Source organism: Schistocerca cancellata, chromosome 11 (genome assembly GCF_023864275.1).
Source record: "Schistocerca cancellata isolate TAMUIC-IGC-003103 chromosome 11, iqSchCanc2.1, whole genome shotgun sequence".
Classification (NCBI taxonomy): domain Eukaryota; kingdom Metazoa; phylum Arthropoda; class Insecta; order Orthoptera; family Acrididae; genus Schistocerca; species Schistocerca cancellata.
This window is the reverse complement of record NC_064636.1, coordinates 57,863,251-58,007,429: the sequence shown is the minus strand read 5'-3', so window position 1 is coordinate 58,007,429 and position 144,179 is coordinate 57,863,251. Positions and strand designations below refer to the sequence as shown.

General features: G+C 41.0%; 1 protein-coding gene across 1 annotated transcript; it reads right to left on the bottom strand.

Moving 5' to 3' along the window:
* Positions 1-28,191: 28,191 nt before the first annotated feature.
* Positions 28,192-103,869, bottom strand: LOC126108608 (zinc finger protein 534-like). Its single transcript, XM_049913911.1, has 6 exons — positions 103,640-103,869; positions 85,788-85,862; positions 75,462-75,533; positions 70,060-70,206; positions 63,192-63,229; positions 28,192-29,068 (listed from the first exon to the last, which is right to left on the bottom strand). The coding sequence occupies exons 2-6, from the start codon at positions 85,815-85,817 to the stop codon at positions 28,195-28,197; spliced, it is 1,161 nt and encodes a 386-aa protein (XP_049769868.1). The 5' UTR covers positions 85,818-85,862; positions 103,640-103,869; the 3' UTR covers positions 28,192-28,194.
* Positions 103,870-144,179: the final 40,310 nt, after the last annotated feature.

The window sequence follows — 144,179 nt, the reverse complement described above, 5'->3', positions numbered from 1 at the left end:
TTCGTCTGTAAAGAATTCGTGTTAGTATTTTGCTGCTGTGACTTATTAAACTGATAGTTCGGTAATTTTCACATCTGCCGACACTTGCTTTCTTTGGGATTGGAATTATTATATTCTTCTGAAGTCTGAGCGTATTTCGCCTGTCTCATACATCTTGTTCACCAGATGGTAGAGTTTTGTCAGGACTGGCTCTGCCAAGGCTGTCAGTAGTCCTAATGGAATGTTGTCTACTCCCAGGGCTTTGTTTCGAGTCAGGCCTTTCAGTGCTCTGTCAAACTCTTCACGCAGTATCATATCTACCACTTCATCTTCATCTACATCCTCTTCCATTTCCATAATATTCTCCTCAAATACATCGCTCTTGTATAGACCCTCTATATACTCCTTCCACCTTTCTGCTTTCCCTTCTTTGCTTAGAACTGGGTTTCCATCTGAGCTCTTGATATTCATTCAAGTGATTCTCTTTTCTCCAAAGGTCTCTTTAATTTTCTGTAGGCAGTATCTATCTTACCCCTAGTGATATGCGCCTCTACATCCTTACATTTGTCCTCTAGCCATCCCTGCTTAGCCATTTTTCAATTCCAGTCGATCTCGGTTTTTAGACATTTGTATTCCTTTTTGCCTGCTTCATTTACTGCATTTTTATATATACGATGTATCACAGGCGAATGAACCTGGTCAACACAGTTCGGCAACGCGGAACCCACTGTCAATAATGTCTTGTGCGGTCCACACTGTGGATCGAGTAAGCACCTGGTATGGAGTATACACCCTAGCAACATCACCATGTGCCGCTGACTTAGTAACCTTGCCGCTGGCGGCCGCAAAGCTACTTCATTCGAGCTGTTGTGCAATTTGCGAGCAAGGAATACCAATTTCATTACAATATTAATTGTGCAAACATGGAAATTAAAGTTTAATTAATGTGTCAACAAGAACAGCTGATATATCTTTCGCTGTTGGGCTATAACAGTACCAGGACCTATAATTAGTATCGTATAGAGTAAATATACACTACTGGCCACCAAAATTGCTACACCGAGAAGAAATGCAGATGATAAACGGGTATTCACTGGACAAATATATTATACTAGAACTGACATGTGATTACATTTTCACACAATTTCGGTGCATAGATCCTGAGAAATCAGTACCCAGAACGATCACCTGTGGCCGTAATAACGGCCTTGATACGCCTGGGAATTGAGTCAAACAGAGCTCGGATGGCATGTACTGGTACAGCTGCCCATGCAGCTTCAACACGATACTACAGTTCATCGAGAGTAGTGACCGGCGTATTGTGACGAGCCAGTTGCTCGGCCATTGACCAGACGTTTTCAGTTCGTGAGAGATCTGGAGAATGTGTCGGCCAGGACAGCAGTCGAACATTTTCTGTATCCAGAAAGGCCCGTTCAGGTGCATTATCCTGCTGAAATGTAGGGTTTCGCAGGGATCGAATGGAGGGTAGAGCCACGGGTCGTAACACATCTGAAATGTAACGTCCACTGTTCAAAGTGCCGTCAATGCGAACAAGAGGTGACCGAGACGTGTAGCCGATGGCACCCCATACTGTCACACCGGGTGATACGCCAGTATGACGAATAGACACTCTGAAAGGGTCCTGTAGCCACCTTTCATTAGTCCGGTAGCCCATTTTCACTACCGGGTGTACGCCAGTATGACGAATAGACACTCTGAAAGGGTCCTGTAGCCACCTTTCATTAGTCCGGTAGCCCATTTTCACTAGTATTTCTCTTTCCTTCCTTGTTTCTCTTTTCTCATAATTATCATAGTGGTGTGTTGAATGAATGTAGTTGTGTGTCACGTTGCAAGACGGTGGCGTAGTCTGCTGCAGAAAGTCTGCGATAGTCGTACAGATTCAGCAGCAGTTGTACAGAATAGCCAACTCTCGTAGTGGTCAAGTAGGCAAAGAGGTTTGCGCTACTGGTGAGAAATCCACCTGCGTTAAGCTGGGTTTACACTAGCAAGTGGCTATTGCCGCAAGTTATTGCTAGCAGCTTGCAGCTATGTTTACACAGCAGCGCAAGAATTAAGCAAGATTCTTCTGCAAGTTTCTTTGGCAAGAAACTTGCGTCAACGTCTTGCTGATACTGTTTACATATGCTTTCAGTACCAGTACGAGTGTCAGCCGAAGTGTAAAATGACAAGTAGGCGGGTGAGGTATGCTGCAGCTCTTGTAATTGTAATGCAAAACACGAAAAAGAAAAAGAGAAGTATTTGGGTTAGAGAGTAGATAATGAGAAGATCGCAAAATGGTGCCTGTGATAACCTTTTGCAAGAACTTAGTATCGAGAGCATGGATACTTTTGAAAACTTTTGCAGCATGTCCTCAAATGATCCTGGGTATTTGTTGATGTTAATAGCGTCCGTCATATCAAAACGAGACACAAACTTCGGTACTGCTATTTTAGCAAAGGAACGTTTGCTAGTCACTCTATGATTTATAGCTACCATTGAGCTACGAATAAAATAGGAATTTCATTTATTTATGAGAAACATACAACCAAAAAAAAGTTTGAATTTTGAAATCTTTTCTTTGTAGGAGAGTCCCTAATGTACTTGTTTCATATTCCCGTCAGCACGATTTCTCTGATCGTACCCGATGTATGTAGAGCCTTTTTCAACGTCTTGAACAGGGAAAGTTATTTGAAGGTATGTGAAAACACAACAATGAAATTAAACTTTTATTGAAAAAAACTGCATTTTACAGAATGATATGCTTATAAAAATGTTTTTTTTTTTCTAATGCTCATAAAATGGAAAGTGACAAGCTAAGTAAATAGAACATGTAATAATTAAACATCGTCTTTTTCTAGACTCCTAAAACAACAAGCGAATGGATGCAGATGGCAAAGGGGTTGTGTCTTCAAGTTATGCTACTTTCTATGTACTTCTTTTATAGATGTGTCGAATATGTATCATTTAATGCGTTCATCTTCTTCACTCTATCCTTAAAGTCTCGGTTATGCACGTTCCGTGTTTCGGGGTAGCTCTCTATGGCTTCAATAAAATGTTCTATATCCTGCTACATCCATTCCCGTTTCTCCTCCATTTCTGAAATTTGTTTGCATATAATACGTAAGATCATTGCATAAAATTAAGTCACCACATTAAGTAAAATGTTAAATATGAATGTTATGCAGACGACATACTTAGTATAACTTGCGCTTCCCACTTGCAGGAAATAGAAATAAATCCTAAAAGCTGCAAGTTACTTGCAGATACTTCTTGCGTGGTGTTCACACTGGAAGCGGATAACGTGCAGCAAGTCACTTCCGCAATAAATTGCGCCGTCCACAAGTCGGCTTGGCGATATATTTACACTCGTAAATCGCGCGGGAAGTTCCTCCGCGCAAGTAAATTGCTGCAATAACTTGCTAGTGTAAACCGAGCATTAGGTTGGTGGCGGAAATGGCACCTTTGGGTTTTACGGGCCACGCGGAGCGTGGAAGAGGCTGGAGAAGAAGCGGGAGGCAGTCTGCCGCCGGTACGGGAAGCGTCCACAGCTGTGCTCCAGTCGGAGAAGGGCGAGTTAGACCGACCGCGTGGCGCGCTGTTACTTGGCGAGGGGAGAGCTGTTAGCTTTTGGTCTCGCTTTTCAGCTCAGAAAGATTGCTTTGCCTTGTCGCAGCAAGGAATGCAAAACTTTGGCAGGTTTTTCCTTTTACTAAATTTCTGTAGCAGACTTGGATCCACCGGAAGAGCGCCACACAAAGGTGTCGATAAGAAGTGAGCACTCGCTTCTGTATGAATGTCTGTTTGCCTTCTGGTGTGCCTGTATAAGCTTTCACCTTTCTAAATATTTATAGCTTTGCCTTCTCGTAAATTTTCCTTGCTTTGTGTGTCTTTCGTCCGTGGGGAGCCAACCACGTGGTAGAACATTATAGTTGTTGGGCTACCGGCATCACTAACTGTCCGATCTCATGTTTTTCTTAAGTCATCTTAACTGTTCATGACTGTGTGATGTATTAGTTGCAATTTGGGCACTATACCTAGAAACTGTGACTCCACAAACCACGTGGGCACGCGGGTGTACTGCGAAACGTGTACCGTGTCACGAGTTATTGCGATCAGTTATCAGGCAACAGCAGTTGTATGAATGATTCACACCAATGACTTTAGGTGTAGATTATAGCGGTGAACGTATCGACGCTTTTCTTCAATGTTATCAGGAATTGTGTACATGCCTCGCATCCATGTCTTACAAATAAATGATGTTATCCACAATTTTCTCTTGTTTTCCGAGGTTACGTTTTTGCACTTAAGTCACTCACCTCGTACCTTTCCCGTTAGCACATCCAACGCGTTTCCTTACGCACAGGTCCAGTGATTAGTTTCCCTTTATTTTAAAACAAATGCCTTAGATTAAGTCTTATTTTCAGGTGTGTTGCTGGGAGCTGATCTTCTGCACAGTGTTCTTGCATGTGCTATTTTATTTTAAATGATTGATTCTCGTGAACAGTGCACGGGAAATACTATTAATTACGTCGCATCCTCTGTGAACGATATCACGACGTGCATATTTTTATGAGTTTTTGGTCTGTGATCAAATTAATTTATTTTCCGACTAGGCCAAACCTTTGATTACTTGTATGGTTAGAGTCGGTGGCGACCCTAATCTTCACACGTTAATTTCACAAGCAATAAGTATTTCCATTCCCAATAATAACGTAATAAGCCGTAGAAACAGGTTAGTTACAACTTCCAATGTGCGTTCACCGCGATGTCGCCAAACACGGACGCGACCATCGTGATGCTGTAAACAGAACCTGGATTCATCCGAAAAACTGACGTTTTGCCAGTCGTCGTCGAGTACACCATCGCAGGCGCTCCTGTCTGTGATGCAGCGTCTAGGGTAACCGCAGCCACGGTCTCCGAGCTGATAGTCAGTGCTGCTGCAAAAGTCGTCGAACTGTTCGTGCAGATGGTTGTTGTCTTCCAAACGTCCCCATCTGACTTAGGGATCAAGACGTGGCTGCACGATCCGCTACAGCCGTGTGGATAAGATGCCTGTCATCTCGACTGCTAGTGATACGAGGCAGTTGGGACCCAGCACGGCGTTCCGTATTACCCTCCTGAACCCGCCGATTCCATATTCTGCTAACAGTCATTGGATCTCGACCGACGCGAGCAGCAATGTCGCGATACGATAAACCGCAATCGCGATAGGCTACAATCAGACCTCTATCAAAGTCGGAAACGTGATGGTACGCATTCCTCCTCCTTACACGAGGCATCACGACAACGTTTGACCAGGCAACGCCGGTCAATTTCTGTTTGTGTATGAGAAATCGGTTGGAAATTTTCCTCATGTCAGCACGTTGTAGGTGTCGCCACCGGCGCCAACTTTGTGTGAATGCTCCGAAAAGCTAATCATTTGTATATCACAGCATCTTCGTCCTGTCGGTGAAATTTCGCGTCTGTACCACGTCATCTTCGTGGTGTAGCAATTTTAATGGCCAGTAGTGTATTTGAGTCCATCATCTCTAGAATTCAATATGGAGAGTGATATTCTGGTGCGAAAGTATTTTAACAGGTTTGGTGCGTAAGTATTTTAATAGCGTCCCCGCAAAAATCAGGTAGGAAACTGGAAATCTCCAGATATCCAAAAGTGAATTATTACCTTGTTACTCACTCCTATCATTAATCAGGACTTGGTTAACACTCATGTTGACAGTAAAAACACCTTTATTTTTTCCAGTCTACACTGAGGTGACAAAAATCATGGGATACCTCAAAATATCGTGTCGAACCTCCTTTGGCGCAGTGCAGAAACTCGATGTGGCACGGACTCAAGAAGTCATTCGAAGCCCGTGCAGAAATATTCAGCCTCCAAAACTGCGAGTGTTGGCAGCGCACGAACTGACCTCTCGACTATGTCTACATCTACATCTACATCTACATCCATACTCCGCAAGCCACCTGACGGTGTGTGGCGGAGGGTACCTTCAGTACCTCTATCGGTTCTCCGTTCTATTCCAGTCTCGTATTGTTCGTGGAAAGAAGGATTGTCGGTATGCCTCTGTGTGGGCTCTAATCTCTCTGATTTTATCCTCATGGTCTCTTCGCGAGATATACGTAGGAGGGAGCAATATACTGCTTGACTCTTTGGTGAAGGTATGTTCTCGAAACTTCAATAAAAGCCCGTACCGAGCTACTGAGCGTCTCTCCTGCAGAGTCTTCCACTGGAGTTTATCTATCATCTCCGTAACGCTTTCGCGATTACTAAATGATCCTGTAACGAAGCGCGCTGCTCTCCGTTGGATCTTCTCTATCTCTTCTATCAACCCTATCTGGTACGGATCCCACACTGCTGAGCAGTATTCAAGCAGTGGGCGAACAAGCGTACTGTAACCTACTTCCTTTGTTTTCGGATTGCATTTCCTCAGGATTCTTCCAATGAATCTCAGTCTGGCATCTGCTTTACCGACGATCAACATTATATGATCATTCCATTTTAAATCACTCCTAATGCGTACTCCCAGATAATTTATGGTATTAACTGTTTCCAGTTTCTGACCTGCTATTTTGTAGCTAAATGATAAAGGATCTATCTTTCTGTATATTCGCAGCACATTACACTTGTCTACATTGAGATTCAATTGCCATTCCCTGCACCATGCGTCAATTCGCTGCAGATCCTCCTGCATTTCAGTACAATTTTCCATTGTTACAACCTCTCGGTACACCACAGCATCATCTGCAAAAAGCCTCAGTGAACTTCCGATGTCATCCACCAGGTCATTTCCTGGAAATGCTGGATGGGATTTACGACAAGCGAACTGAGTGGCATAATAATTCACTTGAACTGTCCAGAATGTTTGTCAACTTAATCGTGAACAATTCTGACCTGTTGCATGGTGCACTGCCATCCATAAAATTCTTGCGTTGTTTGGGAACATTAAGCTGATGGATGGCTGTAAATGTTCTCCAAGTATAACTTTGAACATACAGGGTGTTTCAAAAATGACCGGTATATTTGAAACGGCAATAAAAACTAAACGAGCAGCGATAGAAATACACCGTTTGTTGCAATATGCTTGGGACAACAGTACATTTTCAGGCAGACAAACTTTCGAAATTACAGTAGTTACAATTTTCAACAACAGATGGCGCTGCGGTCTGGGAAACTCTATAGTACGATATTTTCCACATATCCACCATGCGTAGCAATAATATGGCGTAGTCTCTGAATGAAATTACCCGAAACCTTTGATAACGTGTCTGGCGGAATGGCTTCACATGCAGATGAGATGTACTGCTTCAGCTGTTCAATTGTTTCTGGATTCTGGCGGTACACCTGGTCTTTCAAGTGTCCCCACAGAAAGAAGTCACAGGGGTTCATGTCTGGCGAATAGGGAGGCCAATCCACGCCGCCTCCTGTATGTTTCGGATAGCCCAAAGCAATCACACGATCATCGAAATATTCATTCAGGAAATTAAAGACGTCGGCCGTGCGATGTGGCCGGGCACCATCTTGCATAAACCACGAGGTGTTCGCAGTGTCGTCTAAGGCAGTTTGTACCACCACAAATTCGCGAAGAATGTCCAGATAGCGTGATGCAGTAATCGTTTCGGATCTGAAAAATGGGCCAATGATTCCTTTGGAAAAAATGGCGGCCCAGACCAGTACTTTTTGAGGATGCAGGGACGATGGGACTGCAACATGGGGCTTTTCGGTTCCCCATATGCGCCAGTTCTGTTTATTGACGAAGCCGTCCAGGTAAAAATAAGCTTCGTCAGTAAACCAAATGCTGCCCACATGCATATCGCCGTCATCAATCCTGTGCACTATATCGTTAGCGAATGTCTCTTGTGCAGCAATGGTAGCGGCGCTGAGGAGTTGCCGTGTTTGAATTTTGTATGGCTAGAGGTGTAAACTCTGGCGCACGAGACGATACGTGGACGTTGGCGTCATTTGGACCGCAGCTGCAACACGGCGAACGGAAACCCGAGGCCGCTGTCGGATCACCTGCTGCACTAGCTGCGTGTTGCCCTCTGTGGTTGCCGTACGCGGTCGCCCTACCTTTCCAGCACGTTCGTCCGTCACGTTCCCAGTCCGTTGAAATTTTTCAAACAGATCCTTTATTGTATCGCTTTTTGGTCCTTTGGTTACATTAAACCTCTGTTGAAAACTTCGCCTTGTTGCAACAACAGTGTGTTCTAGGAGGTGGAATTTCAACACCATAAAAATCCTCTGTTCTAAGGAATAAACCATGTTGTCCACAGGACACTTGCACGTTGTGAACAGCACGCGCTTACAGCAGAAAGACGACGTACAGAATGGCGCACCCACAGACTGCGTTGTCTTCTATATCTTTCACATCACTTGCAGCGCCATCTGTTGTTGAAAATTGTAACTACTGTAATTTCGAAAGTTTGTCCGCCTGAAAATGTACTGTTGTCCCAAGCATATTGCAACAAACGGTGTATTTCTATCGCTGCTCGTTTAGTTTTTATTGCCGTTTCAAATATACCGGTCATTTTTGAAACACCCTCTAGCTGCTAAGGTTCATTGACTGTGTCAGAATTATATCAGGACAAATAAACCCTCAGTCACAAATATTAAGTAAAAAATTGACCAGGTTTCGACGCTACTATGAGCGTCGTAATCAGAATTAAACTAACTGTTCTAAAACATAATAGGTATATAAGACATTTATATCATAAATTACGGGACACGTGCCTAAAGCCATTGGTGATAGCAATATTCTGCATACCGAAAAGAAGGGGCGTAGGTTAGATGTTTTAGAGGAATTGGAGATTTTCAAACATCTATCTCGTCATGACGGCCTGATTCTCAATGAACAGCTGCAGCTGCGAAATAAAAACTTTTTCGACTGTATAAAGCCGTTGCTTGATCTTTGATTCAGATTTCCTGATGCAGTTTGCCGAAATGCTATTTTCCTGCTACGTCTTTGCTGTTTTCTTGTATGTCATAACTGACGTTTTTTTACGTTACAAAATATATCTCTGTTTAAAGCAGATAAATATGTAACTTCACCTCATTATTATTAGTGCTTACGTTATGCCTGAATCAGCTACATCACAATTTCATGTGTCTAACTTTGAATGTGCCGGCACGGTAGCTCAGCGTGTTCGGTCAGAGGGTTAGCTGCCCTCTGTAATGAAAAAAACTGAGTGAATGGATCAATAACGAACTTCAAAGGGCGTCTGGGGACGTCCGCCACGAACAATTGCAACGAACTATAACGAACAAAATGAGGTTACAAAAAAAAATAAAAAAATAAAAAAAAAGTACAGTAGCCTAGTTGTTTCTGCGGCTACTAGATGGCGCTCGTAGCAACACCATGTTTACTTGCCCACACTTTCTAATGTGGGCACCTCAGTCTTGTTGCAACCCTTGTTCACTAAAGTACGAGCAGCCCTTAGCGGCTCGTCCTCTCATCTTATTTACAACTTTTCATGACGTCGCCTTTCCGGCTTAGATTTTTTTTTTTTGTAATGTGATTTGTAAATACTGCATCTGTTTCCAGTCAGTACACACTTTAATTTATTAATGTCTTATATACGTATTATGTTTTAGAACAGTTAGTTTAATTCTGAAGACGACGCTCATAGTAGCGTCGAAACCTGGCCAATTTTTGACTTAATACAGTATTTGTGACCGAGGGCTTATTTTTTCTAATATAGATCTCCAAGTAGACGAACATAGCCACTTCCAGTAAGTGATCTGTTCAGTTGCACCAGCCCATTCCATGACAACACAGTTCACACCGTATCTGCACAGAGCCTTATTGACAACTTGGGACCACGGCTTTGTGGGTTTGCGCTTACACTCTAACCTCATCATCAGCTTTTACCAGCTCAAAGCAGAACTCATCTCAGTAGGCAATTGTTTTTCAGTCGTCCAGGATCCATCCGATACGGTCACGAGTCCAGGAGAGGCGCCGCAGGCAATTTCGTGCTGTTACTAAAGGCACTCGCATCGATTGTCTGCTGCCATAGCCCGTTAACACCAAATTTTGCCACAGTGTGTGTGATGCAACAAAATAAAAGTGATGTTGTTATTCAATGGAAACGTTGGAATTTTACATTTCGCTTGCTGTTTTATCAATCACAATTGGCGTAAGAATCATGGATTGGCCATTGTCATAAAATATTGCATTGTTGTTGTTGTTGTATAGGTCTTCAGTCCTCAGACTGGATTGATGCAGCTCTCCGTGCTACTCTATCCTCTGCAAACATCTTCATCTTCCAGTACTTACTGCAACTTACATCCTTCTGAATCTGCTTAGTGTATTCATCTCTTGGTCTCTCTCTATGATTTTTGCCCTCCATGCTGCCCTCCAATGCTAAATTTGTGATCTCTTGTTGCCTCAGAACATGTCCTACCAACCGGTCCCTTCTTCTAGTCAAGTTGTGCCACAAACTTCTCTTCTCCCCAATCCTATTCAATACTTCCTCATTAGTTATATGATCTACCCATCTAATCTTCAGCATTCTTCTGTAGCACCACATTTCGAAAGCTTCTATTCTCTTCTTGTCCAAACTAGTTATCATCCATGTTTCACTTCCATTCATGGCTACACTCCATACAAATACTTTCAGAAACGACTTCCTGACACTTAAATCTATACTCGATTTTAATAAACTTCTTCAGAAATGCTTTCCTCTTTACTTCGACCATCACCAGTTATTTTGCTCCCCAAATAACAAAACTCCTTTACTACTTCAGGTGTCTCATTTCCTAATCTAATTCCTTCAGCATCACCCGACTTAATTCGACTACATTCCATTATCCTCGTTTCACTTTTGTTGATGTTCATTTTATATCCTCCTTTCAAGACACTGTTCATTTCGTTCAACTGCTCTTCCAAGTCCTTTGCTGTCTCTGACAGAATTAAAATGTCATCGGCGAACCTCAAAGTTTTTATTTCTTCTCCATGGATTTTAATACCTACTCCGAATTTTTCTTTTGTTTCCTTCACTGCTTGCTCAATATACAGATTGAATAACATCGGGGAGAGGCTACAACCCTGTCTCACTCCCTTCCCAACCACTGCTTCCCTTCCATGTCCCTCGACTCTTATAACTGCCATCTGCTTTCTATACAAATTGTAAATAGCCTTTCGCTCTCTGTATTTTACCCCTGCCACCTTTAGAATTTGCAAGAGATCATTCCAGTCAACATTGTCAAAAGCTTTCTCTAAGTCTACAAATGCTAGAAACGTAGGTTTGCCTTTCCTTAATCTTTCATCTACGATAAGTCGTAAGGTCATGAAATGTGAATCGTCTTTACTTGCAGTTTCGCGTGACTTGAAGCAGTCACAGCTAGTGTGCTATTGATTAAGAAATTGCATTATCGTGTTTCTAATTACTTCCTGATCGTAGATATGACCATACCCGGTTGTGAAGATATTGTTATGACAATACAATTTCCTAAGGAACCAGAAAGTTCTTAAGGGCGCATCAACAACTGTAACGTCACACAAAAGGGGAATTCAAAATTAAAGCTGATGCAAGAAGACGATAAAACAGTTTTCTTGTTGTCAATGTAACACGCACATTGGACTGGTGATCTTGGTGTCTGTGATATTAGCATAATGCATAATTAAAATGAAAATAATACTGAGGAGATGATAGGAATGAGCACTGCTAAATGATTCAATATTTCCAGAAGAAATATTCATTATAACTAAAACATATATCGTACCTTATGTTTAGTACTACAAAGACTGTAGATTTTTATGTCCGTTTCATGTCCATTTAGCGCTCTATATATATATAGTCATTGTCCTCTTGAGTCGCCCGTGCGTCGTCACGGTAAGTTATAAAAGTTCTTCTTTTTACACTTGACTTAAACTTAGGCGCAACACGTTTTTATACATTAGTTCAGACCACCACAATCAGCGTCCATCTTACTTGAGAAAAACAGAATAAGTGTTTAGCGCTCAGGGCTTCGTTTGTTCTCCAGCGAACAAAATAGTGAAGGATCGCATATCGATCCATATTCTTCTGTTTATATTGCCGCCCAAAGACAACGAATCACATTATTCAGGATATTCCACCGTCGCTATGTGACATCTTATTATACATTAATCATTCTTTATAAACAAGTATTTGCCTTCTGGCTGAAAGTGTTAACTATTTGCTGTTTTAATGAAGCCAATGGCTCTGAGCACTATGGGACTCAACATCTTAGGTCATAAGTCCCCTAGAACTTAGAACTACTTAAACCTAACTAACCTAAGGACATCACACACACCCATGCCCGAGGCAGGATTCGAACCTGCGACCGTAGCAGTCCCGCGGTTCCGGACTGCAGCGCCAGAACCGCTAGACCACCGCGGCCGGCTAATGAAGCCAAAAATAGTGAATATCACATGTGATAACAGATACGTTCGTTGTACGCCCCTTATTAATTTCTGTGGTTATTTCATGCACTGTTGCAGTGACAACTCTACAAAAATGTTGCTGCTCTCGGTTGTGAAGTGAAGGCAGACGATCACTGCGTTGCCCTTGGTGGGAGGTAATACCTTAGATTTGGTATTCTCAGCACTGACACTGTGGATCTCAGAATACTGAATTTCCTAAATATTTTCGAAATGGAATGTCCCATGCACCTAGTTCCAACTATCATTCGACGTTCAAAGTCTGTCAATTCCTGCCATGTATCCATAATCACGATGGAAACCTTTTAATATGAATCACTTGAGTACAAATGAGAAGGAAGAGCATAGGCTGTAGCGACTGGTTCTGTGCTTATAAAGTAATCCAGAAGTAATTTCTATCAATATGAATAGACCAGCTCTAGTCATAATTTGTTCTTGGTGTATCTTCAGCAGTAGCTACTTCTGCCTTTTGTACGTTAACGTCACTTATTCCACACTCCCCTTCATGATTTTACTTACAGAACACAATGGGCGACTAAAAAAATGAAGGGAAGCTCACTTTGGTTGTAAGGGAAGAGGGAAGACAAAATGTGTGAAGGATGTATTTCACAACACAAAACAGGGAGCAGCTAGTTTGCCAAAATGAAGGTGATATGATCCAGGTAAATTGATATCTCTCGCCTCAGCTATCCCAAATGCTGAGGAACATCCAATTTCTACTCATACAGGCGGTTATATAAGTATTTTGTCAAAACTTACAGACATGAATTAAAATATGTACAATGGTACCCAGTATATCAAGAAAAGGAGCTACTTCCAATCAAAACAATGTTCTGGTAGTATAGGTTGAGAGGGAATTGCAAGGATGGGCGTGTCGGCAGGCGGTGGACATTATGGAATGAATATGATAATTAAAGGTCATTTATTGGCGAATGCACGTTAAAAAGGGGTCACATAGGCCTAGGGAGGTGAGGGTGAGCCAGAGCGTAGAGTTCTACATCTACATTTATACTCCGCAAGCCACCCAACGGTGTGTGGCGGAGGGCACTTTACGTGCCACTGTCATTACCTCCCTTTCCTGTTCCACTCGCGTATGGTTCGAGGGAAGAACGACTGCCGGAAAGCCTCCGAGCGCGCTCGAATCTCTCTGATTTTATATTCGTGATCTCCTCGGGAGGTATAAGTAGGGGGAAACAATATATTCGATAACATCCAGAAACGCAGCCTCTCGAAAACTGGCGAGCAAGCTACACCCCGATGCAGAGCGCCTCTCTTGCAAAGTCTGCCAAATGAGTTTGCTAAACATCTCCGTAACGCTGTCACGCTTACCAAATAACCCTGTGACGAAACGCGCCGCTCTTCTTTGGGTCTCCTCTATCTCCTCTGTCAACCCGACCTGGTACGGATCCCACACTGATGAGCAATACTCGAGTATAGGTCGAACGAGTGTTTTGTAAGCCACCTCATTTGTTGATGGACTGCATTTTCCAAGGACTCTCCCAATGAATCTCAACCTTGCACCCGCCTTACCAACAATTAATTTTATATGATCATTCCACTTCAAATCGTTCCGTACGCATACTCCCAGATATTTTACAGAAGTAACTGCTACCAGTGTTTGTTCCGCTATCATATAATCATACAATAAGGGATCCTTCTTTCTATGTATTCGCAATACATTGCGATGACCATATTATTCGTTTCGGACCTCTTGATAAGTATGGAGGTGTGATTACACATGTCAATCACATCGCGATTACGGGTAGCATGGGGTTCACGCCTGAGCCTCAGGACGTGCGCTAGCAGTGCATGTCGGGTGTTTCAAGCGTCAACTTCACGTCTCAATATCTCGGGATGTAATGGGAATATTGCGATGCAATCAACGCCATTGTGTATGTGCTTTGTCATGCTATGAATTGCTGAAGAAAAAATATAGGAGGTCCATTTAAAAAAACATAAGTTTGTGTTAAAAAACACATATGCTTTCGTTTTAGAATGTTTCCAAATATGTACAGTCATGGGCCCGAGCCCTACATTGATACCGTTGAAAGTCGTTTTCCCATAGCTGTTATTGTTCCAGAGATATTTTGGGTGGACAAGATAGCTGGGACACCCTGTATATTGTGAAAAGCAATGGTCCCATAACACTCCCCTGTGGTACGCCAGAGGTTACTTTAACGTCTGCAGACGCCTCTCCATTGAGAACAACATGCTGTGTTCTGTTTGCTAAAAACTCTTCAATCCAGCCACACAGCTAGTATGATAGTCCGTAGGTTCTTACTTTGTTTATCAGGCGACAGTGCGGAACTGTATCGAACGCCTTCCGGAAGTCAAGGTAAATGGTATCTGCCTGGGAGCCTGTATCTAGTATTTTCTGGGTCTCATGAACAAATAAAGCGAGTTGGGTCTCACACGATCGCTGTTTCCGGAATCCATGTTGATTCCTACAGAGTACATTCTGAGTTTCCAGAAATGATATGATACGCGAGCAAAAAACATGTTCTAAAATTCTACAACAGATCGATGTCAGAGATATAGGCCTATAGTTTTGCGCATCTGCTCGGCGACCCTTCTTGAAAACTGGGACTACCTGTGCCCCTTTCCAATCATTTGGAACCTTCTGTTCCTCTAGAGACTTGCGGTACACGGCTGTTAGAAGGGGGACAAGTTTGGCGAAACATAGTTCGCGAAGCTAACGAAAGTGGTTGTCTGCCAAAACTAACAAGGGGAAGGAGTCAGACACGGCCAACCGATTCGGCTCAAATTTGGCAGGTCGCTTGTGTACAACCCAAAGCGAAGGAATCTAAGATATATTGGCTCAACATCCCCGCAATTTTGAGAAAATCACCCCTAAAGGTTGTGACGAGCAGTCGACTCAAAATTGGAGGGACCGATAGATAATTGTAAATAGCGCATTTTTCATCATCAGTTGTGGGGCCTGAAAACACATAATTTTCCAGAAATCGAGGAAACAAACTTTGACAACTGGCCCTTCTGTATCCACATGGTAAACGCTTTTTGCCGACAGCGCCGATAGCGCAACGGCCAAAGTAACTGGCTGTGAACCGGAGAACCAGAGTTCGAATCTCGAAGAAACCTAACGGATGTTCTTCTTTTAGTTTGTATTTTTCCATATCTCAATTGGCAGGGATACAAGGATTAATAAGGTAAGTAAATCAATAAGGAATGATAATAATAAGGTAGGCAAATAAATTTCTCAAACCTCTTGGGGTAGTAAACAACTATAATGCTACTCCAGATCACTTTACAATGGCTCTTCCAGTCACTGTTATGTGTCCTCACTTTTCTTCGAACAACTAGATGGATGGTACTTTTCATATAAACATTCGAGCCCTCCAATTTTGAGTCGATTGCTCGTCATAACCTGTAGGGGTGATTTTCTCAAAAACGCGGCGGTGTTGGCCCAAAATATCTTCGATTCATTCGCTTTGGGTTGTACACAAGCGACCTGCCAAATTTGAGCCGAATTGGTTGGCCGTGTCTGAGGCCTTCCCCTTGTAAGTCCGCAGTGCTGCAGCACCGGGAGATGTTCAATGCTACAGGGATTCATGGTGAACGGATTATAGCATTACGTCAGGCGGACTGAAGCTGTTCAGCAGTAGACGTAACGACAAGGCGTGAAGTCAAAGACTTCTTTCATATACACATCGATCGAAATGGGTTTTAAAATGTATTATTCCCGTCATAGATTTGAACGTATAATACGATGTTGTTGTTGTTGTGGTCTTCAGTCCTGAGACTGGTTTCATGCAGCTCTACATGCAACTCTATCCTGTGCAAGCTTCTTTATCTCCCAGTACCTACTGCAACTTACATCCTCCTGAATCTGCTTAGTGTATTCATCTCTTGGTCTCCCTCTACGATTTTTACACTCTACGCTGCCCTCCAGTACTAAATTGGTGATCCCTTGATGCCTCAGAACATGTCCTACCAACCGATCCCTTCTTCTAGTCAAGTTGTGCCTCAAGCCTCTCTTCTCCCCAATTCTGTTCAATACCTCCTCATTAGTTATGTGATCACATCTATAGCATTCTTCTGTTGCACCACATTTCGAAAGCTTCTATTCTCTTCTTGTCCAAACTATTTATCGTCCATGTTTCACTTCCGTACATGGCTACACTCCATACAAATGCTTTCAAAAACGACATCTATACTCGATGTTAACAAATTTCTCTTCTTCAGAAATGCTTTCCTTGCCATTGCCAGTATACATTTTATATCCTCTTTCCTTCGACTATCATCAGTTATTTTGCTCCCCAAATAACAAAACTCCTTTACTATTTCAAGTGTCTCATTTCCTAATCTAATTCCCTCAGCATCCGACTCGTGGGTGAGCAAGAATACAAGAGAGAGGGTCGGGCGACGGGCGGCCTGGTACATTCGACGCACCACACGGCTTCCTGCGCCCTGATTGGTCAGGACCGAGCAAACCGTGCGGGCGGCCTGCTAAGCGACGCCTAGGGCTGTGTTACCTCGTAAGCACGTGAGAGAAGCACGTGGCCAAGGTGCTCTTCCTCGGTGCTGACTTCCTGTTACTAGAAAGTGGGAGGAAAGAATTTACAGGCAGCTAACACTGCCGGCCGTAGCATGGCCGTAACAAGAAAAATGAAGTTAACTTTGAAAGCTCATATAATAAAGTCAAATCCTCTACTGTCCGACTCATCCTTTACAATATGTAAATCCTCTCCCATTTGTAAGATGAAAAGACCTCTCCACAGCTGCATCAACCAACTGTTCAATCACTCCGAAGAAGAGAGGTTTCATTTGCTGATGTTGATTTTGAATGTTGTTCGTATAGAAAACAAATAAGTCAGTGACTGGGATTGATCCAAGAAGGAGTACAATGGTGAAATTAGCTTTGGACTTTGTAAAGCATTTAAGAAGTGATGTTGCTGACAATGAAGAGGTTACGCATCAGGGTAAACAATTTCAAATCAAGGACACACCTGGGAATATCGGGTGTGGATTATCCGTGAATAGTATGCCAACCGTAATAAGAATTGACTGAGGTATCCTGTTGTAATTAGAAGGAATATTTTTGTTTAGCATACAATTTTTTGGTTGGGAAGGCACAAATGACAAAATATTTGTGAGCAGTTAAATAGCGATAAGTGTGAACTGAGATTTGTGCAGCAAAGTATGAAGTAGTGTGCATGTTCAAACAGCAAGGGCTGTTACCCGAAACTGCAGTCTCTTGAAATACTCTTCCAACTTTACAGTTATTTAATCTTGATATGGACTTCTTCACCATTGCAATTGTTCTCTAACTGGAATCTGGAAACTGTTATCACAGCCTGACTTTCTACCATGTAACAGAAAGCTCTCCTTTTCAGTACAATTATATTGTGTTTTCAGTTACAGTATCGTATGTAAGGCATCGGTTCATATACAGTTTGTGATATAGGCTGATCTGACATCAATTCTGTACAATGTTCACGAATGACAGTTCTGTACCACAAGACAGAATGGAACTTCTTTATTGGCTGTGGCACAATCACCATTTTTTGTGGCAGGCCGAGAGATTGTGGCAAGGAATATTTACCAAATCATCAGATATAGCAACTCGTAGCAAAACATACCTGGTGTACATCACAAAAAATAATAAACTTCCAGTTTATGAATCTGAACTAATTCAGGGTGCACACACGGACAAGGAAAAAAAATTCCCGCATTTCCTAATTAAAAATACACTTTCTCCCGGGTCGAAGCATACTTTTTCCCTGTGAACTGTAGAACCTACCAGTCCTTCGAATGGTTATGGTTTTATACACGGACGTAGAATTTCCCGGCGCTGTAGAAAACGAAACACAGTGAAAAAAACACGTTTTGAAAAGATCTTTGACATGCACTAACATGTACGCTACATATTTTCATATTACGAAAGTATAAATTCGAATTGCACCAAACACCGCATGTTACTTTCCGAAGCATTGAAATCGAGATTGCGATGCGCTTTTGTAAGGCAGTCATGGCTCATGTCACGTGATATCGCCAGCCGATGACAGAGGATATTCAGAGCATAGGACATGTCATGTAGTCAGCCAATAGCAACATCACTGTTAAGTAGTGCGAAAACAAACAGGAAAAGTTAATGCTTTAAATTAAGATACACGAAAAGCAAAGCTTTCATATATAATGTTGGTCTATAAGGTTAATACGCTGCAAGAGAAGCTAAGCTTTCACATATAATGTTGGTCTTTTGTGCGCATATTACAATTTAAGATATATCACACAAATGTGCCAGCAAAATTTTTAATAACGACATAAATGTCTGATCTTCTGGACTCGAAATTAATCTAAATAGCTCGTCATCAAAGAGCTGGTTTTTAAATGAGAGTCAAATACTCTGTGATTTAATAAATTCATCGTACATTCTTGCACATAGTTCAACTTGTGTAAAAGGATATTTACTTTGAAAATAACTCTTTTTCAAACCACCATTCAGAATATTTTCCTGCTACCTGATAGAACCAGGTTCGTTTCAGCAGTTGCCAGAGAGCGCCAGGTAACAGGCGTCACCGCACTTGAGCAGCTACTATGACGTAGGAAGCCTGTATGTTCGTATGTGTGAAACATTAAAAGATCTTACATTATGTCACAAAAGAAACAAGACCTCAGAGGATACGCCAAGAGCATCGGAATTTCGTGACCCACACCAAAATGTGCACATTTAAAGCGCACATTCGTATGTCCAGATTCCCAATGAAGTAGGCCACGGCCTGATATTAGGCTTTTCAGTGTGGTTTTTGGGATGTAAGTTTTCATGGAGCACCAGTACTGTGTTCTATCATGTTTGGTTCTTTATTATGGCATAATGCCATACGTGCTATAAGTTGAAAACGTGCATTTGAAATATTGCGACTGTATAGAGTTAAACATTTCGTTTCAAATATATTCTCTGCCTCAGCAGAAAAGATTGATAAAATTTCTTTAGCAAACCGACAAAAATAACTTCATTGCTCTGCAAGGCAATTAATGCTTGACTGTCAGGAAGGTGGAAATAAAATCAAATCTGAAACTAATAAACATTTTAGTCTTCCGTAATTATGTGAATCCATTGTAATTAACTTGATAGCTCCCAGCCACAAAAATTGGTTTTGTTTTTATTTGACGTGAGAGCAGTAAACGAAGAGGAAACAGCAAATTCACTAAATGTAAACACGGGTCACGTGGAACTTCACCCCATCCATTATAACTCAGAATTCTCTGCGCATCAGCCCCGGATGTACGATATTTCCGAAACGGGGCGCCCCCCATCCCCCTCCAAACACTCCTCACTCGACCGTTTGAGATAGGACGTCAAAAGTTTAAAAGGGAACGACTTTATAAAAATGTTCATTTTGTAGCGCACATCTTTCTGAAGAGTCTGATACATAAAACACACATCTTCGAGGATATGTAAGACATGTTACTTGGTCCTAAGTGTGCCAAAGTACAGTGCCACGCTCTTCACAGAGCATTCTTCTACCGCACACCTCTGTATTTCGCTCTGTGGAACTCAAACGTGTATATTTTGTAATGGATGTCATCAAACTATATTCAAGTCAGTGGAAATTAAAATGTCCTGTGGTGCCTCTCCTGCTCCCAATCTGCCAGTTTGACATCCCCCCCCCCCCCCCAAACAGTTTCAATCTGCCAGGAAGTTTCACATCAGCGCACACTCCGCTGCAGAGTGAAAATCTCATTTTGCATGGTTCGCAGGAGAGCTTCTGTAAAGTTTGGAAGGTAGGAGGCGATGTACTGGCAGAAGTAAAGCTGTGAGGACGGGGCGTCAGTCGTGCTTGGGTAGCTCAGTTGGTAGAACACTTGCCTGCGAAAGGCAAAGGTCCCGAGTTCGAGTCTCGGTCCGGCACACAGTTTTAATCTGCCAGGAAGTTTCATATCAGCGCACACTCCGCTGCAGAGTGAAAATCTCATTTTGCATGGTTCGCAGGAGAGCTTCTGTAAAGTTTGGAAGGTAGGAGGCGAAGTACTGGCAGAAGTAAAGCTGTGAGGACGGGGCGTGAGTCGTGCTTGGGTGGCTCAGTTGGTTGAGCACTTGCCTGCGAAAGGCAAAGGTCCCGAGTTCGAGTCTCGGTCCGGCACACAGTTTTAATCTGCCAGGAAGTTTCATATCAGCGCACACTCCGCTGCAGAGTGAAAATCTCATTCTGGAAACATCCCCCCAGGCTGTGGCTAAGCCATGTCTCCACAATATCCTTTCTTTCAGCAGTGCTGGTTCTGCAAGGTTCGCAGGAGAGCTTCTGTAAAGTCTGGAAGGTAGGAGGCGAGGTACTGGCAGAAGTAAAGCTATGAGGACGGGGCGTGAGTCGTGCTTTGGTAGTTCAGTTGGTAGAGCACTTGCCCGCAAAAGGCAAAGGTCCCGAGTTCGAGTCTCGGTCCGGCACACAATTTTAATCTGTCAGGAAGTTTCATATCAGCGCACACTCCGCTGCAGAGTGAAAATCTCATCCTGGAAGTCACCTTATGGTGTGCAGTGGCGGATCCAGTCATGAATGGTCACAAAAAGAGCAATTGGTAGGGCAACATATGGACTCGATTCCCTCTCATTTTATATGTATGGTTTTTTCATTATACATGAGGAAGGGGCAATATATTGGTCTACTCTTCTAGGAACGCTCACTCTCAGAATTTCACCGTAAATCACACAGCAGTACACAAAGCCTCTCTTGCGGTGTCTGCCACTGGATTTGTCTGAGCAACTCCGGGATGCTTTCACGCTTACTACATGAACATGTAAGAAAATGCACTGTCTTCTTTGGATCTTCCCTATTTCCTGTACGTCTTGTCTGTTACGGATTACAGACTGACGAGCAACATTTGTCTATTGGTGGAACAATGGTATTGTAGGCTATGGCCTTTGTGGGTGGACTACACTTCCCAAAGATTCTTCCAATTAGTCTCTGTCTGATATCTGCCTTACCTGAGATTAGTTTCATGTTGTTTTGCTTCAAATTACTCCATACATACCTGTATATTCCCGGATATTTAATGGATATGAATACTTCTAGAAATTCTTCTGCGATCATGTAATCCTACAATAACGGTTCTTCCCATGTTATGTGCAATGTGTTACATTTGTTTATGTTGAGGGTCCACTGTCAATCCTTGGACCGAGTGTCAATCCTTTGCACGTCTTCCGATATTTTGCTACACTTTTCTAGCCTTGTGACTTCTCTATACACAACAGTATCATCTGTGAAAAGCCCCTTGGAATCTCTGAAGTTATCCTTAAGGCCATTTATCTACACCGTAAAAAGTAATGATCCTGTAACAATCCTTTGCGTACACCCAGAGCTACTTTTACATCTGAAGACTTCTCTTTGTTAACAAAGACCTGCTGTGTTCTGTCTCTTAGAAACCAATCACAAAGCTGTTTTGATATTCCATACATTATATTTTGTTCATTGGGTGACAAGGAGGAAAAGTATCAAACACACTATGAAAGTCAAGGAACACAGCGTCAACCCGAGCACTGGAATAAACCTGTGTTGTACATGATCATCATAAGCAGAACCCACAATGATCATAACTGTAATGAAGAAACTAGCAGCGTTAATCTCTTTTGATAGGAACTGTATTACATTGATGCATAAGTTTGTAGTGTTTTTCCGTAACTTTAATAAACACGGCAGGGACTTTTAGTCATCAATAATACAGGGTGATTCAAAAAGAATACAACTTTAAAAATGTGTATTTAATGAAAGAAACATAATATAACCTTCTGTTATACATCATTACAAAGAGTATTTAAAAAGGTTTTTTTTCACTCAAAAACAAGTTCAGAGATGTTCAATATGGCCCCTCCAGACACTCCAACTCGTTCCACACTCTCTGTAGCATATCAGGCGTAACAGTTTGGATAGCTGCTGTTATTTCTCGTTTCAAATCATCAATGGTGGCTGGGAGAGGTGGCCGAAACACCATATCCTTAACATACCCCCATAAGAAAAAATCGCAGGGGGTGAGATCAGGGCTTCTTGGAGGCCAGTGATGAAGTGCTCTGTCACGGGCTGCCTGGCGGCCGATCCATCGCCTCGGGTAGTTGACATTCAGGTACAAGCGAACAAATGTACAACTAAATGAAACTTTATAGCTCCCTCAATTCGCCGACAGATAGTACTTGGCTCTGCCTTTTGTCATTGCAGAGTTTTAAACTCCTAAAGTTGTGGTATTCTTTTTGAATCACCTTGTATAATCTTTCTCCAATCCCGCAACTGTAGAAATTACGTGGTTTTGAGGTGATGAACTCATCGAGCCATGTTTGGAAGGCATTTTCATCCAGAAAGGAAGGTTATTTGATAGAGAGAAAGTCAAGGAACACAGCGTCAACCCGAGCACTGGAATAAACCTGTGTTGTACATGATCATCATAAGCAGAACCCACAATGATCATAACTGTAATGAAGAAACTAGCAGCGTTAATCTCTTTTGATAGGAACTGTATTACATTGATGCATAAGTTTGTAGTGTTTTTCCGTAACTTTAATAAACACGGCAGGGACTTTAGTCATCAATAATACAGGGTGATTCAAAAAGAATACAACTTTAAAAATGTGTATTTAATGAAAGAAACATAATATAACCTTCTGTTATACATCATTACAAAGAGTATTTAAAAAGGTTTTTTTTCACTCAAAAACAAGTTCAGAGATGTTCAATATGGCCCCTCCAGACACTCCAACTCGTTCCACACTCTCTGTAGCATATCAGGCGTAACAGTTTGGATAGCTGCTGTTATTTCTCGTTTCAAATCATCAATGGTGGCTGGGAGAGGTGGCCGAAACACCATATCCTTAACATACCCCCATAAGAAAAAATCGCAGGGGGTGAGATCAGGGCTTCTTGGAGGCCAGTGATGAAGTGCTCTGTCACGGGCTGCCTGGCGGCCGATCCATCGCCTCGGGTAGTTGACATTCAGGTACAAGCGAACAAATGTACAACTAAATGAAACTTTATAGCTCCCTCAATTCGCCGACAGATAGTACTTGGCTCTGCCTTTTGTCATTGCAGAGTTTTAAATTCCTAAAGTTGTGGTATTCTTTTTGAATCACCTTGTATAATCTTTCTCCAATCCCGCAACTGTAGAAATTACGTGGTTTTGAGGTGATGAACTCATCGAGCCATGTTTGGAAGGCATTTTCATCCAGAAAGGAAGGTTATTTGATAGAGAGCGGAAAATCTGAGGATACATAATCAGGTGAATAAAGTGGCTGCAGAATGACTTCCCAACCCACCTCCTGTACACTGTTTTTTATCAGTCTAGCAGAATGCAGGTGAGCGTTATTGTGGAGTAGCATCGCTTCATGCTGTCTTCCTGATTGTTGTTGTCGGACTGCATCTGCAAGACATCACAGGTGTTGCCAATAAATTTCAGCAGTAATGGTTTCACCTCAGGGAAGCAATTCATAGTTCACCACACAGTCCATGTTCCACTAGATTCATAACATTATCTTTGGTGGATGTTCATAGGTCTTTGTACAAGTAGTTGCTGCTTTGTTTGGGCTCAACTATTCCTTTCTTTTTTTTACGTTGGCATACAGACACCATTTCTCATCACCAGTAATAAAAAAAGGACAGGAATGGTGGTGGTGTTCACATGCAGACTGATGATGAGCAACCAGAGATGCACATATGGCCACCCACTGATTTTTGTGATTGGGCTTAGAGCATGCAGATTTTTGAACCTTCCACATTGCATGCAAATGTCACGCAATGGTGAAATAATCACAGTTCATCACTTCTGGCAGTTCTCAAGTAAACTGATGTGGACCAACGTGTATTAATGCATTTAAATGATCTTCTTCAAACCCCGAAGGTCTTCCTGAATGTGGAGAGTCCCTAAAGTCAAAATGATCCTTTTTGAAACTAGAAAAACATTTTCTTGCCGTGGTATGTCCACACCCCACTGGCATCTTTACCATATTCGGCAAAAATAGTTCTGGCTGCCTCCATTGCTATCACTCCTCTGTTAAACTCAAACAGAAGAATATGTCAGAAATATTACAATTTCTCCATTTGGCACTCCATTTTCTAGTGTCCACAGCACTATTCGCTATCTCCAAACGATAATATGTAAACTCACAATAGCAACAGTGAACTACAAATAAAAGATGACTCTCGATAAATTAACTCGTAGGAACAGAAATACCAACATGCAAAACAAAAATGCCAGAAACATATGCACCACCTTAATAATTTAAAATAACATATATCTACTGCACATTAAAACAAGATGCATTTATTTGAGGAGTGACGAGGCACGTACATAAATCATTTAAAAATATACAATGCATAAATAATTTAAAAATATATTTTTCTATAGGAAAAATAACCATAGCTACAGATTTGACAGTAGAATAACTTAAACAATTATGCAACTGAAAGTATACCAGTAAACAGTTCGGTGCTAATGCCTCACAGGTCAATTTTCCTCATGTATCACTTTCTTCCAAATAACCCTCCACTGTCATTAATGATTATTGTAACTGTTATGAAGAGAAATATTACTGGAAGAAATGGTGAAGCGTGGTATGAACAGCAACATCAAGCAAGTGGAATCTTAAGATTTCCTCATCCCATAAAATCATACGCTACCACAATTTCTTTTGTGATAATACTGAAAGAGAAGAAGAGGTAGAGGAAGAAGCCATGTGGCATCCATGTAAAGTCTGCAGGTGGAAGATTTTGCACCCTATAAAGTAATGTAGTTTTAGAGACAATGGATAATGAAAACCTGCTCTGCTCATACAAAGCCACGTTTCACACAGACGGGTTAGTATACTATCACAACAACAATGCTCATAATGAACGGGAGCCATACTGAACTTTTGAGCAATCCTTTCTTAAAACTGCAGTATCCTAAACTACAAACTTTATGTTTACATATTTGTGAGATCATTAAACATCTACCACATGACCAGGTGCTATATTTACGAAATGACCAGCATCAATGTTCATTTCAACAGCTTACTTTTACTTAGTTTCTTGTTAAGAAGGAAATAATTGCTGCTAAATTCTTCTCTCAGAGTTCAGCACGCATGTGGACATATATGCACGGGCACCAGTGGAGTTAGGCAAACATTAAAAAGTGGGAGCACGAACATCCCAGATCGGCCCACAGCACGTGCCCTCCATAGTACCCGATAACAAAAAGGAGTTACAGAATGACAGCCTTAAAGATCTCTCAGTCAAACTGGTAGATTAACTACAGTTAGCAGAGAAAAACAAAAAGGTGTTGCGCTAGGGACTATTTGGCAGGAGAGATACATCAAAAGGACGCATCAAGATTACTAGTATGGCAGTCCGGGTAGAAGGGGTGACGTATGAGTCCGGATTAGATGTTATCACCACCTCTTCTTTGAAACAGCTTCTTCCATCAGCTGTTCCACCTGGAAGAGGGGCAGGTCAGATTGATATTACACCAGTTCATAGGAAGCAGGTTATTGTCTATCTGCTTTCTGATGACTTGGTGGGCCTTAACCACCGGGCCACGCACTTGATGATTGCTTATGGAATCTTCTATGCAGAAGATAAGGAAAAGATAGAGGGAATCTCATTGGTGGCGGCCCTCCTCACAGCATTGGCCAATGTTCTGCCTCCAGATACCTTCACAGGGAATCATGGGTTTGATACAGGATTTCTCAATGCAGGTTATCAGCTTAAGTATCATATGATAGACTCAGCTCAAAGATTAGCTGAAATTTATAGACGCTCTTCCCATGCTAAAAAGTTCAGAGCAATGTTGCCTAATTGGGAGACGTTCTGTGACCAGAGACACTGCCAAATCCTTTTACTGTATCCCATACTGCTAGCACTAACCAAGAACATAAATCCAGAGGGTTATCAAAACTGGTTTAAGAACAGAATCCATGCCTTTGCTAATATCCTAGACACTCAAGGGGATGAGTACTGGACTACAGCAACCTACCCTAAATTTGCCCGGATGAATGAGCTGTCCAGATGTTTTTCTGCTAACTTTGATTTAAGAAAGCAAACATTCTTGGTGGTGTTGGCGGCATCTAGAGCATCCACTCTCGAGGCCAATGCTTTCAGAACTGCAGTACACATGATGAGAGGTGCTGAGATGGGTCACATCATACTGATTGTGACCTACATCTTTAACAAGTACAGAGAATTCCTTAGGCTGAGATCTTTGCAGGACAACTTGCATAGCATCAGAGCTGCGTGGGACTTTTTAAAAGACAAGCCAGCAGAGGATGTCTTGTATTGTAGGATTTTGTTTACAAAGCAAGAAGCTGCAGCATTAAATCGAAACAATTTTGCCATGCTGGCAAATGTAGCTACTGCCATAGCACAATTTGAGATTCCCTCCTTTAAGAATTTCAAAGGTGGGCAACGAGATCGAGTTGCTGGTGCTCTAACCAATGTTGTTGAAAAGGTATTAGACTACCATCTGAACCAATCTGGTAGATATATATCCAGGAGTCTGGCAATGTTCCCTACTCGAGAGGACAGGAAACACTTTATGGAGTATATGGCACCTCAAGATGGTGAGGGCAGCAATGCCATTGTACCTGCAACCTATGAGGTTGACAAGAGGGAAAATTCATCAAGGTTGCCAAGCCCTGATGCATAAATACAAGCACAGGGATGCTTACAACTGCACATCGGGTGAAAGTTCCTATACCACAGTAGATCTCATAGGATAAGATAAAACTAAGGCAAATTTGATCCGTTAGGGCTAATAAGTACGAGTTCTCCATAAGTGTGTATAAAGCAATCTGTGATTTGATAATGCTGGCTGTGATTAAAGCTACTATCATAAATCAAATGTGAATGAGATCGCAACAATTCTTGCAATAGGACAAAGTGCAGTGCAGGATACGATTCAGAGCTCAAATTACTGAGAAATTTATACCCTCCAAGTCCTGTGTTTGATCAAAGATTGTAGTTTAGAAAACAACTGCCACCCAAAACCTCAAACAATTCCAAAATGAAAGGCAGTTTTTGAGGAGTATTACGACAGGAAATGAAAGCTAGTTTTGTCATTACATGCCTGAACCAAATGCCAGAGTATGGAAGGGCTCCACTGTGATTTGCTGTCAGAAAAGAAAGCCCGCACAGTAAAATTTGCTAAAAAAGTTGTGGGTAGCATTTTCTATGACACAGAGGGTTGCATTCCGGTTCATGTTCTCAAACATAGACAGACCACAAATGCTGTGCAGTACTTTCCGACACTTCTGAAGCTGTGCGAAGCACTGTACAATTCATGTCCCAGTAACAGCAAAATAACACAACTTCTGACACTGTCCTGTGACTACTCTCTTTTTAGGTCCAGAGTAAAAGATGCGAAGTCAGAAAGCGACAGAACACATTCATCGGGCAGCCAGAACAGACTTCCGCCACAAGAAGATACAGACATTGGGGAAAACTTGCACAAACAATGGAGACTGTACTCAAAAATGACAAAATGTCTGTAGATAACCAGGATGTGCATTATTTGCTTTTAAATAAAAGCTCAATCCTAACATACGGATAGAAGTTCAGTGTCGGTGGGCTTCAAAGATCACCTGACCAAGTGCAAACCGCTTTGTGTACTACAGGAATGACAGCCACTGCACACTGAAATGCACAGAAAACACAATAAACTTTGCCAATATCAAGTGTCCAGTGTGAGCCCTTGTGCTTAGACAGTTCATATATTCGACATATTTTGTGGAAATGAATCACTATTTTGGGCTACACATACGCCTCAGTAAACTCGTAAGAGAAGAGCAACAAACACCACAAGCGATCTAGAGCACAGCGTACACTTACACAGACATAAATCGATACTATCTGATGTGCAAGTATTTGTGTATCTCCAGGCCGCTGGCTCGATGGAACGATTCGCCACATATGTCGCACACGTAAGGCTGTACGTGCTGGGACCTGTGCTTCCTCAGTGAATTATTACTATTTACACATTTACCACATACGTTACACTTGTACATCTTAGACCGGCTCTTTCTGCCGTGCTGTTCTTTGTGCCTCCAGAGAGAACACCGGTCGGGAAAAAATTGGCCGCAGACGTCGCACGTGAGGAAAATCCCACTGCCGTGTACCAGAGCGTGTCTCTTTAGGTTAGAGTTGTTATTGAAAATTTTTCCACAGATTCCACACACGCCCACAGCAGATTTCCACAAGTACGCGTGACTGCCGACAGCGGCCTCTGAGAGAATCGATGCCACAGTTTCGGAAGGTGCCGGGATGCGGCCGCTACGAGAATCTCCGTGTGCCGAGCCGACTTCACTCCCACCTGTAGCGAGAGTGACTGCAGAGTCCTCCGGACACGGCACCCCGTCACACTCGCCGGAGAGAATTTCACCCTCCGGAGACTCGGCGCGCTTCTCCTTCGCGACTTTAGGTATCTGCCGGATGTCAGAGTTGACCGTGGACGTAGAGCCGGAAAATCCTCTCCGGAGCGATCTCCGCATTTCGCTTGTGACCACACAGACGTGATTCGTGCGGTCCGCCTCCGACGAGAAATGGCGCGTGCACGAACTGCAGGTGGAAGGAGGAGAAGCGGTCGGCAGCAAACTTCTGTCGCACTCGGCCGCTCCCTCCGACCGTACGGGACTGTAGAGCTCCTTTGTCTCTTCGGGCTCTGTCACACCTCGAGCTCCGGCCAGTGTGATGTCGCGGTCTGCACTGCCGACACCTCGAGATCTAAAAAAATTAACACTCTTACTTTTAAAAGAATATATGATAAAAACATATTTAGGTAATGTACAAATAAATACATAAGGGACAGTCAAATAAAAATGAGACAGCTGGAAAGAAAGGTAAGTAAACTGTTTAAACTGGAAAGTCCCGGTTGGAATATCAACAATATTACAGAAAGCCTAGACCGCTACTTCCTGTAAAGATGATACATCGAGTTGCACAGATGCACAACAAAAAGACTTTTTACCCACTCAGCTTTCGGCCCAAACCTTCTTCAGAAAAGGAAAAAAAAAACACACACATTCATACAAGCAAGAAGACCTCGAGCACACGCGACCACTAGCTGTGCCCAAAGTGACTGAAGATAGTAGTCGTCTGTGTGAGGTGTGGTTGCTTGTGTGTGTGTGTGTGTGTGTGTGTGTGTGTTTTCCTTTTTTGGAGGAGGTGTTTGGCCAAGAGTTAAGTGTCTAACAGTCTCTTCATTGTGCCTGCCTGCGACTCAACATGTAATCTTTAGGGTAAGTAGCAATCTATCCTTTTCATAATATTGTTAAGTAAAATGCTTATTATTTCAAAAGTAATCCCCACAACTGTTAATTCATTTACCCACTGAAACACAAGGCAGTCAATGCCTTCACGGAAAAATGTTTGCAGTTGCCTACGGAACCACAATTATAACCAGGTGAAGAAAATTGACAGCCACGAATGTCTTTCTTCAGGGCCCCAAAAATATGGAAATCAGGTGGGCAGGGTGGGGGGCGGTGGGGGGGGAGTTTGGAGCTATATGGAAGATGCACTTCTCAATGAAACTTCTGCTTCATAGTCAAAACAATCTTGGCAACATGTTGATGGATTGGAGGTGGGGGGGTTATATTAAAGGCAGGGAAGACTGTTGGTAATGGATGCAATGGGTTAACAGAGATTGAGGCCAGGAGGATTATGCCAGCAAAGAATGTGTTGTGAGGATAACCTGTGTCTGCACGATTCAGAAAAAGCTGGTGCTGGAGGGAAGGATCCTGATGACACAGCTTATGTAGCAGCCACTGAACTCATACATGTTTTGCAGTAGAACCAGTGCTGACACGGCTACTTTCACAGGTGGCTGTGCATCTGACTGGACAGGATGAGCCTGTGACAGGAATAGAGTAGGATATGCTGGATGGCTGAATCGGGCCAGTCTCGCATTCGAGTCTCTGACAGATATATGACCGCTGTGCAAGGGGCTAGGTATGTGTGGCATTCCGTGGCCCGCCCAACCTACATAACATCCTGATCTATTCCTACTTCTCTCCCACTACCGACCCCTTGCCACAGGGTTCGACATCTTGTGGAAGACCGGCCCGATTCACATACCCAGCACATCCTACTCCAGTCCTGTCAGAGGACTTTCTTATCCCATCGGAGGCAGAGTCACCTGCGAAAGCTGCCACATTATATACCAGCTCTGCTGTAGCACTGCACAGCATTTTATCTCAGCACGACCACTGAGTTCGACACCTAATCGTGACGGAGCACAGGGTCGACCACCTAGTGGAGGTACGTGCCAAAGTTCGACGGTTGCTTCATAACCTGTGCCATACAGATATTTCTCCCCGAGCACCAGATGGGAGGGCATCCTTGCATCACTTCCTTTGTTCCTTTCATCCTCCTGAATTCACTCTCAGCAGACCCCCTGCACAACAGTCACGATTGCTTTGCCGTCTGTCTGTCCGACTGTTAGGATACCTTTCTATCAGGAATAGACAGACTTATCAAGTTTAAATTTATGTCACATATTAAGGTCTATAAAACATACAGCCATTTATGTCATTCTTTCACACTTGAAAACTTACTCAGAAAAAAAAAGAAAGAAAGAAACTATAGTGTTGAACTAGAATCTGAAATTTGGCAAGAAGCAAGGTTTCATTGTTCAAATAAAGGGAAAAATCCAAAAATTGTTAATCTGTAATTACATAAAAAATATTTTTTTTTGTAATTTTTTTTATCTATCTGTCTGTCCATTCGTATTTTAAGACCAGTTTTTCTCTGGAACAGTTTGGCGTATCGAGCTCAAATTAATATCACGTACTAAGGTCTATGGTCCCTTGGCTGTGTGAAAATTGTAAGCTTCTAAATCACTGCAATAAAAGATACGGCCGTTACATCATCACATATTTTGACACTTGAAAACTCACTTGTGAAACCCTAAAGGGTACTTCCACCTGACCTAGAATCATGAAATTCAGTAAGACGCAAGGTTTCACGGTACAAACAATGTAAAAATCTGAAACTTCTTAAATTGTAATTTATATCAGAAAAAATCTTTTTCCATTTTAACATACAATGCATTCCTCATCTGTCAAAAGCACACTAGAGGAACGTTACTGCATGTAGACATAAAACGTAAGTTGTAGTCATGTTTTAGTAAGTAAATACAAACATATTTTATTTAATCTTCTTTCTCTACATATAAAAACTGAAGTCCCCTGCTTGCTTATTTCTGTATGTCCGGGGTAGTTCGAGGAACTACTGCAGAGATTTTGATACAGTCACGCAATTCCTGCGACCTTTATCTTGCCAGTATCAAAATTGATAACAGGCAAAAATTGGTGAGATTCTTGATTAGTAAGATGGATGAAATATATATACACATAATTAAGTTTGTACAGAACCTTAAATGCACAAGTGCAATTCACACTTGGCCATTTCCTTGTGTTCCTTTCGACAACTCAATGCTTCTGCTACTCGGTGAGTGGTCTCATTTACTCCCAAATTACTTATATTCTGCCAGAACTTTCCTTGCCTCTTTTATTGTGTGTTGTTTGCATCTATTTCTACAAGGTTACTCTGCAATTAACAATTAAGTGCCTGGCAGAGTGTTCATCAAACCACCTTCAAGTTATTTCTCTATTATTCCACTCTTGAACAGTACATGGGAAAAACCTACACTTAAATTTTTCTGTGCGAGCTCTGATCTTTTTTTATCATCACGATCATTCCTCCCTATGTAGGTCAGAGCCAACAAAATATTTTCACACTCTGGGGACAATGTTGGTGATTGAATGCCACCCTAACTCGCGTATCATACCTGTGGCATTATCTCCCCTATTTCGAGATAATACTCAATGAACTGCCATTCTTTCAACTTTTTCAATGTCCTCCGACAATTCTATATGATGCGGGTCTTACGCTACACAGCAGTATTCCAGAAGAGGATTGCAAGCGATCTCTTTTGTAGACCCGTTACGTCTTCTTAGTGTCCTGCCAATAAATCGTAGTCTTTGGTTCGCTTTACCCACAAAATTATCAATGTGATCGTTCCAACTTGAGCTATTTGTACCTGTAATCCCTAAATATTTGGTTGAATTTACAGCATTTAGATTTGTGTGACTTATTGTGTAACAGAAATTTAATGGATTCCTTTTGGTACTCCTATTGATGACTTTACGATTTTCATTATTTAAAGCTGTCTACAAACTTTTGCACCATACTTGTCTAAATCATTTTACAATTTGTTTAAATCATCTGATGACTTTATAAGATGGTAAATGACAGCATCATCTGCAAACAATCTAGGATTGTTTATGTAGATCAGGAACAGCAGAGGGCACGTAACACTTCCTTGGGGAAGGCCAGATAGTACTACTGTTTTACTCAATGACTTTCTATCGATTACTATGAACTGCCAACTTTCTGACAGGAAATTGTGAATTCAGTAGCACAACTGAGAATATGCTCCAAAGGCATGATATTTTTAAGTAGAAGTTGCTTGTGAGGTAGGGTGTTAAAAGCCTTCTGGAAATCTAGAAATATGGAATCAATCCGACACCCCTGTTGATAGCACTCATTGCTTTGTGAGAACAGAGAGCTAGTTGAATTTCGCAAGAATGATATTTTCTGAATCTGTTAGCTGTTTGTCAATAAATCGTTCTCTTTGAGATAACTCATAATGTTCAAACACAGGCATATGTTAAAAAATCCCACCACAAATCAACATTAGTGATATGGATCTGTAATTCAGAGTGGATTATTCCTATTTTCTTTCTTCGTTATAGGTGTGACTTCCACAACTTTCCAGTCTTTTAAGTACGGATCTTTCAATGAGTGAGCAGTTGTATATGATTGCTAAGTATGAGCGTATGAGCTATTGTATCAGCATACTCTGAAAGGAACTGACCGGCATACAATCTGGACCAGAGGCCTTGCAGACTTTGACTCAAATTTTAATATTTGTGGAACTGAAGTATTTACTTATTGATATCCCAAATTCACAAAACTTATGCGACTGGATGGTCAGTAAAAGAAATAAGTCAATGAGTGAAAATGGTCTTGAGTACTTTTGGCAAATTAAACAGAGTTTTTCAAAATGAAGCAATCGATGCGTATGAAAGTGAATGCTTACAATCGGCACACATTACCAGTTTTACTATACAGCAGAGTGTCACAGATTTGAAATGCATAAATCATTCCATAACTGAGGGTTGTCTTCTGCGAGCAATCAGGAGATGTGTGCTGGGCATTATTGGGAGGGACGGAAAGAAATGAATCAGGGAACAGACTGCATTGGAAGGTACCATTACGACTGTAACGGAAACAAAATTGGTGCAGGCAAAATGGGTAATCATTTTATGTTTCCTGGTACAAACTTAAAATCCTGAATATACTCTGATAAATTAAGAACAAAACTTTGAAAAGCAAACAACTTATATCCATTTCTGCACTGATAGTTAACTGTTCGGTGTTTGGAGGGCATCCAGTCTTGCATTTGTAGTCTGTCTGTAATGTTTTGACTTAGGAGATTGCTACTAGATATCACCTTTACTGTGCACAGCTTTAGATACTCAACAACAAAACACATTGCCTCTGCCTCTATTCTGTATTCTTGTTATGCAGTGCTTCTGAAAGTGCTTAGTTTGAAATTGGATTTAGCAGCTCAGAAAGTGAAGAAGAATGTTGGGTTACTTCACTGGTGTTAAGAGATAAATCACACAGTTACCAACATTTAAAGCCATTTTGAAATTCATAATTCGAATTCATATCTACACAGAAAGTAAGAAATGACTAAGTTACAGATACTTCAATCAAAGTCCAGTGCACAAGTTTACTCAGAATGCTATTTATGGTGATCTTCAAAATTTGTAACTCATTATTTTGAGCTTTAAGAGCTATATTTATGTATACATATGTAACATCATTTCATTAAAGGATGTTTTTCATTAATAAAATCAATACTACTTTTTGGAACTTAATTTGTATAAAGTCAGTATGTTAAGGGCTTAATGGAAAGCTAATGAATGGTTATATGGGAAGATATGCAGACGTGTTATAGATAGATGCAAATGATTGGCTGGAAAATGACAGGATGCCAGCTAAAATATGATTTTCCCCTCAAAAGATCTCATTTTATCCCATCATGATTAATTATGCACAGTACAGAAGCTTAACATTTTTGTCTTATTCTAGTATCACTTCTTTCATGCAATATGCACTGACATATCAGTGAACATACTACAACACTTTTAAGCAATTGTACTAAAGGAAGTTTTTGTATCCATAAACTGGGAAAATAGATGGATGAATGAATGAATGAATGAATGTTAAAGGAAGGAGTCTGAATTGCCTTTGTTTTTCTCATGAAATCATTTTGGTTGTCTCTAATGCAGGTAAATTCTTACACCTAGTGGACAAACATGATACAAATAGTTTGAAAGCGGGCCTGAAAATAGATTATAAGACTGAGTCACTGTCAGCTTAGACAATGTAGCCATGTATGTGTTTTGTTTCAGTTAGCTCCAAGGGAAGAAACATAAAATGTGAGTTATTAATCTCATTACATATAATGCACAAATCATTACATCTGCTGTTTAGGAAACATGTCAAGTTTTAAAAATAACATGATTTCCCAAAGATCTTTCAACACTATTTTACAAAGTTATACGTTATAGGTTTTAAGTAGTTTGTTATTCGCATGCATTTAATTAAAATGCCAGTATATACAACACTTCAATATTTATTATACATTAACAATTTAAAATTCCTTTTGTTCAGTACATACAACATTTCAATACTAGGCTAATAGTTTACAGATTTCTTTTGTTCAAAGTGTCAGACTGTCTTCCGAGAATTCTTCAATGGTGTAGTAACATTTCTCTACTAAAATATAATGCAATAATTTTTTTCAGATTGCCAAAGTCCATATTAATATGTTTCTAACTTTTAGTTTGTTATAATTGGAGACTGGAAAATTTCACTTTAAAGATAAAGTGAAAAATAATGTGAATTCTGCAATTTTTTGCAACACAATACGAGATCACTAGTTTTCATGACACGTCACAAAATGAGAATTGTGTATGGTCTTGAAGTAACAGCTGATTTCCTATGTAAAGAACTATATTTGTAGATGTAATGTCAAATGAACTACAGTCTTGTAATAGTTTTAATCACCAAAGTGACGTTTCGCGACACTTTTGCACAACCTATCCCATAAAATAGGCAAGATATAAGAGGTCTTTAATGTGATACATCAATTAAACTAGATATTTTCATAGCATGCAAGCATAAAGATGAAAAACACTAAATACAGCACTTTAGTTTTGAAAACATGTAAATCATGACATCTGATACCTTTCAACAACCAAGGCTGCAGCCTTCACAACAGATCATGCTGTCACCACAAACTTCATTCACAGAATAGTAGAAATGTTGTTGTTGTTGTTGTGGTCTTCAGTCCCGAGACTGGTTTGATGCAGCTCTCCATGCTACTCTATCCTGTGCAAGCTTCTTCATCTCCCAGTATCTACTGCAACCTACATCCTTCTGAATCTGCTTAGTGTATTCATCTCTTGGTCTCCCTCTACGATTTTTACCCTCCACACTGCCCTCCAATGCTAAATTTGTGATCCCTTGATGCCTCAAAACATGTCCTACCAACCGATCCCTTCTTCTAGTCAAGTTGTGCCACAAACTTCTCTTCTCCCCAATCCTATTCAATACCTCCTCATTAGTTACGTGATCTACCCACCTTATCTTCAGCATTCTTCTGTAGCACCACATTTCGAAAGCTTCTATTCTCTTCTTGTCCAAACTAGTTATCGTCCATGTTTCACTTCCATACATGGCTACACTCCATACAAATACTTTCAGAAACGACTTCCTGACACTTAAATCTATACTCGATGTTAACAAATTCCTCTTCTTGAGAAACGCTTTCCTTGCCATTGCCAGTCTACATTTTATATCCTCTCTACTTCGACCATCATCGGTTATTTTACTCCCTAAATAGCAAAACTCCTTTACTACTTTAAGTGTCTCATTTCCTAATCTAATTCCCTCAGCATTACCCGACTTAATTCGACTACATTCCATTATCCTCGTTTTGCGTTTGTTGATGTTCATCTTATATCCTCCTTTCAAGACACTGTCCATTCCGTTCAACTGCTCTTCCACGTCCTTTGCTGTCTCTGACAGAATTACAATGTCATCAGCGAACCTCAAAGTTTTTACTTCTTCTCCATGAATTTTAATACCTACTCCGAATTTTTCTTTTGTTTCCTTTACTGCTTGCTCAATATACAGATTGAATAACATCGGGGAGAGGCTACAACCCTGTCTTACTCCTTTCCCAACCACTGCTTCCCTTTCATGCCCCTCGACTCTTATAACTGCCATCTGGTTTCTGTACAAACTGTAAATAGCCTTTCGCTCCCTGTATTTTACCCCTGCCACATTCAGAATTTGAAAGAGAGTATTCCAGTTAACATTGTCAAAAGCTTTCTCTAAGTCTACAAATGCTAGAAATGTAGGTTTGCCTTTTCTTAATCTTTCGTCTAAGATAAGTCGTGAGGTTAGTATTGCCTCTCGTGTTCCAACATTTCTACGGAATCCAAACTGATCTTCACCGAGGTCAGCTTCTACTAGTTTTTCCATACGTCTGCAAAGAATTCGTGTTAGTATTTTGCAGCTGTGACTTATTAAACTGATAGTTCGGTAATTTTCACATCTGTCAACACCTGCTTTCTTTGGGATTGGAATTATTATATTCTTCTTGAAGTCTGAGGGTATTTCGCCTGTCTCATACATCGTGCTCACCAGATGGTAGAGTTTTGTCATGACTGGCTCTCCCGAGGCCATCAGTAGTTCAAATGGAATGTTGTCTACTCCCGGGGCCTTGTTTCGACTCAGGTCTTTCAGTGCTCTGTCAAACTCTTCACGCAGTATCTTATCTCCCATTTCGTCTTCATCTACATCCTCTTCCATTTCCATAATACTGTCCTCAAGTACATCGCCCTTGTATAAACCCTCTATATACTCCTTCCACCTTTCTGCCTTCCCTTCTTTGCTTAGAACTGGTTTGCCATCTGAGCTCTTGTATGAACAAGTGGTAGTAGAAATGTTATGGAATAAATATTTTCAGTTTTCTACTTATCACCTAAAACATAATAGCATCGTGTCATGTGCACTGTGCTGTGAGTGGCTGAAAATATCGAACAGAACACGCACAATATTGATTTATGTGTTTATGGAGCTAAAGTACCATATTTTGTGATTTTCATATTTGTAATTGGGTTCTACATAAATATGCAGTTAACTGATGCAACACATTAAAAATTTCTCCAAACAAAATCATTATAAGTACGATTTGTTGTGGAAAAAGGTCAGGAAATTTGATGTCACCAGATAAAATATTACTTGTATTTCACGTTAAAATTGGAGAATGCCTCACTATTGTGGGAAAACGGCAATTAAGCCAGTAAGTTTTTGAGACATATTAAGGGACAAATACTTCAGGTGGAGTTGAAGAAAACACTGAAATGCACTGGGCTGCACTTTCAAATTAGCAAACAACTCCCATGACCGCAGATCCATGTATTTTGTTTAGGTTATTGTTTCAGTGACAGAATGGAACTGAACTCTACTCATGTTGGAATGCCAGTGAGTCTATTTTGTGTACATAGAATGGCAGGTCTTAGCAATGTAAGATATTCTGAAGGTATATGTATACCTTCATAATTTGTTGGAAAAACAGCTTTTCATGCTAGCAGAGAATGTGGACATTGCAAAGTATCTGGTGCTGTGAAGGCAGTCGGTTGTCCGTGCTCAATTTTAGACTGGGAAACTGTTTTCACATTATAGGCAAAAGGTAGAGGGATCAATGGCATTCAGTCTCAGAAGAGAACTTTGAAGCTTTAACGACGCTTTCTTTTGAGAAACTTTTTCAATGGTGTGTGGTTGCAAAGCTATTTTTTCTTTAACTGCTTAGACTTAATGGATTTAATATAAATTATTTCTGTTTTATTAATGTGAATTAATGTGATCTGTGATGTAAATTAATATGAGAGGCATTATAAGTAAAGCAACATTTTTTTTTCCTCACTCAATTTCAGATGAAAAAAATGTTGAAATTTGTTGTGGGACATTGTGGAATATTCCCACTTCAGCCCTGACAGGTTGTGGCAATATGCGTAGCCTTCAAAATAGCTTCTGTAATAGAGGTGGGTTCCAAGAAAATAGATGTAATCAAGTTTCTTTCGGCGGAAAAACCAGAGAATCACAGATATTCTTAGGCACCTGTAACACGTCTACAGAGACCTGGCAGTAAGCAAAAGCACAATCAGTCATTGGGCGAGGTGTCCGTCTTCATCACAACAACACTGCACTATCCCGTCCAATCTCCCACATGCTGGCCAGCTGTAAACAGCTGTGACTCCTCCATGTGCGGACACTTTCATTCAAAGTGACTGACGGATTACAATCACACGCCTCGCTACACAACTGGACATCTCAACAACACAAGGCCTGACATAAGCTTCCGCATCCCAGAGGAGCTCTCAAAACTTCACTGGACTGTTCTTTCTCATCATCCTCCAGCCAGGATCTCACACCTTCCAACTTCCATCTGTTTCGTCCAATGTGGGAAGCTCACTGTGGGCAACAGTACGTGGAAGGTGGGCAGGTTACTGATGCAGCAAGCTGTTGACTGCAACGCCATGCAGGCTCTCCCAGTAAGGTGGCATAATACTGTCACATTGAACAGATATTATGTTGAAAAATAGGGTTTTGTACCCAAAACAATTGGGTACAAAACATGGAATACCGGAATCCTTAATAAAACCAACTGACTTCACGAAAAAAATTGTTGCATTACTTATTGAACTCCTCTTGTATAATGTAATTGATAGGAATATTTTTGTTTTCAACATAACACTGTAAAACAATGAAGTAAGGTCAACAACAATATATAGCACTTGAAAAATAAGCTGTTTGAAATTAATATCAAAACTGGCAAAAAAGCCGACAGAATAGACAGAAAATAGCATGAAAATAGGTAAAAAATAAAATCGAACTTGACAAAAAAGTAACACTAAAAATGAAAACAAAATAAAATGTTTTTTCCTGCCCCCAGTTACAATTTTTAGCCCATTTACAGTGGTGTCTGAGCACAATGCTTTCAGTGTTGTGAGGGAAGTCTGAAGTTCTCCATGGCATAGCTATACTTAACGCTGCAACTTTCAAGTTTATATAGGTTATTGTTAAAAAAAATCAAAATTGCAAACATATACAATGCTGAAATGCTTGCCATTTTTAATTTCTTAAATAATGGACAACACGGCTAATTGTTATGGGAAGCACATGTTTCTAATGATTATCTCCTGAAGAATTAATATCCTTGTGTTGTTTGTAGAATTTCCACAGAAATACCAAACATCCAATTCAAAATACCTATGATATATAGTTTTTCTTGTATCCATGAAATATGCATTGAAAAAGCTAAGGTATTCAATTTATCTGTCAAAAAGTCCATATGTGTCTTCCAGTTCAAACTTTTATCAAGGTTTAGGCAAAAGAATTTCGCATGACTTGCTTCTGATGACAGTTGATTATTACTGTCTGAAAACTTGGCAACATTTACGTACGATCTTGTTGAAGTGCCTGTTAACTGCTCGAGGCCTCAGTGCTATGCTGAATGGTATCCACTAACCCCTCCATTATTTGTATTCCACCCAGGGCATTCCATTATCACAGTTGTTATCACAAAATGGCTAAAACCACACATGGTCCCACTTGCTGGTTGACTATCTAACAGCTTCCAATGGCCAAAAAAAAATTTGACCTTCAGTGTTTCATACAATTACTGAAAAAATTTACAAAATTAAATTGTTAAGAACTAGTCATTACTTGGTATAACCTTGTGTTAAAGGTTTACCACAATAAGTTTGAAGTTAGGCAATGTCTGTATTTGGATGCAGTGTAACTCACAGCATGCATATTACCCACACTATTTCATCCAGTATACGAGAATGAGAGCACCTGACAACCTCTGACAAATATTTCATATAATTTCAAATTGTTTCCTCACTGACACCCCATACAAAATAATGAAAGGAAAAACAATTTTTGTTGTTCATGCAGTACAATTTCAGCATCAGGTATAATAATTTAACTAGTTACTTCTTTACTATTAATTGAATTTGAACAAACTTTGCTGACAGTATCCACATATACCAATGAAAGTGTCTGCAAAATTGTAACATTGTACAAGGTCGGTTCAAAAAATTTCTACACTTACCTTTCACTTATTACGCTTAATCTCATTCGAAATACTCTTCTCCACAATTGATACACTGCTCCCAATGCCATTTGCACTTCCAGAAGTAGTTTCGTTACGCCTCACGATGGATCGTGCGAGGCATTGGCTTTGAATTTTCTTTTATTTCATCTATCACTGCAAACCTTTGTCCTTCCAATGAGGTTTCCAACTTTGGAAACAAAAAAAGTTCACAGCGGTCATTCTGGAGAGCACAGAGGATGAGACAGCACAGCAATTTTGTTTTTTGTGCAACAGATATGCATCAACAGGGATGAATGTGCAGGTGCGTTACCGTGATGCAAGAGCCACGAATTCACGAATTGTCTCGTGACATTTCAGGCTATTTCCTCCTCACGTTTTCATGCAAGTGTCACAACACGTCCCAATAGTATCATCAATTACCAGTTTGTCCGTGTGGCACGAATTTGTGATGAACTGATCCTTCAACGTCGAGGAAAACTATCAGTACGGCTTTGATATTTGACCTGACTTGATGAGTTTTTTACGATCTTGGAGAACCTTTCCTGACCCATGGTGACAATTGAACCTTGGTCCCAACATCACCCAAGTGTCATCACCAGTTATGATTTCTTAAGGCACATCTTGTCCTCATTTGTGCAATCCAAAAGTTCTTCACAGATTGCAAGCCGAAGATCTTTTTGGTCTCGACTCACGACTCGTGGGACAGACTTGGCGACAACACGATGCATTCCGAGATGTTGTGCTAGGATTTCATTGCATGATCCACCTGGAATGTTACATTCTTCTGCAGTCTTTCAGACAGTCAGTCTTTGATTGGAACGCACAATTTTGTTGACGTTTCTGACACGAGTGTCATCAGTAGATGTCGAAGGGTGTCCTGAACGAGTGTCAACTTTAACTTCTGTCAAATTATTTTTAAACCGAGTGAACCATTTGTAACACAGAGCATGGCTTAAGCGCTCATCACCACAGGTCTCCTGCATCTTTGGTGTGTCTCTGTAAAGGTTTTCTCGAGTTTCACGCAAAATTTAATGCAGACGCATCGCTCCTCTAGTTCTACTATCTCGAAATTCACAAACTGTGCGACACAATGTTCTACTCGACACAGCACTGAACAATTACTAAAGGACATACAACAATGAAACTTCTGGCAGGCACACACTAAACCCAGGCGAGTACAGGGATGCCAACCACATTTCACTCCAACACACCATTGGCCCGAAATTATGTACGTTCCAGAAGTTTTTGAACAGACATCGTATGACAAATACTTCTCAACACATGACATCATAAAAACTGAGATGTGTGAAAAGTTAGATTTTCTTAAAAAGGAGTCTTGATATTTTAAAGAATTAGGAGGTGGTTAAGACTAAAATAATGTTTCACAAACAAGGCAGCTGAAGACACTTGAGGCAACAGCAAAAAGAAATAAATAGAGGAATAAAAACAGCCCGGAGTTCTCTTGGCAAATGAAACAGGATTTTCAAAACAATGATTCTGATGCACTGTATTTGGTCAGAGTATAGGATGACCTTGATTACAAGACTCCCCCGCCCCCTTTTTTTTCTAGAGGTCTTTTTTCAATCTATTTTTAAAATATTCTGACTAATCAAAATTAGAAAAATCAAGTAATGATTTTTGGAGGGTAACATTTCCACTCTTGAATGTTACCTTTAGTTAAAGAAGCAGCATTAATGTTTGTACACAGTAACAGTATCCACACGTATATGATAACTTTCATTGGAAACTTGTTCTTGTACAGTTTGTAAGATGACACAATTTAGCACAAGTCCCTCCTGTGTTTCACTAAACTGCCAAATTTTAAGCAGAGTAATAGACTGTTGTAGTCGCTAGTTCATAGATTCTCGCCTATCCCTCGCACTAGCACTGTACGAGTCAAATGTCACGTTATTGTTCAAGCAATGTTGATACTGTATTGAGCGCTACAGTGTATTGGGAAATTTCGAACCTGTTCGAAAATGTAAGACGACCCCTATACACTCTATTACAGAATGTAAAAATGTTAACCTCGGCAGCAACAGCTAATCTGTGAATATACGATGACCCTGTATTTTTCGGATGACGAATTTGGGAAAAAGCCTCGTCGCGTAAGTACAGTATGTGAAAAGGAAAATAAGTATATTCCCTTTGTTACTCAAGTGGTCTCCTTGGCTATATATACACAGTTGCCAACGTTTCTGGAGGACTTGGAAACGAGCAGGGAAATTGTCAACAGTGATGCTCATAAGGCTGCAGTCACTGTGACACCGATATCGGTGGATTCCGCCAACAACGGACATTGGCCAAAACAGCTGATCTTTCCTCACCAACATGCCGAATGTGTGTGGTTGCACTATAGCCAATCTTATCTCCCTACTGCACAGACTTCAGACAACAACTGGTGAAATTCAAATCAGTCTGTTTTCTTTGGTCAAATCGACCAACATTCTCATACCTGAAATATGGAGTGTGAAAAACTGACAAGTTTAGTCCAAGAAAGAGTGAGTTTGTGGCATCCTGAGGATGAAAATATCATAATTGGAACATATTTCAGAATCTATGGACTGAAATCGCAGGTTTGTTGGAAACCTCAAATGGGTAAAAATCTTTATTGGAAATATTAGGCACAGATTGCAACTTCAAAAAATAATTAGTTCAAGTGAGAATGGTGGTATATCTTATATGCTTATAGCTACTGTAGAGGATCTTTTTTGTTATGGGTTGTCTACAAATTATTATTACCACTTACTTGGCATTTTATGCCAGTAGGGTAATGATTCTGTTAATGTGAAGTGGTTTGCAAATGTAGCGTACGGTGTGTATTACCACTTTTAAGTGCTTTACATTTTCAGAGTATCTTATGCTACAATTTATGCTCGTCTTTCACTCGTGACAGTCTGAAGCTTAACTGACATACGTCTGTACAACTTTAAATAAATACAGAGAAATAGAGTGATTATAACTTGCTTTTCAAGGTCATCATGAATTATCTTGAGTATGTAACAGAATGTTTCTTCCATCATCTCATACATTCATAAAACTTGTCTGGTTATTCCAGTAACTGAGTAGAGGGCGTATGGTACTCACCACATAGTTTACGAGACAGGAAAGCTTATTCACATGCACCTGGCATCTTTTTAACAGCAGAAGCTGCTATGAACCACTCATATCCAAGCACAGGGGCTCGCGCTACAAACCCACCCTAAGAGGTTAAAATCTAAGTTACTTCATAAATGGGTTAGGGTCTGTTCTAACCTAACCTAACCTAACCTCCTCAACCCTGCCAAAAACTGACATAGGAGACTGAACACACTAAACCATGCTGTTGGCCGATGTTATCGGACGACCTCTCTGGCAACATTGACTACCGTTGTTACTGCCACTGTGAACGCAGCCTATGCTCATCTGTCATAGTCCGCTGGTTGTCTGTGATATCTTGATGAAGCTCTTCTTTCAGTCACCTTTTCACTCACAGAAACAAGAAAAAAACCGCAAGATGAGAGGTCGGGGGAATATGGTAGACATGGGATGGCAATAAGAGAATGTCTGGGGTCTTGTACCATCACGCAGTAAGAACCAGTCCCGAGAATGCCACAAATCACAGTGGCGACATTGAATTGCTCGTCACAAAAGTTTCAAGACTTCAATGTAAAGAGCCTGGTTCACTGTCAGGGTGTATACGTGGACAAGGAAAAAAAGTCCCGGATTTCTCCTGGAATTCCTGGTTAAAAATACACTTTCTCCCGGGTGACAGTATATTTTCCCTTATCAATCCTTTGAATGGTTACGGTTTTATACACGGGCGTACAATTTCCCAGCACAGAAAATGAAACTCAGGGAAAAAGACACGTTTTGGAAATATTTTTTATGTGCAGCAACATGTACGCTGCGTATTTTCATATTACGAAAGTATACACCGGAATTCCATCAGACTGCGCGGGTTACTTTCCGAATCATTGAAATCGAGATTTCGATGCGCTTTTGTAAGCCGTTCATAGCTCGTGTCACGTGATCTCACTAGCCGATGACAGCGGATATTCAGAGCATAGGACACGTGATGTAGTCAGCCAACAGCAACATCACTATTAAGTAGCAGGAACACACAAACAGGGAAAGTTAATAGTTTAAATTAATATACATAGTGTTGCTACAATAAAAGAAAAGCTTTAACATATCATATTGGTCGCTAAGGTCAATAAGCTGCAAGAGAAGCTAAGTTTTTGCATATACTGTTGATCTTTTTTGAGCGTGTTACACTTTAAGATACATCACACAAATGTGCCAGTAAAATTTTTAATAATGACATAAATGAGAATGAGATTTTCACTGTGCAGCGGAGTGTGCGCTGATATGAAACTTCCTGGCAGTTAAAACTGTGTGCCGAACCGAGACTCAAACTCGGGACCTTTGCCTTTTGCAGGCAAGTGCTCTACCGACTGAGCTACCCGAGCACGACTCACGCCCCGTCCTCACAGCTTTACTTCTGCCAGTACTTCGTCTCCTACCTTCCAAACTTTACAGAAGCTTTCCTGCAAACCTTGCAGAACTAGCACTCCAGTCTGCAGTGGAGGGCCGAGTCAAACGCCTTCCGGAAGTCGAGGAATATGGCATCCGTCTGATACCCTTCATCCATGGTTCCCAAGAATGTAACGCCGAGTGAGTTTTTTGCTCACAGCCACAGACAAAAGCCTTTTCATGTCTTTTAAGAATAGCCTAGAACTCCAAAAACTGGGAATCCTGTACCAGTGTAGAAAAATGTGTGCACAGGTCAGACTAGCCATATAATATGGGATAGGTGTGTGGAGCACAAGTGTCACACAGATAAGTAACAGTTGTCTACTTCACTAAGGTGGAGCACTATCGCTCCAGCAGACATACCACAAATTATTATAGCACCGACTTGTTGAAACTGGAAGTCTAGAATCATATAAAAGTATCTGTAGAGGCCGAGCTACACGATGAGATGATAAATAAAGACAGCAGAAACTAAGGCTAAGTAAGGCTCGGGACAAGCCTCGGTGTGCTCAAAGCACAGTGACAGCCTGTGGGAAGATCCGTTCGTGCTATGCCAGCTGGACACCTTAGTTCACACCACAGTGACGTGTCTCCCCTTCGGCAGTGTCCTGACCTCCGTGGTGGTGGCAAAGAAACTGAGGACCACAACTCGTGCCCCAACAGTGCACTTCCCCTCTGCTTCACCAGTGGAACCGACCACAGGTACAGCAGGCAAAAACTCTACAGTGCGAAGGAAGCAGCAAACAGGTCGGCATCCGGCAGAAGACAGATCACTCATTGCGACCGACTGAATATAGTAACTCAGCTCGTTGAAATATCGTACCATTTACAGACGGCACCAGTCTGATTACCTGAGAACATTTCATGATCATCTTCAGCTGGAAAAGCCTAAAATCACAGGCAACATTGTTATTAGTGCATAGCCTGCTTTTTAAGTCAAAAACAGACACGACGCAGTCACGTGCTGCTTGTGGGAACGTACGGGGACGAGGTGGGGAGAGGGTAACACGGCTAGGTGCAGTCAGGAGGTTAGACGGAGGGCGGGAAAGGGAGAGGTTGCCACTGTGGGAGGGGCAGGAAGGATAGTGGGTACGATATTCCTCATTTCAGGGCACAACAAGTAGTAGTCCAAACCCTGGCGGAGAATGTGATTCCTGGCTGGTATTTAGCCACAAGTGGGATGCTCCTCTGTGGCCAGACAGTGGACTTGGGGAGGTGGTGGGTGACTGGAGAGATAAGGCACGGGAGATCTGTTTTCGTACAAGGTCGGGAGGGTAATTTGAGTCTGTGAAGGCCCCGGCCCCGGTGAGACCCTCAGTGTATCTCGAGAGGGACCGCTTGTCACAAAGGATGCAATGGCCTGCGAGTGGCTAGACTGCACGGAAGGGACTCCTCGGTACAGAATTGTGGAGATGTCGAAATGGAGGTATTGCCGGTGGTCGGTAGGTTCGATACGGACAGAGGTACCGATGTAGCCGTCTTTGAGATGGAGGTCAACATCGAAAAGGTGGCTTGTCAGGTTGAGTAGGACCAGGTGAAGCGAATGAGGTGTTGAGTTTCTGGAGAGCAAAAGCCTTCAAAGTAAAAGCAATTGTGGGTGAGAATATAGTTGATCGTGACGATTAAGAAGGAGGTTGTCGGTTTGGAATTTGTCAGGCATCGGGAAAGGTAATGTTCGACAGCGGTAAGGCCACGGGTGTTATGGATGTTAGTGTAAAGGGAGGTGGCATAGTAGTGATGAGCAGGGCACCATTTGGTAAAGGGACAGAAACTGTCATCATTCGTGACATCTTCACGATCTGAATCGAGGGTGAGGACACCCTATCCATATTCCTCTAGAAACTCAACACCTTCTTCCCCATTTGCTTCACTTGGTCCTACTCAATCCAACGAGCCACCTTCCTCTATGTTGACCTCCGCTTCACAGATGGCCAGATCAGTACCTCCATCCACGTAAAACCTACCAACCACCAGCAATACATCCACTTTGACATCTGCCACCCGTTCCATACCGGGAAGTCCCTTCCGTACAGTCTAGCCACTCGTGGCTGTCGCACCCGTTGTGACAAGCAGTTCCTCTCGAAATGCACCGAGGGTTTCACCGAGGCCTAGACTGTAATTACCCTCCCGACCACGTACGTAAATGGATCTCCCACGCCTTATCCCTCCGGTCACCCACCACCTCCCAAAGTCCCACCGTCCGGTCACAGACGAGTGTTCCCCCCGTGACTCAGTACTAGACGGGATCGGAGCAACCGAATCACATTCTCCGCCAGGGTTTCGACTACCTCTCGTTGTGACCCGATACAAGGAATGTCCTACCCACTATCCTTCCCATCCTCCGACAGTGGGATTCCGCCACTCACCGAACCTACACAATATCCTCACCCATCTCGACACAACTCCTGCTGCCAGCCCCACGCCTCGTGGCTCACATCCCAGTAATAGACCTAGATGCAAAACCTGTCCCATCCCGTACATCCTCCCACCACCACCTACTTCAGTCCAGTTCGGTCACAAGCATCACCTATCCCATCAAAAGCAGGGCTACCTGTGAAACCAGTCACGTGATCTACAAGCTAAACTGCGACTACTGTGCTACACTTCACGTGGTCGTGACAACTAATGAGCTCTCTGTTCACACGAATGGCCACTGAAAACCTGTGGCCGAGAAGCTGCCGGACACAGCAGTCTCCATTTCAATGACTGCTTCACAAGCTGTGCCGTCTGGATCCTTCCCACCGACACCAGCTTTTCTGAATAGCGCAGGTGGGAACTCGCCCTGCAAGATACTCTACATTGTGGTAACTCTCCTGGCCTCAACCTTTATTCTTCTTTGTTCTTGCCCTCTAGCCCCTTCCCTGTTCCCATTCCAACACTACACATTCCTGTAGTACACCAATCCACCCACAGTCTTTTTACCTCTCTCATTTTCCACTAACACCCCCCACCCCTGGTCCCTGCCTGCCTCCTGACTGCACCAAGCTGCCCTACCCTCTGTCCACCTCATCCCTGTATGTTCCCACAAGCAACACTTTACTATCTCCCACCCCTACACTCTCATACCTCCCCCTCCCCACACCAGCCTCTTCCTCACCCTCACCACCCGATTGCGTCTCTCATCATGTGCAGCTGCCCAAAGTGTGGCCTCAGCAGCCAGAGACTGTGGTCATGTGTGAGAGAGCTGTGTGTGTGTATCCTAGTATCTCCGACAAAGGCCTTTTTGGCCAAAAGCTCATTTACTGACAGTCTTTTTGTTGTGCCTTCTGTGACTCAGCATCTCCGCTATATGGCGAATAGCTACTATCCTTTTCATAATATTGTTAAATTCCATCCTAGATTTTGTTTCGTTGAATTCTGCATGACAGATAAATAAAAAGGAATTACCTTCACAAGCACAAAAAATCAAAGTGGAAAAAGAATGACTGGAAGATAAAATGAGAGCAATTGAAAAACCAAACACGGTGATTAAAATGATGCGAGAAAGGAATATATATTTTTAAAAAAACTGCATTTAATCCAGTTACAAGGTGTATACGTGGACAAGGAAAAAAAATTCCTGGATTTTTCCCGGATTTCCCGGTTGAAAATACACTTTCTCCCGGATGAAAATACACTTTTTCCGTGTTAAATGACAGTATACTTTTCCTCGGCACTGTAAAACTTATCAATCCTTTGAATGTTTATGGTTTTCTAAACAGACGTAGAATTTACCGGCACTTTAGAAAACAAAACCCAGGGGAAAAAAACACGTTTTGGAAAGATCTTTGATGTGCAGCAATCCTGCACTCCTTCGTTTTACGGAGGTATAAATTCGAATTCCACCAAACACTGCATGTTACTTTCCGAAGCAATGAAATCGAGATTGCGACGCGCTTTTGTAAGCCAGTCATAGCTCATGTCACGTGATGTCGACAGCTGATGACAGTACAAGACACGTAGTGTAGTCAACCAATAGCAAGATCACTCTTAAGTAGCGCGAACACACAAAAACAAAAGTTAATGGTTTAAATTAGTACACATAGTTTTGATAAAAGAAAAAAGATGCTTTCACAAATAATATTGGTCTCTAAGACTAATAAGCTGCAAGAGAGGCTAAGCTTCCACATATAATGCTGCTCATTTTGCGCGTGTTACACTTTAAGATACATGACACAAATGTGCCAGTAAAATTTTTAATAACAACGTAAATGTCTGATCTTCTGGGCTCTAAATTATTCTAGATGGTCGTCCTCAAGGAGTTGATTTTTACATGAGAGTCAAACGCTCTGTGGTTCAAGAAATTCATCGTACATTCTCGCACATAGTTCATCTTGCGTAAAAGGAAATTTACTTTGAAAGTAACACTTTTCAAACCATCATTCGCAATATTTTCCCGTGACCTGTTAGAAACTGGTTCGTTTCAGCAGTTGCCAGAGAGCGCCAGATAACAGGCATCACCGCGCCAGCGCAGCTACGATGACGCAGAAAGCCCGTATGTTTGTACATGTGATCTTGCATTATGTCATAAAAGAAATAAGACATCGAAGGATATTTCAGGAGCATCGTGATTTCGTGAACCATACTAAAATGCGTAATTTGGCTTAAAGTGCACAATCGTATGTCCAGATTCAGATGTAAATTTTCTAGAGTACCAGTACTGTATTATCTCATGTTTGGTTCTTTATTATGGCATAATGTCATACGAGCTAGAAGACGGAAAACATGCACTTGAAATGCAGCGAATGCCAACAGCATGAGATTAAACACTTCGTTTAAAATAAATTGACTTCCTGAGCGCAAAATATTAATAAAAGCCCAATCTCTTTAGCAAACCGACAAAAATAACTTCATTGTTCTGCAAGGTGATTAATGCTTGATTGTCAGAAAGGTGGAAATAAAACCTGGAACTGACAACATATTTTAGCCTTCCGTAATTATGCGAACGTATTTTAATTAATTTGGTAGCTCCCGGCCACAGAAATCCGTTTTGTTTTCATTTAATGTGAGAGCAATAAACGAAGAGGAAACAGCAAAATCACTAAAGGTAAGCACAGGTCACATGGAGACTAACCACTACAACTCAGACTGCTCTGTGCATCAGCCCTGGATCTACGATATTTCCGAACCGGAGCAATTTAGATAGTGGCGCTCAGCCACACATCTGTAGCCAGAAGCGGGAGAAGGTACTACCCATAGGCGACTCAACTGCGCATGCGCAAGAGCCCGCCCGAAACTGCTCAAATGAATCTAAAGTAAACAGCTGTCATGCCACACTCATCGGAGGCAATTTGTTGTTAGGAAGCACTGCATATTCTTCCTAAAGCCTTTGACACACTTTGGTTGGCAGACGCTTGTATGAGCACTGTGTTTTGTTGTATATGGCGCAATTCCTTTGCCGCTTAAGTTTTATTTTCGTTTTTCTTCCTCTCTGCAATATTATCCTGCAGACGTGGGATACAGTAATATCCTTTGTTGAAGTATTGGTTCTTACCAGTTAAAATAACAATAATTTAACTGGTAACTAAAACAAGGAAAAGTTCCCGGAATTCCAAAAAATTCCCAGGTTTTTCCCGGTTTTCTCCCGGACGAAAAAATTCCCGGGTTTTTCCCGGATCTCCCGGGTCGTATACACCCTGAATTAATTTAATAAAACTAATTACCAAAGTCATTTAAATAAGATTTAAAAATTAAAAATTTCAAAGGACCTGATGAGATTTGTAACTTCTTTTACCTTTTGCATGTGAGGCCAGCACCTTAATTATCATACTCGGAATTTTTTTTTTTTAAGCTGCAGAGAATTATGGGGGAAAAAAAATGCTGAGTACTGGCAAATGGTGGCCCGCCACTTGAATAGCAGCAGAGTGTGATGTACAGGACCTTAAGCTACAACGCTGTACAGACAATTTCAAAAAGTTGATTCCACTGCTGGGAACCTCTCCTTGTTAGTCTCTAGGCCCAAGCACATTTGTCAGATTCACTGTTCGCTCTCCAAAGGTTTGTCGAACAAGCGTGTAGAAGTACCGAGAGAGTTTGTCAAAGTTAACCTCACTATTGCAGCTGCCTCCACACTGTGCACATTGTGCCACAAAGTATTCTGACACTAGCGGGAATGGCTACCGATGCATACAAAGCATTCACTGCACTGACTTAAGCACTGTGTACAAGGAAGAAAAAGAATACATGCTGGTCCAAGGAAACACTGAAAATGTGGGATTAATATATCCTTGAAAATTTGCTAAAGGATATATTACACCCAGAACCTGATAATTATATCAACTTTCTCTGAACGAACAATCAAACTTTTAATAACGTCTTAGAATTACTTCATATATTAAAATACAATGTAATCGGATGGATAAAAAAAATCTGTTCACCAAGTGGCAGCACGAGAATATATTTATAAAGTAGTTAATTTTGCAAGCTTTCAGAAGCAGTGGCTGCTCCTGACAGAAAGATTGAGAGGGGAGGAAGAGGAGTGAAGGAAAATGACTGGTGAGGTTTAGGAAAAGGGGCAGAGTTCAGAAAAGTTGTCCAGAACCTCGGGTCAGGAGAGACTTACCGGATGGGATGAAAAGGAAAGAATGATTGTTGGGGGACTGTGACATTGAAAAGTTATGCAAAAATTTCTTCCAGCTTCTCAACAAATGGCATTAGCCATCAACTCAATATTTCACAAATGCAAGTGTGGCGTACATTACATCCCGAGAGCTTGTGCCAATTCCGTGTGCAGCCCGTACGACATCTGCATCCGTGTAGCTCACTAACCAGACAACAATTTTGTGAACGATTGGCTGTACACAGAGATGTCGTGCAATACACTTTTATTTACAGATGAAGCTACATTTACACTCATTGGTTTCACAAACACCAGCAATTTTCATACATGGGCGATGGAGAAACCAGATGGCATTAGGGAAACAAGATTCCAAGTTAGGTTCTCAGTGAACATCTGGTATGTTGCGACCGATGACTTGGCGACAGGACCTGTGTTCCTGCCAAATCGCACGACAACTGCAGCATATGCACATTTCCCGAGACGAGAACTACCTGCACTTTCGGGAGATGACATTAGAGCAACGATGGTAAATGTACCTGCAACACGACACATCACCAATTCCATGTACCAGACACAGATCCCAGTATCTGAACAACACATCTGCTCATTGGTGCATTGGCTGTGACGGACCCATTAACTGGCCTGCCATATCGCCCAACATAAACCTATTAGACATTTGTTTCCGGGGATGGTTAAAGGGGTATATGTACGCTACGAAGGTGGATATACATGAAGAACAGAACTTGTCGCTCACATCACTGACACTGTTGCTCACATTACCGCCCCCCCCCCCCCCCCCCCACCGGGACGATGTTAAATGTGCAACACAACACACACTTCGGCGCGTTGACAAGTGCATTGAGAAGGCTGAGCTCTTGTAGCATAGATCAGCCATCTGTTCCACCGACATTCCAACCGCTACAGCATCCTCACAGCATTTTAGTAAGTAATATTCACACTTGTCTTCATAATCATTCATGGATGTGTATAGCCTTCAGCTCACTCTAGTAACGTATCAAAAATTGAACACATTCACTAGACTTTTCAGTTTATTTTCAAATGCAGAACCATCTCAAATTATGTAACATTCCTCCTGAATCACCCTGTATTTGACTTTATGTACATAAGGGAGAATAAGTTTAAAAAAGATTTGAAATTGTGCGTAAAGTTTGTTGGAAGCCACTATGTGTTCATATTCTCAAATACTACGTGAATAAAATCTGGGTACTTGTGTGCCACGAGTCCTGATGCCTTAAGACAAACACAGTTTCTAACCATAATACTTGTCTTGTTACGTTAAACACCTCTTAATCTGTAGCTTACAGCAATATTCTAAATTTCTGAATTCTTATCACGTGAAATACTGAAAATCAAATTTTTGTTGCCCCTGGAAGCTGTCAGACAGGCCACCTGTAACAGATTTCGGGTTCTGGGATAGTTGCTGCACAAGTTCGTAGCATTTTACCAACAGTGCCAACACTGGGGTAACTTTTCAATTTTGCGACTGTAGAAATCACGTCGTTCTGAGCCAAATAACTCGTCGAGCCACGTTCAGAGTGTATTTACATTCAGAAAGGAAGTTACTTGAAGGTTGTTTGATAGAGAACGGAAAAAGTGAAAATCTGAGGGTGCAAAATCAGGTGAATAAAGTGGGCGCACAATGACTTCCCGACCCAACTCCCGTATACGGTATAGCGTTCTTTGTCAGTCTACCAGAATGCGGGTAAGGTTATCGAGGAGTACCGTATTTACTCGAATCTAAGCCGCACTCGAATCTAAGCCGCACCTGAAAAATGAGACTTGAAATAAAGGAAAAAAAAATCCCAAATCTAAGCCGCACCTGAAATTTGAGACTCGAAATTCAAGGGGAGAGAAAAGTTTTAGGCCGCATCTCCAAATCGAAACAAAGTTGATCCATTGTAATATGAGACACAATTTAGGTCGAACGAATGACGATACAGCTACAGTAGTTTGGTTCGAGTCGTAAGTTTAGCAGTTAAGCTTTACCAGGTAGCCATTGCTATGCGTCAGGCGCTCCGTCCGTATTTATACGGATACCCTTCCTTTTTCACGTGCTTCGTCTGGTTTGAATCTATTGCTTATTTTACTTTGATCTGATAAGTGCCGTTTTCTATGTTATAGGTCAGTCACTCTAAGCTGAAAATGCATTACTATACTGTGTCATGCATTGTTTGTCGCATTCTGATAGTGCGTGTTTACGGCCTGTCGCTGCTCGCGGCATGGCTTGCTTTTGTGCGCGCTACCGCCGCCTACAATTAAAAAAAGAGAGGAATCGTCTCATTAGTGAAACAATGGCAAGAGACTGCTATTTGTTGTTACTTACACTGCTGCTTTCTTTGATAATGATCAACAAGAACCAAATGATAGCCTGCGTATCATAGAACACGTTCTGAACGAGAGTTTGGCGAAAATTTTTCTCCGTTTGAAAATCTTTGCAGCTGCTTCTTTAGTACATCAAATTCTGCACAGAAATTAGTCATCTTAGATTTAAAAATCTAGTCAGTTGCCGTGCTTCATTTCTGACTGTATCACTATTAGGCATAAGAGTAATACGAATATAAACATGACACGATACGTATATTCTTCCGCGTTTGCTGTTGTCTCACTCTAGTTTCGTAGTTTATTAGGCAGACAGGATTTAAATGAGATAGAAGCAAACATGAAAGAATACATGGCAAAATGTTTATATTCGTATTATTCTTATGGTGAAGAGAATACTGCATGTGATTCACATTTCATCAGGTTCCTATTAGCAACCGTCTCTTTTCACAGGTAGGAAAAAACTCAGAACGTAGAGTTGGCCATATTGACAAAAACCCCAGTCTTGCCAGTCGAATTTTCGTAGTACATTGAAATTCTGCTACATTCGAAGATGAACAATACGGAATTTGTGTTTACTTCGTTGGATAATGTATGAAAATGCAGTGGTCGAAACTCGGGCGGAGAAAAAAAGCTCGTCTTCCAATTTTTTTTTTTTTAATTTTATTTACTGACGCAGAGGTTTTGGCGCCAGTATTTATCTTTGTGCTTACAAAGGATGCCCGTGTAGCGCTACATATATTCGACGGCAGAAGTTAGTTGTGGCGGCACCTACCAACATTTTTCAGAACTTCCGCTTGCTTTGCACTCAATTCTAAGCCGCAGGCGGCTTTTTGGATTACAAAAACCGGAAAAAAAGTGCGGCTTAGATTCGAGTAAATACGGTACCATCACTTCACAGAGTCTTCGTGGTCAGTGTTTTTGGACTGTGTTTGCAAGATGTTTCAGTTATTGACAATAAATTTCAGCATTCATGGTTACGCTTTGGGAAAACAACTTGTAGAAAACCACACTATCACTGTTCCAGCAGATGCATAACATTACCTTCTGTGGATGTGCATAGGTCTTTGTACAGGGAGTTTCTGTGGGTTCGACCATTCCTTTCTTTTCCTTATGTCAGCGTAAAGACAACATGTCTCATTACCAGTAAGGATACAGGATAGGAATGGTCAGTGTCGTTCACGAGCCAATTGATGACGAGCAAGCAGAGATGCACATATGGCAACTCACTTATTTTTGTGATTTTGGCTTAGAGCATGCGGTACACATACACCAAGTTTTTGAATCTTCCCTATTGCACACAAATGTCGCACTATGGTGGAATCATCTCAGTTCATCACATTTGCCAGTTCTCGAGTACGCTGACACGGATCACTGTGGATCAATGTCGTTAAATGATCTTCTTCAAACCCCATAGGTCTTCCTGAATACGGAGAATTACTAACATCAAAATGATTCTCCTCAAAACAAGAAAACCATCTTCTTGCCATGCTCTGTCCACTGGCATTATCCTCATACATGGCACAAATGTTTCTGGGTGCCTCACTGCTGTCACTCCTCTACTGTGCTCAAACAGAACAGTATGTCGGTAATATTCCAATTTCTCCACTTGGTACTCCATTTCCTAGCATCCACAGCTCCACACATTATCTTCATATGACAAAATGACAATACATAAAGTCAAATAGCAACAACGAACTTTAAAATAGAGAACAACAATTGATAAACAGATCCACAGCAACCAAAGTACTGACATGCAAAACAAAAATGCTAAGAAGTTACGTACCAACATAATAATGCAGACAGTTTTCTCAAGTAGATTTTCTATTTGATGCAACTCTTTACTGTGACATTTATAACATATCTTTACATTTCAATATAAAATGTCTGTATTACGAAGATATATTGATTACATTATTATAAGTCTGGCCTTGGCAGCCAGAGACTGCAGTGTGTGCGCGAAGGGGGGATGTCTAATTCTGATGAAGACCTGTGCAGCCAAAGGGTTTCTTGCGCCTGTCTGCGACTTAGCATTACACTACATGGTGAGTAGTAATTATCCATTTCATAATTTTCTCATTGTATTATGGAAAGGATAGAGTGCTACTCACCATATAGGGAAGATGTTGAGGCGCAGACAGGCACAACAAAAACTACATGTAAGCTTTTAGCCAGAAGGCCTTCTTCCGACCGACCCACACACACACACACACACACACACACACACACACACACACACACAGCTGCCGGGTTCAGACGGAAAGCAAATGTGCATGATGGGAGAAGCAATTGGGGTGGTGTGGTTAAAGAGGAGGCTGGTGCAAGGAGGAGTGGAGGGAGATCAGAGTTGAGTGGGGGACAGCAAAGTGCTGCTTGTGGGAGAATTAATGGACGAGGTGGAGAGAGGGTAGGGCAGCTAGGAGTAGCCAGGAGGATATAAAGGGGGAGGGTGGGCAGAAAAGGAGAGAAGTAAAATAATAGTGGATGTGCTGCTGGAATAGAGGGGAACTGAGAAGGGAATAGGTGGGTGAAGTACAATGACTAACGAAGGTTGAGCCCAGGAGGAATGTCCTGCCGACCCCTCATAGTATTCCGCCGCCCACCGAACCTACACAATATCCTCATCCGACCCTACACAACTCTTGCTTCCAACTCCTTGCCTCGTGGCTCATATCCCTGTAATAGAGCTAGATGCAAGACCAGTCCCACAAAAGCTAAGCCACAACCACTGTGCTTTGTTCTACAGGGGCACGACAGCTGAAAAGCTGTCTGTCCGCACGAACGGCCAAATTGACAGCTGAACCAGCCAGTTGTCGAGCTCACTGCCCGACACGACGTTCTTCATTTCCACGATTGCTTCACAGCCTGTACTGTCTGGATCCTTCCTACCAACATCAGCCTTTCTGGGTTGCGCACATGGAACTCTACATACAATATATCCTACATTCTCAAATACTCCTGGCATCAACCTTCACTAGTCATTGTCCTACAGCCACCTGTTCCCTTCTCTGTTCACAACCTTCTACTCCACCAACACACCCACAATTTTTTTACTTCTCAGCTTTTCCGCTTCTCCACCCTTCGACTGCACCTAGCTGCCCTACCCTCTCTCCTCCATGTCCTGCATGCTCCCACCCCTACACTGCTCTCCCTCCCCCTCCACACCCCAGTCTTCTCCTTACTCCCACCACCCAGGTCGCTTCTCCCATCACGCACAGTTGCTCGCAGTCTGGCTCCGGCAGCCAGACACAATGGTCATGTGTGTGAGCTGTGTTTACATGAATATGTGTGTGTGTGTGTGTGTGTGTGTGTGTGTTTGTGTGTGTGTTGTGTCTATTTCGGAAGAATACTTCTCAGCATAATGCTTACATGTTTAGCAGTCTTTTTGCTGCGCCTGTCATTCTTTCCACAATATTGTCTTTATTCCAACATGGAATTTCCATTGTTTAATATAAGATGTCTTTTAGTAAATGGCATTAATCACTAATAAAACAAAATTACTCTTGTTTCTGAACATGATCTGTGGAAAAAATACTTAAATTATGATTACAGCTAAAAACAAAGATGATGTAACTTACCAAACGAAAGCATTGGTATGTTGACAGACACACAAACAAACACAAACACACACACAAAATTCAAGCTTTCGCAACCAACAGTTGCTTCATCAGGAAAGAGGGAAGCAGAGGGAAAGACGAAAGGATGTGGGTTTTAAGGGAGAGGGTAAGGAGTCATTCCAATCTCGGGAGCAGAAAGATTTACCTTAGGTGGAAAAAACACACACACATATCCATCCGCTCATACACAGACACAAGCAGACATATCTAAAAGGCAAAGAATTTCGGCAGAGATGTCAGTCGAGGCAGAAGCACAGAGGCAAAGATGTTGTCGAATGACAGGTGAGGTATGAGCGGCGGCAACTTGAAATTAGCGGAGGTTGAGGCCTGGTGGGTAATGGGAAGAGAGGATATATTGACGGGCAAGTTCCCATCTCCGGAGTTCTGATAGGTTGGTGTCAGTGGGAAGTATCCAGATAACCCGGACGGTGTAAGACTGTGCCAAGATGTGCTGGCCGTGCACCGAGGCACGTTTAGCCACAGTGTGATCCTCATTGCCGACAAACACTGTCTGCCTGTGTCCGTTCATGCGAATGGACAGTTTGTTGCTCGTCATTCCCATATAGAAAGCTTCACAGTGTAGGCAGGTCAGTCGGTAAATCACTGCTTTCACACGTGGCTCTGCCTTTGATCGTGTACACCTTTCGGGTTACAGGACTGGAGTAGGTGGTGGCGGGAGGATGCACGGGACAGGTTTTACACCGGGGGCGGTTACAAGGGTAGGAGTCAGAGGGTAGGGAAGGTGGTTTGGGGATTTCATAGGGATGGAGAGGTTACGAAGGTTAGGTGGACGGTGGAAAGACACTCTTGGCGGAGTGGGGAGGATTGCGTGAAGGATGGATCTCATTTCAGGGCAGGATTTGAGGAAGTCGTATCACTGCTGGAGAGCCACATTCAGAGTCTGATCCAGTCCCGGAAAGTATCCTGTCACAAGTGGGGCACTTTTGGGGTTCTTCTGTGGGAGGTTCTGAGTTTGAGGGGATGAGGAAGTGGCTCTGGTATTATGATTATGTTGTTAAAATTAAAACCATGCAGAAAAATTGATATATATATATATATATATATATATATATATATATATATATATATATAAACACAAACATATATATATATCAAAATTGATGGTAAATTTGGTAAGGAAAGTTCAGGTAGAATGTAAATAACTTAGGACTTAGGATTAAAGGACGCTACACACTAAATAGTACAAGCATCAAGTTGTCCAAAATTGTATACCTGTGCAGGTACTTCAAGCCAGCTGAACACATATTGCCAACACTGGAGTTCAGCAGATGGATTCAGATGAGTTGTGTTAGGTGGGATGGCTAAAAGAGAGAGAAAGAGGCAGGTAGGAGAAGCCAGCAGCTGGAGGCAACCACTGGGCAGAATAGGAATGCTAGACACAGGATACCCGTGGTCTAGGGGTAGCGTCTTTGATTCATAATCAAAAAACGTCTTCGGTCCCGGGTTCGATCCCCGCCACTGCCTAAATTTTGATAAATAATCAGCATTGGCAGCCAAAGACTTCCGGCATAAGAAGTCAGCCTCATTCTGCCAACGGCCTTGTCAAAGAGGGCGGAGGAGCGCATAGAGGTTCAGGGCACTCTCTTGTCCTAGGGGTGGGAAATTGCCCCTAAAAGCTGAAGAATCAGCAATGATCAACGACATGAGGATGCAGAAGGAAATGGAAACCACTGCATTAAAGACACGTAACGTGTATCCACAGGACATGTGGCCTGTATTTGAAGAAGTGTCTTGATGATCTCTCCATTGGCAAAAGATTCCGGAATAGTCCCCCATTCGGATCTCCAGGAGGGGACTGCCAAGGGGGAGGTTACCATGAGAAAAAGATTGAATAATCAACGAAAGGATAACGTTCTACGAGTCGGGGCGTGGAATGTCAGAAGCTTGAACATGGTAGGGAAACTAGAAAATCTGAAAAGGGAAATGCAAAGGCTCAATCTAGATATAGTAGGGGTCAGTGAAGTGAAGTGGAAGGAAGACAAGGATTCCTGGTCAGATGAGTATCGGGTAATATCAACAGCAGCAGAAAATGGTATAACAGGTGTAGGATTCATTATGAATAGGAAGGTAGGGCAGAGGGTGTGTTACTGTAAACAGTTCAGTGACCGGGTTGTTCTAATCAGAATCGACAGCAGACCAACACCGACAACGATAGTTCAGGTATACATGTCGACGTTGCAAGCTGAAGATGAACAGATAGAGAAAGTGTATGAGGATATTGAAAGGGTAATGCAGTATGTAACGGGGGACGAAAATCTAATAGTCATGGGCGACTGGAATGCAGTTGTAGGGGACGGAGTAGAAGAAAAGGTTACAGGAGAATATGGGCTTGGGACAAGGAATGAAAGAGGAGAAAGACTAATTGAGTTCTGTAACAGGTTTCAGCTAGTAATAGCAAATACTCTGTTCAAGAATCACAAGAGGAGGAGGTATACTTGGAAAAGGCCGAGAGATACGGGAATATTTCAATTAGATTACATTATGGTCAGACAGAGATTCCGAAATCAGATACTGGATTGTAAGGCGTACCCAGGAGCAGATATAGACTCAGATCACAATATAGTAGTGATGAAGAGTAGGCTGAAGTTCGAGACATTAGTCAGGAAGAATCAATACGCAAAGAAGTGGGATACGGAAGTACTAAGGAATGACGAGATACGTTTGAAATTCTCTACCGCTATAGATACAGCAATAAGGAATAGCGCAGTAGGCAGTACAGTTGAAGAGGAATGGACATCTCTAAAAAGGGCCATCACAGAAGTTGGGAAGGAAAACATAGGTACAAAGAAGGTAGCTGCGAAGAAACCATGGGTAACAGAAGAAATACTTCAGGTGATTGATGAAAGGAGGAAGTACAAACATGTTCCGGGAAAATCAGGAATACAGAAATACAAGTCGCTGAGGAATGAAATAAATACGAAGTGCAGGGAAGCTAAGACGAAATGGCTGCAGGAAAACTGTGAAGACATCGAAAAAGATATGATTGTAGGAAGGACAGACTCAGCATACAGGAAAGTCAAAACAACCTTTGGTGACATTAAAAGCAACGATGGTAACATTAAGAGTGCAACGGGAGTTCCACTGTTAAATGCAGAGGAGAGAGCAGATAGGTGGAAAGAATACATTTAAAGCCTCTATGAGGGTGAAGATTTGTCTGATGTGATATAAGAAGAAACAGGAGTCGATTTAGAAGAGATAGGGGATCCAGTATTAGAATCGGAATTTAAAAGAGCTTTGGAGGACTTACGGTCAAATAAGGCAGAAGGGATAGATAACATTCAATCAGAATTTCTAAAATCATTGGGGGAAGTGGCAACAAAATGACTATTCACGTTGGTGGGTAGAATATATGAGTCTGGCGATATACCATCTGACTTTCGGAAAAGCATCATCCACACAATTCCGAAGACGGCAAGAGCTGACAAGTGCGAGAATTATCGCACAATCAGCTTAACAGCTCATGCATCGAAGCTGCTTATAAGAATAATATACAGAAGAATGGAAAAGAAAATTGAGAATGCGCTAGGTGACGATCAGTTTGGCTTTAGGAAAAGTAAAGGGACGAGAGAGGCAATTCTGACGTTACGGCTAATAATGGAAGCAAGGCTAAAGAAAAATCAAGACACTTTCATAGGATTTGTCGACCTGGAAAAAGCGTTCGACAATATAAAATGGTGCAAGCTGTTCGAGATTCTAAAAAAAGTAGGGGTAAGCTATAGGGAGAGACGGGTCATATACAATATGTACAACAACCAAGAGGGAATAATAAGAGTGGATGATCAAGAACGAAGTGCTCATATGAAGAAGGGTGTAAGACAAGGCTGTAGCCTTTCGCCCCTACTCTTCAATCTGTACATCGAGGAAGCAATGATGGAAATAAGAGAAAGGTTCAGGAGCGGAATTAAAATACAAGGTGAAAGGATATCAATGATACGATTCGCTGATGACATTGCTATCCTGAGTGAAAGTGAAGAAGAATTAAATGATATGCTAAACGGAATGAACAGTCTAATGAGTACACAGTATGGTTTGAGAGTAAATCGGAGAAAGACGAAGTTAATGAGAAGTAGTAGAAATGAGAACAGCGAGAAACTTAACATCAGGATTGATGGTCACGAAGTCAATGAAGTTAAGGAATTCTGCTACCTAGGCAGTAAAATAACCAATGACGGACGGAGCAAGGAGGACATCAAAAGCAGACTCGCTATGGCAAAAAAGGCATTTCTGGCCAAGAGAAGTCTACTAATATCAAATACCAGCCTTAATTTGAGGAAGAAATTTCTGAGGATGTACGTCTGGAGTACAGCATTGTATGGTAGTGAAACATGGACTGTGGGAAAACCGGAACAGAAGAGAATCGAAGCATTTGAGATGTGGTGCTATAAACGAATGTTGAAAATTAGGTGGACTGATAAGGAAGGTAAGGAATGAGGAGGTTCTACGCAGAATCGGAGAGGAAAGGAATATGTGGAAAACACTGATAAGGAGAAGGAACAGGATGATAGGACATCTGCTAAGACATGAGGGAATGACTTCCACGGTACTAGAGGGAGCTGTAAAGGGCAAAAACTGTAGAGGAAGACAGAGATTGGAATACGTCAAACAAATAATTGAGGACATAGGTTGCAAGTGCTACTCTGAGATGAAGAGCTTAGCACAGGAAAGAAATTTGTGGCAGGCCGCATCAAACCAGTCAGTAGACTGATGACCAAAAAAAGACAAGGGAATGGAGGGTAGGCGATCGGACGGACGACGGGTTAGCGGTGATCGAGGCCAGGAGGATTACGGGAGTAAAGGACGCATTGTGTGGTTCACGAAAGGTGGTACTGGAGAGAGGATCCACATGACACAGTCTGCCAAGCAGCCATCGAACTGGAGCACTCTGTGCTCAGTAGCACGTTCTGCCCCAGGCTGATAAGTTTTTGACTGTGACCATTCATTTTGGAGGGCAATTAGCTTGTGATTGTACCCATGCAGAGTGCTGCGTAGAAACTGCAGCACAGTTATAGTCGTTATATGACGTGGCTGCTTTCACATGTGGTCTGTCCCTGGTAGGATAGGATAAGCTTTGGACAGAGCTAGAATAAAATATGTCAGGTGGATGAATCGGGCCGTCCACAGGGAAATGACCCATGTGGCAAGTGGTTGGTAGTGGAAGTGGCACAGAGACGGATCGAGATGTCATGTAGATTGGGTGGGCAGAGGAATATCACTTTAGGAGGGGTGGGAAGGATTACATGTAGGATGTCCCTAATTTCCCGGCACAATGATAAACACAGACACCGTTCAGTTGCTCCCGTCTCCGGGTGGTACTGGGCAATGAGGGAGGGGGAGGGGAAGGGGAGGGGGAATTCCTTTGAAGATGGTTGTCTTCAGCATATAGAGCAAGGATTCACCTCAAAACTAGCAGCTTTTCATTCTTTCCCATGTGCCTGTTGACAACTCTCTGCTTCTGCTATTCAGTGGGTGGTCTCCTTTGCTCCGAAACTATTTACTGGTAAATTTAATTTTTATTTTAAGTCCAACCAGAAGGTGTCAAACACTTACTCGATATTCCCAGGTGGTTGAGTAACTGATGTTGTTTCCTGCAACAGTTAAAACTGACATTAGGCACCTCCTGCGACAATACTGTTACTTAAAAGTGACATCAAAAATCATTCTAGTTGTCTATTTGTGAAAACAAAGCGATTAAATATAACAAATTACCAAATATTAATACAATTTCTTAGTGTCATGTTATTTTGAGTCAGAATTGCCAATTTTCTTTTGTAAATAAGTGGCTGCTGTCTATAACACAACAGAAAATAATTAAAATAAAACTATTACTAGAACAATTATATAATATGAAGGCGTCAGAGGTGAAATACCTGTCATGTCATTATATTCAAAACACAATGTCTAACTCTTGCTCAGTACCCTAACTGTGTCCATCCATGTACCATCTGCCACTGAAACAAGAAACCCTGCATTCTGCACACAATTCAATGCCCTGCTGAAGCATTTCTATAAGTCACCATCTTACATTTCCTCAGAAATTAAGATGTAGGACCAGTTGTGCTCTGTCAAATTTAAGCATTTGCTCCCATCTTCTCCCCTTTACTCGTATTTCTCTTTTGATTTCTCAGTCACATCATGTTCTTTTCCCCTCTCTTCATCAACTGTGTCTTCCCCCTCTACTGTCGTGTCCACTGTTACTAGTGCTCATACTTCAAATCTGCCTTCTTGTAACTTGTCTTTACTGTTGCACTTCTCATGAACAAATGTGAACTGTGTTTATTTTTCTCTTTTAGAGCTGTAGTAATAACTCAACATTTGATAGTGTTGTATATTAGAAGTAGCTTATAACATGCTTACTAGATTAAATGTAAAGAAAAATATGTGAAATGCCTGGTTAGCTGTAAGAAGGACCTGATTGTCCTTATCCTACCACGTTAAATAAACTAATAAATAAATAAATAAAAATTGCTAACCATAAAAAAAATGCTCTAACAATTTAAAAAAACTATACACTATTGTAAAAACACAGGACTTGTGACCTTCTACAAAAAACACAGAGTATGTGCAATACAAATGTGGTGGGAGGAACTCATGTGAATACAAGGTTGGGGGGGGGGGGGGGGGGGACTACTTGATAAACAAGAAAACAAATAGGATTAGTGTGCAGGTTAGTACAGAAGACAGGTAACAGAAGAACAAATCTCCAACAATGCAAAGATTAGGCACTACACCACAACTTACTCCAGAAGCACTTTATACTGTATGAGAAAGGAGAAATAGAAGAACTAGAGAAGAAGGGAAGAAAAATACTACAGAAGCTCTTCAGACAACAAAAAGGAAATAATGATCATGGAAGAGGAGGAAATATGATTATCTACATAAACAGATGGACAAGCTCATAAACATTATACACAAGAAAAGACTGAAGTTTTATGTGCCCCTCTTTAGAATGAGCACATGAAATGGGACTAAGAATAAGAAAGGACATGGAGGAAGTTGGATTAATCAGAAAGAGGTCTGGGGGAAAGAAAAAAAGAAATTAAATGAAGGTTGACAAATTCAAGGAATTCCATAAAAAAAAAAAAACAAGGGCCAAGATCTGCTACATGACACTATCAATAGAAGCTAATCCTGTCATTAGATCATAAATTTAACATACTGGCATACATAGATGACAGTGGAAAAATGAACAAGAGATTAATTCGCTTACTGCAAAATTGTATAACAACTTATTGGTGCAGTAAAATCAAATACTCCATTGTCTCACAGCAAACTAACCATACCATTAAAACTGGAGCAGATAAGTTCACTTATCTAGGAACCTTGCTAACTATAGACAAAAGCATCACAGAATAAAAAGCAAACTTATTTCAAGAAAATCAAAGATTCCCTTACATAAAACTCTTTTCATACCTGTCCCAGCATAAGCTGGTGAGACACGAACATTAACAAAATCAGAAGAAGCGAAATGTTTTGAAAGGAAAATTTTGGCGAGTAAATTTCAAGATGCAAACACTGAGGATTGGAGAATGTGAACAAACAAAGAACTATATGGAGAACCGAACATTCTGTCCAAAAATAAGCTAGGAAATTTCAACAGACCGGACATGCGCTGTGAGCTACAGACGAAGCGAAAAATCTACAAAGTGCGTACAGAATATCCTCAAGGAAGAGGACCACTTGGAAGACCAAGGCTATACTACTTCGATAAGATCAGAGGAGATACGAAAATCTCACGCGTCATGAACTGGAAAATTAAATGCTGAGACAGAACTATTTGTCTGTGACGTCAGCAGCAAAGAGCTTGTGGAGCTTGCTAATAATAAGTAATCCTATCACCCATTTATACAGACACGAGCTGTGAAGGGAGGGCGACGGAGAGTAATGGGATGATGCGGGCAGTGACAAAAAGGAATAGGCTGCATGGCTGGGCAAAGGGCCCGTATGTGCTCTGCTGTAATGTTACTTAATGTACATGCAAGTAAATCATCACATGCTCCACTTTATAGACCTTGTCTCATGCAGGTGATTGGAACATCCCAACTTGTTGCGTAAGAGAGTACCGTATTTACTCGAATCTAAGCCACACCTGAAAAATGAGACTCAAAATCGACGGGGGGGATCCCGAATCTAAGCCGCACCTGAAATTTGAGACTCAAAATTCAAGGGGAGAGAAAAGTTTTAGGCCGCACCTCCAAATCGAAACAAAGTTGGTCCATTGTAATATGAGACACAATTTAGATCGAATGAATGACGATACAGCTACAGTAGTTTGGTTAGAGACGTAAGCTTAGCAGTTAAGCTTTACCAGGTAGCCATTGCTATGTGTCAGGCATTCTGTCTGTATTTATACGGGTACCCTTCCTTTTTCACGTGCTACGTCTGGTTTGAATTGAATGCTTATTTTTCTTTGATCTGATAAGTGCCGTTCTCTCTGTTATAGGTGTTTACTTCACTCTAAGCTGAAAATGCATTACTGTATTGTGTCATGCATTGTTTGTCGCATTCTGATAATGAGTGTTTATGGCCTGTCGCCGCTCGCGGCATGGCTTGCTTTTGTGCACACTACCGCCGCTTTTTTTTAAAAAAAGAGGAATCGTCTCATTAGTGAAACAATGGCAAGAGACTGCTATTTGTTGTTACTTACACTGCTGCTTTCTTTGATAATGATCAACAAGAAGCAAATAATAGACTGAGATGATAGAAGATGTTCTGAATGAGAGTTTAGCGAAAATTTTTTTCCGTTTGAAAATCTTTGCAGATGCCTCTTTAGTACATTACATTCTGCAGAGAAATTAGAGTCATCTTAGGTTTAAAAATCTAATCAATTGCCGTGCTTCATGTCTGACTGTATCACTATTAGGCATAAGAATAATACGAATATAAACATGACACGATACGTATATTCTTCCGCGTTTGCTGTTGTCTCACTCTAGTTTTGTAGTTTATTAGGCAAACAGAATTTAAATGAGATAGCAACAAACATGAAACAATACATGGCAAAATGTGTATCTCGTATTATTCTTATGGTGCACTGCATGTGGTTCAAATTCAAAAGTTCCTATTAGCAACCATCTTTTCTCACAGGTAGGAAAAAATTCAGAACGTAGAATTGGCCATATGACAAACACCCCTAACAGTCTTGCCAGTCAGATTTTTGTAGTACATTGAAATGCCGATACATTCAAAGATGAACAATACAGAATTTGTATTTACTTCATTGGCTAATGTACAAAAATGCAGTGGTCGAAACTGGGCAGAGAAAAAAGCTCGTCTTCCACCCCCCCCCCTTTTTTTTAAATTTATTTACTGACGCAGAGGTTCTGGCGCCAGTATTTATCTTTGTGCCTGCAAAGCATGCCTGTGTAGCACTACATATATTTGACGGCAGAAGTTAGTAGTGGCGGCACCTACCGCAGGCGGTTTTTTTGGTTACCGGAAAAAAAGTGCGGCTTGGATTCGAGTAAATACGGTAAGCCACTATGCTCATAACAATAACAATAATAAAGTTGTTAAATAATATTTGTATGTGGTTTTATTGTGGAAAAGAGTGCCCAGCCACACATCTAAAAGCAGCCGTGGTCTGCTAGGATAAAGATTATCCCCTCAAGAGAAATTTATGCCCTTCAATGGAATGGAAAAAGAAGACGATTGTTGTAACTCTGCATGTGATTAAAAAGTAAGGGGAATTTTTGTTTTTCTTAAAGAATCTTTATTTATCCATCAATATCAGCTTCACTCTCTTCAAAGCAAGCCCTCTCTAATACAACACACTTGTGCCTGTTCTTTTCCCAATCTTGGAAGCACTTCTGGAACTCACTTTTTGTTATGGCATCCAGCTCCTTCAACAATTCTGTTTTTATCTCATCAATGGTGGCAAAACACTGTCCTTTTATACTTCTCTTCAGCCTCAGGACTACAAAGTGGTCACAAGGAACCACGTCCGGTGAATATGGTTGCTGACGAGAGAACATAAATCTTTTTCTTTTTTTTTCTTTTTCTTTTTGCTGACGAGAGAACATAAAACTTTTTCTTTTTTTTTCTTCTTTGCCAAAAAATCATGAACAAGCATTGAGGTGCGAGCAGGAGCATTATCGTGATGCAATTTCCAGCAGTGGTTTTGACACAATTCTGGCCATTTTCTTCACATTGCTTTGTGCAAGCGATGAATAACTTCAGGTAATATTCCTTATTGACCGTACGACCATAAGGCAAGCACTCATGATGTGCTATTCCATTGTAATAAAAGACAACAGTGAGAATAAGTTTCACATGTGATCAAACTTACTTTTTTTTTTGTCTTGGCTCCACAGGTAGTTTTCACTGGGACAATTGGGCCTCAGTTTTGACATCTACACCAATATAACAGTGTTTCGTCACTTGTAACCTTCTTTAGAAGTTCTGGATCATTGTCGACTTCATTCAACAATTCCTGAGTAATGTCTATGAAATGTCATTTGTAGTTGAAATTTAACAGTTTTAGAACAAACTTTGCTGCTACAAATTTCATGTGCAAACATCTGAAAAAACTGCTTGGCAGGAGACACAGGATATGCCGAATTCACCTCTCTGACGGTGATTCTGCAATTTTCCACAAGCATTTTCTTTACTTCTTCCACAGTGCAGTCAGTAATTGATGTGCTAAGGCATCCCGGGTGTTTGTCATCATCATCTTCTCGACCCCCTCTGAAATCTTTATACCACTCGTAAACTCTTGTCATGCTCATAGTTGATCTGCCAAAAGCCACAGTCAATATTTTGAATGTGGCACTGCACTACATTCCATTATTCATGCAAAATTTAATGCAAATTCTTTGCTCCATCTTTTTCAAAAGTAAACATTCACCAAGCACTAGGAAACATGCATAACCTTTTCGACTGTCAACAACAAATGTCATATTCAAAACAGGTGAAAATGCGAAAATACCTCAGGAGCATGTGTACCACCAAGATAAAAGAAATTTGAAAATCGGATGTCTGAAGCCAGTGAAATTAAAAAATTCCCATTACTTTTTGATCACATCTCGTATGCCAGTTTATTATCATCATTTTTATTAATAAAAAACTTCAGCCCTGTGGTCGCGTTCAAATTTGTAACTGACAATAAGTAAGTTTATGATGCCAGACAAATAAATGTGGAGATTTACTGAATTTGCTCTTTCTTTGGCTTGTTATGCAGATAGTGTTCAGCAAATCTATTCATTCATTTATCTGGAAGAAGGTAAATTTAAAATGTTAAAACAGCAATTGAGTAGAAGAATCTCCGGGAATATTTTTGTTGTAGTGTTTGGCTGTTTCTACAGCTAGAATTGTCAAACACTTTGAATTTATGTCTGTGGAGCACGCACACACACACACACACACACACACACACACACACACACACATAAAAACAAAGATGATGTGACTTACCAAACGAAAGTGCTGGCAGGTCGATAGACACACAAACAAACACAAACATACACACAAAATTCAAGCTTTCGCAACCAACGGTTGCTTCATCAGGAAAGAGGGAAAGACGAAAGGATGTGGGTTTTAAGGTAGAGGGTAAGGAGTCATTCCAATCCCGGGAGCGGAAAGACTTACCTTAGAGGGAGAAAGGGACAGGTATACACTCGCACACACACACATATCCATCGGCACATACACAGACACAAGCAGACATTTGTAAAGGCAAAGAGAACTCTTTGCCTTTACAAATGTCTGCTTGTGTCTGTGTATGTGCGGATGGATATGTGTGTGTGTGTGTGTGTGTGTGTGTGTGTGTGTGTGTGTGCGCGTGCGAGTGTATACCTGTCCCTTTTTCCCCCTAAGGTAAGTCTTTCCGCTCCCGGGATTGGAATGACTCCTTACCCTCTACCTTAAAACCCACATTCTTTCGTCTTTCCCTCTCCTTCCCTCTTTCCTGATGAAGCAACATCCTGTATATTCCTTCCAGGATTCAACCTGATGTTTGCTTAGTACTGGCTTGCTATCTGAACTCTTCATACGCACAGTTCTTTCTCTTTCCTCCATCTGTTTCTTTAATCCTATCTTGTTGAAAGTCGATTTATTAGGAATTGTGGCTGTAGTACAATTATATAGTTGATAATTTACGCAGAAACTAGTCATAAGTATGGTTTAAAAAAGTTTATTTAAATCAAACCATTATAAAACTTACATGGTAAATTTTAAGGATTATAAGGTTTGATTTCTTTAAACAGTTTTAAACCACACTTGTCACTGGGTGCTTCGTCAGTTATAAACCTTACAAAAGGTTTTTTTTTTTTTTCTCCGCTATATAAAGCATTTGTATTTCCTATAGTCACGAATGCTTCTACACTTTCCAGCTCTCTTCCCCTGCCACTTTGCACTTTCTGTCCACTTTAGTATCAGTGCACGGAAAAATAATAAAAGAAATAAAAAGAATATAGCTTACGTCTCCCTCCACATCAACATCTTGATCCTCCTCTTCCTCCACATTGAGATACACAACTTCCCCTTCAACTTGGACACCCACATCAGACGCCGCCTCACTGCATCGAGACCGGGACTTCCCCACTTCCTCTTTTGCAAACGCCCACTTCTGCAACAGATAAACAACACAAATTGAAATCTGCACTAAATATAATGCACACATATAAAACATGTGAGCAATATTTCATACATATAACCTCCTTCAGCACCACAAACAAAAACCTTATGATTGCTGTGCAATATGATTCTGCTCAATTCACCACTCTTTAATAGTCAAACATCAACAGCAGGCAATTGACTGACATTTGGTCAACTGCTTGTAACTGAAAGCTCTTGGTTTCTTGTTTTAAAAGCTGATTTTGATGTAACATTCAACATAAACATTTGGCTACAAAATTAAAACACATTTGTTTTCATGTAGCCATGTGTGTCCTGACTTGCTGCTGCATTGTGGGAGGCAAATTTATAGTGGTAGCTGTCGTATGTGCTATGAAGTCATTCTGGCACATAACACAGCATCGACACTGAAAATGTACGAGGGGCATTCAATAACTAATGCAACACATTTGTTTCCTCGGGCAGTTCTGGCTGAAAAAATGCTGAATTTGTTGTGAGACATCGTCGAATATTCCTGCTTCAGGCCCTACAGTTTCATGAAGTTCTGAAAGGTGGCGGCACGAAACATGGAGGTCCGTTCCAAGTAGAGAGCTGTTGTTGAGTGTTGTCAGCTTCATTCAGCAACTCCTGAGCGATGACTAGGCAATTCTGTATTTGGTCGAATTCAACAATTCTGGAACAAACTTTGCTGGAACACGTTTATCACCAGCAACCTCTCTGATCATGATTCAGCGATTTTACAGAACCATTTTCTTAACTTCTTCCACACTGACATGCCAGGCCACTGTCATCTTGATCACCTTCTCAGCCATCTTTGAAATGTTTATATCACTTGTGAACTCTTGTTTTACTCATAATAGATCCACCAAAAGCCACAGTCAACATTTCAAATGTGATACTGCACTTCGTTCCATTTTCCAGGCAAAATTTAATGCAAATTCTTCGATCCATCTTCTTCAAAAGTAAAAATTTGTCACATTCAGAAACACACATAACCTTTTCGACTGTGAATAGTAAACTAAATATTCTGAACAGCTGAAGATGCAGACATACATCAGGAACATATGTACCAAGATAAAAAGAAAATTTAGAAAATCAGATGTCTATTGTCCCTGAGATTAAAAGATTCCCTTTACTTTTTGATCAAACCTCGCACAAAAAGGTCACCTGCTGCCGCGTCCAATACGAACAGAGTGTACAGAAAACTCTTTCCTCCACCAGCACTGCACTCTGTCACTGGAACTGCCACAGATCACAGCCTATTCCGCTTCACAGAGTGGGCGAGCCTCCAATCTCCACACTGAGTAATGAGGCTTCAATGTCCGACACCACACTGCCATCTACACGTGGTTTCCACAGATTTTGGTGACGGTAGTCAGTGAACAGCCAATCAACTTTGCCATTTCTGTGATGCTCACTCCCAGATACTGGGCCACAACAATGTGCCCTTTGTCAGGGTCACTAGAACGATTTCCCATTCGTCTCTGCTCAGCTTACATATTTTTCTTACTGCATAACGTGCTTGCTACCCGGAGAGTGGCAGAGCATGATGAGTTAATGCATTCACAGCAGTCAAAAGATTAATAATTTATGATTCATTTTGTTTTATTATGTTCACAGCACTTTTATTCTCATGCGAACACAGTTCAGTTAACATACACTCCTGGAAATTGAAACAAGAACACCGTGAATTCATTGTCCCAGGAAGGGGAAACTTTATTGACACATTCCCGGGGTCAGATACATCACATGATCACACTGACAGAACCACAGGCACATAGACACAGGCAACAGAGCATGCACAATGTCGGCACTAGTACAGTGTATATCCACCTTTCGCAGCAATGCAGGCTGCTATTCTCCCATGGAGACGATCGTAGAGATGCTGGATGTAGTCCTGTGGAACGGCTTGCCATGCCATTTCCACCTGGCGCCTCAGTTGGACCAGCGTTCATGCTGGACGTGCAGACCGCGTGAGACGACGCTTCATCCAGTCCCAAACATGCTCAATGGGGGACAGATCCGGAGATCTTGCTGGCCAGGGTAGTTGACTTACACCTTCTAGAGCACGTTGGGTGGCACGGGATACATGCGGACGTGCATTGTCCTGTTGGAACAGCAAGTTCCCTTGCCGGTCTAGGAATGGTAGAACGATGGGTTCGATGACGGATTGGATGTACCGTGCACTATTCAGTGTCCCCTCGACGATCACCAGTGGTGTACGGCCAGTGTAGGAGATCGCTCCCCACACCATGATGCCGGGTGTTTGCCCTGTGTGCCTCGGTCGTATGCAGTCCCGATTGTGGCGCTCACCTGCACGGCGCCAAACACGCATACGACCATCATTGGCACCAAGGCAGAAGCGACTCTCATCGCTGAAGACGACACGTCTCCATTCGTCCCTCCGTTCACGCCTGTCGCGACACCACTGGAGGCGGGCTGCACGATGTTGGGGCGTGAGCGGAAGACGGCCTAACGGTGTGCGGGACCGTAGCCCAGCTTCATGGAGACGGTTGCGAATGGTCCTCGCCGATACCCCAGGAGCAACAGTGTCCCTAATTTGCTGGGAAGTGGCGGTGCGGTCCCCTACGGCACTGCGTAGGATCCTACGGTCTTGGCGTGCATCCGTGCGTCGCTGCGGTCCGGTCCCAGGTCGACGGGCACGTGCACCTTCCGCCGACCACTGGCGACAACATCGATGTACTGTGGAGACCTCACGCCCCACGTGTTGAGCAATTCGGCGGTACGTCCACCCGGCCTCCCGCATGCCCACTATACGCCCTCGCTCAAAGTCCATCAACTGCACATACGGTTCACGTCCACGCTGTCGTGGCATGCTACCAGTGTTAAAGACTGCGATGGAGCTCCGTATGCCACGGCAAACTGGCTGACACTGATGGCGGCGGTGCACAAATGCTGCGCAGCTAGCGCCATTCGACGGCCAACACCGCGGTTCCTGGTGTGTCCGCTGTGCCGTGTGTGTGATCATTGCTTGTACAGCCCTCTCGCAGTGTCCAGAGCAAGTATGGTGGGTCTGACACACCGGTGTCAATGTGTTCTTTTTTCCATTTCCAGGAGTGTATTATAAATGTAATTTGTACACAAACAGAACCAGCAATCTGTGAGGGACTCTCATTTCCATCGAGATGTGCTGAACTGTGCACATTATGACCTCTACCGTAATGTAACAATATATCAAATTTTAGAAATGACAATATTTTCCACCTGGATAGTTATTAAATGTATTTATTTACCATGATGATGTTGGCTATTGTGCTGTTCCCAAGCAACAGCAGTAACAATAGAAATTGCTGAAAGACCAATTCAATTCTAGAGGAAAATTCTGTATTCAAAAATTTGTGAAGGCCAATTATTTTAAGACAGTCTATAAATGACATAAAATTACTGAACGAATCTGCAATCATTGTGATTAGTCAGTAATTGCATGTCTCAACCACTATTTTTTTTAAGTATATGCCTTAACATGTTTCAGCTACAGGAATGCTCAGAGTCACATTTAAAATCTCAATACACTGCATCTTGTCAGTTCTCACATACACTTGTTGACTAATCTGTGGTACTGTACCTAAATCACAATAGCAAAGGCATTTACAAGACTACTACCACAGAAATAACCACTCAGACAATCTGCTGAGTCACGCCTTCAGTTCCATTCACCGTTGGAAATTTGTTCTGCTACTGCAGTTCCTAGCGAGTTGGAGATGACACTTCTGGCCAATAACGAATGACCTAACAGTTGTGATCAATTACATTGTGTGCGTTCTTTCCCCGTGTGGTGAGTTTATTTTGTGCTACAGAATGTCTGAGGCTTGCAACGGAAATGTGCAGATAAGTGTGGTTGCTAAATGGACTGTCCAGCAAACTGCTCGCCTCACATTTTTCATGGTCAGACGTGCGGGTGTGGACAGTGAGGGAATATTTTGAGAATGGAGGAGACTGTGGTGCAAATTTACTGCTTACATGACAGTAGAAAGAACAGTAAACATTATGAAGACTCATACAAACACTGTTGCAAAAGTTTGTAATGAAAAATACTGTGCAAAAACAGGGAGTAGACGGTTCATCTAAATTATGGACAGCCAGTAAAAATAGGAGGGCAGAACAATGGGTAACAGATGGGACCCATTCCAACAAGATGCTGTCCATCGCCACGCGAATGGATGTTTAGAGGAAAGAACATCCGACTATATATATATATATAAAAAAAAAAAAAAAAAAAAAAAAAAAAAAAAAAAAAAAAAAAAAAAAAAAAAAAAAAAAAAAAAAAAAAAAACAAACAAACAGTATGCCACTCTATGCAAGGTAGAATTATTCAGTGGCAGTAAGATTTCTTCATTCTCAGTTGACAGAGCCCTCCGTTTCAGATACAAAAAATTAGTGGATGCAAAATTGCAATGGGGAGAAGTGATATCGTTGCATCACATTCTCCATTTTCACGAGACATTGTTAATCATCTGAAGAGATTGTGTGGTCCTCACTTCCATAAGCAATCTCATCTCATTACTAAGAAATCCCCTCTGCACAAGTATGATGTACTACATGAACACTACAGTTCCTATTATTTTAATGTTGTAAGTTACTACATTCGCATGAAGAATTGTGATCCATTTGAGCGCCCTTTTCATATCCAATATGCTAATTATACATAGCTCATAATGATTATCAAACAGACACTTACATCCTCTTGCTCGTGACAAGAGATGCAAATAATAGGAAGAAAGGTATTATTTTATGTCGGGAAGCGCAATCGTTAATTGTACGACAAACCTGTATTCCGTGCTCAACTGTGCTTTGCTGCCCCTTCCATACTTCACTGTCAATCCTTTTGTTATTCTCATGCAGGTATAGTGTAAACGAGAATGATTTTAAATGTGATTCTGAAGATGACTGTGGCCAACACATGTTAAAGTGTATGATTTTAAAAAATAAAATAGCTATCCAGGTGGACAATTATATTGACTATTTTTAAGTGTTATACCACTTCCATACTCATTACCCTGTGTCTATGAATACTCCTTCCTCCTAAGAGGAATCTTCATGCATGTTAAATGTGTCAACAGAACTGACACAAAGATGGTAGAACATTTAGTTGAGAGCACTGTCAATTGTGGAAGAGCAAACTTACCAGTTAAAAGCATGTATCTAGAATAATTATTGGACTATGTACATCATCAACCAGAAGCAGTATTGGGAAATCAATTTACAAAAACATAGTGGATGCCTCACCTCTGCTATAACTTGCTGAATGGCTTCCCTTGAATCCAACAGCTCGTCTCTTAAGACTATGCAGTCAAATTCCTGCAACAGAATCATATTATATACCCTCAGCACAGTGAAAAAAACTCTCTCTCTCTCTCTCTCTCTCTCTCTCTCTCTCTCTCTCCCCCTCTCTCTCTCTCTCTCTCTCTCTCTCTCTCCCTCTCACGCGCACACACACACACACACACACACACACACACACACACACACACACAAGTATTTGTCTAGTATAGATATCAATGAAAGGGGCAAATAGAGTACAATGAAACAAGCCTATAATCCTAACAAATATAAATCCAGAAAGAACGGTACAAAATATGCACAAGTGCAGTCATGCCAATGTTACAACATTCTTAATGTATGGATAGTGTTCCTTGGGTTCAAAGGATGTGCATGTGGTCTTTGCAGGATACTTTCATGTGGCTGTTTGTTAACAAGTAGCACCAATCTTCAACAAGTGTACCGGCCATGGGTCACCAATACTGTAGCCCTCCAGGTATGCAAAAATTTATTCTCTACCACGTGGTCCTATAATGACGGTTCATTAAAATACTTCAGTGCAGTAACATATGGCCTACATCATCTGTGGGAGAACCAGAGAAATTCAATTTTATTTTACTCCACTACCACTTGTGTGTTGTGCACAGAAAAATGATTTTCTTCTTCATGTCTTTCCATGTAAAGTATTGCTGGAAGAAATGCAATAACTCAATCATTTTGGTAACTGCCAGTGCTGTTTCAGTTTTATCCTCGACCATAGTTTCCGTAGTTGTGAGAACTCGCAATACAGTGGGATAAGTCGTAATGCAATTATTTTTCATTAAATGCGTGCAGCAAAACGCCAACACGAGGATTGTGTGCCATCTTGACCAATTTTCTGATAGTCAAAATTTCTTACAAATACATCAAACAGCACTGTACAAGATCAAATATTTGGCAAAAATAGTAAAATTTGATAAACAGTTTGGTTGTGTATGGGGACCTTAATGGCTTCCAGTGCCAACAAAATATGCTTTTTCAGTGTTTCCCAAGCTATTTACAAAATTTAAAATGCTATCAATCGACTTATAAATAGATATAATCTTATGTTAACGGTTTAATATGCTAATACAAGTATTACAGTTAGAGCCATTGTATGCATAAATGCAAATTAGCAGACCCCATTCATGCAGTATTTGAAAATGTGGACACTTAGCAATTCCCAACAAATTTAACACATAATTCCAAACCTTTATAAAACTTTTTCTCATTGACATCTTCCACAAAATGACGAACAGAAAAAAGTTTATCGCTTATTACACTTTTGCTATTCGTGCAGTAAAACCTCAACACCAGGAATGATGTTTTAATTTATTGGTTCTTTACTACTAACTCTACTTGCAACAAAACTGCAGACAGTATCCATCTATACCACTGAATATACATGCAAAATTATATCACTTAATAACAAACAGTTTGGCAGAAATAATGTCAAACACTAACGTGTGTGAAAAATCTGCTTTTGCTTAAGACAGATTGCAAATTCTCTGTTTGTCAATTTTTTAGAGATGGTTGTGGGACTCAAATGTTTGATACAGGACATCAAATTAAACACCTTTCAGCCATCTAGTTTCCAAACTTATTTTATTTGGCTACCAGTTCAGCATTTTACTACACCATCTTCAGGCACTGTGTACAGACAACAATGGCGCCAATATGAAATAGATAGTCAAAAATGGGATGTAGTGCAAGTCTTATATACAGTGGCAATATGTACGAGGGCTGTTCAATAAAGAATGATCATAATTTTCTTTTTGACAACATAACTTTACTCATCCTCATAATTTTGACAGTCCTTCGTAAAGTAAGTGATGCACTTGTCCCAACGTTTCTGCCAGTGTTCAAGTACATTCTGGAAACCATTTTTTGAGAGGTCCTTCAAAATCACCTCCGCAGCCTTCACCACTGCCTCTGATGATGATAATGCCTCCCCATGAAGGCGTTTCTTCATGTTAGGGAATAGAAAAAAGGCCCCATGGGGCTAAATCCGGACTACAGGGAGGGTGAGGGATGAACTTAACGTCGATTTTTGAAATATATTCAGCAACAACATTGGCAATATGAGGCCGCGCACGATTGCAGTGCAGCATCCAGCCCGCTTCACGGAAATCTCGTCTTTTGCGCCTGATATGGACTTGCAATGTTTTCAGAACATCCCTGTAGTATTGTCCAATTACTGATGTGTGTGCAGGTACAACATGCTAATAAACCAATATCAAAGAATGAGATGACCATAACTTTACCAGCAGAAGCAACAACTTTTGCTTTTTTGGGGGTTGGTGATGAAGGAGATTTCCACACTGAGCTCTGCTGTTTGCTCTCTGGATCAAAATGATGTAACCAAGTTTCATCAGTAGTGATTACATTTGAAAGAAACTCCAGAACTTCCTCTAACATCAACTTTAACTGCGCGAAGACCTGCACGCGAATGTCCTTTTGTTCGGGAATCGACATTCTTGGAACCCATCACACACAAACACATGCCACGTGTAATTTTTCTGTCACCAACATGTGGATGGCACCCATTGAAATGTTCAGTATTTCAAAAAGTGATCTTAAGGTAATTCGCCGATCCTCTCTCACAATGACAGCAGCAGTGTTGTTTTCTTCCTTAAGAGCAGTAAATGGAGCACCGTGTCCACCTTCCTTTGAAATTGATTGTCTCCCCTCTTTAAACATTTTAAACCACCTTTGAGCTGTGCTGTAGGGAAGAGCAGACTCTCCATAGGCCTCCTGTAACATTATATAGGCCGCAGCTGAAGATTTGCTGAGATGAAAGCAGAATTTCAAAGCCACATATTGCTCCTCACGTGTTACCTCCAGTGCAGTGAGCGATACTGAACATCTGACCATGGCTGCCTCTCACAAGTGGGAACCAGGAGTCCCAACAACGAAACTACTATGGTGTGTTTGTTGCATGTTAAGCTACCAGAATATGATACGATTAAATTTTACCACAAGAAATTATGACCATAAAATAATTATGATCATTCTTTATTGAACAGCCCTCATAACAACATAACAATACCAACCAGTACAGGAAGTTACATATAGTTACAGGTAAATTAAGGGATAAAGCAACAGAACAATGCACACCATATTAACTTGAACTAGTGTGCAAAGTATATAGTCATATAATTGTAAAAAAGGAACCTAACAAACAGAGGTCAATATTTCATATTATGCATAGATAACACGGTATAATGCAATGCCCGTGAAACAACTGGAGTAAAATAATGTAGTCATATATTGATGAGTAAAGTGTGAACATAAAACACTTGATTACATGCTGTCATATACTAGTAAAACTTATACCACACACTGGAGGTCAACCCCAAAACTATCTGTATCGTCACCTTCCATATACTACTAATAACTAATAAAAGTTGAATATAAAAGTACATCAGTGCACTTTATCGAACACAAACACACCAGATGCAACTCATTTAACAAAACATTTCTAGTGAATGAAACTGCGAATCTAAAGTAATGTAACATAATGAATTCCTAATAAGTAGTAAATATTGAAATACTAAAAAGACAAAATCGACATATCATGACAGTGATCAAGTCTGCCAGTAAGCAGGTATGTCGCTAGGTGATATACTAAACCGTAAGCTATGGAATGAGCCTAAAAGAAAGGTACTGTGATGCATATGCAGTATATTAGAAATACACTCATTACAATCAGGACAACCAAAGGCACTTACATCTTTATCAGGTAGCGCTTAAGCACGGGAAGAGAAAAGATAGTATGACCTACGACAGAAAAACCACCAGAGCACATTTGTTGGAGCATACCACACAATGTGTAATACGTCAGTTAGAACCTTTGTGATTAGATACTTAACTGAGAACGTGGATATCAAGGAATATACGGAACACTGTGTCGAGTATTATCAGGACAACAGAGGTTCAGGTGAGCAATCTGAATCAACACCCATGTCAACTAATAAAATTAGAATTCCCGTCAAAACTAATGCTCATCATGTAACATGAAGACAATGTAAAGAGGGAAAGAACTCATTCGCAATACTAACATCATAATGCCAACCAATGTAGCGTAGCAACCGTTGTGATTATATGAATGACAGTAAGCAAGTAAGCACATGGAGGCAATGTTAACCTACATCACACAGGACTCGTAAAAAAAAACTAATGACACCTGTATCATTTGAAGAACAGCAACTGCACGGTTGTAATGCAGCCTAGAAAAGTGATGTTACAAACCAAGTAATGAATATGTGTTATGAAAAATTTCTGTACATGTTAAAGATCAGTAAAAACCAATACTTTGTGCTGTTACATGTTTATTGTAGGAAATTGTTATCGAGAAGTACAAAGGTCACACACACAATTATGTGTTCCTCATTGAGTGGTGTCTCAAAAGTACAATAAACTTTAAAGTGTTGCACTCAGTACTATCGTAACCAGGAAACTATGCTGATGTACTTTAATATACAGGCAAACATAAATGTAAAGTGGAACCCCAATTTAATTGAAAATGACAAAATGATCAGACATTTAAAACTTCCAGTCTGTCATACATTAGTCTACAACCATGCATGGGAAGCCAAGCCCCTGTATTTCAAGTAGTTTACTCCTAAAAGGAAAAGCAAGAATGTTTTGTGCAAGACATCGACCATGATTCTTGTATAAAACCTCTTACGTGAAAGAATGCTGAACACACTCGCATGGACTAAACAAAGGGGAAAAACAGAGAGAGGAAGTACATCCATATCAGATTGAGAACAACCAGGATTCCTGTGTTGGAAATCATTAATAATAAAACGTTCCATTGTGAAAACGTTAATCCAAAAAAATGATGATGATGACTATGTTTGATTTGTGGGGCGCTCAACTGCACGGTTATCAGTGCCCGTACAAATTCCCAACCTTTACTCAGTCCAATCTTGCCACGTTTATGAAAGAGGATGAAATGATGAGGACAACACAAACACCCAGTCATCTAGAGGCAGGTGAAAATCCCTGAACCCGCCGGGAATCGAACCCGGGACCCCGTGCTCGGGAAGCGAGAATGCGACCGTGAGACCACGAGCTGCAGACGCCAAAAAATGAGAGACCTATGTCATCAGCACATAAGACATCGTAAAATTGTCTAAACAACAACTGTCAATTCAATAAAACCTGTGAAAATCCACGTGATGTCTAACTTCTATAAAAACGGGGGAGTTCACAACATGAGAGTTGACATATTTGGGGTCAGAATTGTAGGAGAATAATCACATAATCAACTAGTGGAGATAATGGAGTCGGTAAGAGTGGTTCGATTACATCATGTCAAATAACGTCATGAAACTGATACAATTTGTTGAAAGTCCTTAACTAGTAGCATGCCTAATGATCTGAGTATCCTGTGGGAACACAGGTCCCTCTGTTACATGCGCAGTACTGTACCCATAGACGTACCATAGACGGTATAGCCAAACAAATCTACAATTTACAAGGCCAATAAAACCAAAATCACTTTAGTAACCACATCAGATGAATTCGCAATTGCGAATAATAACTACCATCAGCTGTAGAATGGAATAATGACAGTGAAAATTTGTGCCGGACCGGGACTCAAACCCTGATTTCCCACTTATCACGAGCGGGCAAAGCCGGATTTGAGTCCTGGTTTGACACAAATTTTCATTGTCATTATCCTATTCAACAGCTGATAATACTTATTATTAGCAATTGCGAATTCATCCGATGTGTTTAGTAACGGCTGTGGTCACCGCATAGTCAGAATAACACCAGCACTGCAATATCGTATTTTTAGTAACAGTTGAGGACATGTCACTGGTAATCACAGTTAGTGCTTAAAGGGTTGGGGGATATTACTATGCAATAACTCGTGACAGCAGCATGATCAATACATGTTAAAATACAAAAGGTTAATGAAAGGAGCACATTCATTAACATTAACTACTTTTGGTACACTTCAATCAAATTAGTGCTATGATACTGTATGACTGGGAACGCCCAAAAAAGTAAGTAACTAAATGACAACATATGACAGAGGCAAATACCATATAGTATAAAAACCACAAAAAGACCACACAGTGAGAGACAGCCTCAAATGATTATATACAGTCAGAACCTACCGATTTTTGCAAGTGTGTCATGTGTAATCACTGCCGCATCCCTACATCCCTAATTACACGAGATGGAACACGAATGTGGTTACCTAAGGTCTACCATCCTTACTCATCATACTTCCAAAAAAACACTATGAAAGTACATATTGTCAATAGAACTGTACTGATTCTACTTCAGATGAAGAAGGAAGGAAGAATGAAAAGGAAAAATATAATCTAGCTACTATAAAGGTGCATATATTGTCAATAAACCAGGTGATACATGCTCAAAAGCTGATGTGGCTGCTACACACCAAAACATAACACAAACATAGTGAAAAACAATATATGAACAAAAGCTTACCCTGGCCGACGTGTAGGAAGATTCTACTTCGGTCGTGATCAAAACAGGGGCCAGCAATACTGGTATTAGTAGATTTCTGTTCAAAAGAAATGAGACATAGGAAGTAACAAATGAAAGGAACCATAACTGAAATAACGATACAAGATAGAAAATAACGTACGTACGTACTTGCTACAGCGATCACTTCAACCTTCATCTGCCGACAGATAGATAAGCGTTCAAACCAAACCAGTAAAGGTTGAAAACCAGTGATTTCCTAGTCAACGGAAGGCATCACAGGTGCACGACAGTATCGATTCAGGGGATATCTATCAATACTGTCGTAACCAAAATTGTGGGCTGAAACACTTCCCCAATGAATCACTAGGAGAGTACCGTATGCACAAACAAAAGGAAATACTAACCTCTGTTTATAAGGTTCCATTTTTACAATTATGTGACATATACACTTTGCTCACTAGTTTAAGTTAATGTGGTGTGCATCATCTCCTTAATTTACCTGTAACTATATATTACTTCCTATACTGGTTGGTATTGTTATAACACATTACCACTGTATATAAGACTTGCACCACACCCCTTGTTTGGTTATCTATTTCATACTGGTACCATTGTTGTCTGCACACAGGGCTTGATGATGGCACTGTAAAACGCTGAAACTGGTAGCCAAATAACATAAGTTTGAAAACTAGGTGGATGGAAGGTGTTTAATTTGACATCCAGATAGCAAATTATCCAGACTATACTCACACAGGGTTTGATATCTACATCTACATTTACATCTACACTCTGCAAACTACAGTGAGGTGCACGGCAGAGGGTATGTCGCTTGTACCAGTTACTAGGTTTCTTCTCATTCCATTCACGTTTGGCCAGGAAGAACGACTGACTGACTGCCTCTGTGCAGGCTGTAATTATTTTAATCTCATCTTCAAGATCCCTATGTGAGCGATACGCAGGGAATTATAGTATATTCCTAGAATCAACATTTAAAGCCAGTTCTTGAAACTTTGTTAGTAGACTTTCTCTGGGTAGTTCACATGTATCTTCAAGAGTCTGCCAATTCAGTTCCTTCAGTATCTCTGTGACACTCTCCCACGTATCCAACAAACCTGAGACCATTCGTGCTGCCTTTCTCTGTATATGTTCAATATCTCCTGTTAGTCCTATCTGGTACAGGTTCCATACACTTGAACAATATATTAGAAACAGTCACACAGGTGATTTTTAACCAATCTCCTTTTTAGTTTGATTGCATTTCCCCAGTATTCTACCAATCAAACTAAGTCTACTCCCTGCTTTATCCACAGCTCAAGCCTCCTACAAAGAGTTACACCTAGGTGTGTGTACGAGTTGGCTGATTGCAACAGTGACTCACTGATATTGTAGTCATTGGATACATTGTTTTTTCGTTTTGTGAAGTGCTCAATTTCACATTTCTGAACATTTGAAGCAAGTTGCCTATCTTTGCACCACTCTGAAATCTTATCAAGGTCTGACTGAATATTTACACAGCTTCCTTCAGATAGTACTTCCCTATAGATAACTGATTAATCTGCAAGAAGTCTGATGTTACTGTTAATATTGTCTGCAAGGTCATTAATATACAACATGAACAGCAAGGGTCCTAACACACTTCCCTGGGAGACACCTGAAGTTACTTCCACATCTGATAAGAACTCTCCATCCAAGATAACATGCTGTGTCCTCCCTTCCAAAACAATCACAAACCAGTCACAAATGTCACTTGATACCCCATGTGATGGTACTTTTGACACCAAGCATTGGTGTGGTACTGAATCAAATGCTTTTTGGAAATCAAGAAATACTAGATCTACCTGACTGCCTTGATCCAGAGCTCTCAGTACGTCACTTGAGAAAAGTGCGAGTCGGGTTTCACACAATCAATGCTTTTGGAATCCGTGCTGGCTGGCATTGAGGTGGTCATTCTGTTCAAGATAGCTCATTATGCTTGAGGTCGGAATAAGTTCCAAGACTCTACAACAAATCGATGTTAAGGATATCGGATGGTAGTGTTGTGGATCACTTCTACTACCATTCTTGAGGTGTGACCTGTGCTTTTTTCCAAGAACTGAGCACAGATTTTTTTTAGGGATTTACGATAGATTATAGTTAAAAGGGGCTAATTCAGGTGTAAAATCAGTATAGAATCTAACAGGGATTCCATCTGGCCCTGGAACTTTGTTCAGTTCTAACGATTTCAGATTTTTCTCAATGCCGCTGACACATTTCATTTATCTTTTCAGTTGCTCAGAGATTAAATTGGAGCAATTCTCCTGGGCTTTCCTATGTAAGAAAACATCTGAAAACAGAGTTAAGCATTTAATCTTTTTTCAACCAGAATTTCTTTGGGTTTCGTGAAATATCATCTGACAATATTCTGCTACGGTAGTCATTGAAGGCTCTCTTGACAGATAAACACGTTTCACTCAGCACTTCTCTATATACAGCCCTATGCTTTGTTTTACGTCTATTGTACAGTAATCTCTGTTCCTTTAGAAGTTTCTTTACAGTGACTGTGTAACATGGAACTTCCCTCCTATTATGAACTGTTCTACTGGTCATATATCTATCCAGCGCATGGTCACCTGTTCTTTCAACTTGAGCCACAGTTTCTCTGCATGCTCTTGTCCTTGCACTGACTATCCAGTGCACTGTCAAGTATTCTTTCGACTTGACTCATAGTTTCTCTACATGCTTCTGCCCTGTGCTGAAAGTTTCAAGTTCCTCATTGAGATATGACACTACTGATTTTTTATCCAGTTTACTGAAAATACATAGCTGCTTGCTTTAGTTGTCCTTTGTACTTTGGTAATCATTATTGTCACAACTGTGTCATGGTCGCTGATACCAGTTCCAAAGAGAACTTCCTCAAAGAGGTCAGGTCTATTTATTGCCATTAGATCCAATATATTTCCATCATGAGCGAGGATCCTACCTATCTTTTCTAGGTGGTTTTCAGAGAGGACATTTTGTAAAGTTTCACGCGATGTCGTATCACATCCACCATCTTATCACACCCACACTAACAAAACTGTAATTTTTCCAATTAACTGTTGGACGAATAAAGTGTCCACCGATGATTATTGTATAACTGGGGAACTTATGTAAGGGTGAACTGAGGTTTTCTCATGTTTTCAGTTACATCAGATGATGAGTCTGGTGGGCGAAAGAAGGACCCAATTATAATTTTATGCCCACACACGATACTGAGTCTTGCTCAAAAAATCTCACATACAGCTTCAACTTCTATCTCGGTGGCTTTCAGTTTCTTGTCTACTGCGACAAATACGCCACCTCCGTATCCCATTTGCCAATCCTTTCAATACACACTCAAATTTCAACCAAAAATCTCACTGCTATCAATTTCAGGTTTCAATCAGCTATCTGTATCTAATATTATTTGAGCTTCACTGATTTTTTAGGAGTGCTTCAAACTCTGGCACTCTGTTGCGAACCTTCTTTTCGACTGTTTACCGTTAGGGTTTTTAACTCTCTCAACTATGGAGGAGAGCACTTAGCAACTTCCAACAACCTTAAACATAAGGTCAAATATTTTCTAAATGCCAAATAGTTTACACGTTATCTCATCTGTAATGTTATCAGAAATCTGAAGCTATTTTGCACATTGGAGTTCAATTTTTTTGCAGAATCAGGGATCAGAGGTTTATTGGTGCTCTTATAAACCAGTATTTAATATGATGAGATAGAAAGTGACAGCTGGATGCTGATGTGAAACAGAACATATCTTTTGAGAAGCCAGGAGACAGATTACTGACTTACCAAGACTCCTGCGACATCGACAGCATCCATGTTGAATGCAGGTTGCCCTCACGTTACTTCTCAACATCTTGCCCCCTAAAACAGGAAATTATGTCTCAGATTATAATTGCAATAGTCACCCTTAACCACGTTTTTTTATGTCACAATACAGATCAATTACACAGAAATGTCTGCCTTTTCGACATCACTGTTAACTTCACTCGCTATCAGCATTCATTTCATTTTCATCATTTTCCTCCCAAAGTACACTGGCCTCGCTATGAGAGACAGACTGAAAATTTTTTTGAATGCCATACTTCTAAAAACAACTGAAACACGTTTCTATTTGACAGCTACTTTCTAATTTTTTGCAAGTTGATTGCTGCATAGTTCGTTCAATTAGCTCCAACATTTTGTTAATCATCATCATTTTAAGATTTTTTTTTGTGCACCAACAAATGTATTTGATTAGAGAAAATTTACAGGTTATGATTTTTTTATGATTTTAAATTGTCATTAACACCTGCCCAATGTAAAGCTCGGCTTAGAAATGTATCTGGCAAAGCAGTCCCATCTAAGGCGGCAATCTGTAATTCACATTAAAAAGACTGGTTTCTTTTTCATAGTGATGAATTTTTCTGAAGGGCATCCAAGGAATGCTGTAACTGATGAAAATATTTCTGCTGTTTGAGCAATGCTTGAAGAAGAAGAATAGACATCATCTGTATCTTTTCATGTAACATTGGGCATAGACATGAGTCAAATCCAAAACATTTTACATCAATTATAAGAAATATTTGTGGTCTACGGGTGCAACACTGCCTCCCAATCAAAATCAACAATACACTGATGGGAGCAGAAACACTCAGGAAAAATTCCAAAGCAACATTTGAAATTTGGTTCGGAATATCGGTACTGGTGATCAGTCTCGGATGTAATGTTATGATTCCGAAAAGAAAAGTCAATCTTCTCTATCGGTTTCTTGAGCATAACCTAAACCTTTTCCAATAGGGGACCATATTACTACTATAGAAGATAGACACACTGTTGCTGGTGTTGGTACACAAATGCCTCTTTACCACCAATTTTTGAAAAAGTCAGTGAAAAATGCCCAAAAGAAAAAATAATTTTACCTCACAAAAACACATCACACAGAAAAACTAATAACGTAGTATATAGATGCTCTATAGGTCAACACCATGGACCCTCCACCATACAGTCTCAGCTAGCACCTTGTGATTTCTTGTGGTTTCCAAAAATTAAAGATAAAATGCATGGAATCACTTGCTCACTGTCAGACAAAGCAATGTAGTTGAACATTATACAGGGAGTTTATGCGTACATGGGAAAAAAAGTCCTGGATATCCCAGTTATAAATACACTTTTTTCCATGTGTAAGCACAGTATACCTCTGGTGAAAGCACTTTTTTCTGAACTGAAGGACAATATACTTTCCATTGGAGCTGCAAATTTATCAGTTCTTTGACTGGTGAAGGTTTTATACACTGGCGTAGAACTTCCTGGCACTTTAGGAAATAAATGCAGCAAAAAAAATCGCATTTTCGAAAGATCTTTAATGCATGGCAATATTTTGCTTAGGGGAGACAGGTACAGCATTAAAATTAGACTGGGGAAATGGGATCCCGCAGGGCTCGATTCTTAGGCCACTAATTTTCCTGCTCTACATTAATGATCTACCAATCACAATTAATAACAGAGCAAAAATAGTAATGTTTGCCGATGATACAAGTATCCTCGTAAAAGGACCCAAATCCACATTGCAGGATACAGCCATGACAGTCTCTGCTCAAGTACACAAATGGTTCCCTGCGAATAGCCTAACCTTAAATCTTTCAAAAACCAATATGATACAGTTTCTGACAAAAAATAAAAAAATAAAGTTCCTGAAATACATGTTAATCACAAAATCAATGAAAACTCACATACAAAATTCCTCGGTATCCAGATAGACAGTCACCTTAAAGATGGAAAGAACAAATTGATCAGCTGGTCAAGAAACTTAGCTCATCGCACTTTGCACTAAGAGTTCTCCATCAGTCAGTGGACAGAGAAATAATGGTCATATTTTGCATATTTACATTATGTTCTCGTCTATGGCATAATCTTCTGGGGAAATGCTGCAGGTATTGAAAAAGTCTTCAGAATACAAAAACGAGCAATGAGACTAATATGTGGGGTCCCTAATAGGGCATCTTGCAGAGGTCTCTTCAAATCTCTCACAATACTTACCATCACAGGTCAGTATATATACTCACTGATGTTATTTGTAGCCAACAATAGGGAATTGTTTCAGAAAAACTGTGACATCCACAACCATGACACAAGACAGGTGAAAAATTTTCACCAAGGCCCTGCAACTCTCATTAAAGTACATAGGGGAGTTACCGAGTCAGGTATAAAGGTCTTCAATAAGCTCCCTATCAATATAAAAAAAAAGGAGATAAATAATGTACAGGTTTTCAAAAGGAAACTAAAATTATTCCTCATCGAACAAACTTTCTATAAAATGAATGAATACTTATAGGTATAAGGTATAAGAGTGGGGGAAACAGCATAACAAAAGTACTCTCTTAAAGATAAAGTGTGATGCTGTTACTGTTAGTTTAACTGAAACTGTGGTGATAAAATGTAAATGTATCTATGTCATTACGAAAAAATGTAAACTCCCATGTATCCCACACTCTTGAGCATTCACTTAAACCTCTTCTTAAGGAATGCAGTTAAAATTTGTATTCAATCCAAACCATGACCATGAAGCTACCTACTTATATATGTCAGTAGCATAAAAATATGCACTATCACTTATTCTACTATTTTAAAAGTCACTTAAACTGTTTTTGGTATAATGCAGGCTTAAATATTGCATGCAAGTAATTTTTCTTGGCAAATAAACAAATGTCTGTGCGATGTGATGTATAAACGTTCATGCATTACTGTAATTGTATCAATTGACTTGTCCTATATTACCTGTACACTGGTTGTGTAATATGTAATCAACAGGACCAAATAAATAAATAAATCCCCCCTCCCAGGAGTGTGGTTAGGCATGACGCTAGCAGCACAGCTTCAACTGCAGCAGCTGAATATTTCTGACAAGCACGATTATAAATTTCACTACTGTGCACCAAAAATTGCATGGGTTAATTGGCTGAATATACAGTCCACCAAGCACTTTGAATTTTATGCTGAAAAGCCAATTAATGGGTGAAACTGCTCAAGGACTCATTTGCACTGTTTTTTGAATGGTAATTATAATTTTTGCCACTGTTATTGCATAATTTGTAATCTATGACAGAACTAAAATAAATATGAGAAGCTAACCTTGGAACTTGGTCTTTTTTAGTGTGTGTTATGCTTTAAGATATGCCAAACACAAATTTGTCAGTAAGCATTGAAATAATAGCATAAATGGCTCGTCTTTTGGGCTCAAAATTTTTCGAAGTGTCTGATCCTCGAAGTGTTTTGAATGAGAATCTAATGCTCTGTGATTTAAGAAATTCATCGCACATCCTTACTTATAACATAATTCATTTTGTGGAAAAAGAAATTTACTTAGAAACTAATGCTTTGCAAACCATCATTTGCAATATTTACCTGTGGCCTGTTAGAAATGTAAACGGTTGTGACATCACGCTCATCGAAAGCAGTTTGTTGTTACGAAGTACTGCGTAGTCTTTGACACATTTTGCTGTCGGCAGACGCTTGTGTGTGCACTGTGTTTTGATGCTGTGAATGTGCATTTTCTTTGTAAACTGAATTTTTCTTTTTGTGCTATTATCTCGTTTATGTTTTATTGCTGCAGTATTATTCTGAAGTATCAGGCTCATGCAAAATTCTTTGCTATATTATCATGTCTTATCTGTAAAGATAAAACAAAAACTAAAACAAAAAATTTCCGGGATTTTAAAAAATTCCTGGTTTTTTTTTTCCCTGGATTTCTCCTGGATGAGGAAATTCCCAGGTTTTTCCCAGATTTCCTGGTTGTCCCGGGGTGTATACACTCTGTTATAAAAACCCCATTTCTGGAGTGTCTCAGGAAGTGTGGCATTGTTGCTTTAAGGACTGGTTTCACTGAATGCAAAAATGTGTTAATGTTAAAGTGGAATATTTTGAACAATTATAAAATCATTTAATTATTTTAAAATTAATCCTTGTTTGATTTCCTAAATATGTTCAGTGTCCCCTTTCTACCATCCAGAACAATGGACATGCAGCTCTTATTGAAACGTTTGATGTTACTGTGCACCATGAAGAAAAAATCCAATCACACACAATGCTGACTGGTGGCTTTTTATTTTTCCAGATTGTGTGATACCAATCCAAATTGTATTTTCAGAGATGGTCTACACATGGTGCTTACGACATCATCAAGCACCTGCTATACTGCTACTGCTTTATAAACTAATGGAATAATGCTACGCTTGAAGTTCCTGTGATGTGAAAATATTTTGGTATTTATAGGGGCAAGCAGGCCACCATGGATTCCAAAAACATCAGTTTTAAGAAACAAAATTAACTTTTCAGGCACAGCATCCTAAAAGCTATGGATCAAGGCAACCAGTTGGATGCAAGTATTTCTTAACTTTGGAAAAATCAATACCACACCTAAACCTATTATTGACCGTGCGAATATACAGGGTATCAAGAGAAATTTGTGAATGGACTGAGGGTTTCTTGATGTGGTGAACATGAGAGATGTAGAAGTGGTTTCAGGCTTGCCCCAGGGAAGTGTGCTGGAACTATTGCTAAAGACCTGGCACACAATATTAGTACCCTCAGGGTTTTCACAGATGATGGAGCTATCTATAATGAAGTATTGTACTTGGGAAAGGAAAGGAGGGGGAAAGGGGTGGGGTGGGCAGCACAAATACTGTCACATCTTGATAAAATTTCACAGTGGTGCAAAGACTGGCAACTTGCTTTAAATGCTCGGTAACATAAAACTGTGTATTTCTCCAACTGGGGCGGGGGGATGTAGTTACACACCTAGCTTTTGGCCAAAGTCTCCTTCAGAAAAGGAAACGCACACATTCATTCACACAAGCAAGAAAACTCTTGCACACATGACCGCCATCTCCAGCAGCTCAGACCAGAATGAAATTCACGTAGAACAGAAGCATCAGTCTTGTGGGGGCGGGGAAGGCATAGCAGGGTGCTGGTGGGAGGAGAGAAGAGTACTGTCAGTCAGACTGAGGAGGGACTATACTGCTGACAGGTGCAGTGTCGTGAGGCTGTGGCAAAGGGATGGGGGGCATACCTTTGCTACCCCTTCCCCACCCCTGCTCCCTCCAGATTCCTGCTTCTGTTCTACGTGACAGCTGCATTCTGGTCCAAGCAGCCGGAGACGGTGGTCAAGTGTGCATGAAGTGTACATGCTTGTGTGAACGAATGTGTGTGTGTGTGTGTGTGTGTGTGTGTGTGTGTGTGTGTGTGTGTGTGTGTGTGTGTGTGTGTGCGTGCGCGCGCGCGCCATCTTAACATGCCATATTTACGGTAAGTAGTACCAAATTTTTCCCTTATACTGTTGAATAAAGAAATGTAGTGTAGAGATGATTCGTTCGCAAACAAACAGGTTCAATGGAACGGTTCATCAAGATGAACAAATTCTAAGGAATGGTCTTTCATAGTTCACTTCAGTTGTGGATTTCTGTTTGTAGTTCCCAGGAATGGGAAATGGTCAGTCTAATTCCTGCAATGGCACATCGGCCGGTCTCGTTCCCGTAGGTCTCGGTTGCGGCTTTCTACTTATAGTTCCCGGGAACAAGAAACGGTCGGTCTCATTCCCGCAACGGCACATCAGCCAATCTCGTTCCAGCCTCGGTCCCATTCTCATCTGTCTCGGTCTCGCTCGACTGGACTCGTCCTTCTTCGCGTGGCCACACGTTGCAGTTCCAATGCCGACTGCTCATAGTTAGTTCAGTACAGAGTCATTAGTTTCGTTCGATCTGCAAGCCCATTCTAGATTTGTTTTAAACCTTTTTTTGAACTTTGAACTTGTGGTTATTTTCGTATTCTATTCAGTGCCCATGACCGGTAATTAAAATGTATTTAATAATTATGTAAATTACATGGTATGTAATACATCTTTTCAGGTAACAAAACAGCATATCAGCTTACTTCACTATTACAGAAGAAGAAATACTTGTAAAAAGGCAAGATTTTTTTTGTTATTACACATGCAAAGAAAGTCGGCACGGCACACACGAGTGGCCATGTTCCATCTTATTTTGAGCCAAGGTAAAAGAGCATATTCATTGTTATGGAAGGCAGACCAACTTAGAACCAAATGAAGTCTGCGTTCAATAATCGAGTGTCTGGTGTCACATTTTGTAAAGAGAATAGAACAACTTCTACAATATTATTGCAGTGGTACAGAGTGGCGCACGAAAAATCAGCTCCGAGTACTAGACTGCTCATTGTCGACTACCAATCGTCATCTATTGTTGTGAAGATTATGTTTGCATTACCTTATTTGTTATTTCTTCACTGCCTAATTATTACATGTTTATCTATTCTGCTCGTAGCGGTCAACAAATCCTGCGTAACTGGCGAGCAGTCCGTATTCGGGGTCGGTTTTTCGTGCATCACCTTAACATTATTTCTCTGCGATCAGCCACATAACGCTATAGTTGGCTAAACGAGAGGTTTCGGAGAATCACGAAAATAACAAGTGTGTGAGAATTCTGTTATGAACAAAAACTCTCTACTCCAGGGCGGAAAGAAGTGCCCCTCTTGGCGCCTTCCATCTTCAGTCACCTATATTAATAATTTTCAATTTTTCATAAGAACCATATACCAAGCACAAATGAACGTTGAACGAGTAGAAATGACGGTTCCCAAAAATGAGCGATCACCAGTGAACTAGCTCCCAAGGATGAATGAGTTTGCCCATCACTAATGTAGTGTCATATGACAAAAAAATGCACGAGTCGCCACTGGAGCCAGTCAACTTATACAACGTTTTTGTGTACAATGTGTAGGGAAATGAAACTGAACTATCACGTAGACTCGGCAACAAGTAAAGCGAGTGGCAGACTCAGTTTCATTGGTCGGCTACTGGGTAAACGCAGATAGTTGTCAAAGGAGATTGCTTTCAAAACACTCCTAGAATATTACGCAAGTGCGCAGAATCTGTAGTGTAGCACAATATGGGATCCTACGGAATAGCCTCTTCCACTTTTATTCTCTCAATGCCGACACAGATGTTCGTGAGAGCCAAAAACTTAGTTTAGGTAGTTGTTAAAAGGATAAATGTCCCAACGTAGAGAGAAAAAGTGTAAGCCACGACAGCCCCGTACATCACCAAGGTGCGATTGCAAATAAAACTCTCCACCAGCTGTGGTGGAGCGCTTGTTCTTTGGATACAGCAGCTTGACGGTGCCTTGGAACTTAAGGGACAGAGAAGTGTGCTCAAGAATGTACATCTAGGCTGCAAAAATCATACATCGCATTGGACCTCATTTTTCCTGGAACAGAGCAGCAACTCAACTTGGAGTGAGCTCAACAAGTCATTGGAAGTCCCCTGCAAAAATACTGGGCAATGCTGCCTCTACAGCTGTCCATAATTGCAAAAGTGTTGCCGGTGCAGTATTATGTGTACACACTGAGCTCTCTATTATCTCACATAAACATTCAATGGGATTCATGTCAGAGGACACGGGTGGCTAAATCATTCCCTCGAACTGTCCAGACTGTTCCGCAAACCTATAGCGAACAACTGTGGGCCCTGGTGATATAGTGCATTGTTATCTGGGAGCAGGAAGTGCACGAATGGCTACAAATGATCTTCACGCAGCTGAACATAACCATTTCCAGACAATGATTAGTTCAGTTGGACCAGAAGACCCAATTTCATGTAAACACAACTCACATCATTACGGAGCCACCACGAGTTTGCACAGTGCATCATTAATAACTCGGCTTTGTTACACTCGAAAGTTACCATCAGCTCTTACCAACTGAAATCAGGACTCGTTAGATAAGGTCACAGTTCTCCAGTCATCTAGGTTTCAACTGATACGGTCACAAGCTGAGGAGAGGCTCTGCAGGCAATGTCGTGCTGTTAGCAGAGGCACTTGCCTCAGTCATTTGCTGCCCTATCCCATTAACACCAAATTGCACCACACTGCCCTAATGGATACGTTCGTCACACGTACCACACTGGCTACTGCGGGTATTTCACACAGTGTTGCTTGTCTGTCAGCACTGACAACTCTATGCAAACGATCTGCTCTCAGTCGTTAGAAGGTTGTCAGCCACTACGTGGTCCGTCAGGAGAGGTAACGCCTGAAATCTGGTATTCCCAGCACGCTCTTGACACTGTGGATTGCAGAATGTTTAATTCCCTAACAATTTCCAAACAGAATGTCTACACGTCTAGCTCCAGCTATCATTCCGCATGAAAACTCTGTTACTTCCCATTCTGCAGCCGTAATCACATTGTAAACCTTTTTACATGAATCACCCGAGTACAAATGACAGCTCCTGACCCTTTTATATCTCGAGTACACAACACTCGATTGAAGCTCTCCACAGTGATATGACTGGACAGGTCCTCTACTAGAATGAAACAACTGGTGAATTCCCAATAACAAGTGGGCTTAAACAAGGATGCGTTGTCGCACCGACATTATTTGCATCGTATCTGGCAGCTATGCTTTACGAGACATCCGTAAACAGTGTAGGAATAGAACTAAAGTACAGGTTCGATGGAGGATTATTCGACCGGTCCGGACTCCATTCGAAAAGGTTCACCAGTACCACTCGTGTGACAGAGCTGCAGTATGCTGATGACAGTGCTTCTCCAGCTCATTCACTTGCAGAGTTGCAGCTGTCAGTCGATTCCTTCAGCAGGGCGTACGAACGATTTGGTCTCTCCGTCAATATTCCAAAGACAAAGGTGATGGCGCAGCCAACTCCTGGCTCCTCCGTTCCTGATTTCAGCATATCCATTTATGATACACCCTTGGAACAACTGACCATTTCCTCTACCTAGAATGCATACTGTCATCTAACTGCTCATCAGGAAAAGATGTCGAGAATAGATTACGTGCTGCCCACGTAGCATTTGGATGTCTTACACAGCATGTCTTCCCGAATAAAGACCTAACACTGTACACCAAACTGACGGTGTACAAAGCTGTAGTCATTTCCACCCTGCTATACGGTTGCGAAATGTGGATGTTATATTGCTGTGATCTGAAGAAACTAGAATACTTCAACCAACAGAAGCTAAGATATATCCTGAACCTGAAATAGGATGACTTAATATCCAGCACGGGTGTTCTTGAGAAAGCAAAAATGTATAGCACGGAAGCTCTTATCACTGGGCATCAACTCAGACGGGTCGGACACATCCAGTGAATGGAAAATGACAGACTTCCATGCCAAATGCCGTACAGCGAAGTGAGCACAAGTAAAAGGCCACGAGGTGCCCCTCTCGAGCGTTGTAAGGATCAGTACAAGAAAAAATCTGAAAAACTTGAACATCGATCCGAGTAACTGGTCCATAATAGCAGAAGATCGAAGGCGCTGGCGCTCAGTTACCTCAAATGCTCTTCAAAACTTTGAGCCGGAACGTCGAAGAATGGAGGATGACAAATGCCGGAGACGTAAACTCCTCCAGGCTCAGCCACATCCTCCACATTCCGTCAGCTGTAATGTCTGTGGCCACCTGTTCCACGCTAGGATTGGATTGCTAAGACATCAATGACACTTCCACGCCTGAACCGTGACAAAAGAAATCTCAGGAGAGAAATGAAAACTCGGATACGAGTATCAGCTGCTGCCGACGACAACACAACACTACCACCATCTGTATATGTGCACACAGCTATCCCATGACTTTTGTCGCAGAGTAAACAAGCAGAAATGTATAAAATTGTTTTCAGAACAGTAGCTTACTGACTTTCAATCACTAATGTCATAGTGGGACACATGCCGGTTTTAAACATTCTGCCACGAGCTACAAGATCTGTCACCCATCATTATAACTGAAGCTGTGTATCAAATTACCAATAAGTTGTTTACAACATTTAGTAACTTGGATTGATTACAGCACTCTTCCAGCAACCGTGCATTGCAACAAAACAAAGAAGTCTGAGACAATGGTCGTGTGGCACTGCACAGCAGGACCACGGAAGTAATTAACTTTGAGAACTATGATATACACGTATTCAGGGTGACAGATCGTGCCTGAAGTGCACAACACGAGGTAACACCACGAGACATCTCAGCAGCAAACAGGAATACCATGGGATACAGAACGTATTCAAAGAAATGCAATTCAAATGTTTGAAGCAGTGTTTGATGTGTGGGAGAGCATCAAAGAGCTGCTGAAAAATCCAAACTCTTGAAGACAGAGACCAACTATCCTACAAAAGCCAGCGAACAAAGTTTCCAGAATGAGCCTTAAGGGAGGAATCTGTGAATATATTACAATCCCCTATGTATTGCTCCTGTAGAGGTCATTAAAGCAAGATTCAAGCCCAATAAAGTGTGCACAGAGCATTGAAAGTCATTCTTCCACTGCTCTATACACAAATGGAACAGGAAGAAGTCCTACTAACTAGCACATTGCTAAGTACCATCTTTTTACTGAGGTTTGCATATCTAAGGCACCACTAATAAGAACCAAACGACATCTACAACTTAAGCATTACAACAAAATCAGCAAAACACCATCTATGTAACATATGATGGCTTACATAAAGCACTCAGGCACAGCAATAGCTCGCATTGTTTATTAGGTCCAAATTCTCATCCTCTGTTTGTAGAATGTAGTAACACATTTGGCACCCCGAATATTTGTCAAGGGCTACAGCTCGCATCTATAAAGAGTATTTGCTGCGGTGCATTCAAAGGAATAAAACAGCAACCTCACTCCAACAACAGTCTACAAATTACCACAACTTTCAGGAAAGTCATGCTAACGAGAACTGAAAAGGTGGTATGAATGGAGGTGACCAGTCATAGTTGCACCACTTTCATCACAGTGGAAAGCAAGTACAATGGACATTGAATTTTGCATGGGCAGTGATTAATACCAGGCATTTTTGGATGTGGCAACAAGCTTAATTCGTTAACATCAAATAAATATACAGTCAATAGCATTCATAGTGATATTTCTTTTAACACTGTATGGGCTACAAGTGAAATCTAATGGTCCGTCTAAATCCTATGTAAATGCTATATTTCAAAAATGGCTTAAAGTGACATTGCTTATTGTGACTTATCGAGTAAAATGATGCATTTTTACTACATTTTCAGAGATATGTATTCACTGTAACATCTAATGTTCATTTTTGTTTGCTACGTATTTGGAGATTACTAGCAATAATGAATGCTTATTATCAAACCCTTGTTTTCACTTGTTTTCCATTAATTGTCGGTTTCAAATCAGTATCTGCGTTGAACAGTCAATGCATCATTTGAAAGATGTCACCAAAAAGAGGAAAATATTTAATATTCGAAAAAAGTCACATATAATCTGGCAATTAGGAAATGGGGACACAAATATTAGCATCACAAAGGAACTGCCTGTCTTTCTACAATTTGGAAAGAGAGAGAAAATACGGAAACCCCCCGCCCCCACTTCGTAAACACAATTCTTTAAGAACCAAGAGAGCGAGAGCATAGGAGCACAAAAATATTGAAGAAGCTTTGTTTACATAATTTAATCAGCGAAGATCAAATAATGTGCCAATCAATGGACCTACTCTTCAAGTGAAAGCCAATGAATCTGCGCATCTGTTGGGGAATCCAAACTTCAATTATTCATCATCCTGGATATAATGTGTCCGAGCCCAACAAGATAGTTTCGCTGTTAAAATATGTGGCGAAGCTGATACACTACTTGATGGTATAACAAATGAGTGGCTATCTAAGATGTGGCTTGTTTTGTGGAAGGTTACAAGCAAGATGACATATTCAATGCAGATGAAACTGGCTTGCCTTACGACATGAACCCACCGCAAGACACTGAAATTTAAAACTGAACAGTGTTTGGATGGGAAAATGTCCAAGGTGAGAATCACAATGAAGGATGCCGCAAATATGACAGGAACATGTAAAAAAAGTCTTTCGTGACTGAAAATTGAGAAAAGCTAGGAGTTTCATAAACAGTCACACCTACCCATAGTTTATGAAAACAATGCAAAATCTTCTATGACATCTGACGTTTTTCAAAAGGTGTTGCAAACTTGGACTCTCGGCTCAAATTAAAGAAAGGAAAAACTATACTCCTGGTCAATAACTGCCCTTCCCATGCAGTTGTCAACAATCTGCCATGTATAAAGCTTGTGTTTTTACCTCCAGACGTCATTTTAGTTCCACAGGCTAGGGTCCAACGAGTTTATAAAATCTCTAAAATTGCAGTTAAAAAAAAAAAAAAGTTTCAAATGATATAAACATGTTTTCGAAAGAAATAGTTTTCAAAGTGCTTGGTGCAATTTTAAGGTATCAGAGTGCAGGAAAAAGTCACTCAAAAGACAATTGCCAATTGTTTTAAACATGCAGGATTCTGAGAACTCTCTTCACCATCCCACACCAAGGGTGACACATTTTCAGGAACACCTGATGATGGAGGTGAGGATGACACTCCCGTGGTGGAATTAGTGAAAGAATTTTGTCCACCTTTGTCAACTTTTGAAACAGAGGACACCTCCAGGTAGACAACAATCTTACTGTGCGCGCCTCAGCAACTGAAGAAGAAACTGTAGCTGACATCCAAAGCCAGCAAGATGAAAATTCAGTACACTGAAAACTTCACATAAAAAACTTATTTTCAAAGAACAATGTAATACAAACGGCAATAACGAGGCATTAGAATGAACACACCATCAAGCGCAGAATGTGTACATACACCTTAAATCCAAAAAGCAAACAAAAATAACTGATTACATGAAGCAGGAGAGTATCTAGTATGCACTACTACCTCCATTTTAAAATTAAAGCAACTGGTTAAAAATCTAAACAACACTGTCTTCGCCATGACTGTAGAAAACTGGGAAATTAAATTCTTATTTGTTATTTTTTGCAAAGTACAAAAGTGGAATAATAGTGAATTCGTTATTCATGTTTTATAATTGTATGTGTTGGAACTTCTCAATGTGTTACGTAGGCAACATCACACTTGTACATTTTAAAGGGAAACATGGGAGAGTGTGTAGGCCTTTGGGTAAGGTATGTATAGAATATTGTCTTTCAAGTTTGTTACTGTTGATTTATTTTTGTAATACACTAACTGCAACAAAGTTGTGTCATTCATGACTATTATATTATGCAGCACTTACAGTAGATTTCACATCACACATGCTCAACATTTTATCTCATTCATTATCCAAAACTGTGTTTGACATTATTGAACAATTTACATTGTTACTACTTCTTTCTTCACTTATTAAGAGGGTTTTACATTTTGCCGGCATGTTAATTCTGTGTGTACTGCAGAAACATATGAAAAATTCCTCTTCAGTCCCTCTCCACAAATACTGTAGGTGTACTTACTATATTTCTGCTACTTTCTTAAGTATTGACTCTATGGCTCCTGAAATTTACAGATTTGAAATTTTTATCAAAACAACAAAGCAGAAGCCTGGTTTGCGTGACTATTGGCTGTAACGACCACAAAACGTTGGTCCTTTAAACATCATTACTGGTATTGGAAGTTTTGAAGAAAACAATACAAAAAACTGCTTTAGCCAGTGAAGTTACCAATTAGCATAATGTCATAAAATCTTGCCTACTTCAACTATCAAAATATCAGCAGCCATACAGGAATATAGAAGTTTTGGGTAGGGGTGTTCTTGTTATTAAAACCTTTCATCAGTTTGAGGACAGAAGTAACTTGTGTTTAGTTTTAGGCATATCAGATCATTCAGCACTGCTCATAGAGCTTCCAAAAACAGGGAAACCAAAATATGTGAAAACATGTTTTAAATGGAACTTTAGCAAAGAGAATGTAAATATATTTTCCAACGAACTAAGAACAACAAACTGGCTCCAGATAACAGTGTGTCACGTGAAAAAAATTTCAAAATATTCCTAAACTGTCTCCTATATATTTTCAATGAAACTTTTCCCCCTCAAGCCTGGCGACAAAAAGTGGCCAATAACATAAATTGGTTTACACTGGGAATAAAAGTGTCTAGTGCCAGGAAAAGACAGCTTCAGAATGAGTTAAAACATAACAAAAATGCTGACTTTGTGGGGTATGTAAAGAGATATACGAACACATTCAAAATAGTTGTACAGGCAGCAAAAAAATTGGCTAACAACATGTATACTGGTAAACATGAAAATAAATCAAAGGTAATTTGGGATGTCGTCAAGCCTGAGTTGAGAGTAAACAACAAGTGGGAAGAAATTGTTCAAATTAAAATGATATAATTATAGATTCTTTTCAAAAGTCAACTGTTTCAAAGATTTTTTCATAAATGTAGCAAAATCAGAAGTAGATATCACAGCCCACCTGGACCAGGTAGATATCAACTTTGTATATATAAAACAAAATGCATGCCTTAAAACATTCAAAAGAATTATCCCAAAAGGTATAGAAGATGCTACAGTGTCTTCTAAAAACAAGAAATCAGCTGGATGGAATGAAATTCCATCCACTGTAGTCAAGGCTGTTTTTAACATCATCTCTTATCCATTGGCTAAAATTATAAATCAGTCCTTTGAGGAAGGATATTTCCCGGATCAAAATATGCTGAAATAGTACCATTGTCCAAGAATGGCTCACCAGATGACACGGGAAATTACCACCCTATTTCCCTCCTGGTAGTTTTTGCTAAGATGATACAAAGGATTGTTGCAAAACACCTCAAAACTTTCGTATAGAAAATGACATATAGGCCTAGTTAAAAATCAATTTTGATTTCAAATGGGAAAAAATAGAATAAATGCTATCAAGGAATTTACTGAAAAGATAAGCTATGCTTTAGACAAGGGCAAAAAGGCCACAGGTATTTTTTGTGATTTGACCAAAGCTTTTGACTCGGTCAATCGCTTAACTATTTCTACACAAGTTAGAGAGGTAAGAAATCATGGACAGGACACTACAGTGATTCAAATCTTATTTGTCTGAAAGAAAACACATTGTTATTCTAAATTCAAATGGAAAAAAATTATTCTCAGACTGGAAAATGATTTGTACAGGGATCTAGCAGGGCTCAATTTTAGGGCCTTATCTTTTTCTGCTGTACACAAATAATTTACGAACCTTCAATATCACAGCATGTCAGCAATCGTTGGTTAATATATTAAAAACTAGAAACCCACCTCGATTGTGAAAAAAGCACCTAATGTTAACCTAGGTTTCGGCGTAGATAACTACACCTTCTTCAGAACAATAGAACCCACAAATGCCTAAGAAGACCTTTGTCAATAATTAAAAGAATAATATAAAGAATAAAAAGAAGAATATAAAGAATAATAAACGAAAAAAAGGAAAACACAAACAGTACATATGTACTGTTTGTGTTTTCCTTTTTTTTGTTTATAAGTGTACAGCTATGGTGTTCTTTTAATCATTGACAAAGGTCTTCTTTGGCACTTGTGAGTTATCTATGCTGAATCTAGGTTAACATTAGGTGCTTTTTTCGCAATCGAGGCGGGTTTCTAGTTTTTTAATACAAATGATTTACCTTTAAGCATTGATGTTCATTCTGTTTTAATTGAAAATGACAATTTAGAACAAATTCATGATACTGTGGAAAATATAATGAGAAATCTACAATTATGTTTTTAGCAAAATGGATTAAAACTCAATGTCACAAAAACACAATTAGAGCAGTTAAGTGGTAAAACATCATCAGCATTTCACATAAAAATAGTGCATGGCTATCAGGAAATGACTGAAGCAAGTCATGTAAAATTTCTAGGTCTAAATCTTGACACAAATTTAAATTGGAAGGCACATGTAGACTTCATAGGAAGCAAACTAAAAACTGGCTTATGCGATTAATGTCTTATTAGCTTCCACCCTTACGGACACCAGGAAGATTATCTATCACAGATACTTTGAAAATATAATTCAATATGGAATAATTTTTTGGGAAAGCTCTATGTGAACAGCCTGAGATTACTTACACTTCAAAAGAGAATCATAAGAAACATATGCGTTTAGTCCAAAAAGGAACATCATGTCGCCCATTATTTAAAAAATTAAAAATACTAACAGTTCCTTCTCTGTACCATTACGAAATTTTTAGTTTCATATGTAAGGTCAAAACTCACTCGACAATTTTCATTTCAACCACAATACAGTGCTCGTCGGAGACACAGTTTCGAACTTCTGATAATTTCAAACTTTTTGCTTAAACAAAATTGTACACAGGATTAAAAATTTACAATAAAATAAATAACACAAATCTGTCAAATATGGAGTTTGACCAATTAAAAATACTGTTATTTAATAGACTAGTGTAGAAATGTTATTATTCAATTGAAGAATTCATGCAGGACAGTTTGGCAATTTGAACAGAAAAGAAACAATACAAATTATGTATTGCATAATAAATTGTAAATATATTATAGAAATTGTATTGCAAGCTGTAAAATGATCATTAGTGTTACAAATGTTCTTGTTAAGTTGTTCATATCTAAAAATTCAGATAGGTCTGCTTAAATGTGTTGATTATTATATCTTTATTTTTCTGAAGTAATTTGATCACTAGAATCATCTCAGTTTTGGGTCCAGGTAACGAAAACTGAATCTAATCTAATCTTCAGCAAAATTCTTGATTATTATTGCTTTTCCTATAATTATTGAAAGTATTAATAAGTAATTTGCAGAGAAATAAATAAAACACAGAACTGCTTTGTACAATGTGCATACAAAGCATTAGCTAAAACTTTTCCAATTTCTTATGTACTGGCAGTAACAGATGTTAGTCATTTCCCATTCAACACATTAAATCTTAGGTGGTACAGAGTCAACTTTTCAGTTCCTCAAAACGTGCTTGCAGCTAATTTCATGCTGAACTAAATGAGACATGACGGCTGGCCAATGTGACAGACAGTACCTTCAACACCTTTTCTTATGACTTCCACGACTCCCAAAACCATTACTGAGGAATAGACGGAAGAAAAGGTAAAACACTTAGGAGGTTGTACACTTATACCAAATTATGATGGAAAATTAAAAATATTTCCCCAAAATAATGACACACAATTTACACCTTGAAATGGAACTATAGATAAATGGTATTGGGAAAGTAATGTCACTTCGACACTTTGTCAACAGATAATTTCAGTTTGTAGACTTAGCAGTATCTGAATATAAGATGATTGTACGACACTACATTACGCCTTCAGTACAACCAAAGTGTACGTGCTGAAACAGTAAAGAACAAAATCTATTTCCATGCACATACGCGAATTTGAAATAGTACTCCTTCATGAAATAGTAGACCGGGAATTGGAGAGATTTTCCATGAAACTTGCAAAATTGCAGTCAAAGATAGCTTAAGTTACCTCTTCAATTGTAATGCGGGAACGTCGTGACCGAAATGCGGCGCTAAACAGCCAGAGACGCATAACGCATATAACAACCCAATTTGTAATTTTTATACCAATCGCAGCGTTTTAGTACTCTCATATGTAGTACTAACAACATAACGGCGATTACAGCATGAACACTTCCACTTGTAGGAATTACAAAAGTAGGAATTAAGCATTTCTGATTAAAAATGGAAAATGAACAGCTGTAATCAAATGGACACACAAGCGTTTCATAATTCGTGCTGAATTCGAAGAGATCGCATTACAGCTGATTCTCTTATTGTGAACAATATCAAATCATATAAAAATGTGCATAAATAATAATATTATCAACTGGTAAGACTCACTTCATTCTTAAAATCAATAGCTGTGCGATGTTTTCGAAGGTAAACCGAAACAAAAGTCTTCGTCAGCAAATATCCGATTCTTCCTACACCAATGAGTGCACAGCTTAAAATTGTGCAGCTATATATTTTTACACTTTGGGTGTAATGAATCAAATCCGCAACAACTTCATCGGACAATTTATCAACATCGATTTCGAATTTCCAAACACAACACCGCCAAACCCCGTCAACATGGCCGGGCAAACAATGGACCAATAATGAGTCGATGTCGATATCGAGTATCGACTACTGTAACAATTTGTGATTCTCAAGTAGACTCCAGCAGAAATTAATACTACTACATGCACATGTATATTCTGCAAACCACTATAAAGTGGATAGCAGAAGGTAGTTTCCATTGTACCAGTTATTAGGGTTTCTTCCCATCCCATTACATTAATTATACCGCGCACAGAGGCATCTAAACATTCTTGCCACGCCCCGTATGCGAATTTTTATATATAAACATACAAACATTAGCGTACCGGGCGTTTGGAATAATGAACGATTAGATGCCTCTGTAATTAATGTAATCTTGCCCTTTCGAGTCCTATGGGAGTAATTCTTAGGGATTGTACTAATCGCTCAAATTAAGCGGCTGGTGGAAGCGACCGTAAATGCATTGCGTCCATTTACAGTCGCTCTAATCATCAGGCAACTTCGCCCTAGTCGTTAGTAGTATCCCGAATAGTAATTGAGGGTGAATTTACCAAAACTAAATTTATCTATTTTTCTTTATTATCCATTTCTCTTTATTATCTATCGTGCCGCAGTTAATTAGCAAGCATAACGTTTAACAACATAGGCCCTACAATGTACATATCTTTATTAGTCCAATAATAATTGGGCAAGAGTTATCCCCAGTCCAGGATGAGGTGTATTTTCTCACTTCACTCTAAAGTATAGCATTACCGTAATTGAATTGAGAACCAAGCAATAATCTGGCAGGATGAAAAACCAAGATTTTCCTGTCCAATGTTTTGCAGCTTTAAATGCCCAAATTGTTGCATTTATATTAGCCAGTAGTACAAATGCAACATACAGGAAGCAATACTGTGGGATAGTAAAGTTTCTACTCAACCTAAACATAATCAGTTCCTGGTTTATTGCCTCTCTGCACTCAGTAATTACTCCAATTTTTTCATCGCAGCCCCAACAAGAGTTATACGAAGGAGTTGTAGTAATTTAGTACATACTAGTACTCTACAAGTCACTGCGAAGTGTATGGCAAGGGGACACAGGGTAGCACATCTGAGGATTTCTTCTTGTTTCAGTCATGTATGGAGTGCCGAAGAATAACAAATTAAATGCCTTTGTGTGTATTGTGATTAATCTAACCTTGTGCTCACTACCCTTGTGAGAGCAATATGTAGGAGGTGAAGACTATCTCTAGATTTTTCTATTAATTGGTTCACGAAACTTTTTAAATAGGCTTTCATGGGATCATTTGCATCTTTCTTCAAGCATCTGGAAACAGTTGCCCTAAAACTGTTCAACATAATGCCTTGAGAAGTACGATATCTGCCACCAGGACCATTCAAATGAAAAATTGCACAGGACTTGAAACAGCACCCTTTATACCATACCGAAGAATTTTTCAACAATGACCTGATTGGACAATATATATGACCTTACTGTGAACAGTTTTCTTTATCTTTATACGACAATCCAGGAATTTCAGCCAGATGCAACATGTTACAAATCTAAAGACATGTCGTTTTAATGTTGTTATTTATTTTAGTACTATTATTTGCTAGTGTAAAAATCATTGCAACTGTATTATAAATTTTTGACATGTATTCTGTATGCATAATAAATGGATTTCAAATGTATGCCATGATATGAATGAACCACAAATCCATAATGTGAAAAATTGTAATACCTTATACTGCTATGTATGTTTGTAGTTTGACAGTCTATTTAGTCATGACTGGCAAATGATGCAGATCTAGTAATAAAGTGAAGTAATAGTAAGTCATGTTATTCAACATTTTCTTGACACATTTCAGTCAGTTGAACAAACCTGTGACCCTTCATGCCACCATAATTTACATACACTGGTCTTATTTGGAACGGGTCCGGTACACTTGAAAAACTTGCTAGCAGAGACTGCATCAGGTGATTTGTAAATGGTCTCCTTTATAGACTGATTCTGTTTTCCCAGTATCCTGCCAATGAACCAAAGCCTCTCACCTGCCTTACCTATGGCGAAACCTATGAGGTTGCTTAATTTTCTATCTATACAAATATCTATGCAAAGGTGTTTATACTAGTCAATTGATTCAGATTGTGAACTGTTGCCACTGTAGTCATAGTATACTTCTTTACCACACATATTTAAGTGCACAGATTTATATTTATGAACATCTGAAACATGTTGCCAATCTTTCCATCACTTTGAAATCTTATCAAGATCTGAATGGATACCATATTTGTGGAGATCTTTCACATAGGACTTCAGTATAGATAACTGCATGATCTGCAGAAAGGTCTGAGATTATTATAAATATTGTTTAACAAAGGATATGTTTATATACAACTTAAGCTGCTGCATAAACTTAATTGGAACACATGCCAATAAAGTTTATACAGCAGCTGGTAGCATACATAGACATTTATTTTGCTACACTGTAAAAATTTTGATACTAATATTGTATATGTAATACACTCATTGTCATAAAAAGAGCTGAACCCAGAAGGACAAGGCAGAGTGCGATCATTGTTTACAGACAGGTAGATGGTACCACACATCATACAGAAAATCACTACAGTTTCAACTTGGGAGAGCCAATAGGTATTGTACTACACAGCCACAAAACATACATGCTAGTACGGTGTCAGGACCTATGGTTGCAAATACAAATATCAAGATGCATGGCACAGAGTTGTATAGGTCTCAGGTGTCATCCTGAGATACTCCATCCCAAGTCACTTGCACCTGAGAGTGTAGATCCTACAGAACAGTAAGTGGTGGTGAAGTTCTGATGTCATGCTCCATGGCATCCCACATATTCTTCACCAGAGAGAGAGTGGGCAGTGCGGCTAGCCATTGCAGAGTACCACAAATGCAAGGCCTTAACACAACATCAGTTCACTGCATAATTTTGAACATATTCTCAGTTAAAATATGATAAATTTCCCTGAGATAGAAAAACTTCCGCACCACGAATCAGCACAGATTTAGAAAGCATCGTTGTTGTTGTGGTCTTCAGTCCTGAGACTGGTTTGATGCAGCTCTCCATGCTACTCTATCCTGTGCAAGCTTCTTCATCTCCTAGTATCTACTGCAACCTACATCCTTCTGAATCTGCTTAGTGTAGTCATCTCTTGGTCTCCCTCTACGATTTTTACCCTCCACACTGCCCTCCAATGCTAAATTTGTGATCCCTTGATGCCTGAAAACATGCCCTACCAACCGATCCCTTCTTCTAGTCAAGTTGTGCCACAAACTTCTCTTCTCCCCAATCCTATTCAATACCTCCTCATTAGTTACGTGATCTACCCACCTTATCTTCAGCATTCTTCTGTAGCACCACATTTCGAAAGCTTCTATTCTCTTCTTGTCCAAACTAGTTATCGTCCATGTTTCACTTCCATACATGGCTACACTCCATACAAATACTTTCAGAAACGACTTCCTGACACTTAAATCTATACTCGATGTTAACAAATTCCTCTTCTTGAGAAACGCTTTCCTTGCCATTGCCAGTCTACATTTTATATCCTCTCTACTTCGACCATCATCGGTTATTTTACTCCCTAAATAGCAAAACTCCTTTACTACTTTAAGTGTCTCATTTCCTAATCTAATTCCCTCAGCATCACCCGACTTAATTTGACTACATTCCATTATCCTCGTTTTGCTTTTGTTGATGTTCATCTTATATCCTCCTTTCAAGACACTGTCCATTCCGTTCAACTGCTCTTCCAAGTCCTTTGCTGTCTCTGACAGTATTACAATGTCATCGGCGAACCTCAAAGTTTTTATTTCTTCTCCATGGATTTCAATACCTACTCCGAATTTTTCTTTTGTTTCCTTTACTGCTTGCTCAATATACAGATTGAATAACATCGGGGAGAGGCTACAACCCTGTCTTACTCCTTTCCCAACCACTGCTTCCCTTTCATGCCCCTTGACTCTTATAACTGCCATCTGGTTTCTGTACAAACTGTAAATAGCCTTTCGCTCCCTGTATTTTACCCTTGCCACCTTCAGAATTTGAAAGAGAGTATTCCAGTTAACATTGTCAAAAGCTTTCTCTAAGTCTACAAATGCTAGAAACGTAGGTTTGCCTTTTCTTAATCTTTCTTCTAAGATAAGTCGTAAGGTCAGTATTGCCTCACGTGTTCCAACATTTCTACGGAATCCAAACTGATCTTCCCCGAGGTCGGCTTCTACCAGTTTTTCCATTCGTCTGTAAAGAATTCGCGTTAGTATTTTGCAACTGTGACTTATTAAACTGATAGTTCGGTAATTTTCACATCTGTCAACACCTGCTTTTTTTGGGATTGGAATTTCTACATTTAGAGCTGGCTGCTGTTCAGCATACTAACTAGAAATTTTATCTAAGTCATCTTGTATCATTCTACAGTCACTCATCTTTGATGCCTTCCTGTACACTACACCACCATCAGTAAACAACTGCAGATTGCTGCGCAACAGATCATTTATGTGTATATCACTCGAGCGAAACTCAGCTTACCCATTTCTCACAATATACTGCGAACGGTGGATGAAGAACACAGGCAGATTCCATATTTCTAGATTTCTGATACCCCACTGCAGACTGTTAGTAAAGGTATAAGCATATGGAATAGGTTCACAGATACGTGTCTTGAAGAATTCTTAAGTAATAGAACCCAGTATGTTGTCAATGACAGTGAGTGTTTATCAGAGACAAGGACATACTTAGGAGTGTCCCAGAGAAGTGTGATAGGATTGCTGTTATTTTATATACACATAAATGATCTGTTGGGCAGCAATCTGCAGTTGTTTACTGATGGTGGTGTAGTGTACAGGAAGGCATCAAAGATGAGTGACTGTAGAATGATACAAGATGACTTAGATAAAATTTCTAGTTAGTATGCTGAACAGCAGCCAGCTCTAAATGTAGAAAAATGCAAATCAATGCAAACAAGAAGGAAAAACAGACCAATAATGTTTGTATAAAGCATTAGGAATGTCCCGCTTGACATAGCCACAATGTATAAATATCCGGGCATAACGCTGCAGAACAATATGAAATGAAACGAGCATGTGAGGGCTCTGTTAGGGAAGCGGAATGGTCGACTTCAGTTCATTGGGAGAATTCCAGGAAATTGTGATTCGTCTATAAAGGAGATTGCATACAGGATACTAGTGCAACCTATTCTTGAGTACTGTTTGAGTGTTTGGGACCAAAACCAGACTGGATTGAAGGGAGGCATTGAGGCATTACAGAGGCAGGCTGTTAGATTTGTTACTGGTAGGTCAGAACAACATGTAGGTGTTAATGAGATGCTTTGGGAACTCAAATGGGAATCCCTGGAGGGATGGCAACTCCCTTTTTGAGGAACACTACTGAGGAAACTTAGACAACAGGCATTTGAAGCTGAATGCGGAACAATTCTACTGCCACCAAGGTACATTTCATGTACGAACCACAAAGATAAGATAATAGAAATGAGGACCTATACAGAGGCGTACAGGCAGATATTGTTTTCACTCTATTTGTGAGTGGAACAGGAAAGGAAGTGACTTGTAGTGGTACTAGGTACCCTCTGCCAGGCACCTAACAGTGGTTGGCACAGTATGTATGTATATGTAGAAGGCATGCTCGGGAGGTGGCAGCGGTATGGGGATAGGGCTGTCCTGCTCAAGTAGGGGATGGGCAATTATGAACAGCAGAACTACTTCTTGCAGATCCTCATCCGTGTATCGTATGGCTATCACGAATCCTGTTAGGAACATTAACAGTGAATGGACAGCGTAGGATAATTCTTCCCACACAGAGCCGGTGGGATGTGTGACAGGAGACCACAAACTGCCCTCTCTGGTGCTCTTCACTGCACTTCTAGACACGAACCAAGTGGTTGCCGCCTCCAAGATAGAAGTGGGGCTCATCACTACAGATGCCCTACTGCCAGTCTGCAGGGCTCCATCTTCATCATTGCCATCACATCTATGTTTGCATCTACATCAATACTCCACAATCCACCATATATTGTGTGGTGGTACCTCACGGCACTACTAAACATTTCCTTTCCTGTTCCACTTGCAACTACAATGAGGAATAAATGAGTCCTACTTTCTCGCATCTTCTCTTCATGGTCCTTATGTTTTATGTATGTTGGAGACAACAAAATCGTTCTACGGTCAGTTTCCAATGTTGGTTCTGAAGCGTCCCCTTATAACAATTATACAAGACTGCGCTTAACCTGACACACAATATTATTTAGCGCAACGCAATCTGACTTTCAAAAATCCCTACAAAAGAATGGCCCTGACTAACATTAAACTATACCTTTCACAAATAACTTACCTCACAAAAATCTTCATTACTCGAACTACTGCAATACAGCGAGCGCCACTATTGCCAGCTAAATAAAAGATTCAAACTACAGAAGGCACTAACTACTGATAGGGATAGTTAGCAAATGAAAGATATTAATAGAGAACAAACAATGTATTTACCTTAATAGTCACAATATATATATAGCAGTTCATGACAAATTACAAAACTCCGCCATCTCTCTCCCCACATCCACCACTGCTAGCGGCTCACCTCCAACTGCGCAATGCTACACGCTGTTCACATCCAGCTGCTGCTGCCCAACACTACAATGGCAGACAACAATGCAAACTAGCCACAGACTGCACACAGCACAGCCAGTGATTTTCATATAGAGCGCTATGTAACGTTGCCAATAAGAAAACATAAACAGCCTACTTACATAAAGAAAACATAAACAGCCTACTTACAGTTCTCTAAACTTTTTCAGTGGAGTTCCTTGAAAAGAATGTTGCCTTCCCTCCAGGTATTTCCATTTGAGTTCTCAAAGCATATCTATAGCACTTGCACGTTGTTCAAACCTACTGGTAACAAATCTAGGAGCCGGCCTGTTAACTACTTCGATGTCTTCCTTTGATCCGATCTTGTTCGGATCCCAAACACTCGAATAGTACTCGAGAATAGCTCGCACTAGCATCCTATATGCGGTCTCCTTTACACCTGAACCTCACTTTCCTAGAATTCTTATAATAAACTGAAGTCAGCCGTTCACCTTTCCCACCACAATCCTCACATGCTCATTCCATTTCATATCCCTTTGCAACTTTACGCTCAATATTTAAATGACACAACTGTGTCAAGCAGGACAGTACTAATGCTGTATCCAAACATTACAGGTTTGTTTTTCCTACTCATCCACATTAACCTACATTTTTCTACACTTAGAGCTAGCTGCCATTCATCACACTAATTAGAAATTTTAACAAAGAGATAGAGGGGCTGGCCAGTACTTACCTCAGCTCAGTACAGCCGATACATACACGTAAAACAAAACCGAAAATTTATGTTCCTAGCTTTCGGAACAAATGTTCCTTCATCAGGGAGGAGAGAGGGGAAAGAAAGGGAAGAAGGGAAAGGAGATTCAGTTACTCACAACCCAGGTTATGAAGCAACAGGGAAAGGAAAATAGGGAGGGTAGCAAGGATGGAGGCATGGTTGTCAGAGGGAAGCCAAAGATATTCTACCTCTCTATTTTCCTTTCCCTGTTGCTTCATAACCTGGGTTGTGAGTAACTGAATCTCCTTTCCCTTCTTCCCTTTCTTTCCCCTCTCTCCTCCCTGATGAAGGAACATTTGTTCCGAAAGCTAGGAACATAAATTTTCGGTTTTGTTTTACGTGTATGTATCGGCTGTACTGAGCTGAGGTAAGTACTGGCCAGCCCCTCTATCTCTTTGTTAGTATTTGTTTCACATCTCTATATGAGATTTTCCATAATCATTTAATTAGAAATTTTGTCTAACTCAAGTCTGTCACCTGGCCATACACCACAGCATCATCAGCAAACACGTAGACTGCTGCCCACCCTGTCTGCCAAATCATTTATACGTGTAGGGAATAACAGTGGTCCTATCACACATCTCTGGGGCACTCGGGACGATATCCTCATCCTCGATAAGCACTCGCTGTCAATGACATACCGGGTCACGAGGTAAGATGGGCACGACGCTTTGGGGTGTGAGTGGCAGGCATCGAAACAGGGGGCGTGCAGTGAGCTCTGTGTGTGCAGCCACTTGACAATAGCACTAGCACTTGAAGGATGTCACACAGAAGGCAGTACAGCCCACCAGATGGCCCCTATAATTGCTGTCAGATCTGCTCACATGTAGTGAACAATGCTTCGGTGCTCCCTCCTCGTGATGCGTGTCGGGCATCCAGATCCTACACGATGTGCGCGTGTGATTTGAATTGAATTGAATTTTGTTTGATCGTGTAAGATTACATTGTGTACGTATAATATAGGCCATGTCAAAGTAGTAACATTCATTATCACTTATTTTTCTACCCCTTTAGCTTACATTTTTACAGAATTGATAATGAATAACAATATATATAAATTTAATGGCATAAGTATTCTGCAACACTGTAAAACTCTTTTTCAATGAGATAGTCTTTAAGTTTCTTTGGAAAGTCATTGTCAAGTACACTATCTTGCAGGTTTTTGGGCAGACTTCTTAGTAGTCTGATACCAGAGTACTGGGGTCCTTTTTCTAGCACTGCCAGTCGGTGGGGTATACTCCGTACTTCATTCTTCTTTCTTGTATTGTGGGCATGTACACTAGCATTTGTAATCCAGTCCTCACTACCTTTTGTGATGTACATTATTGTTTTGTATATATACAATGACAAAAAAAGTTAGGATACCTAACTTCTTGAAACAGTTTCTGCACGTTTCAGAGGTCTTTCTTCTTAAAATGGTCCTAATTGCTTTTTTTGTAATGTGAACACTCCTTTTGTCTCTTGTTTGTTTGAGTTTCCCCACACAGTCACTCCTGTACACAGAAGGTTCTTGTCTGAATACTGCGATAGCTGCATCATTAAGAATATGACAGAGCTCAGTTTCTTACAGACATTATTATGTTTTTTCCATTTCAGTTCATTATCCACAAGAATACCTAAGAATCTAGCAGATTCTGCTTCTTCCAGCCTTGTTCCACCAACCTCTAAATCGATGTCTACAGCCTTCTCCTTGTTTTTAAACACTGCATACATAGTCTTTTTTTAGATTTGTAACCAGTTCATTTTCCAAAAGCCATTGAGCTGTGACATTTGCAGATACGTATGCTCTTCTCTCAAGCTGTTCCATATTTTGGTCACTATTTAGTATTGTCATGTCATCAGCATACAATATTTTCTTTTCTTCCTCCTCAACACCTATGTCATTAACAAACACATTAAATAACAATGGCCCCATTACCGAACCCTGCGGCACTCCATATTTGATGGCTTTGGTTTCTGACTGGTATGAGTTTCCTAATGATACATACTGCTTGCGGTTGTACAAGCTTGCTTTTATCCATTCACCTGGTTGCCCTCAAATGCCATAGTTGCCTAATTTTTGTATCAGCATTTCATGGTCAATGTTATCAAATGCTTTTGAAAGATCCATAAACATTGCAGAGACAACCTATTTTTCATGTAAGGACTGTAAAACGTATTCTGTTAGACTGGCAATTGCTGATTCTGTATTTACCCTTTCTGAAACCATGTTGTGAGGGTATGAGAATGTTATGTTTGTTCAAACAATTAACTAATCTGGTATACATAAGCATTTCTAGGATTTTTGAGAAACTTGATATAAGTGACACTGGTCTGTAGTTGTTGGGGTCGTCCTTATCCCCATTCTTGTACACTGGCACAGTCTTCGATATCTTCAGTTTTTCTGGAAAAATTCCATCTCTGAAAGAACAGTTTGCTATGTTCAGCAGTGGTGTTATTATCTGCTCACTTACCAGCTTTATTCCATGATTTGATATTTCATCATCACCAGCTGATTTCTTGGACTTCAGATTCTGTATATTTTTCCGTAGTTCTTCTTCCGTGACTGGTCTTAAGAACATAGTACTGCATGATCTTTTTGGTACCTTAATACTCTTCTGTTTTTGACTATTTCTTTCCAATTTTAAGTTTTCTACTACACTGATATAGTTATTATTCAGTGTGTTTGCTATTTCCATCTGTGTTGTCTATTTTAATTGACCTAATACCTTCTTCATTGTTCGACCCATCTTCTTCCTTTCTTTCACTATTAACTGCATTCCAAGTTGCCTTTGCCTTGTTTTTTGAGTTCGTTATGGTGGTGTCAATTGCTCTTGCTTCTCTTATTGTTTTTCTATACTTCTTTTTTAACATTTTATAGTTTTCAGTTTCGCCCATCTGTCTCAGTTCCTGCAGCTTTCGTCGCTGTTCTAGTATTTCACTGGTAATCCACTGTGTTTGATCCTGCAGCCTTTCTTGTCTCTTTACTTTGGGAAATGCTACACTAAAATGGTATTTAATTGTTGAAATAAATGCATCATATTTCTCATTTACACTCCGGGCCTGTAGGGTTTCATTCCAGGTTTCCTTGCTTAAAATTGTTCTAAAGATGTTGATATTTTGCTCACTGATGATCCTAATTTCTTTGGTTGTTTGTTTTGGTTCTGATACTGTGTCATTACTTCTGCAAAAGCTGATTAGTTGTCCATGATGATCAGATATTTCTGTCTGAACTACATGTGACTCATAGTTACACATATTAGTAATTATGTTGTCAATAACTGTCTCACTTTGTGAAGTAACTCTTGTTGGTGCAGTTACTGTTACTTATGCTGTATTATCAATTCTTCAAAATCCTGTCTTGTCTTTTCCCATGTCAATGTTGAAGTCTCCACATATAATAAGGTTTTTCTTCATATTCATTCTCAATATGCTAGCTATTTTTTTCAGAAAGATACTAAATTGTCACATGGTGATCTGTACACACAAAACACTCTAAAATCCTCTGTCACTATACCAGTAACTTCAAAGTCTTTTTCTCTAGCTATGGGCAATGTAGCAGCTTCACTGTTTACATTCTTTAGGAGAGTACCTGTTTTAATATACATACAAACGCCAACACCCTTATATTTAGATCTGCAGAAGTAACTAGCTAGTTTGTAGTCTTTTATTGCAACATTACCTATTTTACTTTCAGTTAGTCCATGTTCACTGATGCATAATATGTCTGGTCTTACTTCACTCAGGAGTACTTCTGCTTCTAATTTTTTGTTACCAAAGTATTGAATATTTTGATGAAGTAATTTTATGTAATTTTTCTTTTGTTGGTTTATATGTTGTGACGTGTATTCTGAGGCAAATTCTTTAGCATAGTCTTTGTTTGTATGGTGCTTATATTTTTCTTTTCCAGCTAGAGTGTATGATTTTTCACCCCATTCAGGCCATATTACTAGTTTCCCTTACTTCTAATGATTTTGCAGACATCTGCAAACATTCTGCTGAATGTTACAGACCCCAGTCTATTTAAATGCAAGCCATCCTTCGCTAGCAAGTTTTCACTTAGGAATTTGTTTGTGTCTATAAAAACTGCCCCAATACGATCACATTGTTCTTTAAGAGCACAGTTTGTTTTGGCGATATATTTTTCACTCACAGACCTTCTGTTTATGATTCCGCCAAGCACCAGCCGAGATCCTGCATACATAATTCTTGCAGAACGAATCATGTTTCTTGTTTCGTTTGCCATTTCTTCCTCACTGCTTCTCCTTAACGAATTCGTTCCAACATGTATAAACACCCCTTTATAATTATGTCTGGTTTCAGAACCTGGTTCTGTAGTAAGTTGTTTTGCATTTTCAAAATGTTTACCGAGTTGTTGCATTCTAATTCCAGGTCATACGCCAATCTTGCAATTGGGGACAGCGATATTCTTCAGCAGCGAATCGCCAATTATTAAAAAGTCATTTTCCTTTTGTTGCGTATCTGTCGCCTTGTTTTTCCTTTTGCTGTATGTCACCACCTTTCATTTATATTTAAAATCCGGTTTTTGGCTTACTGAGTTTACCAAGACATCAACGGGAACACTTGAAATGTTGTTGTTGTTTTTAAAGTCCTATCGTTCACTCGTATTTTAGCGATCTTCTTGCTTTTCTGTTTGATGATTTTTACACACACAGGACTTCTTTTCTTGTATTACTGTATCATTTTCTTTCTTGATGGTCGAAATTCCAGTTTTTAATGCCTCAATGTCACTTTGTAGTAGCTTTATAATTTCATTTTTTGTACCAACTGCACTACAAGATCGGCCGTTTCGTCACGTAAACAACCGTGACATGTCCACGGAAAATCATCGCTGACGAATTTTAGATTTACTTTCACGCACTTTTCGTGTAACCAGTAGTTGCATTTGATACACAGAATACCCTTCATCACACGCTTTTCAAATTCTCTACACGAAGAACTGTTCATTTTTTGCCTTTTTAACGAGAGATAAGCGTCACTACACTTTCCTATCGGTGCCTTCAACAACTTGTCACTGTCATTAGGCAGTGGTAGTAATGTACACTGCTTTGATGTGTGCAGAACAATATAAGGACAACCAGCCTCCTGCAACCCCTCTTGAACTTGTCCCGCTGAGCAACCTAGTGTCAAAAGTGTCACCTGATCACAGTGCGTGTTCAGGTGACACTCTAAGTGATGCTACCCAATGTCATACTGGCTGGCACGGCTGTTTGGGGACCTGTTACATTGACCGATGCACACGCCAACACGGCCCCATCCGCACTCCCCGAGTGCGTGGCCGACGGAGCAAAAGTAATCGTCGGCATAGCTGATGTGTGCAACGTACCCACCCAGTTTGCAGTGGATCCCTCTGTGTGCAGCTCCTTTTATAACAATGAGTGTACAAGCAATGAACTTCTGAACACATTTACCTGGGGCATTCCTGAAGTTATTTCTACTTCTACCAATCACTGTCGACTAGAGGTAACATGCTGCATCCTCCCAGCCACGAAGTCCTCCATCCAGTCTCAAATGTTGCTCGATATACCGTACACAGTGTGTCCCACAAAGGGGTTTACATGGTTAGAAGTGTAATAATGCGAGCAAAAATAATGAGTTTTTAAGTCACGTACATGGTCACGCAATTACTGATGATGTTTCACTGTTGAAAAACATTGAAAATGCCCTCCAACAACACACACTTGCAATGCTATGGCACAGATACACACACATATGTTACGTTTGCCATTGAAATAGATTCACGGGCAGTCATGTCGTGCTGCATACATGGCTTTGTTGTGTGGATGCTATCCCTCAGCGTTCCTCACAGGAAGAAATCTAATGGGAGAGTATTAGTAGACAGTATGCTGCTTAGTAGTCCTGTCATTGTACTAAAACGTATGTCAACTTTGAGTACGCTATTGCTGCTGTCTGTGGTTGATGGATGAAATATTTTCTCAGAAACGTTTTAAAGTTGTTCGATAATTTGATGTTGCCCATATATTATAATACAGTTTTTATTATTTTGACAGTCACAGAAATTTATGTTTGATAGTTGTTTACTTAAACTTGAATTTCTATAACTGTCAAAATAATAAAAAACATAAAATAAGTGCAACTTTACATTATCAAACAACTTTAAAACATTACTGAAAAAACATTAAATCCAACAACTACGGCCAGTAGTAATAGTTTACTCAGAGTTGACGTATGTCCATCTACAGCGTCAGGACATGTACTAATGAAGATAATAAAGCCAAAATAAGCTTATACAAAAATGAAATTCAAGCAGCATACTGTTTACTAATTCTATGCATAATGTCCCACTGTGACATAATATATATTGCAGGTCCCACAATAAACAAGGTCTAATGGTTTTACATTGGTTGATCTGGGCGGAATCTCAACAATTCCTCACTGGTCTATTCACTTCTTGATGAATGTTTCATCCAGGAATTGCTGCACGTCACAATGGTAATGTGACGGTGCACTGTATTGTTTGGGGTGGTGTGGGGGGTGGGGGGAGGAAATCTTCATTTAAGAACAGTTAATGAACAGCTTATACAATTCATTTCTGCAACATGGTGAGGTACTTTACACGTGTCACTGTTCCTTCAAAAACGAATGGCCCTACAAATCCTCTTGGCAGATATGTCACCCACATTGATAATCCAGGAAGATTAACAATTAATTCTTGTATAATGTGTGGTTTATCACTTGCCTGGCACACACATTTGTGGTGATTGTTGATTCCATTCAATATAAATGTTATCCGACCAAACATGGCTTCAGTCAGCTGTTTGTTATTCAAGTTCATTCACAGAATTCAAGGCACCTGCCCAGATAATCTTCATTCACTGCATGAAGCAACCTGGGATTGTAGGATTTCCACTTTGCTTGCTTTAACCCATTAGCTTACACAGCTACAGATGTCAAGTCTGTTATTACATTGCCAACTGTGAGATGGTCTTAGCATCTACAGTGTTTCTTGGTGTTTTTTCTTTTCTGTTAATAAATAACATGACATGCTATATACCACTGGAAACCTGAGAAATGATTCTATTTACTGTTGTGTAACACACTCAATTTGCTTCAATGTTTTGCGAGTTACAAGCAATCACTTCCAGGTTTTGTCAGATTGAAACTGTATCCTGAAGACCAGGACAGGCTAATCACATGTGACTCCAGACTTGTTGGATTTATTGATTTATCATAACAGTTAGGAAGGTCTAGGGAATGGTAGCAGAGGTGGTGGAAGACTTACTCGGCTCATCGTATCAAAATGTTCTTTAGTTTTAGAACAGTCATAGTAAATATATAGATAATTTTACAATATTTAATGTCAAATAAAAATTTGTAAAACATACTGCACAAGATCAGCCCATTTCTCTCACTGCCCTTCTTCCATACATCCTATTTATTGACTCGAAATAATGATATGTTATCACAAGAAAATCTCAACAAGTCAGTGTCTTACAGTAAGGATACAGGACACACCACTACATCTGCGGACACAGTCCACAGCACGAGGATCCTACGAGGAGAGATCCTGAAGGACTTCACACCCATTTATTGTACAGGACTCCAAGTGGGGAAGGCCGGCCACACAACTGCCGACAGTCTGCGCCTCGACGTGGCAGTCCGAAAGCCGCAGCACGCGCAACCTCTCCAGATAGCGTAGATCAGCGAACGCGTCCTCCAAGAGGCGTCGGCAGTCCGAGACTTCCAGCTCCTCCAGTGTCGCGCTGCAGCCCCGCACGAAAGTCAGGCTGTGGAGCCGCTGGCACCGGACGTGCAAGGCGCGCACCGGACCCAGACTGCAAAGTCTCTCGAGGTGTTCGTCCCAGATGTACTTGCTGAACACGTTCACTTCCTCCAACGCCGGACACACGGCAGCGTCTGCTCCGGACGTCGCGGCAGGGACCTCCGAGGCACTGCCGCGGCGGCGACCCTTCCCGGAGAAGAGGTCGCGGTGCGCCTCTCTGACCCTCCGCAAGGGACCGTCCGCACTACCGGCTTCGCGAACCGGCCCAGTAGATTCACACGTACGGTCGGACGGGTTACAAAAATACGACTGTTCTACGACGAATATCCTCCTCAACGTGAGGCAGTCGACCCACGACAAGTAGAAAAAAATGTTTTTCTGCATCGAGTGGTCTATTACCAGGCACTCGGTATCGAAACACCGGAAGTATGGCTCCCACGTCAGGGGGGCGTCGCCGTAGTGGTGGAAGACGGTGGCCTCCGGCCAGGCGACGTGGATCCCGAACGAGCCGGAGTAGAGGAGGTAGAGCGTTTCCAGCTGCGGCACTGCACCCGCCGTAGCTAGCACTTCCCTCACATTCCCCACGTCGTACGTCGCACATTGCCAGTGCCTCCACAGCGACTTCTCCTCACGTAGAATGGCACGCCACCTGCTGCACGTGTGCGAACACCACGTCAAGTCGCACAGCCGCAAGTAGGAGAATATTTCGATGAGAACCTCGTCTGGAAGATTATCTATTCCACACAGAGCTGTTCCCGGTGCTGCTGTCTCTCTGTAAATAATGAACAAATTGAAATAGCAAGTTATGTAACGCTGCAGAGACATTTGCAAATATACGAGGTGGTTATCATTAGACTTTCACTACTCGACAAGGCCTGCACGATAAACGAGTTACTGTAGGACAGTGAAACAATTTGGAAATATTTGTAAGGATAGGCAGAAGAGAATTAATTAATAAACCTTGGAAAGAAAGATATTTTAATTTGCAGACAAGTGGGTACCATTTGTAAACTGTGTACCAAGTTCACATTCCCGGTTACAAACATTGCTCAAAGTGACAACCCTCTGCATCCGTAACATCCCAAAGCCACTAAGAGATGCCAGATGCCATTTCACAACTGTTCACGGCACACTTCGAACAGTGGGCTACGAAATGTTTAGCTGTCGTTAAATGGCTCGTGCAATGCTTGAAGACTGCACATTGCATCCAGCATTCTCAGACAGGGCAACAGTAACTTCAACAATTTGTGGTACAACTGGTCATTGGCCTCCCCCAGCAACAATTCTGAAATTGCCAGTTAATTCGAACTCCCGACTCACATTCTTGTGGAAAGAGGACCTCTCTGAATTTTTATAATCCGTCAATACTCACGCAGAGCAGAAGCACTTTTGCTGTTGTTTTGATAAAGCAACTTTACGAGTAAAGTCCTGCTCACCTCGTCCAGACCCACATTGACTGCCTGCAACTATAACACAAGTTGATGTTTGTGCTTCAATGTACATCATTGCACCAGTACTGATGTCTAACAGCTGATCGTGACACTAACACTGCTAGAAAAGCACATGCTGCTGTGCGCAGTCTGAACATCATTCCTGTACAGTTGGGAACACTTACAATAAATAGTTTTCCATCTACACTGGGTCAAGTAACAAATGTTCAATTATAACCACTCTGTACTTTATAACACTGTAATTCTGTCAGAGATGACGCAGGACATGGAATATCAATTGAACAGAATGAATAGAGCCTAGGAAAAATGTTATAAAATGAGCATCAGTAAACGTAAGACGAAGTTAATGGGTAGTCAAATTAAAATTAGGTGACGCAAAAACTAGTAGACAGGTTTCACTATCTGGGTAGCAAAATAACGAATGATTGCAAAATTGAAAAGAATAAAAAATGACAATAGGGAAAAAAGTGAATTGCAAACACTTGATTAAGGATGGGTTCAAAGCAGACAATGAGGAACACATGCCTGGCTTTTGCTAATGAGCTAACGTTGCTGGCAAACAACATGCAAGAGACTTCTGTGCAATATAGCTCCAAGGACTGTATTTTATACGACAATTGAGAGCCTTTTATGCAACCTTGGCACTGAGGCAAATGCATTTGTTCAGATGTAGACTCTTTACAGCAATACACCATCATTCTCACCTCATCCTTCACAGGACGTAATCACCCCACCAGTCTAGTTCAAAACCAGATTTCCCAGACCACCACATCCAATTCCAGTACCACTGATCCCTCCAAAAAATAATTTAGGAGTACACCTCTTTTCAATCAGTATTATCCTAGTCTCATATGTAGTAATCAGCTACTTCGACAAGGCCACGACTCCCTAAAATGAGGTACATTCTGTCTGAGATTTTGCCCACCACACTTAGAATAGCTTTTCATCATCCTCCCAATTTCCGCAATAGCCTTGTCAGACCATGTGCACCTTAGTCACCCATCTCCCTACTCTGTGACGGTCCCCACTGCAAGACTCACCCTATGCACCTCCCTACCACCAACTTTTCCAGCTCTGTAACTGGCAAAACATATAATATCAAACGGAGAGGCACCTGTGAAATGACATGTCATATATCAGCAGTTACGTAAGCACTGTTTGGCCTTTTACATCAGCACGACTACCACCGAGTTAGCAGTTGCAACGAATGGGCGCAGGCAGAGGGTGTACATCAGCAGTCACTATAACGTCACAGTCATGACCTCAGACCCTGTTTCACCACACGCATTATCTAGACTCTTCCCCCAGACACCAGTTTCTCAGAACTCCACATGTGGGAACTGGTGCTAAAACATGTCTTCAGTTCTTGCCACCGCACTGGCATTAATTTATATTGATTTCTTCAGTTTCAGCATTTCTTCATGGTAACTATTCTTTTCTTTACCCATTTTTACTTTTCTACATCTTTCACTTTCTGACCTGTCTACTTACTGCCGTGCTTTTACAAATGTCTGCTTGTGTCTGTGTATGTGCGGATGGATATATGTATGTATGTATGTATGTATGTATGTGTGTGTGTGTGTGTGTGTGCGCGCGTGTGTGTGTATACCTGTCCTTTTTTTCCCCCCTAAGGCAAGTCTTTCCACTCCTGGGATTGGAATGACTCCTTACCCTCTCCCTTAAAACCCACATCCTTTCGTCTTTCCCTCTCCTTCCCTCTTTCCTGACGAAGCAACTGTTGGTTGCGAAAACTTGAATTTTGTGTGTATCTTTGTGTTTGTTTGTGTGTCTATCGACCTGCCAGCACTTTCGTTTGGTAAGTCACATCATCTTTGTTTTTAGATATATTTTTCCCACGTGGAATGTTTCCCTCTATTATATTCAATTACATTATGTTTTCAACAACTGTATTTAGCAGCAGATAGATCTATTGATCAACATCCACGAAGCATATCAAGAGAGCCAAAGCCATAAACTAACTTGGAGAATGAATCTCACAAGATACTGTTTTGAGGCATAAATTTTGCTGTCCTGTCTAGTTTGATTTTCCTTTGTTTCAGAGCTTCTATTTCATTGAGATCATCCGACATGGGGACTGCGTGGTAACCAAATTTTTGTAATTTTTTGTGTTTATGGTATGTGAAGTTTAGAATTCAAATATACCTCCTCCAAAGCAATTCTGTGCAACTCTCAAAAATACACAAGTATATTAACTTTGAAGTTTTCAACTTTTTTTAATATGCTAAACTAAGGTCTAATTAGGTATCTTGAACAGAATGACCCCCTCAATGCCAACCAGTGTGGTTTTTGAAAACTATAGCCACCCGAAACCTAACTCACACTTTTCCACATGACATACTGAAAGCTTTGGATGAATGCAACCAGGAATATGCAGTGTTTCTTGATTTCTGAAAAGCATTTGACTCAGTATTGCACATACGCTTATTGTCAAAATATGATCGTACGAGGCATCAAGTGAAATTTGTGACTTGATTGATGACTTTTTGGTAGGGAGGACACAGCATGTTATCTCGGATGGAGAGTCATCGTCAGATGTAGAAGTCACTTCGGGTGTGCCCCAGGGAAGTGTGTTGGGACCCTTGCTGTTCATGTTGTACATTAATAGACTTGCAGACAATGTTAATAGTAACCTCAGAGTGTTTGCAGATGACGTCATTATGTGAAATGAAGTATTGTCTGAAAGAAGCTGCATAAATATTCAATCGGATCATGATAAGATTTCAAAGTGCTGCAAAGATCGGAAACTTGCTTTAAATGTTCAAAAATGTAAAATTGTGGACCTCACAAAACATAAAAACATAGTATCCTATGACTATAATGTCAATGAGTCACTGCTGGAATCAACCAACTCATGCAAATACATGTGTGTAACTCTGTAGGGATATGAAATGGAATGATCACATAGGTTCAGTCATGGTTGGTTTAAAAGAAGGAGAGGGGGGGGGGGGGGGGGGGGGGGGGAGACAACACCAAACGGCTAGGTCATCAGTCCCTCGTTCCGATTAAAATAATTCCACAAGGGTGGAAGTAAAATAACTGAGACATACAAAACATAGCTGGAAGAAAGGAGAAAGCCACAAGAGTGACAGAAGAGCAACAAACACTACAATGGACAAAATCAGACAAGAAAACAACACAGAGACACAAGAAACACGTAGAAGAGATCAAAACAAGAGAGCAGATTACTGTGGCTGGCTGACCATGAGAATAAAAAGGAGAAGCCAGCCACTCTGCAACTCATTAAAACCTACACCCTAAAAGCACTAGGGTGGAGGTCACAGAGCGACAAAGTACATGCGCTAAAACTTAGATCAAATGATAAAACCCACCCTCACGAATAAAATGTAAAACTAAAGCTGCTGTTGAGTCATTGTCATCAGACACCGAAGGTAGGGTGCTGGGAAAATTAAAAGTCTGCCGCACAGTGGCTAAAAGTGGGCAGTCCACCATGAGGTGGACGACCATCATTTGTGAGCCACGGCGACACCGAGGTGGGTCCTCGGAGGAGGTAATCTTGCATTAACCACGTGTGGCCAATGTGGAGCCGGAAGAGGACAACCGATTCCCTGCGAGAGGGCCACACGGAAGACTTCCACACATACGTAGTCTCCTTAATGACACACAGTTCGTTGTGCATACTGTTACGCCATTCCGTCTCCCAAAGCCGAAAAACCCTGCGGCGTAAGACAGAATGCAGATCAGTTTCGGAGATGCCCGTCTCCAGAAGTGGTTTCCGCGTGGCCCGTTTGGCCAGCCTGTCGGCAAGTTCATTGCCTGAGATTCCGACATGTGCTGGGGTCTACACAAACACCACTGAATGACAGGACCATTCGAGCACATAGATGGCCTCCTGAATGGACACTACCAAGGGATGGTGAGGGAAGCACCGGTCGATAGCTTGCAGGCTGCTCGAGCAGTCAGTACACAAGAGAAATGAGTTGCCAGAGCACGAGCGGATGTGCTCGAGAGCACGAGATATGGCCGCCAGCTCTGCAGTGAGAACACTGCAGCCATCTGGCAAGGAGTGCTGTTCAATATGTCCTCCACGAACATACACAAAGCCTACGTGACCATCAGCCGTCAAACCGTCGGTGTAAACCACTTCAAAGCCACGTTATGTGTCAAGAATCGAGAAGAAATGAGCCGCAGTGTTAACATAGCCCTTAGGGCCGTGCGAAACGTCCAGAAGAATCTGAGGCCTCGGTGTACACTGTGGAGGTGTACGTGAATGGACCTTGAGGAGAAGTGGTAACAGGAAGGACTCCAGTTCAGACAGAAGGGACCGGATGCGAACCGCAATCATAAGTCCTGACCTGGGACGCCGATACGGAAGATGAACCGCCGTGGTTGGGAAAAGGAGACGGTAATTCGGATGCTCAGGAGAACTACGAACGTGTGCAACATAACGGGTGAGCAGCTGTTCACGCCTAATCTTCAATGGAGGGACTCCAGCCTCCAGCAGGACACTGGTCACCGGCCTCGTCGTAAAAGCTCCCGTCGCTAGGCGAATGCCACAGTGGTGCCCTGGGTCGAGTAAACGCAACACTGAGGGTGCCGCCGAACGTAAACCAGACTCCCATAGTTGAGGCGGGATTGAACGAGGGCTCTGTATAGCTGCAGCAGTGTAGAGTGATCTGCACCCCAGTTGGTGTTGCTCAAGCAGTGGAGGGCATCGAGGTGCTGCCAGCACTTACGCTTAAGCTGACAAAGGCGAGGTAGCCAATTCGATCGGGTGTCGAAAATCAGTCCTAAGAATCGATACGTCTCCACTACAGTGAGTAGATCACCATTAAGGTAAAGTTCTGGTTCCAGATGAACGGTACGACACCAACAGATGTGCATAACACACGACTGAAAACTGAAAGCCGTGGTCTAGAGCCCACGACTGCGCCTTGTGAAGCTCAGCAACACCAGTACTGGAGAAGCAGTACGAAAGGCAGAAATCGTCCGCATACGGAGAAGGTGAGACCGACGGCCTGACAGCTTCTGTTAGACTGTTAATAGCCACTAAAAATAGACACACACTCAATACGGAGCCCTGTGGAATGCCATTCTCCTGAATATGGATGGAACCGGGTGAGGCACCGACTCGGAACGGAAAATATGGAGCGACAGGAAATTTCGGATAAAAATCGGGAGCGGGACCCGGAGACCTCACTCCTACAATGTGGCCAGCACATGATGTCACCAGGTCATGTTGTATGCTCAAAAAAGATGGCAACCAGACGTTAGCATCTGGAAAAGGCTGTTCGGATAGCAGACTCGAAGGACACAAGATTATCAGTGGTAGAGCTACCCTGGCAGAAGCTGCCCTGACACGGAGCCAGTAGGCCATGCGACTCCAGAACCCGACCCAACCGCCGACACCTCGTACGTTCCAGCAGTTTACAAAGAAATTGTGGGGGCTGATGGGCCGGTAGCTATCCACATCAAGTGGATTTAGACTGGGTTTGAGCACCGAAATGATGGTGCTTTGCCGCCACAGCTATGGAAATTTGCCATCACACCAGATCAAGATCAAGATGATGAGAATATGTCACTTGCAGTCAGACGAGAGATGTTAATCGTCTAATTGTAGATCCGATCTGGTCCAGGATCTGTGGCGGGGCAATGTGCAAGGGCGCTGAGGAGCTCCCACTCTGTAAATGGGGTGTTATAGGGTTCACTGTGGTGTGTTGTGAACAAGAGGACTTTCATTTCCAGCCACCGTTTGAGGGTGCGAAAGGCTGGGGGGTAGTTCTCCGACACAGAGGCTCGAGCATAGTGCTCAGCAAAGTGCTCGGCAATTGTGTTTGCGTCGGTAGGTAACACACCATTGATGCTGATGCCAGGGACACCTGTTGGGGTCCGGTACCCAAAAAGATGCCCGATCTTCGTCCAGACTTGGAAAGGTGATGTACAACACCCAATGGTCAACACGTACCTCTCCCAACACTCCTGTTTCCATCATTTTATAAGCAGGTGAACACGGGCACGGAGCCACTTAAAGGCTATTAGGTGCTTACTTCACTGTAGAGCTCGCCTACACTCTTTAATTGCCTCAGCAACTTTCGGCGACCACCGAGGGACTGTTTCGCCGGGGGCACCCTAAACAATGAGGGACCGCGTTTCCTGCTGCAGGAACGATCGTCGTAGTGACCTGCTCAACGACAACATCTATGGCACAATGTGGGGGAGATTCAGTGGTGACAACAGAGGTGAAGGCTTCTCAGTCTGCCTTGTTTAAAGCCCATCTGGGTAGGCGTCTGTGGGCATGACGCTGGGGGAGTGACAGGAAGATGGGGAAGTGGAAACTACCACACAGGTCATCATGTGCTCTCCAGTGGATAGATGGGAGAAGGCCAGGACTGCAAACTGAGAGATCAATAGCTGAATATGTGCCATCTGCCACACTGAAATGTGTGGGGGCACCTGTATTTAAGAGGCAGAAGTCGAGTTGTGACAGTAAATTTTCGACCTTGCTACCTCAGCCAGTAAGCAAGGCGCCACCTCATAAGGGGTTATGGGCGTTAAAATCTCCCAAAAGTAGGAAAGGTTTAGGGAGTTGATCAATCAGTGCAGCCAATACATTCAGGGGTACTGCACCACCTGGAGGAAGATATACATTGCAGATAGTTATTTCCCGTGTCATACTTATCCTGACAGCCACAGCTTCAAGAGGGGTTTGAAGGAGCACAGGTTCACTACATACTGAGTTCAGGACATAGACGCAAACTCCACCTGACACTCTTATTATAGTCACCACAGTTCCTGTAAAATCCCTTACAGCTGCGGAGGGCAGGGGTCCACATTGCCGGGAACCAAGTTTCCTGGAGGGCATTGCAGAAAGTTTATCAGTTGCCGTAGCTCAGACAGGTGGTGGAAAAAATCGCCACTATTCCACTGGAGGATTACACGATCGTGAGACTGGGTAGGCACGAAACAGTCAACGAGGCAGTCTACGCCTCAGGGTCACCTGATGCCACCAGATGAGTACCAGTGGGATCGACATCCATTGTGTCTGAGGGCCCAGTGAGATCTAGGTCCTCAGTGGAGGCCAGAATCTGCACCTCATCCTCAGACACACAGCTTGTAGGTAGTGGTGGTGTGGGTGCCACCGCGGTGCCTCGATTCTTGGAGATCTTTTTCTTTTTAGGTTTCTCTCCCTGCTCCTTAGGTTTGTCCTGCTGGGAGGGCTTCACTGATTCAGTCTCAGGGACTGAGGAGGACCGTGAAGCCCTACGACCAGCTACCTGTGGTTGCTTCAGCCAATGGCGACTGTCAGCTTTGCCACTGGTAGGAACCTGGGAAGGGAGTGACCCAAGGGATACCCCCTTCCTGGCGAGAGGAGCCGTAGAAGACTTACGCTTCCTAGGCTGAGAAGTGGGGACTGACGTCCCCGTTGGTTGGTTGGGGGGGGGGGGGGGGTGTTGCTTCTGAAGTAGGTTGTGCAGGAGCAACAGAGCAACAGGGAGGGAAGTGCCCCCCCACCATCAAGGGGGCAGGTGGAGTCTGACGGCTCTGAGAGCCAACTGTACCTGGCAGAACGGAAGATGGTAGAACCATTGTCATAGCGGCGGTGTAGGTTAACATCATATGCACAGTATGTAGTGTCTCATATTTTCTCTTAGCGTCAGTGTAGGTCAGTTGGTCCAGGGTCTTGTATTCCATTATTTTTCTTTCTTTCTGGAGAATCCTGCAGTCTGGCCAGCACGGCTAATGGTGCTCTCTGCAGTTGACACAGATGGGAGGTGGGGAACAGGGAGTATTGGGATGTGAAGGACATCCACAATCCTGACAGGTGACGCTGGAAGTACATTGGGAAGACATATGGCCGAACTTCCGGCACTTAAAGCACCACATCGGGGGAGGGACATATGGCTTTACATCACAGTGGTAGACCATCAGCTTGACCTTCTCGGGTAATGTGTCACCCTAGAAGGCCAAGATGAAGGCACTGGTGGCAACCCGATTTCCCTCGGACCCTGGTGGACGTACCAGATGAAATAGACACCTCGCCACTCTAAACTGGAACACAGCAAAAGAAGGTCCCTGTGAAATATGATACTCTGCACCATATTTAAGCTCTTATGGGGTGTGATGGAAACAGAAACATCCCCCTGTTTGTCACAGGTGAGTAGTGCCCTTGACTGGGCAGAGGATGCTGTTTTGATCAAGACCAACCCTGACCGCATTTTGGACAAGCCCTCCACCTCCCCAACTTGTCCTCTAAATGCTCCACAAAAATCTTTCACTGACAAGAAAGATTCCCCATCAACTCTCGTACATACAATGTACCAGGGTGAATAATCTTCACTGCCATCCTTAGCCTGGCATTCCTCCCATGGTGTGGCTGGGGGGAGGGGGGGAGGGAATGATTTGGAGTCATATTTGTTAGCATTGAATTTAGATCTTGATCGTTTAGACACTGCTGGTGTTTGACCACCAGCAAGAGATGACGTGCTACACTTCATTGTGTGTCATCCACCCTAATGCCACCCACTCCGAACAGGGGCCCTTCCCACGGGCACCACCCAGCTGTAGCAAAGGCCACCCTGGCAGGATGGCCATTGCTGGGAAACCCGATGCCCCAGGGTGACGGGCATCTACTGCTCGGCATACGTGGGGAGTTAACGGCGCAGGCATCAGCAGAGCAATCCCTGTGTAGTCAGGGGGCTACAACCAACAGGGTACATGGTGACCCCACCACAGCAGATGCTACCACGCTGGATATCAGGTGCAAATGAGCTAAGAAGTTCATTATTGTCAACAGCGCAGAAAGTGGTACTGCTCAGAGGATGGAGGAAAATGCACCCAGGAGGGTGACCACACCCAACACTTGGAGAATGAATGGAAGTGCAGATCCGCATCGACATAGGATGCGAGAGGTCTCAGTGCATGGAGACTGTGCACAATATAAGGCACCCTTCCCCAATTGGCTCACTCTTCGGGAAAATTTTGAAAAATGGAGGTCAAACCCTACAGGGGACAATCACGTAAAGGCCGAAACGTGAGAGACTCCTTTTAGTCGCCTCTTACGACAGCCAGGAATACCTCGGGAATATTCTAAACCTGGACTCGCACGGGGGTTCAGTCGTGGATAAAGCAGGTGGTAGACTTCTGTTTATTGATATAATACTAGGGAAGTGCTATCAGTCTACTAAAGAGTGTTTACAAATCACTCATGCAACAAATCCTAGAATATTGCTCAAGTATGTGGAACCCATACCAAATAGGACCAACCGGGAATAATTAATGTATACAGAGAAGGGCAGCATGAATGGTCACAGGTTTTATTAATCCAGAGGAGAGTGTCGCAGAGATACTGAAGGAACTGAAATGGCAGACTCTTGAAGACAGACGTAAACTATCCCGAGAAAGTCTATAAATAAAGTTTAAACAACCATCTTTAAATGATTACTCTATGCATATACTACAAGCCCCTACATATTGCTCACACAGGTATCGTGAGGAGAACATTAGAATAATTGCTGCATGCACAGAGGCATTCAATCAATCATTCTTCCCATGCTCAATACATGAATGGAACAGGAAGAAACCCTAATAACTGGTACAATGGGACGTACTCTCTGCCATGTACCTCATGGTGGTTTGCAGTGTATAGATGAAGATGTAGAAGTTGATGTTCTTTTGATAAGCTATGTGGCTATGTAGTAGACTCCGTGTCTGACATGTAAGGGCCTGGGTTTGAATCCTGGTGGAATCAAAATTTTAAACCAAGGTGCACGTTCTGTGAGCATTTCCGTGAAGCATTAAACACAAAAAACATAGAAAAAAACTTTTATTCTTTTTTAATTACACACTCTTGATGAACAATCTTTTATAAAATATCAGTAGGCTACTTACGAATTTTTGAGTGCAATGTTGTTGTTGTTGTGGTCTTCAGTCCTGAGACTGGTTTGATGCAGCTCTCCATGCTACTCTATCCTGTGCAAGCTTCTTCATCTCCCAGTACCTACTGCAGCCTACATCCTTCTGAATCTGCTTAGTGTATTCATCTCTTTCTCTCCCTCTACGATTTTTACCCTCCACGCTGCCCTCCAATACTAAATTGGTGATCCCTCCATGTCTCAGAACATGTCCTACCAAACAATCCCTTCTTCTAGTCAAGTTGAGCCACAAGCTCCTCTTCTCCCCAATTCTATTCAATACCTCCTCATTAGTTATGTGATCTACCCATCTAATCTTCAGCATTCTTCTGTAGCACCACATTTTGAAAGCTTCTATTCTCTTCTTGTCTAAGCTATTTATCGTCCACGTTTCATGTCCATACATGGCTACACTCCATACAAATACTTTCAGAAACGACTTCCTGACATTTAAATCTATACTTGATGTTAACAAATTTTTCTTCTTCAGAAACGCTTTCCTTGCCATTGCCAGTCTACATTTTATATCCTCTCTACTTCGACCATCATCAGTTATTTTCCTCCCCAAATAGCAAAACTCATTTACTACTTTACGAGTCTCATTTCCTAATCTAATTCCCTCAGCATCGCCTGACTTAATTCGACTACATTCCATTATCCTCGTTTTGCTTTTGTTGATGTTCATCTTATATCCTCCTTTCAAGACACTGTCCATTCTGTTCAACTGCTCTTCCAAGTCCTTTGCTGTCTCTGATAGAATTACAATATCATCGGTGAACCTCAAAGTTTTTATTTCTTCTCCATGGATTTTAATACCTACTCCAAACTTTTCTTTTGTTTCCTTTACTGCTTGCTCAATATACAGATTGAATAACATTGGGGAGAGGTTACAACCCTGTCTTACTCCCTTCCCAACCACTGCTTCCCTTTCATGTCCCTCGACCCTTATAACTGCCATCTGGTTTCCGTACAAATTGTAAATAGCCTTTCACTCCCTGTATTTTACCCCTGCCACCTTCAAAATTTGAAGGAGAGTATTCCAGTCAACATTGTCAAAAGCTTTCTCTAAGTCTACAAATGCTAAATATGTAGGTTTGCCTTTTCTTAATCTAGCATCTGAAATAAGTCATACGACCAGTATTGCCTCACATGTTCCCATATTCTTACAGAATCCAAACTGATCTTGCCCGAGGTCGGCTTCTATCAGTTTTTCCATTCGTCTGTAAAGAATTCGCGTTAGTATTTTGCAGCTGTGACTTATTAAACTGATAGTTCAGTAATTTTCACATCTGTCAGCAACTGATTTCTTTGGGATTGGGATTATTATATTATTCTTGAAGTCTGAGGGTATTTCACCTGTCTCATACATCTTGCTCACCAGATGGTAGAGTTTTGTCAGGACTGGCTCTCCCAAGGCTGTCAGTAGTTCTAATGGAATGTTGTCTACTCCGAGGGCCTTGTTTCGACTCAGGTCTTTCAGTGCTCTGTCAAACTCTTCACGCAATATCGTATCTCCCATTTCATCTTCATCTACATCCTCTTCCATTTCCATAATATTGTCCTCAAGTACATCACCCTTGTATAGACCCTCTATATACTCCTTCCACCTTCCTACTTTCCCTTCTTTGCTTAGAACTGGGTTTCCATCAAAGCTCTTGATATTCATGCAAGTAGTTCTCCTTTGTCCAAAGGTCTCTTTAATTTTCCTGTAGGCAGTATCTATCTTACCCCTAGTGAGATAAGCCTCTACATCCTTACATTTCCCTCTAGCCATCCCTGCTTAGCCAGTTTGCACTTCCTGTTGATCTCATTTTTGAGACGTTTGTATTCCTTTTTGCCTGTTTCATTTACTGCATTTTTATATTTTCTCCTTTCATCAATTAAATTCAATATTTCTTGTGTTACCCAAGGGTTTCTACTAGCCCTCATCTTTTTACCTACTTGATCCTCTGCTGCCTTCACTATTTCATCCCTCAAAGCTACCCATTCTTCTTCTACTGAATTTCTTACCCCCATTCCTGTCAATTGTTCCCTTAAGCTCTCCCTGAAACTCTGTACAACCTCTGGTTCTTTCAGTTCATCCAGGTCCCATCTCCTTAAATTCCCACCTTTTTGCAGTTTCTTCAGTTTTAATCTACAGTTCATAACCAACAGATTGTGGTCAGAGTCCACATCTGCCCCTGGAAATGTCTTACAATTTAAAACCTGGTTCCTAAATTTCTGTCTTGCCATTATATAATCTATCTGATACTTACTAATATCTCCAGGGTTCTTCTATGTATACAGGGTTATTACAAATGATTGAAGCGATTTCACAGCTCTACAATAACTTTATTATTTGAGATATTTTCACAATGCTTTGCACACACATACAAAAACTCAAAAAGTTTTTTTAGGCATTCACAAATGTTCGATATGTGCCCCTTTAGTGATTTGGCAGACATCAAGCCGATAATCAAGTTCCTCCCACACTCGGCGCAGCATGTCCCCATCAATGAGTTCGAAAGCATCGTTGATGCGAGCTCGCAGTTCTGGCACGTTTCTTGGTAGAGGAGGTTTAAACACTGAATCTTTCACATAACCCCACAGAAAGAAATCACATGGGGTTAAGTCGGGAGAGCGTGGAGGCCATGACATGAATTGCTGATCATGATATCCACCACGACCGATCCATCGGTTTTCCACTCTCCTGTTTAAGAAATGCCAAACATCATGATGGAAGTGCGGTGCAGCACCATCCTGTTGAAAGATGAAGTCGGCACTGTCGGTCTCCAGTTGTGGCATGAGCCAATTTTCCAGCATGTCCAGATACACGTGTCCTGTAACGTTTTTTTCGCAGAAGAAAAAGGGGCCGTAAACTTTAAACCGTGAGATTGCACAAAACACGTAAACTTTTGGTGAATTGCGAATTTGCTGCACGAATGCGTGAGGATTCTCTACCGCCCAGATTCGCACATTGTGTCTGTTCACTTCACCATTAAGAAAAAATGTTGCTTCATCACTGAAAACAAGTTTCGCACTGAACGCATCCTCTTCCATGAGCTGTTGCAACCGCGCCGAAAATTCAAAGCGTTTGACTTTGTCATCGGGTGTCAGGGCTTGTAGCAATTGTAAACGGTAAGGCTTCTGCTTTAGCCTTTTCTGTAAGATTTTCCAAACCATCGGCTGTGGTACGTTTAGCTCCCTGCTTGCTTTATTCGTCGACTTCCGCGGGCTACACGTGAAACTTGCTCGCACGCGTTCAACCGTTTCTTCGCTCACTGCAGGCCGACTAGTCGATTTCCCCTTACAGAGGCATCCAGAAGCTTTAAACTGCGCATACCATCGCCGAATGGAGTTAGCAGTTGGTGGATCTTTGTTGAACTTCATCCTGAAGTGTCGTTGCACTGTTATGACTGACTGATGTGAGTGCATTTCAAGCACAACATACGCTTTCTCGGCTCCTGTCGCCATTTTGTCTCACTGCGCTCTCGAGCGCTCTGGCGGCAGAAACCTGAAGTGCGGTTTCAGCCGAACAAAACTTTATGAGTTTTTCTACGTATCTGTAGTGAGTCGTGACCATATGTCAATGAATGGAGCTACAGTGAATTTATGAAATCGCTTCAATGATTTGTAATAGCCCTGTACAACCTTCTTCCATGATTCTTAAACCAAGTGTTAGCTATGATTAAGTTATGCTCTGCGCAAAATTCTACCAGGCGGCTTCCTCTTTCATTTCTTAGCCCCAATCCATATTCACCTATGTTTCCTTCTCTCCCTTTTCCTACTCTCGAATTCCAGTCATCCATGACTATTAAATTTTCATCTTCCTTCACTACCTGAATAATTTCTTTTATCTCATCATACATTTCATCAATTTCTTCGTCATCTGCAGAGCTAGTTGGCATATAAACTTGTACTACTGTGGTAGGCATGGGCTTCATGTCTATCTTGGCCACAATAATGCATTCACTATGCTGTTTGTAGTAGCTTACCCACACTCCTATTTTTTTTATTCATTATTAAACCTACTCCTGCATTACCCCTATTTGATTTTGTATTTATAACCCTGTATTCACCTGTCCAAAAGTCTTGTTATTCCTGCCACCGAACTTCACTAATTCCCACTATATCTACCTTTAAACTATCCATTTCCCTTTTTAAATTTTCTAACCTACCTGCCCGATTAAGGGATCTGACATCCCACAATCCGATCTGTAGAACGCCAGTTTTCTTTCTCCTGATAACAACGTCCGCTTGAGTAGTCCCCACCTGGAGATCCGAATGGGGGACTATTTTACCTCCCGAATATTTTAACCAAGAGGACGCCATCATCATTTAATCATGCAGTGCAATAAATAATTAGAAATAAGAAGACATCCACTTCTCATAAAAATGGCAGTTATATGTGTTAAAGAGAATATATATGATATATGGTGTAGGTATTCAAACAAAAGAGAGAGAGAGAGAGAGAGAGAGAGAGAGAGAGAGAGAGAGAGAAATAGTAAGCAGAACAAGCTTCACTCGATTGCCAGTCTTGCACACATCATGTATTCTATGCTTCACAGAAATGCTCATACAACATACAACATGCACTTTTGTTTAAAAATATGATTCTACCAGGAATCAAACACATACCTCCACATGGTGCGCGAGCCCTCTACCACGGTGTGGCACTGCCCGTTGAAAAAAATGAACCTTATTTTAAAAAATGGAAACTCCAGATCAGAACATCAACAATATAACAAAAAGACAGATTGCCACGCACAGTTAAGACAACACACTGAGTTGTAGACAGGCAGAATGAATGCACTTACACATTAGCTTTTGGCTCCAGCTTTCTCCAGAAAAGGAAACACATACACTCATTCACACAAACAAGCACATCTTACACACACGACTGCCTGGCCCAGGTGGACATAGCGGTCCTATGTACATGAGATGTGTGTGTTTAATTTTCTGAAGAAGCCTCTGGCTGAAACCTTATGTGTACATGTCTTTTTGTTGGGCCTATCTACACCTTAACATGTCGTCTTTACGGTGAATAGCAATCTATCTTTTCCTTATATTGTTGAAACTTATTTTAGCATAATTAAACATGCCCAGGAAAATTTCAAATTCAATTATCAGAAGAATTTTTGAGAGTTTCATGTACTATACTGCTTTGGGAGAGACATTCAAGTTCTGAACTTCACGTACCGTAAATTTAAAACATGACAAAAATCTGATATGTGTGTGGTCCCCTTGTCAGATGATCTCAGCGAAATGGTAGCTCTCGAACAAAGGAAAATCAAACTAGATAGGGCAATTATGCTTGCAGAAAAACGTACACCTCGAAATATCTATTGTTGAATATCAAACTACAACACAGCAGTCAGACTATCAATCATCTATGCAGCAGTGTGTCTATCCCTAACCAAAAAGACGCCAATAGTGTGACCTCGAATTACAAAAAAGGAAATTCCTGTAAAAGGTAGGGGAAGCAAAATCTGAAATGCTGTAACTTCATTTTAAAATCGCCCTTTACAAAGGGAAACCCGGGAGAACTGCTCCAATTTAATCCTCAAGCCACTGAAAAGATGACTGAAATAAGTATTTGTGTCAGTCGTGTTGAGAAATAGCTGAAATTGTTAAAACTGAACACAGCTCCAGGGTCCGATGGATTCCCTGTCATTTTCTATGTAGTGTTTGTGGCTGGGTTATTCTCTCTTTAACTATTATCTATCATAGATCCCTGAAACAAAAAAACTATGCCCAGTTCTTGGAATAAAGCTGAGATCACACCTGTCTATAAGAAGGGTAGTAGAGATGATTTACAAAACTACTGTCCAATATCTTTTATAGTGATTTGTTGTAGAATCTTAGAACATATTCTGAGCTCAAACATAATGAGGTATCTTGAACAGAATGACCTCCTCCATGTCAACCAGCATGTATTTTGAAAAGATCAGTCATATGAAACCCAACTTACACTTTTCTCACACGACCAACTATATCCTCACCCACAATTAATTCTCCTTTGAAGGCATTACCTACAAACAAATCCATGGTACGGCTATGGGCACCCACATGGCACCATCCTATGCTAACCTATTCATGGGCCATCTAGAGGAATCCTTCCTAAAAACCCAGAATCCTAAACCCCTCACCTGGTTCAGATTCACTCACTGATGACATCTTTGCTATCTGGATTGAAGGTGAAGACACCTTATTCACATTCCTCCATAACCTCAACAACTTCTCCCCCATTTGCTTCACCTCGTCCTACTCAACCCAACAAGGCACCTTCCTAGATGTTGACCTCCACCTCAGAGATGGCTACATCAGTACCTCCGTCCATATCAAACCTACTAACCACCAGCAGTACCTCCACTTCAACAGCTGCCACCCATTACATACCAAAAAGTCCCTTCCATACAGCCTAGCCACCTGTGGCTGTCGCATCTGTAGTGATGAGCAGTCCCTCTCAAAATATACCAAGGGTCTCACTGAGGCCTTTACATACTGTAATTACCACCTCATACTTGTACAAAAACAGATCCTTCATGCCTTATTGTTCCAGTCTCCTCACCTTCTGAAGTCCCACCATCCAGCTGCAGAGAAGCATTCCCCCCGTGACTCAGTACCGCACAGGACTCGAGCAACTGAATAACACATTCTCCACCATGGTTTCGACTACCTCTTGTCATCCCCTGAGATGAGAAATCCTTCACATCCCTGCCACAGTGGTACTCTGCCACCCACCAAACCTACACAATATCCTCGTCCACCACTACACAACGCCTTGCCTCTTGGCTCATATCCCTGTAATACACCTAGATGCAAGACTTGTCCCATACATCCTCTCACCACCACCTACTCCAATCTGGTCACAAACATTACCCATCCCATCAAAGGCAGGGCTACCTGTGAAACCAGTCATGTGATGCACAAGCTAAGCTGCAACCACTCTGCTGCATTCTACATGGGCATGACAACCAACAACCTGTCTGTCCACACGAATGGCCACCAACAAACTGTGGCCAAGAAACAGCTGGACCACCCAGTTGCTGAGCACGCTGCCCAACACAATGTCCTTCATTTCACAGCCTGTGCCACCTAGATCCTTCCCATCAACACCAGCTTTTCTGAATTGTGAAGGTGGGAACCCCCCAGCAATATATCCTATGTTCCTGTAACCCTCCTGGCCTCAACCTTCATTAGTCATTGTCCTTACCCATCTAGCCATTTCCTTGTCTGCATTCCAGTATTACACAGCCTTCCCTTCCACCAGCCCAAACTTTTTGCTTCTCTCTTTATCTGCTACCGCCCCCTCTCTCCCACCCCCTCTGTCTAACCACTCGACTGCACCTAGCTGGCCTACCCTCTCTTCAACTTGTCCCTGCACACTCTCACTAGTAGCATTTTATCGTCCCCCACCACTACCCTGCTATCCCTACCCCAGCCTCTTCCTTACCCCCATATAGTTGCATCTCCTATCATGCACTTCTGCTCACAGTCAGCCTTCGGCTGCCACACACTCTGGTCGTGTGTGTGTGGGGAGGGGGGGGGGGGGGGCTGCAGGTGTGCATGTGCATGTAGTTGTCTATTTTCAACAAAGGCCTTGTTGCGCAAAGCTCAGTTTCCATCAGTCTTTTTGTTGTGCCTATCTCTTACTCAGTATCTCCGCTATATGGTGAGTAGCACACATCCTTTTCATAATACTGTTACATTCCCTCCTGGATTTTCCATTGTTTGAAAAATAAACGTCAGTAAGGTAAAGGAAGAGTCCAGGTTCAGAAAAGAAGTTAGACTAGGAAGTCCCCTATACCCATATTTATTTAATATGTTCACTGAGTCAGCTATTCAGATCCTGAGGGAGAAGATAAAGAAAATAAAATTCAGTGGTTAGAGGATGCAATGTGTTATTGTTGTTGCTGTTGTGGTCTTCAGTCCTGCGACTGGTTTGGTGCAGCTCTCCATGTTACTCTGTCCTGTGCAAACTTCTTCATCTCCCAGTACTTACTGCAACCTACATCCTTCTGAATCTGCTTAGTGTATTCATCTCTTGGTCTCCCTCTACGATTTTTACCCTCCACGCTGCCCTCCAATACTGAATTGGTGATCCCTTGATGCCTCAGAACATGTCTAAACTATTTATCATCCATGTTTCACTTCCATACATGGCTACACTCCATACAAATACTTTCAGGAACGACTTCTTGACACTTAAATCTATACTCGATGTTAACAAATTTCTCTTCTTCAGAAATGCTTTCCTTGCCATTGCCAGTCTACATTTTATATCCTCTCTACTTCGACCACCATCAGTTATTTTGCCTCCCAAATAGCAATACTCATTTACTAGTTTAAGCTTCTCATTTCCTAATCTAATTCCCGCAGCATCACCCGATTTAATTCGACTACATTCCATTATTCTCGTTTTGCTTTTGTTGATGTTCATGTTATATCCTCCTTTCAAGACCATGCCCATTCCGTTTAACTGCTCTTCCGGGTCCTTTGCTGTCTCTGACACAATTACAATGTCATCGACGAACCTCAAAGTTTTTATTTCTTCTCCATGGATTTTAATGCCTACTCTGAACTTTTCTTTTGTTTCCTTTACTGCTTGCTCAATATACAGATTGAATAACATCAGGGAGAGGCTACAACCCTGTCTCACTCCCTTCCCAACCGCTGCTTCCCTTTCCTGCCCCTCGACTCTTATAACTGCCATCTGGTTTCTGTACAAATTGTAAATAGCCTTTCGCTCCCTGTATTTTACCCTGCCACCTTTAGGATTTGAAAGAGAGTATTCCAGTCAACATTGTCAAAAGCTTTCTCTAAGTCTACAAATGCTAGAAACAGGATGCAATGTAGCACATTAAAATGAACACATGGAAAATGAAAGCAATGGTAGTACAGAAAAATACAGAAGAAATTAAAACCAACATAAGAATTGATGACGTCATAACTGATCAGATGAAACAATTTTGTTATCTCGGTAGTGTAATCCCACAGGACTGTACATGCTTAATGAAAGTGATGAGAAGGACTGCAGGCATTTATGACTAGGGTAGATGCTTTAACCAGCAAACATATGATTACAGATGTCAGAAAATCATTTGTATGGAGTAAACTGCCCTATGGGAGTAAAACTTTAATCTGGATACATTGGATAGGAATCAACTTGAAGCTGCAGAAATGTGAACACAGTGGAAAATGACAGGAAACGAAAAGCAACCTGGAAGTCTTAAGGGTAGTCAACAAATATTAACAAAAAATTAAAATAGAAAACTAAAATTTATTAGGCATGTCATCAGACACAACACTTTCACCGTTCACATTCTTGAAGGGAAAGTGGTGGAAAAGAAAGGGAAAGAACAATATAGGAAGAGGTATTCGGAAGACATCAAGAAGAGGATACCATCTGGAATATTTTTTGACATTAGTACAGCCTTTGATGTTACTGATCATGAAATTCTCTTGCATAAGTTAAATAATTATGGAATTCGAGGCCAGTCCGAAAGGTAAATCCAGTCAGACCTCAATAATCGTCAACACAGTACAGAAATAGAACTCAAACACAAGTGAAACACAATAAGTTCTAGTTTTTGCAGTAATGAGGAAAAAAAATTATCAAGTATGGAGTCCCATTAGTGTCAGTGCTGTGATCTGTCCTATTTTTGCTGTATGTAAATGACTTCGGTGATAAAATAAATGATGGAATCACAGTACTTTTTGCAGATGACACAAACATTCTAATTAAATCGCACAGTGACAACTATCTGCAGAGAACTGCAGCATCAGTCATGCGTAGTTTCACACAGTGGTTCAACACCAACAGCCTCATCATAAAATCGGATAAAACTGGGGCAATTAACTTTCACACCATATAAAAACTTCCATCCTGCAAACCCTGTTTTCAAAACTAAAGGAAAAAATGTCTGAAATGTCAGTGATACAAATGATATACATGTATATGAAACTGGGCAGAAGCTGAACCTCCACATAAACACAGTAAGCATAAACTTACACAAATGAGGAGTGTATCGTACTGGAGTTATGTTATTTAACTATATGCTGCCCCACTTAAAACACCTATCAACATTAAAAATATTTAAGGTAAAGTAGAAACAATTCTTGCTTGACCACTACTTCTACTCTGTCTCAGAATTTCTGGACCATCATAATACGCAATTTACTTTGAGTTTATCATGTAATCTCTCTTGCTAACCTCTGCTATTAAATGTATAAGCAATGTAGTATGTCAATTTATATTATTATCACACTGAGTGTGTTGACCATCTAGTTACAGCAACTGCTCTAATAATTAATTAATTATGTTTACCCTTGTCCTACATCATATGTAAAAACAATGTCCTAAAAATGATTCTTGGACTAAATAAATAAAAAAATAAAACAAATACATGTACAATTACGTGGAACTGAAATGAACAGCCAATGACAGGAGTGAGTGGATTCATTGACACAGCATTAGCCATTAGAATACATACGTATATATGTAACTTTAACGGTGCACTTGCCTCGAGACAGTTGTTCCTTTGATAAGGTCATCCATTAGAAGAGTTCCTTACAGTTGCCAGTAAATCTCAATCCCTGCTTCAACTGCATCCAGGCATCACTGAACAGGGAATCAGATATTCCTCCTTCCTGAATATGAGATACTACTCCCAGTTTGCAGCAAATATTACACACTGCAGAAACAACATTCTTGGAAGTGTTCGACCAAATTTATCAGTCATCTGTGGGCGAAATATCTAATTAGTCATCTTATGCATACAGTGGGAAAAGGAAAGGATGTCATGGCAGCTAGCAAATAACAACCATGCACAAACATAATAAAAATCCTAGAGAAAAAGAGTAAAATTATCTCACTTGATATTCACTCTCTTGTTTCATGTTTCAAACAATAACACACAGTTAAATTTATTTTTTTGACAATAGGGCTTTTTATACATCTACATGAAATGTATTCACAGTTCTGAATACTGAGAATCATCGGCAGTATAATGGAATGATGACAACGAAAATTTTTGTGGGACTGGGACTCGAACCTGCATTTCCTGCTTATTGAGGATCATTGCTTTAACATTAGGCTACCCAAGCATGTGTCCACTTATCGTAACTCTGAACAACACAGACAATGAAATATTGTAATTTTTATATATATATATATATATATATATATATATATATATATATATATATATATATATATATATATATATATATATATATATATATCCGGTGGTCCAAAAGTTACAGAAAAGGAAAGACAGTTGAAAATTTATCATCATTACCAATAGCAGGGTTCACAGTTCACAACTGATCTTCTGACTGCCAAAAGGTTATACAATTTAGCATAATTAAATTTTGGGTAATGTTCCACATACGCTAAATGTGTGAAAATTTCTGTACTCTAATCGTCTACAAATGAGCAAGTGTGTGTTAATGCAATTGTAATATCTAATTAAAAATAAGAGAGGAGGACAAAAATGTGCTAGTTGTCAGAAAACATGAATAATTTATTTATAAGTTCCTATATTAGTCTTTTTATTTGGGGTACTCTTTGAGTGATGTGGCACACAGTGTGTTAGTCAGCAGATATTCCGAGATCATAGCAGTTGCTGCATGGTGCGCCTAGGAGAATGTCAGAGCATTCCATCCCCATACTTCCATGGACATAAAAAAATAATTAATAAATATGCGAATGTTGAATGTATGAATTGAAAGCTATTAACAGTACCACCAACATCAATACTCTACAAGCCACTGTGAAGTGCATGGCAGAGTGTCTGTCCCATTGTACCAGTTATTAGGGTTTCTTCCCCTTTGATTCTTAGAGTTGTTTGGTGGGTCCATTTGGGGGAGGGGACCAATCAGCGAAGACATTGGTCCCGTTGAATTAGGGAAGGATGAGGTAGGAAGTTGAACATGCTCTTACAAAGGAACCATCACAGCATTTGCATGAAGCGGTTTAGGGAAATCACAGAAAACCTAAATCAGGATGGCCGGACGAGGATTTGAACCGTCGTCCTCCCAAATGCGAGTTCAGTGTGTTAACCACTGTGCCCCCTCACTCGGTCCTTCTTAGAGTAATCATTTAAAGCCAATTCTTGAAACTTTTGTTAGTAGGCTTTTTCAGTCTGCCAGTTCAATTTCTTCAGCATGTCTGTGACACTCTCCCACAGGTCAAACAAACCTCTGATCTGCTGGTAGAGCATTTGCCCGCAAAAGGTAAAAGTCCCGAGTTTGAGTCTCGGTCGGGCGCACAGTTTTAATCTGCCAGGAAGTTTCATATCAGTGCACACTCCGCTGCAGAGTGAAAATCTCATTCTGGAAACCTTTGATCATTCATGCTGACCTTCTCTGTATAAGTTCAACATCCCCTTAGTCCTATTTGGTGTGGGTCCCACACACTTGGGCAATATTCTGGAATGAGTCACATGAGTGATTTGTAAGCAACCTCCTTTGTAGACTGATTGCACTTCCCCAGTATTCTACCAATAAACCGAAGTCCACCACCTGTTTTACCCACAACTGAGCTTATGTGATCATTCCATTTCTTTTACTGAGAAAATTCCGGTCCTATGTACAATTGTTGAGGTGTAAAGGCTTCTATCCAGTCACTAGCTGACCAGTCTGGTGTGGCAGTTGAAGATAGCAAAACAAAAGCTGGAAGTTTTAAATTTCACGTTCAAGAAATCATTCACACAGGAAAATTGTTTGAATGTACAGTCATTTGACCATCAAACAGACAAGCATCTCAGGCATGGAAAAACAACTGGAGGAGTTGAAAACAACTCAAGTCACCAGAACTGGATGAAATCCCAAAGCGACTGGAAGAAAGCGCAGGTGACTCCTGTGCATAAGTGCAAAAGAACAGACACACAAAATTATAGACCAATGTGCCTAACATTGGTTTCCTGCAGAATCCTTCAACTTATTCTCATTTCAAATATAATAAATTTTTCTTGAGACGAAGAAGCTTATGTTTGTGAATCAGCATGGTTTCAGAAAGCATTCTCATGCTAAATTCAGGTTGCCCTCTTCTCACAAGATATACTGTGAACTATGGATGAAGGGCACAGAAAGATTCCATATTTCTAGATTTCCAGAAAAGTGTTCGGCACTGTGCCCCACTGCAGACTCTTAAAAGAAAATACAAGCATATGGAATAGGTTCACAAGTATGTGAGTGGCTCAAAGACTTCTAGTTATAGAACTCAGTATGTTGTTCTTAACAGCAAGTGTTCATCAGTGACAAAGGAATCTTCAGGAGTGCCCCAGGGAAGTGTGATAGGATCATTCTTATTCTTTATATTCATAAATGACTTGGCATACAGACTAAGCGGCAATCTGTGGTTGCTTGCTGACGATGCTATGGTGTATGGTAAGGCAAAAAAATTGAGTGACTGTAGGGGGATACAAGATAACTTAGACAAAATCTCTAGTCGGTGTGATGTAAGGCAGCTGGCTCTAACTGTGGAAAAATGTAAGTTAATGTGGATGAGTAGGAAAAACTAACCTGTAATGTTCGCATACCGCATTAGCAGTGTCCTGCAGTGCAGCGGATAGGCACTTGGCGCAGGGAGTTGCAATTGACCCCTAAAATAGACAAATGTAATGTATTGCGAACACATAGAAAGAAGGATCCTTTATTGTATGATTATATGATAGCGGAACAAACACTAGTAGCAGTTACTTCCGTAAAATATCTGGGAGTATGTATGCGGAACAATTTGAAGTGGAATGATCATATAAAATTAATTGTTGGTAAGGCGGGTGCCAGGTTGAGATTCATTGGGAGAGTCCTTAGAAAATGCAGTCCATCAACAAAGGAGGTGGCTTACAAAATACTCGTTCGACCTATACTTGAGTATTGCTC

Bases quoted from the DNA above. Each gene is read 5' to 3' on its own strand.
- LOC126108608 (XM_049913911.1), bottom strand. From the start codon at position 85,817: ATGGATGCTGTCGATGTCGCAGGAGTCTTG. The intron at 63,230-70,059 runs GTAAGCTATATT...TAACTGTTGCAG, and splicing joins ATGTTGATGTGGAGGGAGAC to GAAACAACATCAGTTACTCA. The intron at 29,069-63,191 runs GTAAGTGTTTGA...TAATTTTTTTAG, and splicing joins CAACCACCTGGGAATATCGA to ATCTCGAGGTGTCGGCAGTG.